Source organism: Carassius auratus, chromosome 45 (genome assembly GCF_003368295.1).
Source record: "Carassius auratus strain Wakin chromosome 45, ASM336829v1, whole genome shotgun sequence".
NCBI classification, from domain to species: Eukaryota; Metazoa; Chordata; class Actinopteri; order Cypriniformes; family Cyprinidae; genus Carassius; species Carassius auratus.
Window position 1 is genome coordinate 3194959 of NC_039287.1, and position 117980 is coordinate 3312938.

General features: G+C 37.3%; 11 protein-coding genes across 27 annotated transcripts; 6 read left to right on the top strand and 5 right to left on the bottom strand.

The window, feature by feature from the left end:
- Window positions 1-850: 850 nt before the first annotated feature.
- LOC113062916 (solute carrier family 35 member F6-like) lies at window positions 851-6723 on the bottom strand. Its single transcript, XM_026232994.1, has 6 exons — window positions 6520-6723; window positions 4033-4105; window positions 3650-3821; window positions 3188-3403; window positions 2901-3011; window positions 851-1782 (listed from the first exon to the last, which is right to left on the bottom strand). Exons 1-6 carry the CDS (start codon window positions 6594-6596, stop codon window positions 1304-1306), a joined length of 1128 nt encoding a protein of 375 aa, XP_026088779.1. The 5' UTR covers window positions 6597-6723; the 3' UTR covers window positions 851-1303.
- A 1039-nt stretch (window positions 6724-7762) lies between these two features.
- LOC113062918 (ELM2 and SANT domain-containing protein 1-like) lies at window positions 7763-18708 on the top strand. The gene is made up of 13 exons (XM_026232995.1): window positions 7763-8187; window positions 9389-10960; window positions 11981-12217; window positions 13661-13973; window positions 14776-14842; window positions 14930-15072; window positions 15176-15279; window positions 15689-15764; window positions 15922-16010; window positions 16108-16230; window positions 16386-16499; window positions 16614-16825; window positions 17709-18708. The coding sequence occupies exons 2-13, from the start codon at window positions 9620-9622 to the stop codon at window positions 17941-17943; spliced, it is 3054 nt and encodes a 1017-aa protein (XP_026088780.1). The 5' UTR covers window positions 7763-8187; window positions 9389-9619; the 3' UTR covers window positions 17944-18708.
- Window positions 18709-18711: 3 nt separating this feature from the next.
- Window positions 18712-22610, bottom strand: LOC113062919 (ectonucleotide pyrophosphatase/phosphodiesterase family member 7-like). Its single transcript, XM_026232996.1, has 5 exons — window positions 22360-22610; window positions 21287-21432; window positions 19790-20416; window positions 19116-19347; window positions 18712-18961 (listed from the first exon to the last, which is right to left on the bottom strand). The coding sequence occupies exons 1-5, from the start codon at window positions 22598-22600 to the stop codon at window positions 18888-18890; spliced, it is 1320 nt and encodes a 439-aa protein (XP_026088781.1). The 5' UTR covers window positions 22601-22610; the 3' UTR covers window positions 18712-18887.
- Window positions 22611-23085: 475 nt separating this feature from the next.
- Window positions 23086-35785, top strand: LOC113062920 (exocyst complex component 1-like). 6 transcript variants are annotated; one of them, XM_026232997.1, is made up of 21 exons: window positions 23086-23231; window positions 23795-23926; window positions 24019-24149; window positions 25029-25188; window positions 25449-25466; window positions 26065-26252; window positions 26468-26695; window positions 27454-27586; window positions 27680-27789; window positions 27977-28045; window positions 29797-29946; window positions 30827-30935; window positions 32075-32119; window positions 32581-32744; window positions 33187-33288; window positions 33374-33447; window positions 33538-33766; window positions 33854-34037; window positions 34628-34827; window positions 34970-35164; window positions 35270-35785. In XM_026232997.1, exons 2-21 carry the CDS (start codon window positions 23803-23805, stop codon window positions 35420-35422), a joined length of 2766 nt encoding a protein of 921 aa, XP_026088782.1. In that variant the 5' UTR covers window positions 23086-23231; window positions 23795-23802; the 3' UTR covers window positions 35423-35785. The 6 variants fall into 6 exon arrangements, with proteins under 6 accessions (XP_026088782.1, XP_026088785.1, XP_026088786.1 ...); XM_026233000.1 differs by lacking the exon at window positions 32075-32119; XM_026233001.1 differs by lacking the exon at window positions 27977-28045.
- Window positions 35786-37249: 1464 nt separating this feature from the next.
- LOC113062921 (carbohydrate sulfotransferase 14-like) lies at window positions 37250-40792 on the top strand. Its single transcript, XM_026233004.1, has 2 exons — window positions 37250-37729; window positions 39267-40792. Exons 1-2 carry the CDS (start codon window positions 37457-37459, stop codon window positions 40092-40094), a joined length of 1101 nt encoding a protein of 366 aa, XP_026088789.1. The 5' UTR covers window positions 37250-37456; the 3' UTR covers window positions 40095-40792.
- An 850-nt stretch (window positions 40793-41642) lies between these two features.
- Window positions 41643-57706, bottom strand: LOC113062922 (centrosomal protein of 135 kDa). 2 transcript variants are annotated; one of them, XM_026233005.1, is made up of 26 exons: window positions 57408-57705; window positions 56867-57008; window positions 56225-56415; window positions 55952-56119; window positions 55706-55850; window positions 54963-55047; window positions 54558-54686; window positions 54142-54357; window positions 53467-53532; window positions 52659-52809; window positions 52322-52554; window positions 51712-51864; window positions 51462-51602; window positions 51192-51266; window positions 47642-47793; window positions 47386-47501; window positions 45570-45724; window positions 45346-45401; window positions 45059-45227; window positions 44788-44898; window positions 44414-44599; window positions 44128-44337; window positions 43833-44035; window positions 42789-42893; window positions 42399-42542; window positions 41643-42282 (listed from the first exon to the last, which is right to left on the bottom strand). In XM_026233005.1, the coding sequence occupies exons 2-26, from the start codon at window positions 56983-56985 to the stop codon at window positions 42261-42263; spliced, it is 3501 nt and encodes a 1166-aa protein (XP_026088790.1). In that variant the 5' UTR covers window positions 56986-57008; window positions 57408-57705; the 3' UTR covers window positions 41643-42260. The 2 variants fall into 2 exon arrangements, with proteins under 2 accessions (XP_026088790.1, XP_026088791.1); XM_026233006.1 differs by lacking the exon at window positions 41643-42282 and having other exon boundaries at window positions 42395-42542; window positions 57408-57706.
- A 1426-nt stretch (window positions 57707-59132) lies between these two features.
- On the top strand, window positions 59133-81654 carry LOC113062923 (uncharacterized protein KIAA1211 homolog). Of its 5 annotated transcripts, XM_026233008.1 has the most exons (10): window positions 68053-73257; window positions 73844-73986; window positions 74737-74905; window positions 75054-75183; window positions 75301-75462; window positions 75751-75957; window positions 76289-78623; window positions 78964-79154; window positions 79459-79618; window positions 79876-81654. In XM_026233008.1, exons 4-10 carry the CDS (start codon window positions 75142-75144, stop codon window positions 80034-80036), a joined length of 3258 nt encoding a protein of 1085 aa, XP_026088793.1. In that variant the 5' UTR covers window positions 68053-73257; window positions 73844-73986; window positions 74737-74905; window positions 75054-75141; the 3' UTR covers window positions 80037-81654. The 5 variants fall into 5 exon arrangements, with proteins under 5 accessions (XP_026088794.1, XP_026088792.1, XP_026088796.1 ...); XM_026233009.1 differs by lacking the exons at window positions 68053-73257; window positions 73844-73986 and adding an exon at window positions 59133-59338 and having other exon boundaries at window positions 75017-75183; XM_026233007.1 differs by lacking the exons at window positions 68053-73257; window positions 73844-73986 and adding an exon at window positions 59133-59338.
- Window positions 81655-87856: 6202 nt separating this feature from the next.
- On the top strand, window positions 87857-91913 carry LOC113062926 (uncharacterized). 2 transcript variants are annotated; one of them, XM_026233017.1, is made up of 10 exons: window positions 87857-88064; window positions 88205-88271; window positions 88393-88467; window positions 88759-88789; window positions 88884-88909; window positions 88998-89073; window positions 89241-90769; window positions 91088-91121; window positions 91234-91285; window positions 91583-91913. In XM_026233017.1, the coding sequence occupies exons 3-10, from the start codon at window positions 88405-88407 to the stop codon at window positions 91620-91622; spliced, it is 1851 nt and encodes a 616-aa protein (XP_026088802.1). In that variant the 5' UTR covers window positions 87857-88064; window positions 88205-88271; window positions 88393-88404; the 3' UTR covers window positions 91623-91913. The 2 variants fall into 2 exon arrangements, with proteins under 2 accessions (XP_026088802.1, XP_026088801.1); XM_026233016.1 differs by having other exon boundaries at window positions 88415-88467.
- Window positions 91914-92157: 244 nt separating this feature from the next.
- Window positions 92158-104568, bottom strand: LOC113062927 (amidophosphoribosyltransferase-like). Of its 4 annotated transcripts, XM_026233020.1 has the most exons (13): window positions 104414-104516; window positions 103112-103439; window positions 97762-97813; window positions 97581-97647; window positions 97228-97434; window positions 97014-97126; window positions 95292-95437; window positions 94569-94641; window positions 94271-94422; window positions 93193-93320; window positions 92883-93104; window positions 92670-92790; window positions 92158-92527 (listed from the first exon to the last, which is right to left on the bottom strand). In XM_026233020.1, the coding sequence occupies exons 4-13, from the start codon at window positions 97620-97622 to the stop codon at window positions 92364-92366; spliced, it is 1368 nt and encodes a 455-aa protein (XP_026088805.1). In that variant the 5' UTR covers window positions 97623-97647; window positions 97762-97813; window positions 103112-103439; window positions 104414-104516; the 3' UTR covers window positions 92158-92363. The 4 variants fall into 4 exon arrangements, with proteins under 4 accessions (XP_026088805.1, XP_026088804.1, XP_026088806.1 ...); XM_026233019.1 differs by lacking the exon at window positions 103112-103439 and having other exon boundaries at window positions 104414-104547; XM_026233021.1 differs by lacking the exon at window positions 97762-97813.
- LOC113062925 (multifunctional protein ADE2-like) lies at window positions 98918-110280 on the top strand. Of its 3 annotated transcripts, none has more exons than XM_026233013.1 (15): window positions 98918-99332; window positions 99857-100246; window positions 100338-100406; window positions 100483-101202; window positions 101796-101873; window positions 102586-102761; window positions 105103-105139; window positions 105965-106162; window positions 106688-106866; window positions 106972-107151; window positions 107280-107393; window positions 107620-107703; window positions 109097-109277; window positions 109502-109660; window positions 109969-110280. In XM_026233013.1, the coding sequence occupies exons 1-15, from the start codon at window positions 98951-98953 to the stop codon at window positions 110133-110135; spliced, it is 3114 nt and encodes a 1037-aa protein (XP_026088798.1). In that variant the 5' UTR covers window positions 98918-98950; the 3' UTR covers window positions 110136-110280. The 3 variants fall into 3 exon arrangements, with proteins under 3 accessions (XP_026088798.1, XP_026088799.1, XP_026088800.1); XM_026233014.1 differs by having other exon boundaries at window positions 100489-101202; XM_026233015.1 differs by lacking the exons at window positions 98918-99332; window positions 99857-100246; window positions 100338-100406; ... (1 more) ...; window positions 101796-101873; window positions 102586-102761 and adding an exon at window positions 104504-104569.
- Window positions 110281-111979: 1699 nt separating this feature from the next.
- Window positions 111980-116734, bottom strand: LOC113062933 (cytochrome P450 2J2-like). The gene is made up of 9 exons (XM_026233030.1): window positions 116467-116734; window positions 115931-116093; window positions 115686-115835; window positions 115439-115599; window positions 115178-115354; window positions 114941-115082; window positions 114651-114838; window positions 113357-113498; window positions 111980-113247 (listed from the first exon to the last, which is right to left on the bottom strand). Exons 1-9 carry the CDS (start codon window positions 116656-116658, stop codon window positions 113072-113074), a joined length of 1491 nt encoding a protein of 496 aa, XP_026088815.1. The 5' UTR covers window positions 116659-116734; the 3' UTR covers window positions 111980-113071.
- Between the last annotated feature and the right edge of the window lie 1246 nt (window positions 116735-117980).

A 117980-nucleotide genomic window follows, 5' to 3' on the forward strand; every position in this document is an offset into this window, starting at 1 on the left:
CAATCACAATGCAGTGGGTCAGTTGGCCAATCAGAACAGACTGTGCTAGTCGGAAGGAGGGGCTTTGTAGAAAACTATGCATTTGAGATAGGCAGGGCATAGAGGACCTACAATAATGTACAGTATTATAAACCATGTCAACATATTCTATAACACCACATAATGAAAAAAAAACACATCATATGACCCCTTTATGCTGTACATAAGAAAAGCACAATATTATCATTATTTTGGTGGTTACATTTTGTGGAATTACGCAGATCAGAATAGTCACTGAAACAGTTCTTTCCTTTTCATGTTTTCATTTAACACAAATGCATCCACAAAGTACAAATGTTTCTTCTAAGAATGTGAGAAGGATTTATACATTCATGCAGACAGATGTCAGTTTTACAATTTTAGTAAAGACTACACTGTTTTTGAGACTAGGGTTCTTCGTATATTACTCCATTAAAAAAAAAGAAAGGTAAATCTACCGTATTTTCCGGACTATAAGTCGCACTTTTTTTCATAGTTTGGCTGGTCCTGCGACTTATAGTCAGGTGCGACTTATTTATCAAAATGAATAATGAAGAAATTAACCAAGAGAAAATATTACCATCTACAGCCGCCAGAGGGCGCTCTATGCTGCTCAGTGCTCCTGTAGTCTACACTGAAGACACAGTGTGCCCTCTCGCGGCTGTAGACGGTAATGTTTTCTCTTGGTTCTTGGTTCTAAATAAATGTGACTTAAAGTCCAGTGCGACTTATCGTCTGAAAAATAAGGTAACATAATATTTACTGGCGTTAAACTTATGAAGTGAGATTTCCATCATTTCATAAACCAAATATACATGGACTGGCAGAAGAGTTTCTTGTCAGTACACAATACCCGTTTCACAGATCACTAAAAATCTTCCTCAGATAAAATGGTTAGAGAAACAATGTCCATTTAACAACCGCACATCGTGTAAACAAAAAAAGGTTTTGAACCCTATAAAACACAGAATTAAAAATTTTAAAATATTATTCTAAGATTTTTTTTTTGGCATTGGAATCATGTGAAAATGGTTCCCTTTCCTAAAGTGAAAAAAATTTGCATTCAAAACCATTTTAAAATCCAAGCACTAAACTATCCTTTTCTTTTTTTTACCGTTGGGACATGCCCACAGAAATGGCTGTAGGGAATAAGTAGTGATGGTTCCTAAGTATTGAATCAAACTCGAAAACAATACTAAAACGTTATTCTTTCTTCAAATGGAAATAGCAGTTAAAACTAAAAACAAAAATGCCTTGTGGGCAGCATTTTGTTCAAAGTCCAATATTAGCTCTCATTTGCAGCTTTTCCTCCACCAAGCAGCCTCTCTCTCTCTGGGGCTTCTTCCTCCTCTGCTCTCTGCCCTCCAGGGCAGCAGGGCAGTTTGGCCATCAAGGGCGTGTGGAGTCCATTGTACAACGCTGTACCAAGGAGTAGAATGATGAAGCCTAAAATCTGTAGGCCGTGGAATACCTCCCAACCCAGCGCCAAACTCACGACCCAGATGACCACAGTACGCAGACTGTCCAGCACCATGCGAGTAGTGGCACTTATTTCCTTGGTGACGCTGATGCCGGCGAAGTTAAAGAAGGCAATGCTCACAGTGTTGCCCAGCAGTGCCAGTAAAATGAGAGGCTTATGACCAATCTGACAGAAGGCATCCAACGCGTCTTCAAGGACCTGCCGTGGGTTGTCTGCAAAACTTCCCACATGGATGTAGAACATTGGGATGAGGAGCAAAGAGAGGATGAAAAATCCAAAAAAACCTAAGAAAGAGAGATAAAAGTCAAATAAGACACTGAGAAACAAATCAGTAAAAAAGTGCAAAAAAAAACTTATAAACAAAAAATTGCCTGTTTGTCAGTAGATATTCATCATTAACGAAGGTATATTTGGCAGCATTTTTCTGATTTGACAGTAACAATGAATGGGGAAGGATTGGGAGCGAAATAACCTCAAACCCACTGCTTCAAGTCAGAGAACATAATCACTCATTTGTAACAGCATTGACAGATAAGATTAAAAACAGAGATCTCCTAAAAAGGGTCTAGCAAACACCTATGGTAATGACAACATTTGGTTGTTGGCCAATTAGTATCGTTTGTTCTAGTAATCTATAGTACCTTTGATTAATTGCTTATTTAATCTTTTTAACAGTTAACCTTTTCTAGCAATTGATCACAAACAATAAAAACTAACTAAATAATTACATTTCTTTTGAATTTTAATTCAAACAAGTTTTGAAGAAAAAAAAATAAATTTAAGCAGCACAACTGTTTTCAAAAATGATAATAAGAAATTAAGTTCTAAATCAGAATATTAGAATGTTTTCTGAAAGGATCACATGATACATAAGACTGTTGCACCAATCTTGAATTTTCATAGCCATTTGAAATTAGATGCAACCACTGAATTTTAATCATGAATCGATCCAAAATGAATTCTACACACTTGTAACGTAGCAATGTTTGCTTTAAATATTTGAAGCAAAACAATATATAAAACATCTGCACAAAACAAATCCAGCAGATGAGCTTAATGAGATGCAAATTCACTCTCTGACAATAGGTGGCGCTTATGGAACAGCAGCGATACAGCATTTCCTTGGTTACTGCTGTAAAAACTGCAGCTCTGCTCTTATAAACACTACTTGAATACGCATTATACAGAGGCAAGTTGAAAAGAAAACGCCATGTAAAGTTTTCTAAAGTCAGTTCCCCTCTTTCTGTCTTTGGACTCTATTCCGCACATCGTGAACAGTGAGCTGCTCTGCCAGCTACAGTATTTTCTCCTCTTTGCATGCATCTTCAGCATCTCTAGCCTCTGTTAACATCCTGTTTACAGACTTAATATAATAACAATGGCAATATATTAAAAAATTTACCTTCAGTCCCGACAGCCTTCAGTGGATGCACATTGTGCTTATAAACAAACTTCTCCTCTAAGACCATCTGGACTGCAACAATAATTTGTGCCATGATGATCAAAAGGTCCCCTATAAGACAAGATCAAAAGATAATCAGTGCAACAGTCCAATCAGATAGAAATGCAAGATACAATCAAATAAAGACAAAATCCTGATCTCCAGCCTACGAGAACATTTTCTGATTTGTAAAAGACAAATAATCATTGCGCATGCTTAAAAACATTCAGCAGCAGGTAACTACTGACCTGTGATAACCTCACTGAGCTTATGGGAGTCATTCCCATGGCCGCTCATAAAGTCCGCCAGGCCAACCACCACCAGACCAAGGATGGTGAATAGGATCCCAATCCACTGGCTGGGCTGCAGTCGCCGACCTAAGAATGCTACAGACAACAGTCCAGTGAAGATGATCACAGCTCCTCGCAGCATCTGGAAACTAGAGGCGCTGGTCATGTTCAGTGCTAGAGATGTAAAGAAAGAGGAACGAAAACACAAGCACAGAACCTGTTTAAGTCAATCCAAGAACAGAAGTTTCAGCTATTATTAATCTAAACTTGACCATATATAGTTTTAAAGAAGATAATACACAGTTCATTTACTTATACTGCTGAAACTGTAACCATACAAAGCTGGTTGTAAATTGATGAACCTACTCTTTAAGAACTAAAGACTACTGACACAATATACTCCACACGTTGGATACTCACCAACATACATGATGGATGTTCCCAACATGTCACAAAGTGCAGGCGGGAGGAAAAGTAGGGGGTTAAAACTTTGGCCCGGAACCATCGTAGGCTCAGGTTTGCGCCGATCATGACAAAGGAGAATGTGGAACACCACCAGACAGGACAGTTCCCCCAAAAACATTCCCACAGCCTGGAAGGGGGAGACGGGGAGATGAGCGGTGAAGAGAGGAGAGATTGATTAGTGACGTGAAGAGAAGGACATTGAGTCAAAGCCAGTTCTCACTTTGCCAAAACATAAATAACTCTTTCAGTTCTGTTTCCTGAGAGGTACTGAAAAAATTAGCTGAGAAAAGTTTGATGTGAATAGTGTCGTTATCTCGAGGATAGATAAATATCATTACCTGTACAAAAGGGTGGGAGAAGGCATGGTTTGGGGTGCCACTACATCCCGGTGCAGAGAACATATCAGCCCATCTAGAAGAAAATAAAAAAAGATGTATGCACTTTGAGTGCCTAGAAAAGCACTGTATAAATGTAAGGAATAATTATAAATAATAATTAAAGGGGGGGTGAAATGCTATTTCATGCATACTGAGTTTTTTACACTGTTAAAGAGTTGGATTCCCATGCTAAACATGGACAAAGTTTCAAAAATTAAGTTGTATGATTGAAGGAGTATTTCTGTTCCAAAAAAACCTCTTCCGGTTTGTCACAAGTTTCGGAAAGTTTTTTTCGAGTATGGCTCTGTGTGACGTTAGATGGAGCGGAATTTCCTTATATGGGTCCTAGGGCACTTCTGCCGGAAGAGCGCGCGCTCCCGTATAGCAGAGCACTGAGAGCACAACTGACTTCACTGATCAGAGCGAGAGCGTCGCGGAATGTCACAAAAGGAGTGTGTTTTTGGTTGCCAGGGCAAGACAACCCTGCACAGATTACCTAAAGAGAAACAGCATTAAGGGACCAGTGGATGGAGTTTATTTTTACAGAGCATCAACGGAATTGTGTAAGTGTTTGTTCCCCTGCATTTCGAAGATGCTTGTTTTACAAACAAGGCCCAGTTTGACGACGGATTTGCACATCATTTATTTCTTAAGGATAATGCAGTCCCAACGAAAAAGGGTCACGATCGTGTGTTGGAACCGCATGCAGTGAGTGAAACGGCTTCAAATATCTCTGTGTTGTTAACTTAGCTGTCGGCGTGTAAGCACATCAAGTAAACAACATGTGATGTTGTCATCAAACTGCATGAGTAAAACTGCTTCAAATATCTCTTTGTTGTTAAATTAGCTATCGGTGCGTAAGCACATCAAGTAAACAACATGCGATGTTGTCATCAAACTGCACTTTCCACATGTACAGCTAAAAAAAAAAAAAAAAAAAAAAAAAAAGAAAAAACGACAAAGTGGAACTTAATCATTTTCCAAAACCGCTAAGCAAATATATATACAGTTTCAGTACATACCACATAGAGCCGCTGTTGTTGCTGCTGCTCTAGTTAAATTTCAGCCTCTGGATCATAAATATACGCTGAATCTGACTGTTAGCAATGGTTTGTTTTGGTTGGTTTTGTCCTCAGGTAATGTCACAGCTTCCAAACGCTATCAGCGCAAAAGCCTACTGGCTCTCGTGATTCTTTAGCTCCGCCCACACGTCACGCCTACAGACGCTCATGTTTTTCCGGAAAAAATCGGTACAGACTATCTTTCTCTTATGAATATAATAAAACTAAAGACTTTTTGGAGTTATGAAGGATGCAGTACTACTCTATAGGTACTCAAGATTAACAGGATATTGAGAGAAAACGAGCATTTCACCCCCCCTTTAAATTTATAAATGTGATATTAAAATTCATCAAACTTAATGTGCATTAATATGCCGTATAACAGTAAATAAAGCTCTCATCGCAAACATTTGCTCAAAGATAGTTTAAGTTTGGGACTGCACACAAATCCATTTGTCAAAACCAGTGTTTTTTTTTTTTGGTCACATCCACCTTTAAACTACTCAACTTATGTCACTATAAGTTTAATAAGTAACTATGCACATGGGACACTAATGTCATTTTTACAACTATGAAATGACAATGCATGACTGACATAAAGCCTCATTATGAAGAATAGAGTTTATCAAATAAACCTTAACAAACAGATTTTAACAACTCCTTTAGATTTAACAATTTGACTTGATTTTAGAAAGAATAGTAGGTACTGTAAGAACCGAGTGTGCAAATAGTTAAGTGTTAAAACAGAGATGCTTCAGTGCCAGTTTTCCAGCAGATACTGAGTGAAGTGTGGTATCAAATAACGTCTGCCTAGAAACATCAAGCTTCTGTTTTAGATACAAAGATGTATCAAATTACAAGTTACTTAAGAGCATTTATAGCAGACATCTTTTGACTCAATGGTCCACTAAGTTTAACGCTGCGATTGCACTATTGACTAATAGTCACAAGGGTTTTGGTGGCAGAATTGCTGATTTTGCAGCATCAACATGTCCCACACGTCGGATCTTCACAAATTCACGTGAGTCGTCTAATCATCTTGTCCTAAAATGTTACATTTTCAATTTCGTCTGTATATGTAAAGTATTTAATTAATTTAACATTAAATTAATATGTAAAGTGCATATACAATCTTTCTTTCATCTAATTTTTGCTTACATTAACACAAAAAACATGATCCAGATTCACTCTTTTGAGATATTACACAATAACATTACACACGTTCACAAAATAATAAGGACACTGCGTATAGTTTTGTAAAAGAAAACGTGAAAGCATCATTGTCTGTCCTATTCATAGAAGCAAACCAATATTCGGTTCGTTTCACCAATATAAGTTAGCAAAAATGTCATGTAAACGAACACCATCCAGTGCGTGTGCTACTTACTTCGCGGATAGTGTGTTAAGGGAGCCTGTGGTGAGCATCAGACCCGCGAGAAAGAGCTGATATTTTGTCCAAGCCATGGTGAGTGTGGGACTGAGTGACCACGAACATCAGACACTCAGGCTAGCTTGAAATTTGTCTTTCTTGCTTATGATGAGTACGACGGTCTAAACCGGTCGTTGCTCTGTATGCAAATCATATGATGGCGATCACGTGACACACCAGCTGACGCCTTACTTCCGCAAATCTTCAATGTAGAGTTTCACAGATCTTCTGCTTTAATATGATATACTAATTATATATGAACAGCCAAGCAATCAACATGTGACCAGGACAACACAGTAATTTGAGAAAAAATATGAATAAAATGTGTTCGACTACGATATGTTTATTTCCTGACTTGTTGGTACAATAAATAATAAACATATATTTACAGTATTAGATAGCTAAAACACTTAACGTTATTTAATTCAGGATACAGTATTACACGGCGAATTCTTATACAAGATTCCTTCGTTCCAGATGTTTAATTAGAAGAGTAAAATTAGCAGACAAACTCTGAAGTTGGCTTGAAAAGCCTTGTTTGAAAGTTTGAAGCAGTTGTAAAAACTTGAAGTTTGAAAGTTCAGACAGATTAGATAGAAGTTAAGTTAACATTAGATAGCATGTTTCTAGCATTATTTAACATGTTACTGCGTAATTAGCATTGCTAGCTTGATTCTAACACGATGTTTATGTTATTAACATGATTATCATGTCAGCATGTTGTTAGCTTGTTTCTAGCATGATTAGCATGTTGTAAGCATGTTTACCAAGCAGCTAACCTAGACTGGCTAACTAATCTTATCTGGCCTAAACTGGAAATAGCAGGTTTAAGCTTCGTTTGTCTTTTAGCAGGTCTCCCAGCTTGACCAGCTAAAAAGTAATAAAACATAAAAATCAACCTGGGAGACCAGCTAAAGCAGCCAACCAGCTGTTCTCGTTGCTTGGGGTTTGTTCGTTTTTTGATAAGGAGCCTGACAGGTTCAACATTATAGAGAACCACGTCAACATGCATTTTTTAATGACACAGTCAACGCATAATGTAATATATATTGAAATCATAAAAAGTGAAAGTGATACAAATATAAAGGTCTCCTGTTTTAGTTGGTCTCACTAATTAAATATTACACATTCCAGCAGTGCGCGAGAAGTTCCCTCCGTCCAATGACAGCGTGCGCCTTGTATCGCCTTCAGTCCGAAACGCGCTGATTGGCTGCGTCAGTGCGAACTGTTTTGTTGATAAATAACTTTGATGGATTGATTATTTTTCAAGAGGAGCCTCGAAATATACACGTCCTGCAAACAGTATCGGTAAAATTGCGCTTAAACAGCAGAATGTAAACAGGAAAACATGTTTAGTGACTACAACCGAAGAGTTCTCGGATAGCAAAAGTTGTTGAATCTGTCAGCCTTCATGTCGGAAAGGCCTCTCGATGCACTATGACATGGTATTTTCGCGTTTCAGATGTGCGCACTTGACGTCTAGGCGATTACGACAGACTGCATTGTTCGTGGTATGTAAATGGTCGTGCACGCTGTTGACTTTGCCCAGGGTTGGAACTGTTTTGTAAGGTGCTGTCACCCGAACTTGAAAAGTAAAGGAGGACGTCAATACCATATTGCAACAGTGTAAGTACGATGCAATCTTAATCTGTTTCGTACACGACATTTCGTTCAATAAACCTAGAAGCGTAATGGAGCAAAGTGCACCAGACTGATACTTTGTCTTCTTATAGGGAAGTATGTAGGGTGGTTTGTTTTGCTGTGCAGCATTGATTATACAAATATATTTTTATAACAAATGTTTTCATCGTGGTTGCTAGTTTGGGAGGGGTTGTCAGTGGGTTGAAAAGTAGTTCTGCTTGTTCTCTCTCTCTCTCTTTCTTACTCCTGTATTCTCTCCCTATCTCTCTCTCCCTTTCCCTCTTCACTTCCTGTAATTCTTGTTGTCTTGCATTGCTCTTTCACGCCCCTCCCATGCTGTCTGCTCTTGCCTTCTGCGTTTGTGTTTGTCAGGTTTCCTGGTTTTAGGCCACTATGTTCCTTCTCTATGTACAAGTCTTACCAAACAGCCATTAATTAATGATATGCAAAAGTATACTGCATTTCATTAGCTCTGTTCTTGTACCCTGCATAATGACAGTAAAGTTTAATCTAATCTAAAAAAAATATTTTTTTGCACTTAATGTCCTGTCATTCTGAGAGTCAATTTTGACATGCTATGGCGTGTTTTGTTATTGATATGAAGTTTACGTGACAATTCACCCTATTTATAATTCATTTTAACTGTTTTGAGGCTTCGTTTTCAAAATCTAATGGGATAACAAGCATCAAAATTTTTTTTCAACCATTCGTTTCACTATGATTTCAATCTATAAAATGGCCTTACTCTTGTTAAGTTTTCACAGAATGCAGAATACATTATGAAGGATGATTTTATATAAAACAGTAAATCACACACACACACACACACACACACAAGACTTAAACTGGGTTTTCACAGGCACAGTCACAAGTGTTTTGCAATGTTGCACAAAAACATGAAATATAATTTTTCCTTAAATCTCATACTTTGTCCCTTCAGGGGCTTTGTACATCATAGAATATGTGTATCCAAATTATTGTATGTATCCGTAGCATTTTTTATGTATTTTTGAATAAATGAATAATATGGAGACAAAATAAAATGAGTGGCATGTCATTGACCAATTTTATTTTAACTTTTTCTTTTGTTTTTTGTTTTGTTTGTTTTGTGTATAATGCATACATCATTATACTCCTATTGTGACTGACTTCAAAACCTTCCTTTTTGTCTTTCTCTCCTTTTTAGAACATTTCCTGTGACTGAGGAATGACTGAATTTTTAAATATTTACACCACCTTTATACTGCAGTATAAAAGCAAGAGGGGAGGTGGCGCTTCTAGACCCCACAACATAGTGCTTGTGCTCTGCTCTGCAAAATCTTTTATTTTTTACATCCGGCCTGGTTATTAGCTAACTTTAAACTGAACTGCTGAATGCCTCAGGTTTTTGCTTGTCTTATAGTCTCACACAATTGCCATGAGTCTTTCTCCACACCAGAGTGGAACCATAAACAGTATTAGCAAGCAGAATGTTGAAGCCATTGGGGAAACCATGCAGCATTCAGGGGATCTCTTCTACAATGTGGGTACTCAGTCCTTGGAGCAAACTCACAGCAGCCCAGAGGTTTTGGTGGATTCTAGCCCTGAAGTCCAGGGCCTTTACAAATCTGATAAAGCCTATCAGGTCCGGGGCCATTTTCAGCAATCGGGACCAGTAAACTGGGTGCCTCAAAACCCAATGCAGACGGCGACTTGGATTCAGGGTGTCCCGAACATGAACAAGTGGTCACAGAACTTTGGCCCTTCTCTAGGTGGTATAGATGACCCAAGAGGCTTTCACAAAAGTCATGAAATGGAGGCTGTAAAGCTGGAGAAGCATTCACCAAGTTCATCACAGTCCTACACAGACACTGTTCACGTTCCCGGGGCAGACTGGGACCATCACACGATGGCTGCCATGCATCATACTCAATTTAATGCGCTCCAACAAAGTCACAGACCAGCAGACCTCCAGTATCAGCCACAGGGAATGCATCACGATGTGTCCGACTCCACTTTGCAACCCTTTCAGTTGGCATTCGGACCTACCCAGCAACCACAGGCACCTGGTTTCCAACAAGTCTTCCAAGGCAACAATGTGCCTTTAAATATGAATTATAATGAGAAACCGAAATCGCAACAGCAACTCTTGCAGTTGCAACAGCAGCAGCAGCAGCTTCATCGTCAGCACCAGATGCAACAGTTACAGCAAATGCATCAGTTGCAGCAGCAGAAACAACAACAACAACAACAGCAGCAGCATCAGATGCAACAGCAGCAACGTCTGCAGCAAATGCAACAGCAATACCAACAACAGAAACATCTGCAACAGATGCAGCAGCAACAGCATGCACGAGAGACTACAGAAAAGCAGAGAGTCAGACAAGATGTTGAGTCACAAGATCTTGCCAGCGCTCGGGCAAAAACAGAACTGAGCCATACCCAGCTCATAGTCCCTCAACCACAACATCCTGTTCCTCAGGAAGCAAATTATCAGGAGTCTGGATCTGCAGAGGACACTCCAGAACTCCAGGAGACCCCAAAAAAACGCCAGGTCCTCCCTCGCCGCTCTCGACGACTCTCCAAAGATGGAATCTCTCCTCAAGGCAACCAGACATCAAATGACAAGGTTTCTTCCCAGAATGGAGGAGGTGGTGTAGTCCAAGAACCTGCGGTAGGGGTCATCCAAAGCACTCCGAGACGACGGAGGGCCTCAAAGGAGATCAACCTTGAGACTCTTGCTCAAAAGGCTTCAGAGATGGATTTTTTGCCAGCAAAGGTGAGTCTATTTCACTTGGAAATCCGTTTGAAGCCTTTTTTACAACAGTGGAATAGCAGAAATATGTTCTCATATTAAATGTAATATATTAGAACATGTTGGGCTTGAAATAATATGCTGATATGGTGCTCAGGAAACATCTTTTGTTATTATTAATCATAAAAACAGTTGTGCTGCTTAATATTTTTGAGCACACCGTGAAACATTTTTCAGGATTTTTTGATGCCTAGTAAGTTTAAAGGACCACATTTATTTTAAATATAAATCTTTTGTGACATAATAAATATCTTTATTGTCACTTTTATAAATGTAATGTTTTTGAATAGAAGGACTTAATTCAAAACAGTTATCTTACTAACCACAAACTTTTGAATGGTTAGCATGCATGTATGTGTATGTACATATACTGGAATGTTTTGCTGCTTTAATGGTGTACTATGTTGAATTAGCTCATTCAAAACCTAAAAATTTCCATTGCTGACTCTAGTAAGAATTTGAAGCTGGGTGAAACGTGTCACCGGCTTTATAACTAATCAAACATTAAAAGTAAACAATACAGTTGGAGTTTATGCAGTTATTGAGGATTGTAAAGCAGTCTGGTGAGCAACTGCATGTCTGCACACCTTTACATTCCACGCTCGCTCAAAATCCATTCAGTTGAATTTGGGAGGAGCTGAATCACCAAGCCTTATTTGCAAACATCTGTCCGATCCAAGCTTCACAAAACAAGAAGTTCATGGTATGAAATTCATTCTTTAAAATATCGCAGACTTTAGATATTACAATGTACAGTAACAGGACAGATACAGCTCTATATGTTTGAGGTGGTTGTTTAAAAAAAAAAACATTTGAAAATCTTAGCCTGTAATGGTGTTTTCAGGACAGAGTAACTCATCTAGCTCTGTGACTCAGTTAAACGCTGCTGGTTGCTTACACACAATTTTATTTGTGCTTCTCTATCTTTTGTTTTTTCTTCTCCATTCATATTTTATTCTGTCTTTTTCTGTCTTCTATTAATAGTGTGAGGATGTTACCCCTGGTAAACCAGCTGGGATGGCACCACTAGTCATCCCAGTCTCGGTCCCAGTTCGGAGAGGTCAAACTCAAATGGAAGCACCGGGCAGCTGGACACCGCTGGATAGTGTTCGGCATCCCTCAGAGATTTCACATCCGCAGAGCCAGCCTGATTGTAAACCCTCTGTTATTGTAGCACACCGGCACTCAATAAAGAACTCAGCAGCCGAGAGCTTCATCCAGGTTAATACAGTTAATACAGGTTAATGCTAATGTTGCCAAGTCCACTTATTATAAGATACTATAGGCTTGTTGCTTACAGAGTTGAGCAGTTGCGGGGTTATGTATTTTTTTAGGCATATATATATATATTTTTAAGTATAGTTATGTATTTGATCTTGTTAGTGGTTTGCGGTCATAGGACTAAACCGCTTTATTGTTATTTCATGTTTGATTGTGTTTCTCTGTCTGTGAATTGTTATTTCATGTTTGATTGTGTTTCTCTGTCTGTGAACACCACTGGCAATTGCTATTTGCACATCAAAATATTGATGTCATTTTTGCCATGCATTTTGCTGCATGTAACTATATTACTGACCCCACAAACCAAAGTCTATTTTGACATTTGAAGTCATTTAATTCAGGATCTTTATGCCATCACAAGCTGCTTTTAATGCAACAGTAACACTTCACAATAAGGTTTAGTTTGTTAACATTAGTTAACTATATCAGTTAAGATGAATTAACAATGAAAAAATACTTTTATAGCATTAATTAACCTTAGTTGATGCTGATTTGTAAATTTTTTTAATACTTTTTAAATACTTTTGTAAATCAAAAGTTATATCTGTTACTATTAGTTAATGCACTGTGAACTGAAATGAACAAAGAATGAACAATTGTATTTTTCTGAACTAACATTCACAAAGGTTAATAAATGCTGTAAAAATATATTGCTCATAGTTAATGACGTTAACTAATTAAAGCTTATAGTAAAGTGTTACCAAAAATTCTTAAATAATAAAATTCATAGACTTCAATGAGTACATATTAGATTAGGTATGTACTAATCTTAATATGATAGTAAGCAAAAATAAAGTGGGTTGCATTAATGTGTCTTTTGAGGTTTTTTTATGCTGTGCTAAGGTAGTTATTTTGTCCTTAAATCGTATGGGAGATGGACGACTAGAAACGATTCAAGTAATGAAAAAGAAACATGTTTTTTCTAGAGCTTAATAGAAAACTGGAACACAATCCAATTAAAATGGGGAATAGGAGAGCCATATGCATACTTAATGTCTCTAAACTCAGTCCTGCATGGCCACTGTCCTTCAGAGTCTAGCTCCAGCCCTCATTGAACACTCCTGAACAGATCTAATCAAGGCCTTACTAGGTATAATAGAAACTTCCAGGCAAGTGAGTTGAGGCAAGTTGGAGCTAAACTCAGCAGGACACCGGCCCTCCAGGACCTGCTTTATGATATGCATGGGGTTGTTCAGTTTGGGCCTACCTTTCCAGACTGGGTCGCTTGTTTTGGGCTTATTTTTTTCAGACCACGAAACCTGGTAACTCTGATTATTGCTCTTAAATCATTTCCACAATATTTTAGTTTGCTTTACTTTCACATTAGAACTGGCTTTTAAAAATTGTTAAAATATCTGTTTCTGCCATTTATGTTTGAATCAGGGTAAAGGACATGAGGACAAATCCAGGCGCCGTCCACGTCCCGAGCCTCTGGTCATACCTCAACCGTACCCTTTCATCGCCCCTTCTGTTTACTCCAGCATCACTCCGTACCAGAGCAATCTGCGCTCCCCTGTACGCCTGCTGGACCATGCCAGTATCATCCCGCCGTACACCCCTCCACCCATTCTTTCACCAGTGCGTGAAGGCTCTGGGCTCTACTTCTCTGCTGTCCTCTCTTCTATGGCAGCGGGCAGCCAGGTCCTGCCACCTCCATTCACTCCCCGCAGCGCTGCTCGAAGCTTGCTACGTTCAAGTGCGTTCCACATTAATTTTCATTTTAAAGGACTTTTTTATTGGTAAAAATTTACAGTAAGGTTTTAAACAAACATTTGCTAATGCATTAGTTCTAGTAAACTATCAATGAACAATAGTTTCTTACAGAATTTATTCATCTAGGTTAATTTACAGTATAAACACCGTATTGTTCATCAGTAGTTCATAATATTAGTAACTAATGTTAACATAACTTTTAATAATAATGCAGTAATATATTTGAAATAATGATAAATGTCATTAATATAATGCATTATTAGTTCATATCGTGCTACTGATGTTAATGTGAAGTGTAACTTTTTTTATTTTTACTATTTGTTTATTCATACTTAATAGATAAAACAGAAATTAACATTAATTAGATATCCTAAACTATCAATAAACTGGACATGCGTAGAGCATTTATTAGTCATTTATGTAAATTTACAGTATAAATACACTATTGTTTATTGTTAGTTCTTGTTCATAATGCATTCATTTTAATTTAAATAAAACTTCAAATGTCTGTTGTTTATTAGTTAATACATCATATTGTGTTAATGAACTAATATTGCTAACAAATTGAACCTTGTGTTACTGTATTATTAACTGTTAGTTCACTTTAACGAATGGAAACTTATACAGCCTTAATGTAATGCATTAAGATTTTTTCACTATTTGTTTATTTGTGTTTATCCTTACTTCATGAATTGCAAGTGTAGATGAATTGTAGTTCATCAGTGACATGATTAATCATTCCTGTCTCTCTCTCTTGCTTGCTGACTTTATTCTCTGCACTTTAGGCAGTTCTGAAATCAGCCCTCCTGCACTCTCAGTGATTGGAGAAGCAGCGCCTGTCAGCCTAGAACCGTGAGCATTTATTAAAATAAATATTAGCTATTCATTACAATCCCTGTCCTCTATTCACATATATTCTCCTTCTCTTACAAATTTTAGACGCATAAACATCGGCTCTCAGTATCAGGCAGAAATTCCAGAACTGTTGGATCGAACACTGGCCCTAAAGGACCAGCATAAAGCCACTTTGGTCTGGCTTCCTAAATCAGAGGCTGATTCTACGCCCTCCCAGGATACGAGACGTAACTTGTCTTTAGAGTGCATTGATATAGTTGATGTTCACAACTGCATGTAACACAGACATATGTCTCGCATACTTCTATTCCAATCCTTATTATTTTTCAGTTGATGACCTGATGATCCTGGTCTGCTCCAGTGCCGTGTATGGAGGAGGAACCAACCCGGAGCTAGCGCTACACTGCCTGCACGAGTGCAGAGGGGATGTCATGGTGAGCTCAGTCCTCAAAGCACTGTTGAATGTACAGTGGAACCAAAAAGTGTTTGGACACTTGATTTACACTGAAAAATGTCTGACTTTAAAAATCTAATTGACACTTACTGTTAATGGAAAGAAGGATTTCTTTGTATGTGTTTGATATATGTTGTGTTTATATTTTGTCTAATACAATCAAATTCATACCCTTTAGTAGACTCGGACTACAATTCACAAGTTTGACATGAGCAGTGTTTCTGAAAGAAGTATCTTAGACTCTTAAGGCTACATTTATTTAATCAAAAATACAATTAAATGTCAATTTCACTTTCAAATACTTGTTGGGGCTACTGTATTTGATGCATGTATGTAACTATTCACTATATGCATTCTGGATAAACAACAAATACGTTTTGGCTCTGTAGGAAGCTCTGGAAATGATGTTGATGAAGAATCCCATCTTCTCCAAGAACCACCATCTGGCGAACTACCACTATGCAGGTAGAAAATCATTTACATTTAATTGCTGATCTCACTGTGTTCATATTAAAAGCTATTTAACATGATGTTACTGTAAAAGATAGTATTGCAATGCCGCAGATTATCTGTAATGTTATATGCTGAATAGAAAAACTTGATGTCCTTTAAATATTGTCAGGATCAGACTACTGGACTGTGGATGAAAAACAATACTTCAACAAGGGAATTTCTGCTCACAGGAAAGATTTCTTCTTGGTGCAGAAACTGGTATATAGTCTTTTTTTATGCTGGTTATGTACCTGTATTGATTCCTGTAAATCAAATTTCCTATTTTTAAGTTGACATTGTGTTTCTAATTTGGCAGGTGAGGAGTAAAACAGTGGCACAGTGTGTGGAGTTCTACTACACCTATAAGAAACAAGTAAAGATTGGCCGTAATGGTACATATACATATGGACCTTCAGACCCAGAGGATAACATCTCTTTGGTAAAGACTATTACTGCGTACTGCTTTTAGACATCGTCAGTGTCTTGACTACTAGTACAGTGCCTTCCAAATGTGTGAAACCAAGCTGAAAATCGTTATTAATTTAATGCTTAAAAAAATCTATATCATCAGTCTGTTCTTTTATTTCCAATAAGATTCATGTGAAACAAGCAGAGGAAGAAAATAATAGTAGACAACAGGAGGGAACACAAGACAATGTGGATAGCAGTCTACAAGATGTGACCAAGGCAATTCAAGACAATTTGAATGTAAGTATTTGGCTTGAAAGCATTCTCTAGTTTGTAAATAAATGTATTGAATATATCATAAAGACTGGAAAGTTAAAAAGTCGAATGAATATCTGATTTTACGGATTCGTCCAGGAGAGGGCAGCAGTGGCTCATGAGGAGCAGAAGAACAGCTCTGTGGAAGTGTCTTCAGGCCTGATGCCAGTGGCTCAGCCCCACTTCAAAACACCTTCCCCTGCACCTCCGAAACCTCACCCTGACAATACTGCGAAGAAAAACAGAGCCTCAACTGGCAGCAAGAGTCAGGGAGAGCCAGAGGGTGTTTTCCCTTGCAAGAAGTGCAGTAGGTGAGTCAGAATGTGTCTTTGAATTTCTACTCCTTAAATTTGAAGCAACCGAGCCTGTCTTAGAACAGCTTTGGTCCAGAGGTTTCTAAGCACCTATATGAGGGTTTACACTCTACTGTATTCATCATACTCTTAAGTAAGATAAGAGTAAGAATTCTGCTTACTGTACTCTTTATCTCTGATCTCCAATATAGTTTCTTCCGTATTTGAATATCAGATCCCTAGTATTAATATTGCCATCACAGTTAATTTATTAAAATATGGCAATATATTATGTTAATATTACAGTAATAAATGCATTGGAAATATCCCAGTATTGTAACACCTAGACTGTGATTTTTCTCCAAATTACTTAATATATCAATATTTCAATATCAGCATATTATTTTGACAATTATTAATCTAGTTTTATAATAATTCATTATTTTACAATTCAGTATTTCAAAATAAAATATTTAGTTTAGTAATAATAATATCCTGATATTGCAACATCAAAACAGTGACTTTAATATAGAATTCATTTAATAACATTAATTGAAATGTACTACTTATTATTCAAATTAATTTAATATCATTACAGTTCTGTATTTTAATATTAAATATAATGTCGTTGGTATGAAGCCACGTAAACAATAAGCAAATGTCATGCCAGCCTTAAATATTATTCTGTAAAGCAGAAGGAAATGATTCCTAAAGGACAGATGCTTTTAAAATTCTTTTCTAATGCCCATGCTTTGATAAATCCTTATTCATACCATTCACTCAGCTAGTTTTTTTGCTAGTCAGTGGCTTTAGAAATGTCTTTCTTTTAGCATATGTAAAGCAGTTTCTTCATTTTAGGTGACTAGTATGAATTATAATGAGGTCTGTATACTGTATATAGAGTGTTCTATAAGGTGAAGAGCCGCAGTGCTCACATGAAGAGTCACGCCGAGCAGGAGAGGAAGGCAGCAGCACAGTGCCTAAGAGAAGAGGAGGAGCGGGCCGCGAAGGCAAGGCAGGAGATGCTCGAGGCAGCAAGGAGGAAGGAGGCAGAAAGAGGAGGGCAAGAAGAGAGCAGCGGAGCTGAGGAAAGCTCATTAGAGCTGGATGATGAGCAGGATGAGGACTGGCATTGAGCAAATACATGACTCTTTTAGTACTCCTCATTAGTACCAATCTGTACCAAAAATGTGTCCAAAAAAAGTAGGTTATGATGTTTAAAATTATAAAGGTGTCTGAAATGCCTTTTTTATTTTTACCAAAATTTTATAAGAACTTTCCTTTGGTATATATATTTTTTATATTTGAATATATGACATATGATAAATATGATAACAAATGTAAAAAAAGTTTGCTGAGCTAATTGTTGAGATTTTCTAGAAGCGTATACCCTTTCACTTTGATTTTGATCAAAGTACCCAAACAAATTTTGATTGCCTTCAATGAGATTGTATTATTATTGTTCTTTTTTTTTTTTACATGTTTATGTAATATACAAAATATGTACTTAAGAACACAATTAAAAATTCCCCTCATCTATCTATAGATAATTCACTTCACTATTTCTTGTGCATGAAATGTATATAATGCATAGAAATATATATGTTGACCTTTGTGTATTATATTGTGTACAATATTGATCCTGTCGGTTTTTTTTCTTCTTTACTCTAAACATAAAAGAATGTGTATTTATGTTTTGAATACACTTTAAGGGGAGTGGGATATGTAGAATTAAGGGATTTTTTATGAAAGCTCGCATGTAAATAAAATCTGTTTAGAAAAGCACAACAAAAACATTTTCAATATATTTCATCACATTTTTCACACTCTTTTGACTATTGTGGCCATGCTTGATATTTGCTTTATTTCAAAAATGTGTGCACAATAAAAACAAACTTCCAGTATAAACTTGTATTATTTTACTTGATAGAATAAATATGAAAAAAAAGTTCAATTATCACCAGCACTGGAAGAAGACATGCAGTAATAGTCTTTGTTTAATAGTGATTTGTGATTATAGTAGTTTAAATGTATTCTGGGTTTGCTGGTTGCAATGAACTAGTATTTTTGGCAAATCTCTTTAAATCAAGCTTAAAATAATAATCATTAGTACCAGAAGCATAAAAGACAACTTGATTCTTCCACTGCTCCCACCTGCAAAAAAAAAAAAAAGAACCATTAGTGTCATCAATTGGTTATGACATTTTCTTTAAATCCACACAGGTAGCAACATAAATAGTTAAAATAATCTTTTGACTTATAGAAGAGGCCATTTTTTCAATGAAAACCCCTTTTGTGAGATACTTACCAGCTTCAACATGATCCACTAGCATGTCTTTGGTGTCACTGAGACTTCCATTGTTTGCTTCTGGAACTACACCCAACAGCTTACACATCAACGGATAGATGCTGACGCTTTCAAATGGCTCAGCCAAGAAATTGTCCCTAAAGTCTGGCCCAAAGGCTCGAAAGATCATTTTCATATCCATTTCCTCATTACTGTATCCATGATCTCCTTTGTTGATATGCAAAATGATCTTCTGCACAAATAGCAAACAAAAAGATAGAGTAGTTTTTTTTATTATAATAACAAATGAGAACCAAATCAGAATATAAGAATGATTTCTGAAGATCATGTCACACTGAAGACTGGAGCAATGGCTGTCGAAAATTCACCTTTGCATCACATGAATAGATAACATTTTAAAATATATTCAAATAGAAAACAGTTATTTTAATTTGAATTATTTATTTTTTTCACAATATTATAGTTTTTACTGTTTCAAATTTCAGGAACCTCAGACTTTTAAATGGTGGTGTATATTTACATATATTTGTATTCATTGATATTTTACTGATGCAGACTGTAGATAAAAGTTGGCTAAACGATGTGAAGCTATGACATGATTAGCATGTTTGACTACAATATTTCAGTAATTGCGCTTGGTAAAATGAGTGATATTTATTTCCAGAGACACTTACAGAGTTGATATTGAACCCCAGGTCAGCCAGAAGTACAATCGGTTGAATTCTCTCATGTTTGCGAATGTGAAAGTGTTCTGGAATCTCTTCTTTCTTATAGACTGTCAGATTGGGATGTGCGTTCTTCAGGGCATCATAAACTTCCTGTTGTTTGCCCTCCTTAGGAGTGATCATCCCAAACCCACCGTAGTCGAGCAGGTCAAAGCGGCTTAGATTTAATAAACTCATGTATTTGCTAAGTTTTATCTCCTCAACCTCACTGTCCATTTTAACAGTGGTCATGCCATGGTCTGAGGTCAGGATGACGTTAAGATGATCAGTCAGACCACTTTTGTGAATTGCCTCCCTGAGGTAGCCAATAGTGCGATCAATCTGTTCAATTATCTTTTTTCTCTCTGGGGTTTCGGGGCCGAAAGCATGACCCACGTTGTCTGGTTCTCCATAATAAAGCGTAACAAAGTCAAAGTCCTCTTTGGTGAACCATCCCATCACAGTGTCGATGTTCTGCCGCCACTCTGTCTCATTGTCATCAGGCTGCCCTTGATATCCCACCACGGAACGATCCACAGCTTGGCCACTGTAATTTACTCCACCTCCAGGATAGAAAAAAGACGCCGTTTTCAGACCCTTTGAAACATATAAGAGACATTATTGCATTATTTGTTAATAAATTTACAATGAGAGATGACTTTACAGGACATATTTAGATTCACTGTAAATAAAATCTGTAAAATTTATGGTCAAAAATGACAGATGTGGTTGCCAGGACATTACAGAGGAAAAAAAAACTTAAAATCTGTTTTATATCTTTGCAAAACACCCAGGTAGCTACACATCACATCACTTTACTTTGATCACAAATAGCTTTTCTGTGCATATAAGGTGCACACAAATACAAAACTCCATCATGGTAACAAACATAACATTAAAATAATGCAATAAATATTAATTTAACAACAGAAGACAACATAAAACCCTGCCTAACCTGATTTTACCAAGTGAGACATGTTCCTGGGACAACATCGTTGTTGACCCTGGAACAACATTGTGATTAACCAATCAGATTTGAAGAACCAGTTTATAGATTTTGTGAAGTTTATGCTTAAAATAGGTGTTTGGTGCTTGTACATCAGTGTCATTCATCTATCATTTCCTCTGATTTTAGGGATTACTCATGGTTAAGGTTAGGATTAGTTGTAGGGATATGGTTAAGAATATATTTTTGGAGTAAAATGTTGTTCCAGGGTCAACAAAATATGTTGACCTAGGAACACATAGGACTTGGCAAAATCAGGACGTGCTAAAACCCTCATGTGAATAAATGCTAAGAACAAAGTTAATAAACCAATTATTTTAATAAAAAAAAATGTGAAGTGTCTGTAAATGTCAATTTTACAGTTTTTACAGTAAATTATAAAATAATTTAATTTACTCTTAATTTCAAAGTCTTTTATTGTTAAATCTGCTCACAAAAGCTTGTCAGAGGAGTAAGTTCACCTGATTCTGGGCTGTTATCCACAGGGGCAAAGGACCATTATCCCACCATTCTGATCTTTTCAAAGTTGCCTTGTGGGTGAGTCTCAAGCCAGTTGTAACATTAAACATCAGGTTATGGACAACACCATGATCCTCTATCCATCTCCCTGAAGAAAAGTATATTAACATAAACGTATATTTAACTGTTTGAAATTATATTCAGATAGTTTTACCAATTTTTTGAAGGGGGGGGGGGCAAATGGTGCATTCAAAAGATTACTTGTGATTATAGTGTGCATGTAGACCCACATTTCTAAATTCTCTTAAGCATGACCCAATACACATAATGTCAAGAACTGTAAAATGACCAGTGAGCAAGGTTTATGAACAAGGAACACTGATCATGTCAGTAACCTTGACGTTAGAGCTTGAGATAACTTTGTACAGTGCGTCATTTAATGAGACTCAGGAAATTGGCCCAGTAAGTGTGTGCTCAGCAACTCTCTGAAGACAGCTTAAGACTTTGAACATCATGATAATGCAGACTGGACAAGAATATGTACGTTAACACAGAGTAAACTATGGTGCAGCAGATGCAGGAATTTATGCACTTATTTCTGCAAAATTATATTTAATAACATAAAATTATTTCATTATATATATATATATATATATATATATATATATATATATATATATATATATATATATATATATATATATATATATATATATATATATATTCCTAACCTATTTTCTTAATTATTTTAAATGTATTAAATATTTATGTGTTCAAAGCATTTTTTAAATTAAATTATTAATATTATTCAAATTCATAACAATATTGCTATTTAGCTATTTGCAATGATACCCAATTCACTGACCGACCAAATCATATGTCAGATTTAAATCAACCATTGATTTAAATCTCATAACATTAAGTATGTATTACACAATTTGTTACTACTTCAATGTTTGGATGAATCATGCTTCTGTTTTTTTTTTTTTTTTTTTTTACTATCCCTTCTGTAAGTGTGTATTCTACACTTAAGTCAATTAGATATATAAAAAAAAAAGCAGAAAGTTAGCCTTACCTGTAATAGTTGTAAAGTGTGATGGCGATGTCATGGTGATCGCTGGGGGATTGATATATTTTGCCTTCACTCCCTCTTTAACTAGTTTGTCTAGATTTGGTGTGTCCACATCTTGGTCATAATCCCACCTGAAACCATCAAAGGAGATCAGCAGCAGCTTATTAGACATCCTCCTTTTGGACAGGGGTTTACTGCTCACACAGAGAAACAAGGCCAACACCAGCAGAAGTTCTGACTTCATCTTGAGAGGCTGTTTAGCAGAGTGAAAATCAGCAAATGCTGATCTTGTTTTTATAAGTTTTATCAGGGCACTGATAAGACAATCGGTATATTTTCTGTAGTTCTTAGTCAGTAATTGTCATTTCACTTAGTGAACAAATGATCATAAAACAAATTTGAAATGTACTGTACTGAAAAGTAGAAAAGTTACTTATTTATTTTCCTTTTGATTTCCTTTTACTGCTAATATCCAAAGAAAAAAAGGGTTTATCTTCAGAGATAAGGACAGAGCTGTTAAACTGTATGGATGACACAAGCTCTGATATATTATTAATCATCGGTTTCACATCATCTTTATATGCACACGAGATCTACTGAATTAAAATTAGTGTCAAATAAATCATGGCTTGTGTTTGTTCTATAATGACAATACACAACAAAGAATTAAGGGACTTTTACTGTAGAAAACACTAACCGGAAGCAGGAAGTTTATGTTTACCTCTCTCATTCAGTTTTCTTCTTCACACTGCTATCAGGGCAGGGTCCCTGACAGCTGATGTGATATTATATAAAAAAAAGCTTTTATTTTTTTAACTAATACAAGTTAATACGTTAAATAAGGAAATTTCGTTGCTAAATTGGATAAACGTAAGGTAAGTTTCGACAAGTGGTTGCAGTTTATTGGCTTCTCGAAAAGGCCACTGCGTTGTTTACGGTGTCAGCTGACCTTTTCATCAAACATTTTGTTTTTTTATAACAATATAGGCATCTTCACCTATATACAAAACATAGTTATATAATCTGAGATCTAAAATATCGTCACGAAAATCTCAAAAATAATTTTGGCAGTAACTGTATTGTGCAACGGTATTCACGTAATATCCTTATGGATGTAACGTTATATCATGTTAAAGAATAATTATCATATTCATATACTGTGGTATTTTCATGTGAAGGACTCAATGAAGGACAAATGTTCCTTTAGGTTGTCAATAAAAGTTTGCCTTCATGTAATGCTTCAGCCAAGTTTGTAATGTCTTATTGTATATTATCTTCAATAATGTATTGACATTTAATAATATGTTGCATACAAAAGGGTACTCTTTAGATTTTTGAAAGAATAGCACAGCATCAATCATAAGAAGGTCCTTTCAGCTTACATTTGTTTAATGCAAATATTTTTTTTACTGAGCCATTTGGGCTTTTTTAATTTCAGAAACAAACATGACTGCCATCAAGCACGCCCTTCAGAGGGATATTTTCACTCCCAATGATGAGCGTCTGCTGAGCATCGTCAATGTCTGCAAGGCAGGGAAAAAGAAGAAGAACTGTTTCCTGTGTGCCACAGGTAGAGCACAGACACAGATCCATGTCAGAGGATGTCTGCAAACCTTTTTTTTGTTGTTTATTTTCTCTGTCAATTCTTTTTATTGTTATTAGTGACTACAGAGCGCCCGGTGCAGGTAAAGGTGGTGAAAGTGAAAAAAACAGATAAAGGAGATTTCTATAAGAGACAGATGGCATGGGAACTACGCGACCTGACGGAGGTTGATGCCAAAGATGCCAATAAGGTCAGAGGTCATATGTTAAAGGAAATAAATATCAGTAATAAAATATCTATTACTAAATATTATGGATACATAATATACCTGTACCAGATTGCTTCTTGGATGATATTGTATACACGGTTATTTTATAAGTATTTATATACTAGGAAAGTATATACTTATAAATATTCATTACTATGTTCTTTTGTCCTATATTTTGAATTAACTTTCAGTTTTGATATCTATCTATCTATCTATCTAGCTATCTAGCTATCTTTCTATTTTTCTATATATATCTTTATAATGCTTTTTTTTTAGAATTTTAGTTCAGTTTTGGCAAGTTGATGTACTTTTGGCACTTTAATTTCTATTGAACCTTATTAACTTATAACTTAAAAATTGTTTTATTTGAGTAATTTTAGTACTTCAACTTCAACTTATTTTGTTTCAGTTAGCTGCCAAAGCAACATTTCTACTTAAATTTTTTTTTTAATTTTAATTTAAAATTTTATACTTTTTTTTATTTAACAAAGACATCTTTATTTTACTTTAGTTTCCAATAATAACACCATTTGGATTATTATAATTTTTTAAATAATTTAAATTAAATGTGAGATTACCTTTGCCTAACAGTCAATCTTTAAAAACACTAATAATTTAATAACATGGTTAAATTTAATCTTTAGAAAAAAATAAATAAAAAAGAATACATTTAAATACTGTACATAATAAAGCTGTTATACCTAAATTCATATATAGGACTTAAAGTTACTGGATTAACTTTTTATTGTTTGTATTTCAATTATTCAGATATTTGGGGGAATATTGGGGGATATTAATTATTTATCGACTTGGTATCGGCCTGAACTTACTGAGCTTTTCCTGTACTTTTCCATTCTTCAGGAGAACCCAGAGTTTGACCTTCATTTTGAGAAGGTTTATCGGTGGGTAGCGAGCAGCACTGCAGAGAAGAATTCGTTCATCTCGTGCATCTGGAAGCTGAACCAGCGCTACCTTCGGAAGAAAGTGGAGTTTGTAAATGTCAGTCCACAGCTGCTGGAAGGTAATAGCATGTTGTCAAAAAATACCAATGTACAGTATTTCTAATATGTAATTACCTCACAGTTACCTGCTGTGATAGAACTGTGCAGAACTATTAGATCTGCAGCGATAGGAACTCAAACTAGTTTCTGTTTTCCTGTGGCTACTGTTCTCTCTCTGTCTTTTTCTGAGCGCTCTGAGATTCTGCAGTGTGTCTTTTTGAGTGTCCCTTAATGCTTTAACCTGATCTGTGCTGTTCTCTCTAAATCTCTCACTTACCAGAGCTTCCTAAAGCTGAAGGTTTGTACGCTGTTTTTTCTTCCATCTTTCATCCTTCTCCATTAACCTACTCCAGTTTCCAGTTCTCCTGCTATTGTTTCCCCTTCATTAATTGTCTTTCTTACTCCACATTAATTCATTTGCATAATCACATATAGTTACCCACTGCTCACTCTCTAGATTGTGTTTGTGTACATGTCACTTACACTGCATTCCTGTGGTAGTTTATTTCATATACTCATATGCACACATACACGACCATTCAAAAGTTTGGGTATGTTTTTACGCTCACCAACATTTATTTAATTAAAAATACAGTAAAAATAGTAAAATTGTGAATAATTTTTACCATCTTTCTATTAGAATGTAATCTCGTTCTATTATAATCTTACAAGTTTTCTATTATAATATTTTTAAACATGTAATTTATTAATGTGATGGCAAAGCCATTTCAAATATCAAAAGAACATCATTTATTTCTATGATAAAGGTCCTTACTGTCATATAACATATAGTGTCGTTAAAAAAAAAAGACAGACTTTTGAATGGTAGCATATAAAGTACTATACATTTGAGGTTAATAAGGGCACTATTTTCATGTTCCTTTCCTTCTTCTCAGAGTCGGTCCCGAGTGGAGAGAGTCAGAGTGTCGCAGGGGGAGATGAGGATGCTCTGGACGATTACCAGGAGCTGAACACCCGTGAGGAGCAGGACATTGAGAGCATGATGGAGGTCTGCGAGTACGCCATTTCCAATGCAGAGGCCTTTGCTGAGAAACTGTCCCGTGAGCTACAGGTCCTAGATGGGGTAAGTATGTTTAAATGTTTTCTGAAGGAAAAACACCAGTGTGTTAGTCAGCTAGTGTTAGTTAGTATCTAAATTTAACTGAGTGCCATAATTACAGTAATGGTAAATGGGAATTGATTAGAGAATAGCGGATACTATCAAGCAGTCATATCAGAGATAAAACAAGGCTTATTTTATATTAGCATGAATCGTAATCTCTGTTCTTCTCTGCTCAGGCTAACATCCAGTCCATCATGGCCTCAGAGAAGCAGGTGAACATCCTGATGCAGCTGCTGGATCAGGCTCTGGCAGAGGTGGACAACATCGAGGGGAAGCTGCTCAGTTATGAGGAGATGCTTCAGAGTGTGAAGGAGCAGATGGACCAGATTTCCCAGAGCAACCGTCTCATCCAGATCAGCAACACCAACAATGGCAAACTACTGGATGAGATCCAGTTCCTCGTGGTATGTTGGGCCACAGTAGAAACAGATCCCAGAAAACATTCTTATGTTGAATGAAACACAGCATTAACATAAGAATTCCAGATAAACTAGACACGCATATTCCTTATAACATTTCCACTCTTTTAATGAAAACTGTATGAAATAAGGGATTCCCAAACTTTTTATTTGTCAAAAAAAAACCTTTGACCCCGAACGATTCCTGGAAATGTCCCTGAGATTTTAAGTTACACAATGCATTCGCATGTTCAAAGTTCCCTGATAATGATTAATATTTAATCTTTTATAGTATGTGTTTTATTTGGAATTGTTTTAATTCTAATATTATTAATTATAATTTACATTTTTTTATTGAATTAATTATTAGCTTTTGATCAAGAGATGCAGTTCTTTCACAGACCCCAGTTTGGGAAACCCTGTATTAAACTGTAAATATAAATACTTTTATTTTGCCTAATGGTGAAATATGAGATATATATATATATATATATATATATATATATATATATATATATATATATATATATATATATATATATATATATATATATATATATATATTTTTTTTTTTTTAACTTCTGTACTTTTGTTAATTTACATTCTTTTCTGCCAGGGTGAGCAAAGTTGTAGATGTTTCAATTGTGCTTCTCTTTTGTTTGATACTAAAACAAACTCCAATGAAAGATTACTGGCATGATTAGAATTCTGATAAGTTCATAATTCTCTCTTTTGTTAATGTATATATTTTTTTTCCATAAAAGAACTACATGGATCTATCGAAAGGGCACATCAAGGCTTTGCAGGAAGGAGATTTATCTTCTCCTAAGGGCATCGAGGCCTGCATCAACGCGTCTGAGGCTCTGTCACAGTGCATGAACGTGGCACTCAATCCAGGTACTGCTCTCAATCTTCACCCACTGAGTGAAAACAGCACTTCGAGGTGTGCATGAGCAGCATTAATCATGTTTGTGTGGTGTCCTGTGACAGGCCATGATAAGCTGATGGCAGTCAAGCAGCAGCAACAACTGTTTTCTGAGCTCAGAGACACTTTTGCCCGACGTCTCACCAACCACCTCAACAACGTGTTTGTGCACCAGGTAACATTATTACACACATTACAGGTAAAGAACTTACATAAATGAGGAGTATTAGGGTTTCTTTCCTTCTCCTACAAGTCTTTATCTGCCTCTCTCTGATTGATTCTTTCTCCTATGTTCCTGTTTGGTCACCAGTCGTGTCTCTCTATATCACTTTACTTCACTGTGCTCTCTGTTCCTCTGTCAGTTCAACCACTTCAGTCACTTCAAAATGAGCATCCCTCAGTTCTATAGGTCGTCCTGTCTGTCACTCCCTGTGAGTACGCCCACTCCAGCACCGTTTGACCCGCCCACTCTAACAGTCACACAACTCCACTTCCTTAAACCTAACTGTCTCATCAATGCTTCTCCCTTCATTTAAGCATGTTCATGGTGATTTAAACCAGACATTCTCATCTTAGGGTTTTCTAAGATGATCACCCCATAAACCTCCCAGCCAACATCATTCTCGTGTTAGAGGCTGAAGATTTAAAGGGGTCTTCATTGTCTTGTTTTGCTCACTCTCCGATGGAATTGTGAGGTGCTGGTGAGAAGACATGGCCTGATCAGCATGCAGTTCCTCTGTGTTTTGCTCTTATGATGTGGATGTTTCATAGATGCATTTAGAAGGAACTGCTTGACTGTGAGAATAGCACTACTGCTGGTTTGGTAGCAATGTTCATAGATTCATGAGACTTGGTGATTTTTGCTCGACTAATTACTGTTTGAGCTTGGTGTCACTGTAATATAACAGCAACATTTTTTGTGGGAGTAGGGCTGGGTGTTTATGCAGATTTCCTGATTCGATTTAATTCTAATGAACAAACTCTCGATATGCCTCTGTAATGATGTCAGTTTTCTCTTCCATGTGGAGTGATATTTTCTTTCTGCTAATTCTGGTATCAGTTTTTCACTGGTTGTACTGTATGTTTTTAGTTAACCAGTTCATAGTCATTTGTTTGTAAATCACACTGTATGACAATCGACAAACTAAATATTTTTTTTCAAACGAATGTAATTAATATTTGCTTTATTAATTTGCTCACTATCATATTCATGTCTTTTCACTGTGTGCCGTATTGAGTGTTACCGTGGCTTTATTTGATAAAATATGATTCTCAATGCACACAGATTACAGAGTGCTCTGTTAGTTACAGTGTTTACTTCCTTTTTATTTGTTTTTAAAAATATTTATTTATTTGTGAAAAATACCCTAATAGGATCACAGAATTAATTTGCAAATTATTTTAATTTTCTTAAATATTAATATTATAATTATACAAAATGAATTCATATTTAAGAAATTTGAAATAATTTGAATTTAATGTATTATATAAATTTTATATACTGCATGTGTATGTATTGATGTGTATATATACATGCATACAGTGTGTATATATATATATATATATATATATATATATATATATATATATATATATATATATATATATATATATATATATATATATATATATATGTATGAGTGTGTGTGTGTGTGTGTCTGTGTGTGTGTGTGTGTGTACATATACACACCCATAGATATTTGCATCAGCTGTCAAAAAAACAGTGTCGGTCGACCATTATTTTTTAATATACTAAAAATTAACCAGTTCATAAGTAATTTGTTCATGAATCAGACTGCACTGTTCACTTTGTATGTTTTTGATATACTAAAAATAATCGGTATTAAAAAAGTCATTTTTTTTTCCATGAATGAAATGCATTTTGCATTCAACCACGTTTGATCATAAAATATATTTTTTGCCATTATTTTGCGGTACCAGTTGCATCACATTCAATAGAAATTGGGAACAGATGTTCGTTACATATGACTTCGTAAAAAAAAGTCGTAAAGCAAACAAACACCAAATGAAGACCCTGATTTTTTGGAAAATCTGTATTTTTACCCAGCCCTATGTGGGAGTGAAAGTGTGTGTGTTCCTTAATATTAACTCGCTTGGACAGTGAAGTATTCTCATACTGGGTTTCCACTCACTGAGTGTGTCTGTGTGTTTCTGTTTGTAGGGACACGATCAGAGTTCCACACTGTCCCAGCACACAGCTGAGCTGACACTACCCAAACACAGCCCTCTGCACAGAGACCTGCTCAGATACGCCAAGCTCATGGAGTGGCTGAAAAACACCCAGAGAGAGAAATATGACGGTCTTTCCAGGGTAAGTGTTTATGACTTCCATCACTGCATTGATTATCACAGTAAATGTTATCATGACACGTGTCAGATAACAAAAGCATTTTGAAAGCATTCAGTCACGTTTGTACAAATTATTCCATCTTGATAAAGTCATAAAAGTGAATGGAAACCCTAATCGATGTACTGTGTGACAAGAGTCAAGGATAAAAACAGGATGTTTAATTAGAAAAATAGGGTGGGACTTGGGTGTTCCATTTTTACAGTTTGAATAAAATGTTACAGTGTACCTTTAATGGAACGATCAGTCCCATTATTTCTCTATGTTATAAAGCACTGTATGTTTTAACAGTTAAAATCACAAACAGTCAGTTACTGCAACCATTAAAATGCCATCATAATAATACTGCAATATATTATCCTTATATCCTGAGAGCCAATGGTTTTCATTTAGAAAAGCAATGTCTTAGCGAAGGAAAATAGCAGTTATATTTAATTTTAACTTTGCTCAGACTTGATAGTACTGCTAATGTTACTCTACAAACATTAGACCCAATAAATTCAGGGGCAAGACCATATTTAAGGGTTTATTCAGAGCGTTTAGTCATTTTCTGATCGTCACTCAGTGCTAATGTGATTCCCAAATGTTTTAGATGCATTTATCTCTGTTCTCTATTATTAAACTGTCTTTAAAATCAGAATTTGATGGCAGACTTGGCCTTGATGTTGCTGTATGTACTCCTGACAAATTGGGATTTGTGTCCGGTTCCCATTAATGTTCCCTCTGTCTCATTTCCTGGGATCTTTCTACCTTCCTCTAAATGAGAAAATTGCTGACAAGTTAAAAAAATCTAAATTTGGGTAAATTCCTTGTCCTCCCTTATTTTATTTAAATTTTTTTATAGACCTATGTGGATTACATGACCCGATTGTATGAGCGGGAAATTAAGGACTTCTTTGAAGTGGCAAAGATCAAAATGGCTGGCACTAGTAAGGATGGGAAAGGAAAATTTGGTAAGACCTCACTTTTTCTTTTTCTTTTTAAGTTTTTTAGGGATTTTTGTCCATGCTGTTTCTACAGTCACTGTATGTCTTGTGTCTGCTATATGCTTGTGTATGTTGTGTGTTGTCTGCGTGTGTGTGTGGTGTTTGTGATATGTGTTTTATTTTGCACTAATTTTACACTACATGACAAACACATAGTTTCAACAGAGCTGAATTTAAAGTATCCAATACAATTATCTAGTAAAAGCATTGAGATGTCAGTCATTGCTTGTTTCTGATATGATGGTGTGCAACGTCACGTTTTCATTGTAATGTTCTGACATGTGCTGCAAGGCCCACAGAGTGTGTACTATTACACGTGGCATTAAATGCATACTAGAGGCATGACAACCAAAGTATTCTGGGGACAAAAAACCCTGAATGCATAAGATTTCAGGATGTTTAGAACAATGTGGTGCATTTCACAAAATACTTGCAAAAATTTGGGCCTGGTAAATTATTATGTATTTTTAGATATATTAAATATGAATAGAAATTGTATTTATATCCTATCATTTATATTTTTTTTTTGGAAATTAGGATTGTGGATTTATTCCCTACACCATTAGTGTCACATTAAAACTATGTTAAATAAAAAAACAAAAAAACAAAAACAAAAAGAAAACCCAGTAATTTAAAAAAACATCTCTCACTCCATTGTGCCCCATTGAACTTTTTGTTTCTGATGACTGCAATGTCATATTAAGTAAAATTTATATATAAGCCCATTTTAATGTCATGAGTCCCTGTTTTTGCGTCTCTCATGATTGATGACTGCTGTCATTTCCAAGTACTTCGTCACTTCTGCCCATCCCTGGAAACATTCATCCATGCTTATGCTGGTAAACTTCCAGGTGTTAATAAGACGTTCCTCTTGTTTCAAAAGCTTACATTAGCAGTCCAATTTTCAACTTTTTCCTCCACGTCATGAAATAAAATAAGGTTTTTGTTTCCAAATGGCCAAAGAGCCCGAAGCCTAGATTCAGCCACTGCAGTGCATGTCATATTTGAAAACTTTGACCTTTAACCCCTAACTCTGGCACCATGCTGCATGATGTAAGCCTAACGTGTCTCTGTCTCTGATGCCTGCCTTTCTAACCGGCCAACAGCCACGCTTCCGCGGAAAGAGAGTGCCCTCAAACAGGAGGTGGAGAGTAAGTATCAGCGCCACATGCCACGCCTATCCCATAATGCCTTGCTTCCTCTTAGTCAAAAGGCATCTCTTCCTCAAAAGCACAGTAATCCATTCTCTTATCTTCAGTTTCAATGTTTCATGGTTATGCAAAACATGTGTTTTCAGTCTTGAGTTACATGCACCATTTTATGGATTTCATCTTACCTTATTCACTTTTCCTCAATCAATACTAACCTCAAACATGTCTACTGATTAATCAGAAATTAAAATGTTTAATGTTAATGCATCAGGGGTTGGGAGGGGGGGGGTTGATTATTTAATCTTGTCGTAAAAGGGTTGCATGTATACTGTGACCCCTTTCAGATCAACATGTACTTTAAAAGGTAAGCTTAATAACCCATATAGAAAGGTGATTGTAATGTAAATGAAGTTTTGACTTGTATGTTTTACATCCAGTTCATGTTCTGATGGTCTCTCCAGGCCTGCATGGGAGCTCTGGGAAGCTTACAGGCTCCACGTCAAGTCTGAATAAACTCGCTGTGAGCAGCTCCAACAGTAGGCGCTCTCAGTCATCGTCTCTGCTTGATATGGGCAACATGTCTGCCTCTGACCTGGACGTAGCAGACAGGACCAGGTTTGATAAGGTGCACCACCGCTAAAACTTGGGGATCGTTTCGGCCCATGTTTAAAATCCTGATTGGTTCTAAATTGTTACTTGAAATGTGACTCAATTCTTTAATTTGTTGTGCAAAGTATAATCATATACACTGATTATTTTTTTTATATATATAATTTACGAAATGTAATATCTTTATCCATGCATTAATTTCAAAAGTAATAGTTAAGACTTATTATTAGAATGATTTCTGAAGGATCATGTGACACTGATAAGTGAAACTTCACCTTTGGCATCACAGAAGCAAATAGCATTTGAAATATGTTCAAATAGAAAATAGTCATTTTAAATTGTAATAATTTTTCACAATATTCCTGATTGTACTATATCTTAAATGCAGACTTGGTGAGCACTTTTGAATGATAGTGTACATATGCCCATTGAAGGCCCTTCTTTGTGTTGCTTTCTAGATTTTTGAGCAGGTCCTGAGTGAGCTAGAGCCACTGTGTCTGGCTGAACAGGACTTTATCAGCAAGTTCTTCAAACTCCAGCAAAATCCCACACTAGCTCAGGTTAGTATCAGAAACAATACCGACTCAGATCTATGTCTGTATTGTATTTACGTGTGTTATAATGATGTTATAAATCCCTAATCAGGCAGAGAATGTGGATGACAGCGATGGAACGGTTCACTCCAGACCCCTCAGTGAACACAGACAATCAATATCTGAGTGAGTGACTGCTTTCTTAACCTCTTAGTTCATTCAAATCTGTTTTTAAGCAGATTATAAAAACTGATCATACATCCATTTCTCTTGCAGAAAGGACATGGTTCGGATGATGATGAATAAGATCTTTCAGAGCATTGAGACCGAGCTGAACAGTCTGATAGCTTTAGGTGATAAGATAGACAGCTTCAACTCTCTCTACATGCTGGTAAAGATGAGTCACCATGTCTGGACGGCCGAAAATGTTGATCCTGCATCCTACCTCAGCACAACGCTGGGCAATGTGCTAGTCACTGTCAAGAGAAACTTTGATAAATGCATTGTAAGTGGAGCTCATGTCAAGCATTGTTTGATGTATTGATGGCGAGACCAACAAACCAATCTGCTGATGTTTCTGTTGCTCTTTTAGTCTGGACAGATTCGCCAGATGGAGGAGGTGAAGATTTCTAAGAAGAGTAAAGTGGGCATCCTGCCATTTGTCACCGGCTTTGAGGAGTTTGCTAAGCTAGCTGAGGCTATTTTCCGAAATGCAGAAAGACGGGGTGATCTGGATAAGGCCTACATTAAACTCATCAGAGCTGTCTTCAGTAATGGTGAGGATCATAACCAACGGGACATCTCATACATTTGTTAATTCATAACTAGTTGTTAGAATGTGCTAAATATCTTGAAATGCTGCTTTTCAGACTTATTTAGTCTTTTTTTTATATATATAAAGAGAAAGAAAACATGATAATATGATAGATGCGTAATTGAGGCATTGCAAGAGTGTTAATTTTATACTTCTACACATATAATTTATTATTATTTTGTATTTTTCCAAATATTTTTTATATTTTTATATATGAAATCAAAATATAAATACTATATTTGCAGTTTAGTTCACTTTGCATATAGTTTAATATATTCTTTGTTCAGTTTTAGTTTTAGTCATTTGAGTTCTTCAGCTTAAACATATTTTATTATAGCAGCATTTCACAATTTTTCTTCAAATTATTTATATTTTATTTCAGCTTTATTTCAAGTGCTGAAAACCAATAACGACACTGTTGAGAACCATCCATTAATAGAGAATTTAACTCATCATTCCATTTACATTTTCAGTGTTTGCGGTTCTGCTTTCTATATTGTTTTTAACCCTCTTGCTCATCTAATTGGTCTCTTTCTGTTTGCATATCCATAGTGGAGAAAGTGGCCAACGAGAGCCAGAAGACTCCACGTGATGTGGTGATGATGGAGAACTTCCACCATATCTTCTCAACACTCTCCAGCCTCAAGATCTCCTGTCTGGATGCAGAGAGAAAGGACGCCAAGCAGAAATACACAGAACACCTGCAGTCCTACGTCATCAACTCACTGGGCCAACCGCTAGAGAAACTTAATGTAAGCCAAATCTTCATGGAGACCAGGTTTGAACATCCATGTAAAAAAACTAAAATATGCTTGGACTGTAAAATGTGAAATGTACTTGGATTCTTCAGCCTAAATGTGCATGGACCATTTTTATTTTCTTTCCAATTTGCAGCATTTCTTTGAGGGAGTGGAGGCGCGTGTAGCTCAGGGTGTCCGTGAAGAGGAAGTGAGCTACCAACTGGCCTTCAATAAACAGGAACTGCGTAAGGTTATTAAAGAATACCCTGGGAAGGAGGTGAAAAAGGGCCTGGACAACCTTTACAGGAAGGTGGATAAGCACCTGTGTGAAGAGGAGAGTCTGTTACAGGTGAGTAAAGCTAGACAAAAATAACACTAAATGGCTAAATTAAATGGCATCTATAATGTTTTTGCGATTCTTGAGTGTGAATGTGAATTTTGATTTGTCCACTAGGTTGTGTGGCACTCCATGCAAGACGAGTTTATTCGGCAGTACAAGCACTTTGAGGGCCTGATAAACCGCTGCTACCCGGGGTCAGGAATCACCATGGAGTTTACCATTCAAGATATGTTGGAGTACTTCTCCAGTATCGCTCAGTCCCACTAAAACAGGAAATGTAACAGTTGTGAAATTGAATGAAAAGTGCTGTGTGTGAAAGGGAAAGAGAATGAATGCTTACATTGTGTATATACAGTGCAGCTGTGTCATAAACACTGGAACCCTGTTTGTAACATGCAAATTGTGTTTCTGTTGTTACTCATTTCATTGTTTATTTTTTGAAAACCAAAATTGCTTTATAACACATTAGTGTAGTGAATCGCATATAACTGAACTCTCTTATTACTTGTACAAAACCTAAAACACTAAAAATATGTTTGCTGATTTTTCATGCACATGAATGCTGATGAGTATATCATACCATATCAACGCGTAAAAAAGGCCTGGAGTCATATGTAAGAAAATAAAGGATACCTTCATTTTAAGTTCATTTTGTTTTCTTCTTGTTCTTGATTGTGATTTTTGATTATAAAACAGATTATCATTGTGGTGTGGAATTCCCCAGCCAGGCTACAGCTACGCAAACTACATATTCTTGACTGGATAATCAGTGTCTCACTAGTCAAGTTTTGATGGATGAAGACTGCAATCAAAGTTAAGACGAATGCAATGGTGACCACTTAAAAATGATTTTACTAAAAAAACTTCTCATCGTCATTTTTTTTAAAACCTGTTTTCTGTGCCTGGACGAAATATTAGTTCAATTTTCTTTGTCTAATTTCCCAAATAAATCAAAGTCCAGGGAAGGGGCATGTGGCGGGAGCGAACGAGCAGGCAATGAGACAAAAGCCATGTACACTCACCTAAAGGATTATTAGGAACACCTATTCAATTTCTCATTAATACAATTATCTAATCAACCAATCACATGGCAGTTGCTTCAATGCATTAAGTGGTGTGGTCCTGAACTCCAAACTGAATGTCAGAATGGGAAAGAAAGGTGATTTAAGCAATTTTGAGCATGGCATGGTTGTTGGTGACAGACGGGCCGGTCTGAGTATTTCACAATCTGTTCAGTTACTTGGGAATTTCAAGCACAACCATTTCTAGGGTTTACAAAGAACGGTGTGCAAAGGGTAAAACATCCAGTATGCGGCAGTCCTGTGAGCGAAAACACTTGTTGTTGCTAGAGGTCAGAGGAGAATGGACCGACTGATTCAAGCTGATAGAAGAGCAACTTTGACTGAAATAACCACTCGTTATAACCGAGGTATGCAGCAAAGCATTTGTGAAGCCACAACACGCACGACCTTGAGGCGGATGGGCTACAACAGAAGAAGATCCCACCGGGTACCACTCATCTCCACTACAAATAGGAAAAAGAGGCTACAGTTTGCACAAGCTCACCAAAATTGGACGGTTGTAGACTGGAAAGGAAAAATGTTGCCTGGTCTGATGAGTCTCGATTTCTGTTGAGACATTCAGATGGTAGAGTCAGAATTTGGCGTAAACAGAATGAGAACATGGATCCATCATGCCTTGTTACCACTGTGCCGGCTGGTGGTGGTGGTGTAATGGTGTGGGGGATGTTTTCTTGGCACACTTTAGGCCCCTTAGTGCCAATTGGGCATCGTTTAAATGCCACGGCCTACCTGAGCATTGTTTCTGACCATGTCCATCCCTTTATGACCACCATGTACCCATCCTCTGATTGCTACTTCCAGCAGGATAATGCACCATGTCACAAAGCTTGAATCATTTGCATTGCATTACTCAACCACTAGCTAGTGATTCCAGCTACTTTTCTGGTTCACAAAACACTTCACAACTAGTTCCAGTATTATAGAAATTGTGTAATTTTAAAACGACTTGACTAGTGTCCCGCATCTCTCCATCAATCACGAACAGCTAAGACTTACAAGACCCCCCGAAATCTCTCTCTCCCCACCCCCATTACTCAATACTACATTTCCCAACATGCTCTCTTGAAAAGTTTTTTTCCTCCCTTCTTTTCACAGAAAGCACTGAAATCAGATGTTGGTTAGCTGCTTCACTGAAGCGATGGATGTGTGTTGATCTGTCGGTATTTTGAGTCACTGAGCCTCATTAACCGGACGGACTCTTTTACGCATGTGATTCACTATGCCGCCTCGCAAGAAGGAGCACGGGATTAAACGAGCGAGCGGATCCCTGGTCCACTTCAGACCGTCCGTGAGCGCGTCCACCGTTCGCCGACACTCCGCCGTCGTTCCTTCGGTGCTGACGTTCGCCGTGATCGTGGCATCCGGAGGCCTGTTGCTCATGATAGAGAAGGGAATGCTGAACAGCGTGCAGACTCCGCCGCCACGCGCCAGCGGGAAGAAAGTGGAATACCGAGCGAGGAATAGCGACGCAGCGGTGGACGTGGAGTCTCAGGTAAGATAGACGAACAGAGGCACAAATTCGCTAGATTGTGAATAAACAGTGGCGTATTTTGTAAAATTCCTAAATATTTTTATGTGTTTGCATGTAGTCCTCAGACTTTCCTCGAGTTTTTGCGAGTCAGTGCTGCAGTGAATTTTCACGATAACTCGGGCTGCGTTTCAAAACATTGTGAGCTTTCTACCTAGTCAACAATTCAGTCCAATACAGTGCCCCCTATTGTTACGTGGACAATTTAGCCACACGTAAAATGTTTTAAAAGTATCTTGGGTTGAATATGTAACGATAGATGCGCTAAAATCAAAGCAATAGGTCACAAAAATGATCAGAAAACTGAAGTTCTCTGATATTCATTTAAAACTCTAAAAGTGTCTCAGGTGTTCGTCCTTTGCCCAGCTAGTGCACTACTCTGAGTACATGGACAGAAAAGAGAGACAGTTTATGAGGAATAGAAACATTTAAGGCACTCCATACTATACTAATCAATATAGTACTTTCATGCCATTTGGTTTGCCCAAACTTCTCAATATCTTTTCCTCATTACTGCAGTTTCTTTCTGTACTGTACTTTTGGACACTAGTGTAAAAAGTAATTTTAAGGTTTAAATCCGATTATTCCTATTTATATCTGATTAATCCAATTATACTGTCCTATTACTACTCCACTGGAGGATCTATGGGTTTAGTTAAATTTGGTATGTGGAAAGCATCTTTGATGGAACACAGGAGCTCCATATTTCGTTCCAGAAAATATTAAACAGCTTCTTTCCTTCAAGCCAAGATATGAAATCTGAAACTTGGGGCCAATTCTTTCAAGGTAAGAACCCTGCTGTGCTCTTGACAGAAGAGTACAATCACATGACAGTTCAGTTCAGCTACCTTCTCTGATCTGTCTCAACCACTGATAAGAAATCTAGACGTTTTGATTGTGGAGTTGCCTATAGTATCCAGGCATTTTGTTTCTCCTCTATGCTCCGACTTAATGAAACGTGTTGATTTTTACAAAGCTCAACGGCCTGAAAAGTGAGGTGTGCTCTGATTGGACAGCTATCCAGTGCATTGTGATTGGCTGAATACCTCAAGCGTGTGATGGAAATATTTTGCCCTTTACTATAGGCTACTGTGATGTGTGTCCTGGTCTGAACACTGGCACGACAAGACAATAAAAAAAAAACAATAAAACCCATACAATTAAACGAGCCATTTGTTGCATCCAAATCCTCCCACATGCAGACGTAGACACCGGGGTGTGTTAGAATGAGCCGTATTTAGGGGGGTGTGGACGAGTCTTACATTTTATAAAGAATATCTCTTTGGGTTTGGGACTTTAGTCTTTTCAACTTTAGGTATCTTATTTATTTACAAACAGCTTGTAACACTCCAAAGAGAAAGGAAAACTTGAAATCGCATGATATGACCCCTTTAACAACCTTGCAGCTCCCAGTAGGTTTATAAAACTTTAAAACTAAATGTATGCTCAAGTTTTTCTGTTTTTTATTGTTCTAAAGTTATATATGCCCCTTTCCCCCCAGATTGTACAAGAGATTCGCAATCGCACCATAAGATCGATGTGTGGTCAGAAGAACATGCCTCACAGTGTGTGGTCTCTCAGTCCCCTGCAGAGGAAGACTCTCCTCCAGCACATACTAGTAAACGACAAGCATCGCTTCCTGTACTGCTACATCCCCAAAGTGGCCTGTTCCAACTGGAAGCGAGTGATGAAGGTACTGAGCGGGGCTCTGGCCAATGTAGACGTCAAAGTGAAGATGGACCATCGTGCTGATTTGGTCTTTCTTTCTGACTTTCCGCCCGAAGAGATTCGTCATCGACTACGACATTATTTTAAATTCATGTTCGTGCGAGAGCCGATGGCACGCTTGCTTTCAGCCTATCGCAACAAGTTTGGTGAAATTGAGGCTTATCAGCGGAAATACGGTGCGGAGATCATACGTCGCTATAGAAAAGGCTACGCAAAGGATAAAAAAATAGCAGGAAATGACGTGACCTTCACAGAGTTTGTGCGTTATTTGCTCGATGAAGACCCGGAGCGGATGAACGAACACTGGATGCCCATTTACAACCTGTGCCAACCCTGCGCCGTAAAATATGACTTCATTGGCTCGTACGAAAGGCTGGAGAGTGATGCCACTTACGTTTTGGAACGTGTCGGAGCGCCGCAACACGTGCGTTTCCCTGAACGCCAGACGTGGTACAAACCCGTCACCAAAGAAACGCTGCATTATTACCTATGCACTGTGCCACAGAAGTTTCTCAAAGAGCTCCTGCCCAAGTATATTTTGGACTTCTCTCTGTTCGGCTATCCTTTACCCAACACAACCACTGAATACTGTAGACATTAACAAAGGAATCGGGTTTCTACCAGCTATGTGAGAATGTCTATAATCTGTTATAATGTTAATATTTTAAAACTTTTTAATACATATATTTTAACCTGTACAGTATTGAAAATATATTTGAATATAAGCCTCAGTACAGTGTATTTGAGAGCTATTTAAAGTTCAGACCACTATTTAAAACTGGAAATACTCAATCAGCTATTTTTATTCATGAGATGCAGTAGGATGTCCATATTAGTGGGGATAAAATGAAGAACACTGTGCTGTGCACAAGAATATCGTGACAGTTTTATATTAGTAAGCACAAGCTTTCACCATTTTCATGTCTTTGTAATGTTAAAGTAACCAGTGTTTTTCTTTTTTGGTTATTTAGATAATCATTACCTCTGCTGTCCTTTATGATTTTGCTCATTAATCCCTTTGTAAATAGAAAAGGAAAAAAATAGAAAAGCGAGAAAATTAGTCTTCAACTAGCTTTTGAAGTCATGCCTATCTGTATCTAATGAATTGTGTTGAGTGTGTTGTTTTCTTATGACAAAAACAAATATCTCTGACCACAAACTTGAACCCTTTCCATCTGCCACTTCCTCTAAAAAGATGAGACTATGAGTTGAATCCCTTAATAGATTATGAGGAATGCAGTTTCACATCCAAAAGCAGAAACACTGTACAATGAGGAAATAAAATAAAAAAATCTTTGAGACTTGCAAGCTGGATTTCTTTGGGTAATGTTGGGTAAAATTGGTCTGAGAATAATATTAATATTAAATAACTAAACCGTAACAAGCTAATGGTGATTTAAATCATACAGCAAAACAAGAAAACTGTGAGGATGTAAAAGCTCAGCTTTTTCCCAAAAGATCAGTATGGATAACACACAGGGGATAACAGAAATTAACATTTAAAGGCTGTTTGCACCAAGAACTACAACAATAACTATAGCCTTAGATTATTACAAATTATAAGAATAGCAAAGAAGATCAACAGTATTGTTGGAATAACTTTCAAAGTGTTGTTCAAAGGCGCTTGTCCGTGCATTTTTACTGGTTATTTCACGTATGGCTAAGATTTTTTTTTTTTTATGGCTAGCAATAAAACAAAGTAAAAAAAGTAGCAATTGCACACTTCAGTAAACACTCATTCACCTATAGTAAATGGTGCAGATTGAGTTACATACTTACACTTACATGTTATACTTAGTATTGAAGAGCAGTAGCATAGCAAGTATCAATAAATAAATAGCAAGGAACATGAGAAACATTAAAAATGAGGAAATGTTCATCACATGTATCTGTTTAAAATTAAAACTCTAAGTTTACAGAGTTCACCGGCTGTTAACGTCAAACAAAAGCTAAAAAGAAAATACAATTCAGTTAGGCATGTTGAATTGTACTCCAGAATATCAAAGAAAATGAACAGCAATTTACTTCTCATTAGACCAAATGAATGTCACTCTCTGATATCCAAACACACACACACAAACAAAAAGATTACGTTATTATTAATATCACATAGTACACAGAGCCAATGATTTATACCAAACAGGAGAGATTGTATTAAAAACTATTCATGTTTATTCATAAGTTAAACAGTCAAAATAAGTTTTATTTTACATACGTACAGATATAAAACACAGGATGGTGTGGACGTGTGACATTAACAGCCCTGAGTAACATGGCATTATGAACTTTCTTAAGACCTCTTCGGTCACTTGCACTGCCAGTTCATTTCACATCTCAATTCAGGCATGTTTTAGAACAGTTTTCCTCTTTATTTGAACTTGTTATTAAAGGTGGGCCATGTGAAGATGATAAAATATTAAATACATGGAAGTGCTACAAGCTGCCTCATTTTCCATTCACAGATCTAAAACTATTAAGAACAATGATGACACCTCAACTACAGCAAAACAATTTCAAGTTATTACAAAGTGTATAAATAAACAAAAGACACTGCTCTACATATTGGCTTTGGTGGCATAATTTTACCGTTGACCTTGTAGATATACAAATACTTCCCTTTTAGAAGCCCAAGAAAATATCTTCTGGACTGATTTCAGAAACATTTCTGGCTCAACACAATGTTTCATCAGAACAAGTCTTTCACATAACATCCATGTCTTTTGTCACTGAAAATGGGACAGGCTGTTAGGAGCGATTTCCTTCGTCACTACTCCTTAAAGCTCACACTTCTGAAAAATGTAAAGTAAACGTGTTATTTTAATAATAAATGCATGATTAAAAATATCCTACAAGACCCGAAAACTGTTGGAGATGATTTCACATGCATTTTTTAGATAATACTCACTTTTCTGGCATCTTGTCTACGGAGTGCTCTGGTGTGCGGAGGATGGAGCGCTCAGGGGAAGCAGGCCGGGGACTGAGAGGGGAGGAGCTCCGCAGCGAAGAGAAAGATAAGCCCTGTCTGCGCATTTCCTGCACAGCTCTCTCCCTACCACAGAAGAAGAAAAACAGCCACACATCAACAAACATCTGACAAAACAACATACCTAGATCACAAGCCAAAAGCAGCTTAAAGAAGTTAACGTACATACTAAAATAGTTGGGTGTAATCTTTGACCTAATATTTGCCTTAGAGTACAGTTCTATGTAGAATGTTTCAAATGGGTCATTTACAATACTTTCTAACTGAGGGTTAGGCAGCCCACTGGGTACTGTAATAAAGCCAGGGTCTAACCTTTCAAAGCGTTCAGTAGTCAGCTGCCTCTTGAGGACCTCCATTTCTGTCTGCAGCTGAGACACTTTTCCACGCAGCTGAGAAACCTCTCTAGTATGAGCAGCCCTACAATTAAACACATTTTGAGATCTTGGAAGTAAGAGCAAACATATTGTTTTAACCAGCTTGTGTTGAGTTTAAACTGCTGGAGTGCATTAAGACCTCCTCATTTGATTGATGTCTGTTTGTACCACACGCTGCCATCAGTGATCAGCATGGCAACTGCACACTTACACTAGGCAACACTATTGAAAAACTGCTTGTGTGAGGGAATCAACATTGAATGGATTCTCTATGCATCCTTAAAGAGGACACAGTCATAGAAACAGTCTCTCTCTCTCTACATATGCAGAGGAGGACAGAGAGATCTGATGTTTTAGAACTCTGTGTCAGTTAAAACAAACATGTAGTTTGCTCCCCTCTAAATGACTGGGTGAGGTTTGTTTGCCTCCATCCGTTACCCAGTGACCCCTCCTTCCTTTCTATCAGTGTACTGCAATGCATATCTGACATATCCAACACTTTCTACATTACAGCCTGGGTCCGTGGGGCTAAAACTACCAATCATTTTGACAATTAATCCAGAAAATATTTGTTAAATATCAAATATAAATGCATTATATTTTAGATTGCATGCTATACTGTGTGTGCAAAAAACTAAATATGAATACATTGTTAACTGCATATGGCTGTTTAATCGACAGAAGATTTTATCCAAAGCAACATACAGTGTATTCAGGCTATACATTTATTTTTAATCAGTAAAGTGTAACATTTAAAGTCACTTTGAGCTTCATGTGACAATGAAAACATGAGAATTGGCTGCTGACAAAAAGCTTTACTGTATTTTTTGATCAAATAAATTAAGCTATGGTAAGCATTAGACACTTCTTTTAAAAACACTTTAAAACAAACATTTACCAACCACCTTAAAAACTTTTAAAAAGTAGTGTAATAATCACAAGCATTATAAATGGCCCTTGTGCCCACTGTTTTTCCACTTACGTTTTACTGTCAGCTAGAGCGAGGCGGTCTTTCAGCACTTTGAGCTCAGACTCTTTCTCGCTGGCACTCAGGTGTGTCTGAAACTCCTTCTGTCGATTGGTGGAGAGCAGCGTCTCTAGATTGCGTACGGACAGTCGCTCGCTGGCCAGCTGCTTTTTCACAAGCTCTCCCTCGGAGCGCACATCCTCCAGTTCACCCATAACCTGAGGTTGAAACTCAAAGGTTAGTGTTGCTTAGTTGCATACATGCTCATTTTCAATATGTTCAAATTTTGATGATGGTGTGTGTGTCTTACTCTTTCCAGCTCCATGCTCTTAGCCGTCAGCTGGCGAGCGGTGAGCTCTTTACTGGAGTCGAGCTTAACGCACAGTTCTCTGACAGACGCCAGATCTGCCAACACTGAGGCTTTCTCAGCTCGAGCCGCCTGGACCTCCTCTTCCAGACGAGACATTGCCCGTGCCAGCGACGACACCTGAGCTTCGTATGCCTGCAGAGCGTTCAAGTGCTGAAGGAAATCACAGGCCATGAGGTAATGACAAACAGCCTTTTATTGTCCTCCTCATGCTCAGAGTCACTCATACCTCCTGTATCTCTCGGTCCTGCAGCGAGACCCTCTCTCGGAGGTGTCTGCGCTCTGTGTCAGATGAGAGCAGTTCCAGTCTGATAGAGTTGTTTAGCCCCTCAGCCTGCTGCAGCTTCTGCTCTCTATCTTCTGACTCGTTGTGGATGGTCCGGAAACGCTCCAACATGTCCCTATTCTCCTGTTCCTATTCACAACATAAAAATGTAAGAAATATATTTTAAGTTTGTCTCTGAAAAATGCCTATAACGCATCTTTAATGGCTTTTAAACATTCTGCTGATCAAACATTTTTAAATTCTAATTATAACAATCACATTATATAAAAAAGGAATATTGACACGATTTCCTTGTTTCTTTCCTCTCCATTTCTCACCTTGGCAGCCATCATGCTTTCTATCCGTGCCACCTCTGAGATGTAGGAGTGAACTCTGTGCTTCAGTTCATCCCTCTCATTCAGAGCCTCCTGCATCTCTGCATGCACCGCCTGGAGAATGGAGCACAAGAAGGTGAGCATGTGTGTATGGGAGGTTCACTGGTCATAGATGGTCATGTTAATAGTAGTGGGTTCACCTTTACCATCTGGAAGGGTGGGAGATAGAAAAACAGGGAAAAGAAAAGAGGACTGTTGGTGTGGATGTATACACCTGGTTTTCTCTGGTCATGGTGGCCAGATCGTCCTGTAACCTCCGGTTCTCTCTCAGCGCGACCTCTCGGTCTCGACTGACAGCTGAGAGCTCCTCTTGAGATTGGTCCAGCTGTCTGCGCAGACTAGAGATTTCCCTCTCTCGACTGCTCAATGTCCCCTTCAGCTGACTGAAATACATGACATAAAAGACATTCAAGGCCTTCTATTCTTCCCCAAATATACAGAAAGATCCCATCATCTTGAGAACAAAAAAAAAAAAAAAAAAAAAAAAAAACAGACACTTACTCCAGAGAGTTCTCCAAGTCTGTGACTGTTAGTCGGACTTCCAAAAGAGTCTTTTCCTGTAGAGCAAAACCAACTTTATAATGCAGTACCATAGTAATTTGCATGATTTTACTGATTACTGACAGCAGGTTGTATTCTCTACAAATATTACCGAATATTTTGTATTTAAAAACAGGGCTGTAATAAGACTTCCCCTCATTCTGTGTGTCAAGTATCAGCAGTACCTTCCTGTGGATCTCCTCTTGTAGCAGCACCATACTCTCAGTCTTCTGGTCCACGGCATCCTGCAGGACGTCTTTCTCTCGGTCTAGAGAGGCCACTGTGCTTTGAAGAGCTGCAACTTCATCTTTCCTCGATGATCCGTGTCTGCTCAGATCAGCTACATAAAAAAACAATCAAAATCATATTTCTACATAAGAAATACTGTACAGCGAAAAGATATCATGATACCTAAATTTCTAATGAACACAAAACTAAAATGCTAATGAACACCCCCCCAAAAAAAGCATTTACGTAAACTACTGTTTGATATGTTATTTTATTTCCCTTACCTTATTAAATGAGTCATCTTTCACATCAAATTGCAAATACATAAATTTTACAAGATTAATGTCTTTTACATTTTTGAATATACAACTGAGAAATGTTGGGAAAAAATTCATTATTTTTTAAATATGAAACCAAACCTCCAGTAGGTGGCAGGAAATTACTGTTTTACTGAGGGAGTCATTTAGTCATTCATTCAACTGATTTGTTCAAACATCTGATCAATATTTTGCCAAAAATGTAAGTCAATTAATTTTAACTTCTTGTTTATTGAAGTACTATTGTAAAAAATCAGTGTCAAATTGCAATCGTGATTATATTCGGAGAAACATCTTGGTCATGCAATGATATTTTTTGTACCGCAGTATGCATCTATAGTTTTCTGTGAGTTTACTTTGTGTGTGCTACGTAAAACCCATGGCAAGACAAATACATTATCAGTCTCAATTTACACATAAAGCAATAAAATCACAATCATTGTTGTGAGAAAATTTTTGGTGGCGAGGTTTCAGTGCTTCCCTAGTTATTTTTTGTTATTGACGTTTTAATCAGGCTTCTTGTGCGGTCAGGCAAATAAAATTCTCTCTCACTTGCCCTTTAAAAAAAATCAACTTGTCCCAGACCAGCATTAATTGAGCCCTGTTCCCCACGGTTTACTTCGGCCCTAAAGTTTCACGTATTACAAACTGCGAACTTTGTGTCTTCTTCACTCACAGTGAAGAACTTCCACACTGTCTTGGAGATTCCCAATTTAGGAATGGGGTCCCCTAGTCACAATATTCCCAATCGTGTCTCACTGGCTAACTGTGATGATGAACCAGGTAAATAAAAAAATGGTTTTGATGATCTACTTGTTGAAGGCATCCAAAGAGACTGGATCAAGGGCAAACGTAGAGAAAAACAGAAAAGAAGATCAGCTGATGGAGCAGCAGGAAATAGTTTCTAGAAAAGAAGAATAATTCAACTTATGCGAAAACAAGAACACATGAACAAGAAGATGAAGAAGATGCTGAAAGAAATGATTGAATTGGTTAACTATAATTCAGAACTGTAGTCTCTTGCAAATTATATCAGAGCCATGAGATTGCAAACTGTTACAAAACCAGAAAAGCCTTAAAAGGTAACAGTGAGATATACAATTTGTTAGATAGAAACCTTAAAAGGCAGCATTAAGGAATGCATGATGTTAAAATTTGCTCAACAGTTGAAACTGACACATATGCTTGCTTTTTGCTAATAGAATGATGATTGTGCAAGGAAGTGCATCTTGCAACGACGGTGCAAGATGAACCTTCTTTCTAAAAAGTTGTATTGTGATATGTTTTATCTGATCAAAAAAGGGAAGATGCATGTGGATGTGAGCGTAGCTGTGATATCAAAAAGGACAGATGCATGAGAGAAACCAGGAAGAAAGAGACAGAACAGCTAATAAATCGATAAAGGTGCACTTGCGAAAATTAGAAGATCCAATAAAAAGACACTGTTCTGACACACCAATTTTCTCTTCTAGTTTGTCGATCTGTTGGTGAGCTGCCTGTAGTTCATTGGTCTTGACCGATAATCTGTGTTGAACATCTGAGAGAGACTGCTCCATCTGCTCCTGCAGAAGCCTAAAGACACACACACACACACAAGAAATATCAAGCTGCTTAATAACTTTAGGTACACTATAGGCACACATTTTAAGCACAACTATGGCATGCAGAAATGTCTGTCTACAGCAGTGCTACACAAACAAATGCACACGGACCTGAGTGCACAGCTCTCGGCTCTCTGCTGTGTGGCCTCTTCTACATTCTGCAGCAGCACCACTGACTGAGCCTTTAGCTCCTTCTCAACAGCAACACGACTCTCCTTCAGCACAGCCACCTGAGCACGCAGATCAGCCCTTTCTCTCTCCAGCTACACACACAAACAGTAATACATCACATTATGATAAATTTACAGGTGTTTGTTTAATCTAAAATAACCTCACACATAGGGCAAATTCATAAGTGAGCATTATTTTGCTCAACCCACAACGAGGCAAATAGCACTTTGAATAATATGATGAAAAACATGCACAGAAACGGTTCTGCAAATAGTATACTTACCATATAATACCACTTGGGTTCATGAGAGCAATTCAGGGTTTTAAATTCCTCAGGTCTCAAAATAAACCAGAAGAACTTCCCACCCAGGATCACATTATCATAAACGGCAAATTACAAATGACAGTTTAGTTAACTGAACATTTCACTAGTGTCTTTTGGAAAGTATTCAGTTCCTTCATATTTTAACAACCGTACAAGTAGCAGCCCCTTCCTGCAGTGTCCATCAAGGCATTTGAAATCAGCCCATAACTATCCAGACTAAGGATGTCAATTTTCTATCATTTCCATGATCGATCATCATTTAAGTTAATGATCAATTAATCGTTAACCTTAATGCATCTATTGCAGCAGCACGCAGTCACCGGTATGACAGGACGTGCAAAAGCCACTTAAAAATCAATTTTCACCCTTGAATTAAAGGAGTTTTAAAATGATTAAAATGCTAGTAGCAGGTTTATAAAATTAATAGAAGTGATTATGAGCATTTGATAAAATGAAGAGAGCGTGTCGTATGTTTGAGAACATTTTACTTTGTTGGCACGGAGACCGCTGAATGCGCCTCTTTAAATGGTTTCGTGGTGATCATTGTTGTATTTTAAAACTGAAATTATGGCATTTAAAATAAAATTATCCCAAACATAACTGACGCGTCTGGCTATGCTGCTCAGTCAGAGAACCGCTTCCATCGGCGCTGCAGCAAAAAGCACCGTTACTCACATCAAATATTTTTATGTGATTATTATGACCAGTACTTCATTTGATCCTGCTTGGTCCTGTTCCTGAAAATGTCAGATTTAGATTTTTTGCTTCCCAGTAGGCTTAAAAAGTGTTTTAAAAAAATTTTTTTTTTTTTTCCTAGTGTTTTAAAAAAAATCAGCATTTACAGTGCATTAGATCGGAATAGTGTGTGCATACGAGATGGAGCAAGCGCGGGTTTGGCTGGATTTATTTGGAGGTTATTGCTCACGTCTCATTTGACACAAATCCAACTGTTTCCATATTCGCACTGTATTGGAATGTTAAACTATTATTTATTATGTAAACTAGGCTTGTACTTTACATGCATTCGCATATACAGTTTTGTTCAAAATAATAGCAGTACAATGTGACTAACCAGAATAATCAAGGTTTTTCGTATATTTTTTTATTGCTACGTGGCAAACAAGTTACCAGTAGGTTCAGTAGATTCTCAGAAAACAAATGAGACCCAGCATTCATGATATGCACGCTCTTAAGGCTGTGCAATTGGGCAATTAGTTGAATTAGTTGAAAGGGGTGTGTTCAAAAAAATAGCAGTGTGGCATTCAATCACTGAGGTCATCAATTTTGTGAAGAAACAGGTGTGAATCAGGTGGCCCCTATTTAAGGATGAAGCCAACACTTGTTGAACATGCATTTGAAAGCTGAGGAAAATGGGTCGTTCAAGACATTGTTCAGAAGAACAGCGTACTTTGATTAAAAAGTTGATTAGAGAGGGGAAAACCTATAAAGAGGTGCAAAAAATGATAGGCTGTTCAGCTAAAATGATCTCCAATGCCTTAAAATGGAGAGCAAAACCAGAGAGACGTGGAAGAAAACGGAAGACAACCATCAAAATGGATAGAAGAATAACCAAAATGGCAAAGGCTCAGCCAATGATCACCTCCAGGATGATCAAAGACAGTCTGGAGTTACCTGTAAGTACTGTGACAGTTAGAAGACGTCTGTGTGAAGCTAATCTATTTTCAAGAATCCCCCGCAAAGTCCTTCTGTTAAAAAAAAGGCATGTGCAGAAGAGGTTACATTTTGCCAAAGAACACATCAACTGGCCTAAAGAGAAATGGAGGAACATTTTGTGGACTGATGAGAGTAAAATTGTTCTTTTTGGGTCCAAGGGCAACAGGCAGTTTGTGAGACGACCCCCAAACTCTGAATTCAAGCCACAGTACACAGTGAAGACAGTGAAGCATGGAGGTGCAAGCATCATGATATGGGCATGTTTCTCCTACTATGGTGTTGGGCCTATTTATCGCATACCAGGGATCATGGATCAGTTTGCATATGTTAAAATACTTGAAGAGGTCATGTTGCCCTATGCTGAAGAGGACATGCCCTTGAAATGGTTGTTTCAACAAGACAATGACCCAAAACACACTAGTAAACGGGCAAAGTCTTGGTTCCAAACCAACAAAATTAATGTTATGGAGTGGCCAGCCCAATCTCCAGACCTTAATCCAATTGAGAACTTGTGGGGTGATATCAAAAATGCTGTTTCTGAAGCAAAACCAAGAAATGTGAATGAATTGTGGAATGTTGTTAAAGAATCATGGAGTGGAATAACAGCTGAGAGGTGCCACAAGTTGGTTGACTCCATGCCACACAGATGTCAAGCAGTTTTAAAAAACTGTGGTCATACAACTAAATATTAGTTTAGTGATTCACAGGATTGCTAAATCCCAGAAAAAAAAAAATGTTTGTACAAAATAGTTTTGAGTTTGTACAGTCAAAGGTAGACACTGCTATTTTTTTGAACACACCCCTTTCAACTAATTGCCCAATTGCACAGCCTTAAGAGCGTGCATATCATGAATGCTGGGTCTTGTTTGTTTTCTGACAATCTACTGAACCTACTGGTAACTTGTTTGCCACGTAGCAATAAAAAATATACTAAAAACCTTGATTATTCTGGTTAGTCACATTGTACTGCTATTATTTTGAACAAGACTGTAGATGGAAAAGATCATCCGCTTCACATGATCAAAAAACGTACTTGGCATAACATGACTATTTAAACAGTAACCTTATATATGTTTGGTTGACTGTATTTTATTTTGTTAATGAACAGACTGCAATGTAAATTTGAATAGCTAGAATACATGCCAGCAATATAGATACAGCTCGAGACATTAAAAAAAAAAAAAAAAAAAACCTATATAATCCACAAAAGTGTTTACTTTCATTTGTCCACCCTCACAGTAAAAACTGAAGATTTGTGCTCTTGTGATATAAAGCAAACAAACAAAATGCACATTGTCATCCCTTTCTTTCCATGAACTTATGGAACACAACCACACTTCTGTTTTAAATCCGCATGCAGCACAAAATTAAATAGGTTAATCGACTGCATCTCTTACCGACAATTAATCACTCATCGATTAATCGTTCACATCCTGACACATTGGTAATGTTTGTGAAACAAAAACGGTGCAAGCTCTATTATTGTAGTACCATCTCAATGGTGTCCTCCAGGTCAAGAACCCTGTTCTCCTCCTGTTCTCGTGTCAAAGTTGTGCTTTGGGCAACCTGCAAAGACAGAAAGAAGCTTTATCTTGGCAACTCTCCTTTTAACACACAGCTATACCACTGACCCTACAAGTCAACTACAGTTTAGAAGTGCCGTGTGGAATTTCAAACACACTACTCTAACCACAGAAAACTGCTTGCACACACTTAGCAGTTATTTATGGTCTGCTTAAAATATTTAAAAAAAACACACACCTTGAGGCGGTCTCTTAGCATGTCTCTCTCAGCAGTAACTCTCTGGAGTTCAGCTTCGGTTTGTTCCTGGTCATCTCTGATCCTGTGCTGGAGTTCAAAGGACTTGAGCTCCTTTTGGACACGTCTCAGCTCTTCTTGGGCCTACATTTAAAACACATGCACAACTATTACCATGGAAAGCAGCTAGATGTTCCATTTGGTTCTAAAAAATTCTCATTGTTTACTTCTGCTGTCCCAGATTTCTTCTCACCTGCTGGTACTGAGAGCTTAGCTGGTCTCTCTCTGCCGTCAGTAGTTTAACTCTGGTCTGGATGTCCTCCATGTGTTTCTCAAAGCCCAGCAGCACTGACTGAAGCTCATCTCTCTCCTTCAGTGCACGTAAAAGCTCTGGGTCGCCATCTCTCTAGAAATACAAAAATAGCACGGTGTGGGGTAATCATTTTTTGTGAATACTTTCTAAATTAATGTTTAAGGCAGGTAATTAAAGAGTCAATAATAAAAAATCAGTTATAATATATAAAGGTAATAAGGAAATAATGTATGCATAAAATTATTATAAACGATTATAATATTTATTTTTTCTCATATTTTCTTATATTGTTTTTTTTACTCCATTTTCATCGACTAATATTTTGAAAACTTAGCAACTCGTTTATTGAAAACCAAAAGGTATATTTGTAAATAGTAAGTTTATTTACATTTTATCCATGTGTCCAAATTGAGAAGAATTATATACTATCATGGCCCTGCATTATGACTGCAGAACTTGCAAGAATGATAAAAACGGTGTCATCTAAATTTCACTCCCTGCTTAAACCACATATCTTGTTATAATTATAGAAGTAAATGTCAGATCCAACCTTTCCGTGCCAGTTGCCTCTTCCTCTGGGGCTCCTCCCCCTGCCTGGACTAGGGGTGGGGCTTTTGTCTGTCTTGCCCCTGAGCAGACGGTATCGCTCCAGCTCCTGTTTGTAGTAATTTCTTTCCTCCTCTAAACTTTTCACAAAGGAATCTAAACGGGATGGAGACTGCTCCTTGCCACACATCCCATGCCTTGCACGCATCCGCTCCAATTCTAGAATCATCTCCTTGTCTAAAACAAACACGGCACCAAAATCACATAAGCAAACACATACACACATCACTCCACCAAAAATTTTTTTTCAAAACCTGGAACAAAGGAGTGCTACACCTCACCAGCCTGAGTCACTGCTTCTACTTTATCCTGAAGTCTCTTTTTGTCTTCTTCCAGAAAGTGTATCAGGCCCTCCATCTTGTCATTCTGTTCTTGAAGATCAAGCAGCTGATCCCTCAGACGGTCTTTCACGTGATCTCCCTCTGCCATATCCTGCAACAAATCATAGCAAAAAAAATTAAAAAACAAATCACTGAATCTCTCACCAAAAATCACAGTTATAACCGAATGGTTATTTGGTGGTGCTGTGGACATGACCTGACGAGATGCAATGGTGCGCGTGCTGCAGATTAGTTTCTATGTAAGCTCCAGGTGGTGCAAAGGATTTTTAATTGATAAAATTCTCTCTCTCTTTTTTTATTATAATATATCGTTTATTATTGTTGTTTTGTCTTCGATTTATTATTGTATTATTATTATTATTTTATTTAATATCGAAAGAAAAGCCTGGTTTCTGAAAATAAAGTATAAATGTTATTTACAATGTATACTTAATTTTCAGATAAACACTGACATGTGTTAAAACTATTAAAATAATTTGAAATGCCCATTTATTATAAACACTATTCAAGCACTCGAGGCCAGTAATAAAGAGTGAGACACCTGAAAGAGCTATATACAGTAGTACTTCCTTTTAGTAAGAAATCTTTTAATAGACGTTGTAAAGTATTTACCCAAAGATGGTAAACAAAAACATACGTGCTTTATATCCAGAAGCTATACTTCACCATCCATGTCATGTCAGGCAAGACAGAATAAATACACTGTTCTGAACCAGATGGTTAATTTAGTATGGATCCATGCACACACCCGTCGTAATGTAGCGATGACCTCCTCCAGGTTCTCTAGCTCCCGCTGTTGATGCTGAATCTCTTTCTAGCGGTAGAAACAGGGACCGTGTAAGTATCACTTCATAAAGATAAATATTTCATATATTAAAATCCAAGCATTAACACATTGAAAGTGAAAAGTGAAAGTGACATACAACCAAGTATGGTGACCCATACTCAGAATTCATGCTCTGCATTTAACCCATCCAAAGTGCACACACACAGAGCAGTGAACACACACACCCACTGTGAACACCCGGAGCAGTGGGCAGCCATTTATGCTGCAGCGCCCGGGGAGCAGTTAGGGGTTCGGTGCCTTGCTCAAGGGCACCCAAGTCATGATATTGCCGGCCAGTGGCTCGAACCCACAACCCTAGGGTTATCAGTCAAACTCTCTAACCACTAGGCCATGACTTCCCAGACCAAACATTAGCATTTTAATCATTCGTTTACCAAGTATTAAATGGTGATAAATATTGAAATAAGTATTATAATCATTTAAAATTCTGAGGTGCTTCAAGCATTTTCTATCTCTGTATTTCACAAAACTAATTTATTAATCTATCCGGTTTGATTCCAATTTAGACCTTCAGAGAAGCACTGAGTTTTACTTTATTAATAAAATGTTCACAAGCAAACACCCCACTGAGGTCACCTTGGCCTCTTGCAGCTCCATGTCAGCAGTCTCTAGGAGTATCTCTTTGTCTTTCTCTAGCTGCTGGGCGAGCTGGTCTATCTCCGTGAGCTCCTGACACAGCTCTTGATTTCGAGTGCTCAGATCAGCTACCTCACTGGACACATTCTTCTTCCTTTGCTGCAGTCCGTCAATTCTCTGTTCCAGGGATCTGTTGGTCTCCTGCAGATACTCTATCTGAGAGAGGAAATTATTTTTTATTATAGAGTTATTACGGGGTTAGCATCTACCTGGAGATAAAGACCTATAAACATATAGAGCAAACAGAAAGAGGTGATGGACATCAGTCTGAACTCTTCATCCTGAAGGTATATGCTTGATTCGGTGGTCTCAATCAGATAATCTGCCAGATAAGTACAAATAAATATACCATTTACCTGCAGGTTCAGATGAGCAATAAGTTTTTCATTGCTGATGTTCTGAGCCTCCAGAGAGATGACATCATAGGGTCGACCACCGTCCAGAGCTCGATTCAGACGCTCAATCTCTTTATCTCGCTCTTCCACCTGTACACAGAGCATGATGAAAATTTGTGAGGGCACATTTTATGGACAAATGGATTAACAGTTAAAATTATATAATAAATAAAAGAGATAATATTATTTTATTAATAACTTTTAACAGTTCTGAAGTTTAAGGAGGACCCTCAGTTTTAACAACTATGATCACTTTCTCATTCTCCCCAAACAATCAAGAAGCAGGTTATGTAAAATTTGTTCTCCGAAATATTAAAATATCACGTCAGAATAAGTAATTAGAGACGTTTATGTGTGCACGCTTGCCTGTGTGTTGAGATGTTTGATTCCTGCCTGCGCTCTCTCCAGGTCAAGCTTCAGCTGTGCCACTTCCTTCTGGAGCTCCTGGATTCTTAAAGAAACAAAAATAAACACTTTTTTTAAATTATTATAAAAGTTGTAAAATTAAAAAAAAAAAAAAAAAAAAAAAAAAAAAAAAAAATTATATATATATATATATATATATATATATATATATATATATATATATATATATATATATATATATATATATATATATATATATATATATTGAATTCATTTTATTTCTATTTAAATTTTTTTAATAACAATTATTAAATTAGCTTTCAAACATTTACGTCATGTTTACGCCAACTGTTCATATGTAATAACTGGGGCTAAATGTGATCTCATGCTACAAATTACATTTTAAAATTTCACTCACTATATATAATTAAAGTCATAAAACTTATTTATATTAATAACCTTTATTTTTAAATAAAGTAATAATATATTATATCATTTAATTCTTAAAAGCCTTCAAATGTTTATTTCATTTTTATGTTTTAATTGCGGCTGTCAAATAAACGTGTTAACTCAAGCAATTGATTAAATGTTTAAATTTCACTGATAAGTAGATTATATAAATTATGCTTTTTTTTCTTTCTTTATTTCTTCCTTATAAAATACAATGTGATGCCTACAAAAAGCAATAATTTTTGTAAAAACAACTGATTTATCATGATTCTGTTCTGTTTTCTTTCCCACACCTGTCGTCAGCCACCTGAAGAAGGTCAGCGATGTAAGGATCATCTGGTTGTGCCACAGAAGAAGGAATGGGGCCACTGGAGGATGGGAGGAGTTCATCTATCTGCATCCGCTGGCGTCTAAATGGGATGGATCGCTTCTTCCCTCCTTATTAAATGAATAAATGACCACGAAATGTTAGAATAGCAATGTAAACAAAAATGAATACCATAGCTGAAATGTTAAATAAAATGTATCAGGCAAACAACCTGGTGTCTGAACAACAGCTTGCATGTTCTTCTCCTGGAGCTGTAGGATACGCTCGGTCTTGGCTTTGCTGTCCTTCTCAAGGGATCGAACTTTGTGCACATACTGATTATTGAGGAATTTCAGATCTGAGGTTTCATGGTCCAGTTTCCTGACGTAAGCTTTCAGCTCTGTTAATAGAAAAATGGTGGTTATAATAACTATTCCCTTTGATTTATAAAAAAATAATTAAATCTGTTTGCAACAGGATTTGAGGCATTAAACTCAATCCATACCCCTGCTGATCCGATCCTTCTCCTCTCTCAGTTTCAACAGCCCAAGGTGCAGTTCATTGTTTTCTCTGACTAGCCGGGCATTTTCAGCTTTATATGGCTCCAGAACAGCATCAACATTTCGACTTTCTTTTTCCGTCTTTCCTGCAGCAAGCTTGGCATTCCTGAGACTCTCTGTGGTGTGGACCAGGTCACTAACATATCAATGAAAACAAGGATTATGCTCCTGCCAAATCATGTTTCACATATTATAAAATGTATGCCATGTTTAATTTTCATGAAGACTATTTCCAGAAACTAGAAAAACATTAACACACATTAATCCATTTTGTAATTGTTATTTTGAAAATCTATGTTCTTATCATAACTTTTATTTGCCCCACTGTTGCATTGTCACAATCTAATGATCATATACTGAATTGTTATTTGCAATTATTTGCAAGAGCATCAGTGAAATTATAAGTATGCAACCATAATTGCATCATGTACCATCATTTATACATAAATACATAGAAATGTAATAATTTATTGTGCCAGGGCCACTGAAAATAATAGTAGGGCATGCATATCTGAACTAATGACCCTGATGACAAAAAAAATATTGTTTTTTTTTTTAGTTCAATATGAACAATACTGCACATCCACCTGAAGAGTTTCTCGACCAGTGGCAGACTCTCAATGGCTAGCGGCTGTCTGTAGCCCAGCTGATCCAAACGCTTCCGCAGATTGATGAACTTCCGCTCGGCGCTGGTCGTCATGGTCATCCAGCACAAACACAAGCTCCGCTCTGCATACACACAATGATTCACATGACGACACCCAACTGAACACAGATTTTACTGTATGAAATATGAAAACAGTCAGAGCACTGGTTGGTTTTATATCTTTTTTTTTATACTTTAAATCTTTATTAAACAGACGTTTATAAGTGAGCTACCAATCTGGTGTGCGTTTTCCAAAAGAACTAACGTTATGCTCGCAAGTTCCGTCGGTAACGTTACTAACAGAGCTCATAACAAGTCCGTTCGAACTTGTTGGCTAACGACGCTTTTGGAAAACTGATCTCTGGACAGTACTTTAGGGGCAGCTCACTTTTAAACCGCGAGCATAAAGCTACAATAAACCATTTAATATTAGCGCAAATGTATATACAATAAATTACTAAATTCTCACAAAGCATACTTACTCTGACGCTTGTTGTTTACGTAAACTGTCACTCTGTCTTCGCAGAGCAGTTTGCTGCATTAGCCACAGTCTTCATTCTGCTGTTTTCAAAACACTAACATTAGCAGCATCTCTGACATACGGAAACAAAGCTTCTCTCCTCGGGGGGAATACTGCTAGCTGTTTGTCGTTTGGGAGCTTCTCGGTGCTTTCATAGTGTGAAACTGTTTTGAGGTTAGCTAAGCACCAGCGGCTTTTGCAGATATCCTCCCCTCCCCGAAATGAACGGTCTTCCGGTGGCGGAAACACTGTTTGAAAATGGCGCCGAGGAGAAGGAAAGACCGGAAAGACCAGTCCTGCTCATTCGTTCCCATTAAACTGGAGATATTGAAATTGCGCCATCTAGTGGACACAGTACAAAAAGAGCGATACAAGTGGTCACAACTGTATGCGCTTTCAGAACAGGTAACGTTAATATTAAAGTGTTAGAATCATAATGTATGTAAAAGTAAATAAGAATTTTCCCTTCAAGTCCATAAATATGAAACAAAAGAACACCTATTTCTTATTGTAATATTGAAACGTTTTTTTTTTGCTTTGTATTTGGTAACGTTACATCAGGCTTTTAAATTAAATTAAATTAAATTCATGCATTTAGCAGACGCTTTTATCCAAAGCCACTTAGAGTGCATTCAGGCTATCAATTTTTACCTATCATGTTCCTACCTTTTATGGGCTATTAGTGTGAGACAGTGAGAATATGGAGATCATGGAAGAAAAACAAAACGGTGAAAACATGTGACCCTGGCCCACAATAAGGGTGTTTTTTTCGAAATGTAGATTTAAACATAATCTGAACGCTGAATAAATAACCTTTCCATTGTTGTATGGTTTATTAGGGTAAGACAATATTTGTCAGAGATACGATCTAACGTTATTTGAAAATCTGGAATCTGAGGATGCAAAAAAAAAAAAAAAAAAAAAAAAAAAAAAAACTAAATATTGAGAAAATCGCTTTTAAAGTTGTCCAAATGAAGTTCTTAGCAATGCCTATTACTAATACTAATTACTAATAACTTCATGGAGCATGATCTTTACTTAATTTTTTTAAGGAAATTTCTATAACTTTGACCCATAATATGTATTTTTGTATATTGCTACAAATATACCCCAGCCACTGGTCCTGGGTCAAAAATATGGAATATTTGGTGCAGCTGTTGTCATTTTGGCCGAAAGGTAAGATGAAACTCTCATGGATTGAATTGTGAATCTACTGTTTTATAACAGTATTCAAATTTGTATAACAGACTACTAATATACAATTCATATAAATAGAAGTTGTCTGCTGATGAAAGATAAAAACCATGAGAGCCAATCAGAATGCACCTGTTTTAAAGCTCGTGCATTTTAAAACGTCAAAACTGCAGAATGCTATTATAAACATGTTATAGGCTAGTTAATTTGTCTTCTTTAGAGTCTATGTCTGGAAGCTAAAATATATTATTTAATATTATTATGTTTTTTAGAAGTGCCGTATACGGTCTTCTTTATTAGCAAAAACTACAGAGTCCAGTTCTTTCAATATCTGTAATTCTTTCAGTCTGTGACATGCATTAAGAGGCTTGTGCAGCATTTATTAAATTCAAATGGTGTATATTTAGAAACTGAAATGTTAGGGCAGAATGGGCTGTTTTTAGGCTGTTTTTATTGTGTGATCATCCTCTGTCACCCCCTGTTCACGTGCAGCTGGGAAGCAGCACCGAATGCGTACGGAACCGTTGCGAGGAGGAGAGCGAGCGCTCGCAGCATCAGCAACACACACTTCCGCACGCACACACACACCCACCCACACACACATACACAAAGAGGTCAGCTCGCGTGCTGCGACTTGACGCCAGACACAATAAAGCAGACATAGGAACTGATCCCCGTGCCGTCACACACGCTGGAGAGGTAAGCAAAGATCTAACATTTGTTTGAACTGCATAGCTTTGTCGGTGATACTGACCTTGTCATATAGTCCATCTTCCAAAATCCACCATTCTTCACAGATGTGTGCACAGCTGGGGAGGCATGAAGCTGTCTCGGGCTGCATTTCGCGTTGAAATGCATGATAAAAATAAGTCTGTGTAGAAAACGCCGTCTATGCGTTTGCATCATCACATCAGTCTGCACCCATGCTGCCTTTTATTAGCTTGTTTATGAATGACAGTCGTTTTGATGAAGTGATGCTATGGATGAAATGTCTACTATTTGAATCATGAGTCGTCAGTCATTCATAATGCGCTTACGAGAACTGGCGCAGGCAATAGATGGGACCCTGAGCTTTAGTGTCGTTTTCTCTTTCGATGCATACCTACCACAGTGCATGCTTTTGTGGCAAAATATGCCATCTATAAATTTTGCCCGTTCCTGCAAAGGACATGGAGGGCTACTCGCCATTTAGATAAGCCAAATATACATCACTTATACGCTTTGGTGTCAGTAATTAAAGCAAGAGAGATGTCAGTGCTCATGGAATGATTTAAATAGATAGTGTCTGGCCTATTTTTTCTTCTTTTTTCATGATGTAACGATGATGTAATGCCTAACTAAATTGAATTTCAGTTTTGTTTCTTTGTTTGTATTTGCTATCTTGTACACTCTGTATAAACACCCCAATGTGGTGCTGTGAATGCATGAGGTGCATATCTAACATTGCTCTTATAATGTTGAAAGCTCAGTGATGTGAGCATGATAGCATCAACAACGTACACATAAACCTTACACTCACTATATAATGTTGGGATTTTTCCTCACTGTACACTTCATATAACTCAAGAATGGATGGATGGATTTTCAGTAGGTGTACAGACAGATGACATTTAGCAGTCTTAGCTGTAATCGCTGTAATTTCATTATGAATTGCTTGGATCCCAATGGGTAAAGTGGAAATGAACATGCACAATTGAATCCCATATTGACAGAAAACGTCTAATACTGGCCATCAATAGAATTTTATGTATTCCTATTAATGGTTGAAAACCCAAAATGACTTGGGGACAAAACCATAATTTTATTTCCCCATGAAAACTTGGTTATTAAATAAAATTAACTACAATTAAAGGTCATGCATCCTCACTGAAAAGTCTAACTATCTAACAAAATATTACACAAATAACACACTGGATTAGCATATAAAACAGTGTGAAGAAACAAGGAGAAATGTTTAAGATACTTTAAATACACAGATATATAGTTAGACACACAAGCTATCTTACTCCTTTTTAGAAATGTAAATTTTTAGGCTTGAAATTTGAAGTCTAAAAATGTTAGTTTTTAAGATAGGTAAGAAGTTCCCAATGTTGACTTCGGTTCGGGGGCATGTTCCCCTTAAACACCCTGGAGATTTGTGCGTTCAGGTAGAGGAAACCAGAGAAACTGCTCCTAAGGCTTCCTACTACTGTAAATAATGAAAGGCCAATTAATATTAATCCATAAAAAGTAATGCATCGATACAAGTTGACCAGTGAAGGGGAAAGGCCTTGTGTGTTTGACTGGAGTGTATGTGCTGTTGTTGGTGCGACAGACGATCCCTCAGTAAAATCTGAATAAGGTTACATATCTTTAGGCAACAGTGGCTGTGCCTTAAGCATGATGGACTTCATAGGATATTATTTTCCACCACAGTATGACCTAATTAAACCCACATTAGTATGCTCACAGATTTGACGTGACAGATATTGGCCCTAAAACTTTATGTGCTATAACATTGCCCTCTACTAGTACGATACAGATAGACAATACTAATAAAGAACCCTCCATTGATCCCTAGACAAATTCATATTGCTCTAAGCTGCAGATGTTAATAGATTGTCATTGAAAGAGAATAACAAACAGTTTCTTAAAAGGCACTTATAGAGTAACATTACCCTCAGGTATAAGGTAACACAATCTGCACTTTGGTATCATTAGAAAATTATCTTTCATAAGCAGAGATGTGCACTTAAAAACAACACATGAAGTAATATGTGTTTCATCTGAACTGATATTGACTGAGAAATACATATTCACTTACTTTTCAATGTAACTGAATGCATGTATGGAAACAGGCAAACTGCACCAGATTTTGTTTGACTGTGGAACAACAGCCAAAATCGAACCAAGCCTACCAAGTGTGAACTCACCCTGTGTGGTTTGGTGGAGCAGGAGACATGCACTCAAAACTACAGAACACAATCAGTACAGAATACTACAGACCAAACAATGACACTGCACAAGTTTCTGTACCAAAAGAGGGAGATATGAAGATCTGGACACAAGAATGGAGGGGTTAGAATATAGACAGACTGACAAAACAAAGGCCACATTTATCCGATTCTAATGGATGAGTGCAATGCTCTGACACGCAGATGCTTTCTGTATTCACAACTGTTTGTTCTGAGTAAAGCAAGAGCAACTGTGTGCATATGTGTGTTTGACAGAGAGACTGTGACAGGACACAATTAGCAAATGTGTGTCTGTCGGGCAATGTGTTGTAATTACATTACCTGGTTCAATCCAGTTCCTCCTCTCATTTTATTCAGCAACACTGTATGCTGTAAGTAAGACGTTTTAGCTTTAGTTCTGTATATGCTAACGGTGCACTATCATACAATAGCTGCTGATCCACAGCAATAATTTCAAAATTAAAGTAGCTCTAATTTCACCTAAACCACAAAGTCATCTTGTGCAGAATATATCTGACCAGAACACAGGTCGGTCCTTGAGTACACTAAACGTTGACCTCCTTTATACAATGACAATGCATTAACAAAACTGAATTTGCTGGTCCAGACTAGTTAGTGCTGGTTTGGTGCTGGTCTTGTACACTAGGCTCTTTATAAGCAAAACAAGTGATAGTTTTTATCCTGTAATTGGTTGACCATGGACATGTTGCAATTGTTTTTTCTATTTTTAGCATACTGCTAAAATTATTATTTAATACTTTACGTAAATACTTATGAAATACCACTGATGTGTCATATCTTTCAGTGATTACCTTTAACACCTCAGTTATGCTAATAGGTGATAATAGGTTCATTAATAAGTTAGGATAGATGGATGGATGGATGGATGGATGGATGGAGGTTCCTCATAGCAAAATCTGCATTCGTTATTTTTAGGTGCCCACACTGCACTATCATGTTGAGAAATTATTAATGACAAACTGGAAATCAAATTTCCAACCTATCAGTCAAAACTGAGACTATAAAGTAATTCTCTGGATTCATATTCTATAGTTAGAGATCACTGGAGACCAAGTCTTTTATTGGAGTGGGCTGCTCATCTTGGCCTGTTCTTCTACAGATCTAGGAAGGTAATGTTTTCAGACTTAATCTGATTCCTCTTGATTCCCTTCTGTGTCTGTTCTGTGAGAGTTTTTATTAAACGCTGATATTCACTGGCAGAGTGAGTCACTACAGTCTCTGGAGATTAACACATCCAAGAAAGACTCAGCCTTCCAGTGCAGGCGTTTCTGAATCTGATGTTCACAAGTACTAGAAACACCATCAAGATAATGAATTTATTTTTAGAACAGAAAACAAACCATTGAAAATAGCATTGTTGAAGCTGCAGCGTATAATTCCCACACCACTGACGCAATAATGACTGTTTCCCAATAAATACACATTTCATCCTGCCCCCATCTTTTATTGTTCAAACAAGTACTCCTGCTACTAACTCACTGAACACTGAATTTGTTTAGTAAAGAAACGTAATATAAACTGGGACCATTCATCATGCCAACTAAACTAAAATTACTTTTTTAGATATTACCGTAATGTAATAATATGCATTACTTACACATAATTTTGTATTTTATGTTAATTAAACTTTATAAGTTATAGCCATTCCTGTTCTGATTGAGAATGTTAAGTAATAGATTCAACTGAAATGCATGATGTGCCATGTTTTATATGGTTAGAAAATAAGCATGTATACTTCAAATTGCTCCTTAATAGAACAGTTGATTTGTGACACTGGAGACAGGTAGCAGTTTCTGCCATTATTGATCATCAAACCCGTCTTTATTCTGTTAATGGAGGCCCTTGTTCTATGAAATTGTATTAACACAATACACACACGCATCCTCACATACGCTGACAAACAAGCTTACAGTCACAGTCTTTGTATGTGTTGGGCAGTTTAAAAGAATCAATGCATGTCTGTCCTTCCTTCCCCGGTAAGCTGCATGGCCAATGAACAAAGTGGCATTCTGTGAGAGGCAACAGAGACAGCAGTATGAACCAGCACACTACCTCACCATCATCACCCACTTTCTTCTCTCTCAAACACATTCTAGGATTGTCTTCATGTGTAAACACATCTCAGGAATAGGCCACTAAGCTCTCACACAGGAGATCATGCAAACAAAAATCCCACGAGGAACACACAAAAATGTACGGCAGTATGAATATGCATACCATTAATTTTCACGCTGTATTCAGTAATGGAGATGTTTGAGAATTCATCATTCATCACAGATATACTCATCCTCATGCATTCTCAAGCATTCTTGAGTTCTCTGTGCAACTGTGCAATGTGACACAGACTCTAGGTCATAGCGTAGCTCCACAGTACAGCAGGCAAGTGGATCAGCCACACGTTCATACATGTATACGTACTAGCCTCTTACCCAGATAAATCGACAACCAGCCTTATTCTTGCATACTCCTTTGAACATAAATGCGATAAAGCCTTTTTTTGTGTAATGCATGTGGCACGATAGCGTTAAACAAAGCAGGCCTCTCCGTTCATGAATCTGCCATTATCTCTTGCCAGCCCCACATCCTCAAAGAATCATTGTCTTTCTTATTTTATGCTTTGTAATGAAAATAAATATGCACATTCAATGATACCAGTGTGTTAGAACCAAGGACCAATAGCTTTTTGTTTGTTTATATTAATGTAAAATATATATGTGTATTAAATTAAGCTTTTTGTATATAATTTGTTTATTTTGTACAATTTTAGTTTAACAGTCAGTGGCTAAGGTCATGTTTGTGTGTGTAGGTACACATGTAACTGCATCATGCATGTTTACTCTATAAATACTTTCCCTGTATTTTTCCTTCTTTTATAGTTTTTTCAGACCTCCTATATATATCTTTGTTCTTTTTAGCTTTATATATATGCTATTTAAACATTTGGGGTCAGTAGATCTTGATTCTTTTTTTAAGGAAACACTTTTTCAGCAAGGAATTATGTTTCCCAATATTATTGTATTTTTGATCCAATAAATGCCACCTTGATGAGCATAAGTGACTTCTTTCAAAAACATTACAAAACATTACAGAACCTAGATGTGTAAACATTAGGGTAATAGACCAAAAGGAAATTCTACCTTTATGCATTACAGAATCATTGTTTTGTTTTGTTTTTTAACTAGACTAGCATCTTACATTTTCACACACCCAACCTTCTGCACAGTTTTTTCCCCAATCCTAGATAAATGACAGAAAAAGAGACAAGGGTTGACTTACTCATGTCTGTGACTGCACAGTGAGTACTGCGTCAAAGTAGTTGAATAAAATGTCTATTTGGTGGAGCAGTTGTGGTTTAAAATGGTTTACATTTTTTATTTGTCATATACAGGGGCGCTGCACAAGATCCTGATCCTGGGCCCTATATGCATGGGCAGTCCTAATGCCCCCCCACCCCCACCCCCTTGAAAATATATATTCCAGACTTTTCAAGGGCCCTCTCTTCCTTTGGGGCCCTGGTAATCAGTACTGGTTTTACCCCCAGTCCGGTGCCCCTGGTCATATATATTTTATACTTCATATATATGTCATATTATAACAGAGACTGGGACTTGTTGTCACATGGGGAAATTGACACAGCATCTATATATCTCACTGAACTTGTTTGTTAGCAGTTTTTTGAGTGTTGGATTCAAACTCTTAAATTTAAAAAAAAACTGTTAACTGTTAATGTTCTAGACATTTTTTAATTCAGTTTTTCTAAAATGATACATGTCAGGGCAAGGCATTTTACATGTATATTTTGTTTCCAATGTGACAACTTAACCCACAAAGTGTGGCAATATGTCTTTCCTGGGTAATATTATTCAAGGTGTACATACAGGAATTGACTATGAAAAATCAATCTACACTTAAGTAAAAAGTGTGACAATTAGCCCTAGTTCCTATTTATATTACTGCAAGTTACACAGGTTTCATTTCATAAGAGTAATGTTTGGATCAGAATTGCCTGGTTTATAATGCTGAAGTCATGCTTTGAAAGGCAAACCTGACATCCAACGAGATCTTATGGGCTACTGATGAAAGATCTGTGTTCATCTGATCTCCATAACCATCCTTCATCCAGAACCAACACAATTAGATTTATAAGCCTTCATACTTCAATGAAGACTTTTAAGATATGGCATGTTATTAGTACACTTTTAATAGAGCTGTATAAGTTGTGATTCAATGGTTTTGTTATATTTTCCCCTAAAGCACCAAGGAGCAGCAACAGAGCTTTGTAAATCAAGGAGCAGAAGGTTGAATCCATGTTCCCTAAGGTTTTCCTTCAGTGGTGTGGAGCTCTTTCCAGCTGCGTGGCTGTTCTAGGTAAAAGTGTGCTTTTGTTCTCAGTAAGCACAGGCAGCTAGACAAGTTTTGCTATACGCTGTGCGGTCAGCCATTCCATTTTGCTTCAGCGATTTCTAGCTGTTCTTTCAAGACGACCTATTGTACGAGTGAGCTAACTTGCTATCATAGTAGTACATGGCTCTTTGTGCAAAACAAGAACATTTCACCACTGATACTTATGTGTTACATGTGATTTGCTTAATGTGCAGGCATTACTGACAGCTCCGAGTCCTGTTGCGTATTTAGGCTAGAATCATGGCAACGTAGCCCATCTTTGTTTAAATATGCCCACTCTAAACATCATCCTATAGTATCATCCCTTAGTATCTGATGCAGCTCTGCTGAGCCTTTAGTACTGTGTAGATAAAATGCTACATCAGAACCAACCTAAATGATGCTGTTGTCATAGCAATAACCACACATGTTAATTTCCATTAGCTGTGCATGAGAATCAACACAGAAGGCAACAATATGCTAAAAATGGCATTTTTGAAAAAAAGTTGAATTTTTAGCAGTCATTTCTCCAGTCGTCAGTGTCACATGATTCTTCAGAAATCATTCTAATTATGCTGATTTGGTGCTGATTGTATTGACCACAAACATTTAAACAGTATTGTATGTGACTTAGTCACTAACTTTAGCTATAAGCCACTGCAACAGATCGCTAGCCCTTCCTCATCGTTGATTAATTGTATTTGCAGTATCTAAGAATACTCATTGGGTGTGCAATCATGGTTTTTCAGTCCATTTATGAGGGTCATTATGCCATCTATTATTTCTTATAATAATGACTCACATAGCTTTTAGGTTCAGGAATTACAGGGGCACCATTCCAGGAATCCACTTACAGCCTATTTTATAGCTCACTGCTTTGGTCAAACAGAGGCAGGTCTGGTCTAGAAATGTTTGTAATAATGGTTGAAGCTACTCTTAGTGATATAGCTTTGTATTGAGTTCAGTCTGTACCATTAAACATCAGCAGTGGGTTAAATCAGCACTGTAACAGCTAGAGCTATACTTAGCAGCTAACTTAGCTCTGCTTCTGCCTTTTCTGTTTGTCTTCTGTTTGTATTTACATTGTACTGCTGCAATGAATGTGGCTGCGACTTGTGCTTTTGCCATCAGTATTTTGTCTGGAGCTATTATGCACACAACACAAGCAAGATCATTCACTAATATGTACACGTGAACCAGAACATGACAAATACGCACGCAGTTTTGACCACGTGCACACTTGTGTCGCAGATGCATGTGCACAAACACATCTGGCCCATAATTAAAAACAGACAAGCTTTTTTTTTTTTTTTGTCACAGCTGAGTCTGTTCAGACAGAGAGACTTTCAGGATGACCCTGTGTGCCATTAGAGGACACTGTCTTCTCATAGAAAGAAACAACACAGTAAGGATGATGTAAGACTGTAATCGTTTACTGTTTGCTGTGTTTAACAGTTAGTGCAACACTGTGCTGCCAAAAGGTTTTTGTCTGCCAAAAGGAATGTAGGTTTAGAGGCAATGTGTTTTGATAACCAGCGATATTTTAAATATTTGCATTTTCTGTCCTGACATTCATTATGAACGCATGTAAAAATCCCAGCAGCAATATAGAACAAAAAAAAAAAAACTAATTTGGTGGGGAAAAAAAGCTTAACTAAGACTGACTGACCAAATGATATTATGCATGAGAATTTGAATTGATTCTTTGGTAATCTGTTAACAAAACAATTCACATTTTTGCTTTTTCTAAAATGCTGTTTTGCAGTAATAAATATGGGCTTCCATGAACATAAGAGGGTAGAAAAAGGGCTTCTTAAATAGCTATTAATTTAGACTGCTGAGCAAGCACAGATCTGATGTGATAATGAACTCTACTGTACCTATATGGAGGTAGATTGCACACTACAAACAATTGTGATGCTCTTCACAGACACAATGCTTTGCAGTTACAAACTAACATACAAATACCTACACAGACACGTACAATAAATTTATATATTATTTTATTTCAGTTGTACTTTTTATTTTATTACTTAGTCATCTTAGTACTTGAACTCAAGAGTTATTTCAGTAAATTTCATGTTTAGTTTTTTGATCGATGATTTTTAGTTTTACTTTAAGTAAACAATAACAATGCTGCCACAACCTAGTTTGAAAAGGCAATACATTGTTTTTCGGTTTGTAGAGTAATTTTTTCAAAGCGCTAATGACATTCTTGTCTATATAGAACTGTATATAAATTGGAAGTATTGTTCACACTGTCACTTTCCTAAGCCTGGCTCACACTGTGTGATTTTGGCAAATTTTTGGTCGTCTGTGACAAATTTTGAAAATTCATATAATCCAAGGCTAAAATCTGTAGTAATTGGTCGTTAGTTTGACATGTTCACTGACAGCCGATTAATGACCACTGTGATCATATTTTACCTCGATGTTCTGGCAGTGTCAGAAGATTTGAAGCCCAGTCCCCTGCAGTGCGACTTCTCCTATGAGAACGTCTAATTGTTTTTCAAGACAAGCCATGATCAAAATTAATGCTGGAGTGTTTGTTGTTATGATGCATGTCCACTGGAGCAGAGCTGATCGAGAACTTTCATAGAAATAAAATGAAAACACTCGCTCCGTGTGAGTGGACACCCACTGTTAGCCACCATTTCATTCCTGAGTGTAATGCAGCTCACCTACACTGAACGTTTCATCATGACAATACAGTACAGTTTAGTCTTCCTTGTTTTACCAAGTTTTCCCTTGTGTCTGATTAGTTATCCCTCTCACCTGTCATTGTTAATCTCGTTTGTCCTCCATCTTATTTAAACCCTGTGTTTGTCCGGTCTCATCCGTGTTTAATGTGGATTGAACCCTGATAGTTGGCTTATTAAATATTTTTGAACTCTTCTTCTTTGTCTTTATTGGATTGTTACATGGACCACACATGACAGAAGACAGGATCAACAGATTAACAGTGGCAATTATTATTATTATTTGTTTTGGTTTTTTTGCACAATGGATGATCCTGCTCTCCTCATCCTACTGCTGGATCAGGGGGAGCGCTCTCTTGAGGACCACACAAGAGACTTTTTGGACCTTGCCAACCAAACACACTACCTGGATAACTGCCTCACCACGTTCTACCATGTGGGACTAAACACCGCCGTTAAGGCAAAACTGTCCGGTGACGGTCCTCAAGAGAGCCTAGTCACCTATGTGGAGTGGGTGCTGGTAAATAACAACTCGCCGCTGACCCCTTGTTACCTAGATGAGGAACTCACCAGCCTCACTCCTGAGCCAGCCATCATACCAGCACAGCACAGAGTCTGAGCACTCAGCACGAGCCCACCTCAGACATGGAGGTGTGACCGAAGAGCCTGAGGAAACCATCACCCCGGTGCCCACGCCCACCAATAAGTCTGAAAGTGAAAATGAACTGACGTGTGGCCAAATATGGTGACCCATATTCGGAATTTGTGCTCTGCATTTTACCCTACAAGTGCACATAGACAGTAGTCAACACAGACACACACCTGGAGTGAACTAGGTGTGCAAAGTGACCACAACATCGGAGTAAGTTTTCATGAAAGACAAGGGAAAAGAGAAAAGCCATGCCCACATCTCCGCTGATGAGGGTGAGCTGCAGCTGATTTCTTTGAATTCTCTTTACCATTCTTTGTCCGTGTCCAGTTTTGCTTGTTTTTATTTCTCACTTGTTCTTTCCAGCCCTAAGCCTTTTGATCCCTCGCTAGTTCCTCCCAGCACCAAGCCGTCTCACTGGTTTAGTCCAGTACTGAATTCTCTTGAAGCCTCTTAAACTACCACCCAGCCTCCCTATACCACCTCTGCCTTGTATCTGGCTTTTCAGTTCATGTCTCATCACCTATCTGTCTTTCTGTTAACTCTATGCCAGCTGCAGCTTATGTTATTACCATCCAGCCTCAAGATCATCTACATCTATTCGGGACTGTCCTGCTGTTGGATCTTATGGACCTCATCACCATTTCTGTACAGCCTTTGTCTAGCACTTACACATCTCCGTCTCTCACCACAGCCAAGCACTCAATCTCCACTCCTCTGCTGTCAGTCATCCCCAATGCACACCCTCAGACTGCATCTGCCTGTGTGGGTCCACATCAGGGCTTCCTTCCATCAGCTCTACCTTGGTGTGAGGTTCCCCTGTCTCCGCCTGGGCTCCTAGCTTCCTTGTCTCCACCATGGCCCCTTATCCCAACGACTCCACTGGGCTCCCTTCTCCATCCTGCTTAACCTTGGTCAGTGGTTGACCATCCAGCTCCACCACGGTCCAGGCTCCTCATCGCAGGCGCTTGCACCCCCAGGATCCTCTGCCCAGGCGTCATCCATGGCTCCTGCATCTACACCTGGGGCCATAACCTTGGCTTGGTTCTGGTTGCCATTGTTCTGCTGATATCATGTGATTGTGTTTAAATCATGTATGAATATTCCCAAACACTATGACTTCTAGATGCGCTTTCTGTGTGAGATATGTAATTGTTTTCATATTTCTGGAAAATACTAAAATACGTGTTTGTATTAAAGTAAATATGGATGATAAGTCTTTTGAATGGACAACAGAACAGAAATGATATCACAACACAGCGCATGAGAGTGAATAATGCGATATTGCCTTTGAGAGGTATCTGTTCTACTTTGAGAGGTCAGAACTGTACGACTTGACTGCACTTATTTCACTCCTCCCCTCACTGCAGTTTCTTACTCTCATCTATATTTGTTTGGCCCCCAGTGTTTGTCCAGTCTAGTCTTTGTTTAATGTGGTTAATGTGGATTGTACCCTGATCGTTGGCTTATTAAACATTATTGAACTCTTCTTCTTTGCCTTTATTGGACTGTTACATTCACCATGTGTGACAGATACATTGTTCATAAAGTTAGCTCATCATTATATAAAAAAACTAATTATAAACAAAAAACAACAAGGTTGTTAGGATCTTATGTTATCCTGAGGAGATTTATTTATCAATAATGACCAGATGATTGTATATTAGCCCATTTATAGGGCTACTAAATAAATCAATAAAATGGAGATTGAATATTTAAGTTGCAATACTTGTATATCTGGTAGGCATTACACAATATCACATCTATATGAACCAGTCAGTTACAGAGGTGTGTAAATTTTTATTGATCATGGCAGCAGTACATTATTACATTATAACCAAAAAGCATTATAGCTGTGCATATATCCAGACTTGTGTGTAGTAAAGTGTACAGTTCCCTTAATATAAGGTTTTGACAGGACTGCAAGATGAGGAATATCATTCTTCACTGAGAAAACCGAAAGAGATGGTCCTGTTATTCGTAACCGAGTGATGGCAAGGAATAAACCCAGGACTAAAAGAAGACTGTGTACAAGTTCAAAAAGACTTTGATGAAAATAAAAATGGAGATCAAGCATTTGGGGGAAAAAAATATTTAGTGAAAGAGTTTAACAACCAAGAAAAAAAGCAATACAAGTGTCTCGTGATCTCCGTAAGCTTTTCTATTTCCTATTATTGTCATCTTCTCCTTCCATTTTCTTGTTATTGTTGCACACACAAACACATCAATGAGAAAAATACCTCTGTGTTCACGCTTATTCCCCCTCTACTCTTGCTGCAGACAAAGCCCGTCGTAACCATGATGACGGACAGTAAGGAGGCGAAGCTTGATGCACGGGTAGAGGTAACAGTATCTGAAGGCCCAGGTAAACAAAAACAGAGTAAGGATCTTCCTGAACAGCCTGCTGTGGCATCAGCAGTCTATGGTGTTTCAAAAAGGGTCACAAATACTTTAAGAATTGTGTGCTGTATCTGCGTGTTTCTGCGCGTCTTAAAAGGAATAGTTCTGTCAAAAATTACAATTCTTTCAATACTCACCCGCATTTCTTTGAAAAACTATCACTTCTTCTGTGGAGCACAAAAGATACATTTGTATAGATTTTTTTTCTTGCCATTACAATGAATGAGGATGGGAGTACAGTGGATTTCAAGCTTCAAAAAGGATGTAAAAACCACCACAAAATGGTTCATAGGACTTGTGCAATGTATTTCAGGACTTCAGCTAGATTTGGACTAGATCTGTTCAGACATTGCTAATTTCCTCATTCTTACAATGAGAGATGGATAGCAACATTTTTTATCTTAAACTTTGATTTGTTAGCTTTAGAAGTCTTGGAAACTATTGCACAAGTCACATGAACCACTTTTATGGTGCTTATGCACACTTTTTGTCCCCAGTCCTTATTCATGTAATTGCATGAAGCAGAGTGACCATCACATTCTCCAAAATTTCTCCTTGTTGTTCCTGGGATTCCAGATTTGAAACGACAGGGGTGTGAGTAAATGATTTTCATTTCTGTGTGAATTATTCCTTTAAATATGATTTAATCACATGTTATTGTTGCTGTCCAGGGTTTACACACCTTTTTGAGTGAACCTTGTGCCCTCAAACTTTATAACCACATTTAACTTATTAACATTAGTATGTTTCACATGTGACTTATTTCATTCTTTCTCGGTACAGCTGAAGCGTGGCATGCTCTATTTTAAGCTTGTTTCTTTATGTTGTTACAGATATATACCAATGTTACGCAATCAAGTACACTGCTGACAAAAGAAACAGTGCCAATTATTTTGTTGCTTATGAGAAATATATCAATTAATCATGTACTAATGCTGAAATTTGGAGTGTGAGGGGAACAAGTAGGTTCAGGTGGGCATTTCATTTGCTGCGACAAAAACAAGTTATTGGCTTTGATGCACAAGTGAGAAGCTTTGTATGACAAAAGTGTGCAGAGCAAGGTTGAGTATTCTTATGTTGTAAAGTGGGAAGGATGTGTTTTTTAGCTTTTGTGAAGAAGTGCGAGGAACAGTCAGGTCTGAGTTGATTTATTTAGCTGTACCGACACACATAGGAACAGAAAGGCCATGTTTGAGTATAGTAGTTGTAGTATAGAGGAGTACAAGGGAGACACATCAAGGGCTGTTTCTCTGGCTGAGTGGTGTCCACCCACATCATATGCCTCAGTGATTGAGGACGCCTGCAGCACTGCATTGTGGGCTAGAGAAATGGAGTAGCAGCTGGGAAGAGACTTGGACTTGGACGAGGCTTTAAGAGGGAAATGATCAGACAAAATATGAGAAATCATAAAGTAATCCAGTCATATACGCTTGTAAAGCAGTAAACTCTGGAACAGTAATAACTTCAGGAATTTCGCACTAGAACAACAACAGAGGTTGTCACTGACGGCAGGTACCAAATGCCTTACTTTCTTTGTTATTGTGCTGTTGTGTTTTGAGCAGAAATACAGAAAATACAGTCTGGAGATGGTTTTGCTCTTGCTTATAGTGTGCTTTTAATACCATTCAGAAGGACCAAGAAGGGACCTGCAGGCTGTAATTAACTAAATTCACTAAGATAAATTGCGAACTTTCTATTCATCAAAGATTCCTGAAAAAATCTTAAGCAGCGCAACTGTTTTCACCATTAATAAGAAAAATGGTTCCTTGAGAACCAAATTACAGTAGGATATTAGAATGCTTTCTGAATCATCATGTGATAATTCAGCTTTGCCATCACGGAATAAATTATATTTTAAATATCTAAAAGAGAAAACAGTTATTTTAAGTTGCAATATTGCTGTTTTTGTGTATCTTGGATAAAATAAATGTTGCATTAAAAAATCTTACAGACCACAAACTATTGTTAGATAATGTACTCTGTATAGTAGTATTGTATATATTAATTTGGCATGTTTTATGTGTAATTTTTTCTGTAAACAGTGCTTTTTGAGCTACTCTTATCTCCGTAGTGTTTATGATTCCTAATGACTTTCTAGTCTCTGGAAGTGGAACTTCTCCTGAGCACTCGTTACAAACCAAAGGTCCCTTGCCTTATCATTGGTTAAACGTCATTACATGGGAACCGTATGATTCAGTCATGCCAGAGACACTTTGCACCTGCAGACTTACACTGTAATTGGTAGGTTGAGAATTATTCTTTAAATGTTTTCTTTACGATTGTTTTGGGTTGTTTTTTACAGATTAGGAATTAGTTGTTTAAACTTTGTGTTCGAGTGTTGGTCATGATTATATCCTCAATGGTTATGCTGTAAACATAAGTAAAGGTTGGGAAAGAAAGAAGTTTATTTAGCATTCATCACCTTCAACCCAGTATAGTTTAAATTATATGTATAGTGACTTTCACAATACATATATATAATTTTTGCTTTAAAAAGAATACTGCCTAATTCTCCAGTGAGCAAGCTGGGATGTTTAAGTAGATTGCGAGGAACCTACAACATCCCCCTGTGATCACACGTTTTATGCATTTGAGAGGCTGGATTGCTATCTTTCTTAAATGCATATTGAAGGACATTTAGACTTTTCATAAGTGTAAAGCATGCAACTGTGTCACAACTTTGTATTAATGATACTGAGCTTTATATAAAAATTTTATTTTTCTGTGATGCCTTTTCAAGATCATAGGGCTTTAGAGGACCTCGACATTACTGAATGTTTAAACAAGTCATCTGTATGAAAGCCTGTCTCAGAACAAAGGCTTACCACCAGTATAACCTGATTCCATAGCCTGTTCTGATACTCCATTTCATGGACATCAATTAAAAATGCTCACATTTTTGTACATACTGTCAAACATACTGTATGTTTATTGCTACTTGTTGACTATTTTTCACCTTTCTTTGCCCCCAACGACCCCGCTTTTTACCAGAGCGGCGACGGCAGGGCAAAATCCAGCCATTCCGGCGTCGACTTGGGAAGAAGAAAAGGAGGGAAGCAGAACGTGGGTTTGAGGGATCTGAACTTAAACCTAGCCATTCCACTGACAGAGTTTGCAATGGGGTGGTCTCAGTTTTTGAGGAGAATGATCAGTATCTAAGGTACTTTATAACCATTTCTGCTGGGTCTGCCTTTTCTCATGTATACAAAATGTATTGCTTTTATTTTAGATGCTTTTATTTATTAAGGTGTTTATTTATTTATTTTTTTAGGATTGTATACTGAAAACATTCATATCTGCGTTGACAGGGAGTTAAAAACCCTAGGGTCACGAGCTTTTTCTCACGAGAGTGTATTTATCCCAGAGGACTCAGAGGAGACATATCCAGGACAGACAATGTCCCAGGAGAACGTTTCAGACAAAGTTAGGAACATTCAGGTCAGAATATTCACAGTATAATCCATAATAATAATCAAACAGTAATAATTGTTCATATGTACACAAGGCAGCAAAAACAAACAAACACACATTTTACTCTATATGGTTTGTTGACAGAGGCAAATTGGACATAATATCAAATTTGGTCAGAGACTTCCTTCACTTAGAAAGAGTGAGGGAGATGAAGGTAGCTCAGATGAAGAAGAGATGCCACGAAGTCCACTGAGGGTTCTCGCTCAGGTGGAGAATGAGCCACCGGAGACCGAAGCCAAGGAAAATGTAAGTTAATCTTCAAATTATTAACTTAAATGCTAAATAAATGCTATGTCAGTCAAAGTTGATATACTAGATTAGAACATTTAAATGGACATAAAAAAAAAAACAATTCGGAGAGTAATGTTGTAAGACAGATAACCTTTCTATTAATAGCATGCTCTAGTTAAGCTGCAGGGAACTGGGAAAACTGTCATATTATCAATACACTTATTCCCCATATATAATATGTTTTTTTTTAGAATCCTGCTGTCTAATAGTCACAATTTTTTTGTGTTTTTGCTTTATAATTAGGCTGGCAGCCACGAGACGGTCGATCACAGAGCTCCAATCAAATCCCCACGCACTAAGCGCCCACCTCCCCCTGGCACAATTGAGTCCATCAATCTAGATGCTGTCCCTCAGTCTGTCCCACGCTTGGACAACACTGCTGCCAAACATAAACTGTCTGTCAAACCGAAGAACCAGAGGGTGTCACGCAAACATAGAAGATTCACACAGGTAAAGGGAAAGGTGTTCTTCAAAATGTGAACAGCCTTTTGGAATAGTTTTTATGTAAGGAGATGTGTTAAAGAGTTCACAAAAAAAATGAATTCAGTCATCAATTTACTCACAAACCCTTATGACTTGTGAAACACAGAAGACAGTATTTTGAAGAATGTTTGAACTGTGTTTGTCCATATAATGAAAGTCAGTGTGGTCTAAAACAACATTAGACATATATGGACAAAAAAAGATTTTGAATGAAATGTGGATGAGTACATTTTAAACAAATTACTTTTTAGATTATAACTCTAAAAGCAATAACTTCTGTAACTTTAATATATTTCAGGAGTTTCAGGAAGAGGATTTCTCTGAAATGCAAGAGCAATCTGAAACACAAAAGGACGAAGAAGTCTTTGATTTGCCAAAAGAGGACTATAACATTATCCATTGGAGCAAAGAGGATTATGAACCCACTGAGAAATCAACAAGGCGACGATTTCATGAGGAGGAGCTAGAACGCCTTGAGCTTCAGAGAAGGGAACAAGAGGTAGAGAGAAAGATGGAGGAACAACAGAGGAGAATTGAGGAGCAGAGGCTAGAAGAAGAAAAGCTGCGCAGACAGGAGGAGGATAGGCTGCAAAAGGAGGAAGAGGAGAGGATGCAACAAGAGGAAGAGGCAAGGAAAGAAAAGGAAGAGGAAGAAAGAAGGAGAGAAGAGGAAGAGCAAAGATTAAAAAGCGAGGAAGAGCAAAAGAGGCAAGAGGATGAAAGAATGCGGAAAGAGGAGGAGGAAAGAAGAAGAGCAGAGGAGGAGAGAAGGCAGCAGGAACTTGAGGCAGAACATCTTCGTCTGAAAGAGGAAAGAGAAAGGGAGCAGGAGGAGAGCCTGAGAAAAGAGGAGGAGGAAGCAGAACAACGTAAGATTCAAGAGTTAGAGGAGAAACGGCAGAGAGAGGAAGAGCAACGCCTCCGTGCGGAGGAAAGAAGCCGACAAGAGGAGGCTGAGAGAAAAAGACTAGAGGAAAACGAGGAAAGAAAGGGGCAACAGCAAGAGGAGAAAGCTGGAGCTACTGACCCAGAATGGAAAAGAAAAGCAGAGGAACTGAGATGGAGAGAGATGGAGGAGAGACAGAGGCCCTTCACTTTTAAGGTCTCTTCAGGCGAGAAGCAGATACTATTCCAGAAGGTCAACCTCACTCCTGTTACTCTGTCAACTGGCCAACAGGGTGAATCAACAGCTGAAACCAGCGAGGGAGCCAAAGCTTCTTCACCAGGATGCACAGATTCACCAACTCTATCTTCATCTCTTTATGTCCCACATACTGCAATTCTTGTGACAGGAGCCCAACTTTGTGGAACTGCAGTCAATCTCGATCAGATCAAGGACACAGCCTGCAAGTCCCCACTTGGCCTTTCGGAAGGCAAAAAGGCCATGAGCACTCCTCCAACCAAAAGCAGGTCTTCACCAGATCGTAAATCTGGAAAAAACAAATCCTTATATGAGTCTTCCTTATCTGTAGACCAATCAAACGCTGCTGTCTTGGCAGAATGGGCAAGTATCCGATCCAAAATTTTTAAAGGTGCTGAGGATGGAAAATATCCTGAATACCTGGATCAGAGTCGCAGGCCGATAAGTGAGGATCTAAACACAGTGCAATTCTCTCACAGCAACCTCATGAAAACCATGTCAGCCAGTGCTAAGTTTTCCATCATACCAGCCAGAGTGAAGTTTACTGATTCCAACAGGCGCTCAGAGAGTTTTGGTCAGGAAGACAAAGAAGGTGTGACAATAGAATCACCATCTATGGAAATTCCCTCTGTACAAAAATCTGAATTGCCCTCTTTAGGTACCAAGATCCAGAGCAGGGGAAGCAAAGTTGTCCACATTGCAGATAGTGTTGAAGAATGCATGTTTGCCAAAGACCTCCCCTCCTTCCTTGTTCCCAGTCCACCACATGGATCTCCCAAATCACAGAGGTCCGAGACTGGATCCCCAAGTCAGGCAGAATCAGAAGACTTGGATCCAAAGGATGAAAGGGATCAGAAGGATCAGAGTGGTGATGAGCGGCCGTCACCTTTTGGAATCAAGTTGAGAAGAACCAACTACTCTCTTCGCTTCCACAATGAACAATCTGCAGAGAAGAGGAAGAAAAGGTACAGTGCAGGAGACAGTTTTGAAGGTGTCCCAGTGCCCCTCACCTCCACTGACCAAGATTCTGACACTTCTACATTCTCTGAAACGTCTAGCCCTGTTTCTCCTCAACTAGAGATTATTGGATTTCAAACCACTACAGCACCCAGTAAAGAATCTCAAAGTAAGTTTAGCAGAAATACTCTCCCTTTGGCATGCACTGAAGCCGACCACTTTGTCCCCAAGCCTCCATTTTACCAAAAACCAGCTACCTCCCCCAAACCATCTGAAGGTGCCACACCTCCACCCTCTCCTCTCCCTAAACCTGGTAGAAGGACTTCAGGGGAAATGATTTCACTAAGGACAGGGCAAGCAGAACAGATAGATGCTGAGCAGAGCAGTGATCAAAAGGAAGAAGTTGCAGGATCTGTACCATCCCAGAAAAATGGACAAGGAGAGGAGGAGCTTAAAGAAAAGAAGTCATTTTTTCCATCCATCAGCATGCCATGGAGAGAAAAAACAGACCGTAGGACAGAACTAATTAAAAAAGGTTGGAAATACTCAAGCACTGTAAAGCTATAATTTGTTCATCTTCAGAATTATTGCAATGCATGCAGAGCATGAATTTACTTATTTTTCTTAAACATTTAGTTGAATATTTGTGTTGATTCACACAAATCATACACAGAATAAATGCCTGAAGCCTAAACTTTCCTAAAACTTCAACAATTTTCCAGACCTGCTTTATGAGCATTGGTATTTCCTACAGAAAACTGAGATTGATACTATTCTAGAAGAATAGTAGAAGAAGAACCAAACAAAATACTCTAAAATGTTTTTTTAATCTTTCTTGTCAATTTGACACCTTCTGCATCTCTTCTCCTTTACAGAAAAACCCTCTCTGCAGGCCAGGCACTCTCTGGACAGCTCACGGACACAAGAGAAAGAGACAGGACCACTTTGGATCACTCTGGCACTGCAAAAACAGAAAGGCTTCAGAGAACATCAGCAAACCCGAGAGGAAAGGAAGAGCCAGAGAGAAGCTAAGCTGGCTGAGAAACAGGCTAGGGACAGAGATAGTGTATGTAGGCCTATATAAATATAGTCTTTAGCCATACAAATTTATTATCATTAACTAGGTGCTAGTTTGGCACTATATATAAAATTACAATAACAGTGAGTTTTAACCAGCTGAAATGCAGTGTAATGCAACAAGCAATAACAGCTTTTTCTTTCATATAGATTTCACCAGCCACAACAAGTAACAATTTTTTGATCACTTGTTTTGGTGGTGTTGTGCTGGGTAACCTTGTCCTTTAGGAATTCTTGTTGGTCCAAAATCTTGCTACATATAACTACAGTATGGTGCTGTTTGTCTCTGAAAGGCTGGAATGATCAGTCCCACAGAAGATAAGGGCAATGGAAGTTCCAGACCTCTCAAGCCTCAAACAGCAGATGAGAATAAGAGACCAGACTCACTCCTGGCCCGTTTTGAACGACGTGACAACTTGAAAAAAGCAAATACCTTGCCCAGCTCAGTCACAGGTAAAAAAAACAAAAAAAAAAAACTTTCAGTCTTATGCTCAATTGTTATGTAGGCTTTGTTATGTATTTCTTTCATATACATTCCCCTGGCCCAGCTGAACTGCAATTGACATGAGGGTGGGATTTAGACATGGTTCCCATCTAGATGTGATGCTTTTAAAACTGAGACATCTAACCACAAAAAAAAAAAAAAATAAATAAAATAAAATAGCAATCTTTAGACTCTTTATAGTGATTTTCTTTCTTTCTTTGGACAGTTGAAATTACAGACTCTACACCATCTCCGCCAGCAACAAAAGATGTGACAAAGCGCTTCCCTCCTGGTGACACTACCCAGGTTTCTACCGAGCCTGCCTGGCTTGCCCTAGCAAAGCGTAAGGCCAAAGCCTGGAGCGACTGCCCACAGATCATCAAGTGATCCATTACTTCTGAGCAGTGAAAAAGCAAACAAGGCATCTCCTTCATCCACATCACTTAGCCATCACTGGACCCCAGCACACCTATTCCTCTGAACAAAAAGTCTATAATTTACTTTTGAGCAATCAGGTATCTACAAATATTTGGTAATTTAGTGACTAAATATTGTACCAATATTCAGATTCACTAAGGATTTTATCAAATGATCACTTAGACAATGACATCAATCTTCCACTCTGGTTTTCAATACACAGGATTATTGCAATAGCATGCATTAAAAGCTTATTTACTCATTTTGTATCACAGTCTATCAAACAAGCCCTAGAATCTTCAAAGAAGTTGCAGCCCTTCATATCTTCAAAGTTACCAGTGGTTAACAGTGTATATACACAATGCATGTCAAACTGTTGATTCTAGATATTACTAAAACAATATCATAGGTTCACATTAAGTACAAATGCATCATGTCAAATAAAACAAGAAAGTATGTTGTTGCTTTGGTGACAATTCTGGGAAGAAATTCAAGGGCTAATAATGACACAACCTTCACAAATTTCACTCCTCGCTCCCACAAGCATGTAAATCAGAGAAACTGTTTTGTAATTTTTCTAGTTTTCGTTTTCCATGTATGCACTCAAATGAGTTGCCACTCACAGAGCTTGCCTATGGACAGACATTGTAACTTTTTTATTTCTTATTATATTTGATATGTTGGCAAAGTAAAAAGATCTCCACTGTGTCCGTGACAACTGTGAGTACTGTTATTTTAAATATTGCTAAAAATCATAAATGACAAATCAGCACTGTTTATACATGTAATCAACTAACAGTGAATTTTTCCTTCAAGTTTCCATGATAACATAGTATACAATGCACTTGAACTGTGCTGTCAATTGATGAAAAATCGACTTCTTGCAGTGTCTATACCCGCCAGTTTCTGTAGAATTGGTTGACCTGGAACCGCCTGCTTGCTGTAACATAAACATTGCTATCCTGGCATAGCGTGTGCTAGCATCTCTTTTACAGCTAATAAGCAAAACTTGCAACACGGCTAAGTGATGGGAGATCAGTGTTTCAAATCCAATGTTCTGGGGAGAGAGAGTAAGAACAAGAGGTCTAGCCAATGGAAATATCCTTTTTAAAAAAGAGGAGCATTTCCAGTGAGTGAATGAATGGACTATTGACGGACATCACCTCTTGTCCTTGAATAAGGCAGCTAACCCCAGATTGCTTCGGTGGGTATTGTCCTTGTAGGTGCAGTTGCTCTGAAAAAAGTGTCTGCTAAATGATGGAGGTTAGTAAAAACGAAACCTTGATCTCTCAGCAGAGCCACTGACTCCACTATCTAATGTAACATTGTATGTATGTAATGTATGTATGTAATAGAAGTGAAATGAAGCAGACTGCATTCCTTTGGAGATCTCCTGAACTGCAGTCACGTCACTTTTTTCATTGGTAGTGTGCAATAGTGTCGCGTAAACAGTGTTGTATAATGATATAAAACAAAAAGTTTGTTGATAATTACACTTTTTGTTCCACTTTAGTAAAAACCCATGACAGAAAAAGTGATGCAATGTTATGAAATGTTGAAAAAATTAAAGGAAACTGTTTGAACTTGGTGGACTGAAACTCCTGTTTTTGTACAAAACCAAACATGAACATTAATGCTAAAAACATTAATGTATTTTATTTATATAGGATATATATGCAGGATATAGGATGTGCAGGATATATATATACATTCAATGCATACTAAATATATCCATGTCATTTATTAATAGGTGCTTTTGGGAGTAACCCATAAAAATAACCCCTATCCAATAGTGAGTGAGTGCCAGTGAATGTGGTGGTCCTATCAGGACCCACCAGCAGCACTGGAGATGCATCCACACACCTGCCCGTGTCTGAGCTCCAGAGGATCCGCAGGCCCAGCGGCAGGACATCGGAAGATCTTCCCTTGAACCTTTGCACATACCTGGGCTCTCAGAGACAGAAAACATCTTGGTAACTTCTTGAGGAACATGCCAAGGAACTCTTTTCAGGATTTATTCAGAGATATATTATAAAGTTCATGTGAAGGATTAGATATTAAATCCACATTATCCTCAGAATTATCTGTCACCACAAGTTTGCTCTTGTTTGTTCCTAGTGCATCTGAGAAGTGTTTCTCTTGCATTTTCCGAAAACAATCCCAAATGATAACCTCTCCAGCTCGTCTCACAACTATAATCCCATGGTCCTGCTCATTGAGGGAACTACAAAACCCACTGTGCTTTCTATAGCATTCACTCTGGTCATTTCATTTTGTTGTCTTTTAGGTGAAACTATAGAGCCTGAATCATTCAGCATTCTCTTCTTTGATGGCTAGATTACATTAAGTGTTTCTGTCATGACGTGGCTAACCACATCTGAGAAAGAGCCATCTAATATGACCTCCAGCAGGCCCACGGAGGTTGTCCCTATGGCAACAGTGACCACATAAAAGAGATGCAGGGCCTATAGGGAGTCTCCTTCACTTAACATGAAGTGTGCATCTTTCTCAACCACCATTCATTCATTCATTCAGCAGGCCAAGACACAGACAAGCACACAATATTAGTTTCACTCAGTAGGCAATAGAAAATATATTATTTAATAAATTCCCTTCATGTGTCAAACAATTATTACTAATACATTTTGTTCAAAAAGAATAAAAGTTATTTATACCTTTCACAGGGTCTGTAACTTCGGTCTCACAGACTCAATGTCTTTCCATACAGTTGTTGTGTATTTATATTTTGTTTTTGAGTGTCACACATCCTCATCAAATGCTCACTGGCTATTTACCTAAAAATACATGCAACAGGAATATAAAAATTACTTGAAATCTATGTCTACAATGAAAAAACATGTTTGCAGGTTTATTTGTGATAGAAATGCCAAAGCTTAATGAAACAAAATGAAAATGTTCAATAATAATATTTTAGAACAGTCATTTTTTTTAGCCTCTTATGTTTTTTAATTGCTTAAAAAATATTTTTAAATAATTTCATATTCATTAATGAAATGTATATAAAAACATATAAATTAACATTTTGGGATATAAACAATGTATAATCAAAAGTATAAAAACATACAACAAACAGTTACTAGCATAAAAGGTTCATTTAAATTAAATTAAATTATTAGATTTAGATTGGTTAACATTAATTAAATTATTAGGGATACTTCAAAGGACAATGTCATCAAACGGCCTCATGGCGGGCCTTGGACAATGAAAGCTGCCATCGATTCCAGCCCTTTAGCTGTCAGTCTGAAGGTCTGGCTATGCAAGACTAGGAATGCTGTGACTGGCCAAAAGCTGTGATAACCTCTTGCAAATCTCATCTTCAATAAACCTGAGTGAGGGGGAGGAGGAGTTTCTTGAGACGTCAACAGTGTTGAGGTCTTCAGAGGACTGTGTAGAATGATGGAAAGGTTTTTGATGAGAAAATGCAGAGGATGAAAGGGTTCCTGGTTGCCCTGATGTGAGCACTATAAATCCCATTAGCCTGTCACCCTCAGTAAGGCTCACCGCAAAAGCCTCCACCAGAGGCAAATTCTCAATGATCTGAACAAAGAAATAAATAATTATGTAAGATCATATACAGTTTGAACCTTTGGGTTTATAATGGGGTTGGGGTCTTCTTCCACTACTAGAGCTTTTAGGAAAAAACATTTTTTGTAATTTTGTAAGGTTATCAGTTTATTATTTTCTGGGTGTCACTCACGTGTACTCCAAGCACAGGTGTTCGTCTGGGACTTTGTACCAGCTTGCCCAGCAAGAAACGTCTGTGGTGCCGTAAAGATTACAGATATGTGTGCCATTTCCTTCATGCTTTCAGCTATTGAGACGACTTAACGATGGACATGACTCTCCTCCAAAAGCCAATAACCGCAGGGATGAACTTGCACTAAGCAACTCCTCCTGAAGGACACGCCTTCCAAAGTGTCTCACAAAAGTAAAATAATTAAAAGTCAATTATAATATTTTAGTATAGAACAGTACTACACAACAGGGATCAGAAGTAGGGTCAATCAACACTTGATTCCCTCTGAAATATTGCAATCTTTATTTTATGGAAAACCCAAAGATCAGAATTAGAGAACAGTAACTACAGTAGCAAGGAACAAGATTACAAAGGTCAAAAATTAGTAGGAAGTGTAGAGGCTCTTGCTTTGACTGATTTCAGCACATCTGCTGCCGCAGGTCATCACTAGTTTCTCCAATTCATTAAAGTAGGCAGATTAACACCAATAACTTGAGAGATTCGTAAGTGTTCTCTAATTTTGATCAGAGTTCTTTTTCAAATGTCTTATTTAAGGTTTTTATACTGTGCTTCAGAATTTATGAAATATGCTTAAAAAACTGCCCTTCTCCTCCTGTTAGGATAAGTTCAAAGAGGATTAAGCAGTGATCTTGAAATTTAGAAAATCATAGAGTGTTCTCTTATTTTTATCTCCACTGTATTTGGCGTATGTAATCTCAGGCTTATACTGACACCTAGTAGTGTGGAGGAAGCACTTTATAAAAGTGTCCAGCTACAAATGCCACTAAAAATGTTATTCATGGTCAGCCATGATTCATTTATCCTACTAGTTAAATTGTCCAATAACAAACAGAGTTGACCATTCACAAAGAGCTTGACTGACAGGGATCTGACCAATCATAACGCCGAATCTGACAATATGTCAAACAAACAAATCAGATATGGGAGTAGATTAATTTTGGTGGACTTAAACTTAAAAAAGTTGTGTGTACTGACGTCTTTCCATGGTAGAAACAAAATACGTTCTGATGTTCATTCATGTTCATGTGTTGCACTTTAAGTAAATATGAAAAGTCGAGCAGTTCACGTACTGGTTGAACTGAGCTAATACAGCAATCTGTCATGAAACATTAAAGAGCCACAAAAATGTATTTATTGTTTGAATTTCTTAATAAATTACAAAATTTGAAAGCTGAGACCTTGTTTCATACCAGAAGTAACCTGGGACCCGTTCTTTGTATGTTGTTAACTAAATTAGCTGGATTTGATAGTTGACGATTTGGCATGATCTTGGATTATTTGGTTCTTCTAAACCCATCCTGGATTTTCTGTCATAACAAAAAGTCCATAAACTTAAATCTGTTCGGGAGCAGGTGCATATTTTTAAGTGGAATTGATATTTCAAAATCTATCCCAGCCACTGCTATTTAGAGTGCCCTACTAATCTGGGGACAATGATTTAAGATTATAATAATTGAAAAATGTATTTGAAAATAATAATTTAATGTTATGTAATCTATAATACTATAGATACAGCCAGTTTTATTAATTGAAAGACTCATTTGTGATAAAATAAATACATTATAATTTTATTAGTGTCTTACACATGCTTTACAGTTAATCTGGGTCTTGCATTGAGACTGCTGACATCTATTAGGAGAGTGGCTTGAAGGAGCAATGCATATAAATAGATCTTGACCCTTAAGAAACTTTAATTAATGCTATTAAATAACAAATCTGCTTAAAAAATAATTACAAACTTTATATTAAAATGTAAAGCCTGTACAAATACTAGTAATCGTGAATATAAATAATTGGGAATCATGTAAAAACTGTGCACATTCATCATTAATTAATTTATCTATCATAACATTTATGTAGTGTTATTCGCTTGGCTGTTTCCTTATTATCCAGAAATTGGTCAAGTTTTTCATCAGGTGTATTTTTTAATTATATGATGTCATTACGTTTTTGTTATTAAACATGTTATTATACTTCTCTCTGTGTGAGAACATGATGTGTAGTGCGAGAGTGGCATGGCTTGTCGGACATAGCAATAGTAACTAAGAAGAGTGGGTTTTTGTGAAGGGTCAGTTACCAAGATAAAGTGTAGATAAAGTGTAGTACTGGAACAGTCATGTGATTTCAACATGGCTGTCCCCATGAACAGACCCACTCCATGTAAAATAAAACCACTTTTATTAGGCTACTGATTTAACTATTCTACATTTGTTGTTAATGTACATGCTTTAAACATTTTGTGTATAAAACCTTTTTGAGGAAAAACAAGTGAGTGCCCCTTTAAGAACTGGAGTGTGAAATTAAATTCTGAGTGATGCAAAACATGTTACACTAAAATACTGAAAACGAATTGTTGGTGCATGCATGTAGATAAACTAACAAAGGCCAAAGAACACATTCATTATCTCTATAATCTGCATAATGCAGAAATTTCAACTCACAACTCCCACTACTAATGTTGATTACAGCACCATCATCATATCTTCACAGCGTGCGCACATTCATGAGAAAGATTAATGGAGAGATGAAGTGGTTTGATTATTAAAATCTCTAATTAGAAGCTGTCAAAAAGGCTCACGACTCATGGTTCGGTGAGGAATAAAGTCACTTGCCTGCAAGACTGTGTGTGTTTCGTTTAAACTACACATTTGCAAGCCTGCAACTACCTCCTTCACAGAGGGGTCAAAGGTTAATGGAGAGGACAGAAACAAAACATGTGCATGTGTTGTGTTTATAATTGTGGCTTTAAATCCAATGTAGGTGTTTTTTGTTTTTTTTTAGTTAAACTCTAATGTAATATTTTTGCTTTAGCTGTCAGGTAAAAAAGTGAACACATTAAGAACACAATGACAAACATTCAGGTAAAAATCTACTTTATAATGAATGCAGATTTCAACTAAAAGTTCAATGTGTTCTTACCTTAAATGTTTAATATTAGGCACAATACACCAGTGTGGGACCTTCACTATTTTTGGAAAGCCATGTTGTTCCGGATGTGGGAAAAACATAAGCCAAAGGCTCCCTCTGTTGGATGTATTTTGATCATAGCAGAGTTAGAAGGCAGATCGGTCGTTTGAATGTTTGCATCCTGCTCACTTTGTATTTTTACTAAACTGAGCCTATGTGAGGACAATGTGACACACATTTAAAATTAATAATGATACACAATTACTAATATAATAGAATAATAATGAACCCACATTAAGCAGTTCGTTTTGTATCAAGAAGATCAGTATGCACTAGAATAACCTGGTAGTCATATAGTACACACAACTACAATTAATCGTACCAAATAATCCAGGAAGGAAGGCGGACAACTGCATGACAAAATAACCCTATAAAACAAACATATTTCTGGACAGAGATGCGCAAGTGTCCAGTTAATTAATTTGCGAGGTAAATAACTTAATCAAACAGTCAATTAAAATTGGGCACCAATTCATGAAGGAATGTTGCTGTCGTATCTGAGCGAAAATTACATTTCAGAAATTGCAACGTACAATTAATTCCAGCCTAGCAGTTAATTGGCGCCTCTTTTGCAAACTAGCCATAACCAATACTTTTTGAACAGGTTCGCAAAGGTCTGAACGACTCATTCAAGAATCAGACTGAATCGCGTCATATACAACAGATGTAATTATTTATTTTAAAATAATTAAATAATTATAAATTAATTATTTTATTTTATTTTATTTATTTATTTTGTATTGTATGATTTAAAAGTTAACCAACGAATATGGACTAATGTGCTGAATCACTGCAACAAGTTTCTAAAATAAATTAATAATAATAATAATAATAATAATAATAATAATAATAATAACGTTATCGAAAAATAAATCAATTTTTGCATATAAAATTGCAGCAAACCATGTGGATTATGGATACGCAATGGCAAAGAATCTCTTTTGTGCCTGCAAACTGCTCGAAAGAACCGATTCGTGGAGATGACTCGGACAGCCTATTTGACAAATTCGCGCTTCAAGATGACGTTTTCGTGTAGCTTGAAAGAACGTCCAATCACAGCTCGAATTTTTCACTCGGGGAGAATTTTGAAAGTTCAGACGTGTTGCTGCTGTACATCTCCATTTATATTGGTCAAATATTTTTTTTGCAATAGATTTTGTTAATGCAATATGTCTGCAAATTCTTTATATGCAGATCAATTCAAGAGAAACGACGATGTGTTTAGAAACGCAATGGAAGCTATTTTTCAAAAGGTACGTAGATGTAGATGTTACAGATAAAGTAACGTTATATTGGCGCATTTTTTACCAAATGATATGTTTCTAAAAAACTGTAGCGAATATATGTGTAAACGTGTAATCTTAACAGAGCCTGTTTGTTACGTTATTTATAGTATTCTAGTCTGAATGATCCTGGGATAGACGTCTGTCTGAAAACAATGACCTGCAGGACTGGTAGAGGTAGGCTAAAATATCGAAATTAAACCTTCATATCTAAGCATTTCTACTCTCTGGACTATTACAAATAAATACATAAATATATATTGTGTTGTTTTTACCTGAACATTGATTTGTTTCTGAGTTTGTGTATTAAATGACTGCAGGTCCTGTGCCCATTGACAGTGTAGAGGGAGAACGTGAGTTGGAAGCATTAAAGGTGAGAGTCAATGTTGTAAATATAACCCAGAAAGCATATCTAACATGAATATTTTCTGAAATATTTAGATTTTGTTTATTTAATATTCATGGACATAATGAATTCCCACTGCAAATAAGATACTGGTGCTCTTCAGTAGGACATAATCATGATAGTTGTGGTAATACACAAGTTTACATTAGCTATGACCTGAAATATGGGTGTGTTTTTTTGTGTTTGTTTTTTTTGCCCAAGTTTGTGTAAGTTTGCATAAAGTTTCTATCGATATTAAATTTATTTTCTAATATGCAGACTCGAGTTAGAGCAGACATTTCGATGAGAGGTAAGAAACAAAATGTTTTGATTTTGGGTCATTTCTATAATGCTATTTAAACTTATTTTACATGTTTAATCTTTTTATCCTATGTATTTTATAGAGTTTGAGGACCAGGAGAATGATCAGGTAGTAATATATATATATATATATATATATATATATTAAACACAAAGTATTTTTATTATTAATTATTATTTTTTTTTATTTCCACCAGTTTCAGATGGATGTGTCAGGGATCACTGAGGATGATCTTAATGGCTCAAGTCAAAATGAAAACAGTGAAAATTTGTGTAAGCAATGAGTATATAACAATTATATGTCTATTAGCACAAAATAAACATTTTAGTTTTTTTATTTATGAACTACCCACTGTATGCTCTTACATTCATTTATTGAAGAAATTAAAAATTATATTTAGAGCTGCCATCACAATCATGTCTCAATTATAATCTTCCAGGGCACAGAGGTGATTCATTCCAGCTCTCTATGAATCTGAATAACACATCTGATTCTCTGTGGGGTGACTCATCTCAGCCTGAAGAAGAGGATGAAGAACTGGAGAAAACACTGAGCAGCCATGGAAGTACCCTCCTGGATGTCTATCCCAGCATGCTCAACCAGATTGGCGAGGCATACCGGCGACAGCACGTGACTGATACGGCGAGGGCCGTAGTGCAGAAGTACCGCCACAAACACTGGCAAGGTGGCCTATTGCATCGCAATGCATCCATTAAGAAGAGACACAGCTGCACTCTGAACAAAACAACAGAGATCTCATTTACCAGTCAAAGTCCAGTTCAAAGAAACATTAGCAACTGTTTCAAGAGCACTGACAAACTTAAACATTTGCTTAAGAACAAATCAAGGTCTTCGCCACTCAAAAATTCATCCTATGAGGCCAGTGCCTGTTTTTACTCACCCAGGAGGAACAGCGTGGATGTGAGCGGTGTGACTGATGAGTGTACATGGACTGATATGCATTTAACAAGTAAACCTGCACGTGTGATTGACTTCTCCACACCTGCATATACTGGTTCCCCCTCATGTAGTGACCAATCTCCAGATCTGGATCAAACCTATGAGGTTGGACCAACATTTAATGCTATTCCTGCCTCATCGGTTCTTATGTCTCCACGACAAAGCAGAGCAGATCTGTCTCTTATTGACCGGAGAGGAATATCAGTCTCCTCCCGACCTTCCTCATTGAATAAAGACTGTTTCAGGGACCGCCTTCACTCTCCAGTCCCCTCCCCTCACTGTGGTCTCACTGGTGTTTTATCTCCTAGTGGAAAAAGTAGCTTCAGACCTGGTGTGCTGAACATGGAAAGACACATAAACTCAACAGCAAGTCCAAAGCGGAGGTCTCCTGTCCACCATCTGTCCCATCCTGAGGTCCTCAGATCTCCTTATGGTGCCAAACAGGTGCCATTGTCCTCACCCCGGTGGTCTGTTTATGACCACCCTGACCGAAGCTTATCCAAGGTGGAGAAATCCCATTTTACTCTATCCAACCGTCAACGCTCTCTTTCTGGCCCTCAGTCCACCTGCTCATTCAGTGAACTGCAGATTGATGCTGAGTTCAGAAAGCTGTATCACCACTTCATCTGTCGTGGGACATCATCGCCGTGTCCTTCCTCCCACTGTCACCTGTGTGAGAGACACATGAAGGAGCCGTCCCGTAGCCCCAGCTTTTCCTCCTCCAGCATGTCTGCTCTCGCTCTGACTCCCCTGAGAGACAAGCTCAAGAAACGCCCCCGTCAGCCCGAAGTGGAAGAGTCACTCCGATTCAAACGCTTCAGAGAGAGTCGTTCTCCACTTAAACATCTCCAGCTGAGAGACAGCTATATCACCCCTGGCATGTCAGAACCTTTTGAAGACAAACACACCATGGATAGAGCTGTCCTCCTACAGTGCCCCAGTCCACGGTTCCTCATGGGCACTGGAAACCTCAGAAAAATCAGGGAGGCTAAATTAAATATGTCTTGGGTAAGAGCAGAAACGATATGACTTATGTATTTTATATATATATATATATATATATATATATATATATATATATATATATATATATACATATATATAGTTGTAGTTGTTTTAGTATTATTTATTATTTTGAATTGCCATTTAGTCATTTTTGTACTTATTTCAGTTAATTGCCAAGGCAATATTTATAATATTTATAATATCCGTTCAGGTTTTTGATCTAATATTTTACTTCAACAGTATTTCAGTTAACAAAAAGGATTTTTTTAATAGTTTAACAATAACAAGAGTAAACCATTGGTTTCTCCACTTCCTTTGCAGAGAGATGCCCCAAGCAGAGTTCATACAGTGGAGGGTTTGTAGTCACATTTTAATGTCTAAAAATACCTTCTCCGTATCATCATGGCCTCTGTATCTCGCTTACAGATATTACAAAATGTTAACTCATCAATATTTTATTTCAACAGCTGTATCGCCCATGAGACCCATTAACCAGGGCACCTCACCACTCTCTCTTAGGTAATTTCTGCACAAAGTACTGTTCATTTCTCACAGCTTTCATTTTAACTAGTCCATAAATGACTTTTTCTAGGGATGTAGCAATATTAAAATTCTGTCTAATATAGTTTGCATAAATAAGATATAAAACTAACTTTAACCAAAATTAAAAGTGCTATAGTGAATTAGTGAAAATCTGCAATATTGGCCAAGAACCAAAATGATGGTAATATATTGTGCATTCCTGAAAAATGAAGATTTTAGTTTTTGTGAATGATCAGATATTTAACATGGTGATTAAGAATCTGTTTTCTTCAGTCTCTCCAGGAGGCGACTGCAGTATGGTCTTCTGCAGTGATGTGCTTTCCGATAGGCGTCCCACAGCCTGCATTTCCCCTTGTGGGATAAACAACGTGTATTGTGAATATATATATATAGTTTCCCTTATTGAAGAAGCATGGGAAGCATGGGACAATTTTGCTGTGTAAATATTTCCGTCACTTTGAAATATTATAAATTTTAATGCAACCCAGTATTGCTTTTTTAACAAGTGTCCAATTACATGTGCGTTGATGAATGTAATGTTTATCTGTTAATAATTCAAGTTATTTTTTTTTGTAATTTTTAATAAACAAATATGTGCATTTCACGTAGTTTCATTTTGTGCATTCTTGAGGACTAACAGAAAAAGCATAACAATTGCATGCATTCTAAAGCTCACAGATTCCAAAGAAAGAAACAAGTCCAGAAGCTTACAAGGATACTGAAACAGATCGGTTCATCGTTTTGATATTTACAAGCTGTCGTGATTTTACTAGAAAGAATCTTGACTAAAAGTAGTGGTTTAAAATCTGACAGCAACAGGAATGCTTTTAATGCAACTCTTAAAGGAATGTTTGAGAATAGGAAAAATAGCATGTTTTATTTTAATTCACACAGTATTTGGCCTGGCTTTAATGACATTTACAATTGTTAAAGCAGCACAACAGCTTTCTGGTTTTCGTAATATTAACAAAAGATTTTCAAAAGACAAACAAAAAACTATTCTATACAGAAATTAATAGACACTTATGTGAATAGCAGTTCGGAGGGACGAAATTCACCACTCCAGCTCCACTGGGTATTTTCCTGTGAGGCAGGCTGTGCAATGACCAAATCTAGTAGTCTTGGTGCTGATCCTCTCATCTTTCTCTTGTATATCTATCCCACTCTGAACAGCAGAAACCAGGCCTTCAACTGACAAATAACGGACACTTGTAGCACCTGCTCAGAGCAAAGAAAAAACAAACCCAATAATTATCAACTAAAATTTTCTGTTTTCAGATGGGAAGTGTTTTTATTACTTTCATAATTTGTGTATTCATTAAAAAACCTTAGCAATTAAGCAAATCTGCTCATGACTTACCAATATAACCTGCTATATCCTCAAACTCTGGTTTGTTAGCAATTAGCTCCTCTTTGGTAGGAATGTTAATGCCCATGTAGCAAGGGAACCTGATTGGAGGTGATGCAACTCGAATGTGGAACTGTGATGTGTCATGTGACGAGACAAAAACACGGTGTCTGTGAAAATAGATCAAAGCAGCAAAGATACAGTACTGATTCAAATATATTTTACCTCTGTGGCACCCGCTTCCTTTAGCAGTTTAATAATAGGGGAGATGGTGTTGCCCCTCACAATCGAATCATCAATAAGCACCACTCGTTTGCCAGCAAAGTTATCTGTTAACGCCCCAAACTTCTTGGCAACTCCAAGCTGACGTAGGCGAGTGTTTGGTTGAATGAATGTTCTGCCCACGTAGCGGTTCTTACACAGCACCTCTACATATGGAAGCCCAGACTGAGAAAGTGACAGAATGTAACACTTTTTAATGGATCAGAAACAATAAAGCATTATAGCAGATGTGCACAGCATCCTTATTACTCACTTGTTGTGCGTATCCTAATGCTGCAGGTGTGGCTGATTCTGGAACAGTGCTCACTACATCAGCATCAGTGGGAGCCTCAATGGCCAACTGCTGTCCACAGCGCTGCCTCACTGTATACACCATCTGACCTGTAACACACACAAAAATACTACTTATTTCACCTAGTATTACAGTAATATATCATTAAAACCCTTTACATAATACTGAATAATATATACTACCGTTCCAAATTTAGGGTCACTAAGATTTTGTTTTAATGTTTTTGAAAGAACTGATTCTTAATAAATGTTATAACTAAATATATTAAATATCAGTGTTACATGATCTTTCAAAAATGATTCCAATATGCTGATCTGCTTAAGAAACATTTATTATTATTATCAAAGTTGAGACTGGTTGTGCAGCATGTTTTTTCAAGATTCTTTGATGAACAGACATAAGTACAGTAGTTGTTTAAAATAGAAATCTTAAAATGCTTACTATCTTGACTCATTTTTGAGCAGTTTAAATTACTGGTGAGAAAATAGGTTTTAAATAAAAAAAACATGTTTTTTGTTTTTAGTAGGCGACGAGAAAACTGAGAAAAAGGCCTGTGGTGTTCCCTTTTACTTAAAAGGTATAATTGCTTCCCAGGTGCTGGAACAAATGGCTGCCCACTGCTCCGGTTGTGTTATCATGGTGTGTGTGTGTGCACTTGGATTGATTAAATGCAGAGCACCAATTCTGAGTATGGGTTACCATACTTGGCATATGTCACGACTTTCACTTCTCTTCACTTTCACTCTGTTTGATCAGACTAACTGTGAGCTGGGATACAAAAATGTAGAAGCATGATCTGAAATTTTAACAAAAAGCATCATAACACAGACTTGAACAAATGGGGAAATCTGAGTGCAGGTAATATGGAGAAAGTGAACACGCTGTTTATTCACACTATACTACCAACATCTGTAACAATACAAGGTGGCTGTAAATCTTAATAACCCCAATCATTTGGTTTAACCCAAATATTACTGTTAAATCACCATCTTTCCTTTCACTCAAAAGATAAGAATGATCTTAAACATTATGAACTTACCTTCAAATATGGAGTCTGGCCTGGCGAAGTAAACATACTCAAATATGCAGAAGGCAGGAGGGTCTCCATCTGGCCGTGGGACAACACTCAGGCTCTTCACTCCATTTTTAGAGATCTGGATGATCTCTCCGGGCTGTACTTCACGATAATACCTAACAACAGAAAAATTAAAACACATGCACAATAAACAAACTAAATGATTTGAGAGAAGGCTTTGAGATGGAAACTCCTTTAAAGAAATGCATAGATAGTCAAAAAGAGTAATCAAAGTGTTTCTGTTAGAATGATGTGAACATACTTTGCTCCAATGGACTGGAAGCTGCAGGACTCAGAAGAGACCACCCAGCCTTCAGTGTCTGTTTCTTCAGCACCTACAAGTTAAAAATTTATTTAAAAACAAGTTTAGCACAATTATAGACCTTATGTACTGCACAGGCAGGCCACATGCACCACTTCAGACTTTATTTTGCATCCTGTGACATGCACAGTCATGAATATATACATATTCCTCTTAACAGCCCCCAAAAATCATGGAGATAAACAATTAAGCTACTACATTTAAAATACTAAAATGACAGTCACACTCCATTTTAATCTAAATTGATGGTCTTGACACTATATAATTGGGCCTTTGCCTCTGTTGTTGTATGATTGTGTCCATGTTGGTTTCAGAAGTTGATGACCAGTTGTAGCATGTTGTACCTTTTAGTTGTGTGTGAGAGCTGTTCACAGATAATACATGTTGTTTTTATTATTATTACTACTAAAATTAATTAAACAATAAGAAATATTTGCCATAATAATTTTAATACAATAATAAAAATAATTAATTATTTGATTTTACACTGTAACTATAAAACCAATATTTATAATACCAATATTTATAGCTCTTAACAGCACTTAAAGCATCTGTTGTGTTGTCATCAAATATAGGAAATTCCTAAAAATATAAGTGACCAAAACTCATGACAGATGCGGAGATGTGACCTCAAACCCTTTCCCTCACTGCTCAATCACACACCTGAGCTGTGCAGTCTGGAGATGGGCACTAGACGTCCAATAGAAAGAGGCCTGTTTCCATAGGGGTCTCTCACTGCATAGATCACATCTTTATACATCACTAGCAGTGAGTACGAAGTAGGCGTCTCAGTCATCAGGTTCTTTATACTGAGAAAAACAAACAATAAATATACATAAAAATGAAGACTGCAGAAGTGGACTTCACTTTGCAATCAGCAGTGGTGGACAGTAACAGAGTAGCTTTAATTCATTACTGTACTGTACTGTATTTTTCAAGTATCTGTACTTTACTGTAGTAGTTTTATTTGGATTAACTTTTACAGTTACTTCACTATGTTCTAAAGCATAATATCGTTCTTTTTACTTCACTACATTTCATAAAACCTATCGTTACTCCTTATAATATATCAGTGCTCCGACACGCAGAAGCGGTGTCTAATTCAAGAATTAACTGATTATTTTTCAATGAAACTTTTTAAATCGGTTTGCAAATCGCACCAAACGAATTGCATCGGTTCTCGAGTCGACAACTCACTGATTCAAATGAACAGTTTAGTTCGCGAGTCAAAATTTCCTGTCTAAACATAAAATTTAATGAAGTGTCTTTAACTCTCTGCATGCCAGCACATTCACTTTTAGTTTTTCCTGATCCAGAGAGAAACCTTAAATAACTTGCCAAACTGAAATGTATTGTTTGACTTTTCTTATGCCTTTTTAAAATTCAGATATGTTTTTATTCACAGTATTTATATCTGTAAACAAAAGGAGGTTACATTTTTTTATTTAAAAAAATTTGAGTATTTGTAAGTAGTTGTTTTAAGCTAAAATGCTAAACTATTCCATGTTTGACTCAAACTGAAAGAACAAAGAGTTTAATTTCTATTAAGATTTAAAGGAATTTTAAGACGTAGCCTAATTAGTGATTTGAATAATAAAGTAACTAAGTTACTTTATGGACAGAGTAATTGGTAGAGTAATTTAAATTCACTATTGATGTAATCAGTATTAGTAATTAATTACTTTTTGAAAGTAACTTACCCCACACTGGTAAGTTTAGATAATTTTTAGATATAAAGTCTAAATATTTTTATTCAACCACCTAGACAGATTACATCACGGGGAAAAAGAAAGGGTGTGATGTTCAGAACATGGTAACTACAGTAATGATCAAAGTGGGAAGTCATGCCCTCTGGGGGCATTTGGCCAGGGGTCCTTTTACACCACAGACAAGTTTTTAGAAGAAAAAAATCATTATGAAAATATAATTATTTCCCTTCAAATATTCTTCCTAACTTCAAGTCTTATTCTCATGTCATATATAACTGTGATGTTCTACAAAACACCATTAAAACACACTTTTTTCTTATTGGTTAAAATCAGATGGTCAAATCGGTTTTCGCTCATGTACATCGCAGTGTAAGCTTCACAGTGAACATTACTACATCACTCTCATCAATGTAGTCCATAACAACTACAAAAATATATCTTGACTCCATATTGTGGTTATTTTGGGAAAATCCCAGGTATTTTGAGCAGTAGGATTATAAAAAAAGTTTTTGCTCATGTAAAATTAAACCAAGTAGCCTATATAAAATTGCAAAAATCTATCTATAAGTACTTTTTTACTTCAGTACATTAAAAAGTACTTTTACTGGAATAATATTTCATTATATGTATCTGTACTTTTACTCAAGTACTTGATTTGTGTACATGCACAACTTACCGAGCCAACCAATCAGGAGTGTCTAGCTCCTCCATGGGCGGAGTCAAAGCTAGGAGCTGGGTAATAATTTCACTGTCTGAGCTGGTGGAGAGGCCAACGCCATGGCGCATAACCTACAACACCCAAATACTTTATATCAAATAGAACAAAACCTCCTCCCTTCTCCTGAAAATGTATGTGGATTCTCATGTAATCCTAAAGAATCGAAGCCCACCTTCTTGCGCAGTGCGGAGGCATTGACCAGTTCCCCATTGTGTGCTACTGCAATCTTGCCATGCAGAGTGTCTACCACAAAAGGCTGGCAGTTCTGCAGCTCTGAGATGCCCGTGGTGGAGTAACGTGTGTGTCCGATGCCTAGGTTACCATTGCGCAGTTTCAGCAAATCCTCTGCTTTAAAAGCTGTATTCACTAAACCCATGCCCTGTGAGAAGCAATTATGTCAGGCATGCCTAATCTTGCATTTATTGCTGTATGTTGACGTGTTGGCTCAAGGGACAGGAACAAATCATGTTTTAAGTAAGAAGCAGATGCTATATGCATAGAAATGCTGTGTTATTCCTACATTACCTTTAGGGTGGTGTATGTTGGTGTGTTTGTTCCAGTACTCATGACAATCCCAGCACTCTCCTGACCCCTATTGAACAAAGAGTACAGTAAAAGAGGTTTTTTTTTTTCACATTAAAGATCTACAATAACTTTAGGTTATTTAGATTTAGCAGTTGTCTTATACATTCTTACACATACATACCAATCACAAATGTGGTGTCAATTAGTTTATTCAGCAGGGACACATTAAAATGCTAAAAAAAAAAAACAGTAAAGATATTTATAATGATACAAAATATTGCTGTTTCAGAAAAATGCAGTTTGAAAAGTAGCAAATACTGACACCTGGAGATTACACAAAAGTTTTCAGTTACTGATTACATTGTAGAAATTATCCATTTACAATCTGGCGTGATTCATATTGTCAGTGTTCAAACCAAAAATATAGTAGCTATGTGACCTAACAAAAAAATGTAAAGGCTTTTATTAAGCTTCTAACATGGCTTAAGTCTTAATCTCATGATGTGAGAGTGTAGCCTACATGATTTTTTTATAAATTTCTTGATGTGATAATCTTTTCTTTGAACAAGGGAATGTACCTTTAACAATAATAATAATAATAATAATATAATAATAATAATAATAATAATAAAGTGCAGATATTAAGAAACATTTATGGTGTTTGTGAAGAATTGATATTGCATGTGGTAATCTTAGAAAACATGTCTTTGCAAGAATAGTCTGAATAGAGAATGTGTCCCTCCCATTCTTTCCCGATATTTTACACGAACAAAATCAAAATCAAACCAATTCTGTTTCAATGAGTGAATGACTGCACAGTGTGTGATTAAAGCAGATCAAACTGGTTTATGTGAAGCGGTTAGGCAGAGAATGACAATGAGAAAGAGGGGGAGGAGGAATGAGAGAGAGAAAGAGAGAGTATGTGTGTGTGTGTGTGTGTGTGAGAGAGAGAGAGAGAGAGAGAGAGAGAGAGAGAGAGTGTATGAGGGAAAAGAAGACAGAAAGCATGAGGGAAAGTTTTGTCAGTTCATCCCAAAGATGTGACCAAATAAACACAAAAGACATTCGAAACTGACGTGTTAGCACAGCCAAATGCCTCTGAGCCTATTCCACGTGTCTTACTGAGTAAAGATCGACGCAGCAAGTGCAGCTCATTCGCCAAGCCACTTCTCACATTTCTTCCCTGGCCCTCCCCCGCTGCACACAGCTTAAGCCAGTCATGTGGCTGTTCTCGGTCACGTGGCTGTTCCTAACTGGCTCAGTCGTCTGGTTGCCTTGGACACTGAGCTTAAAGTCAACAGGGAGGGGGAGCAGAGAGGATAAAGGCAGAGGCGAACTAACAGAAGCCATTTCTAGGCAAGCTTAGAAACATGGAGCCTGAAACAGACCAACAAAAAAGGCATGCTGGTGAGGACAAGAGGCAGAGGGACACACCTGGACACTGGAGAGGGGAGGAAGTGAAAGCACTGCTTTCCGTGTGGAGAGAGAGACAAGCCTGGGAAGAGGAAGAAAACAGGGCCAAGTATGAGGCTATCTCAAGCCGTCTGAGAGAGCTTGGGGTGTGTAGAGACTGGATTGACTGTAAGGCTCAGAGTAGGAGCATGGCTCTTCCAGACTGGAGGCCTACGCAGACCAACTACAAACACTCTTCAGCAGATAGCAGGCCACCGACCAAAAGGCCTTACATTGCAGATGAAGAGCCGACGGCTGCCAGAAGAGAGGAGGCTGCTTCACTGCCAGGTCTTCAGGAAGGTAACACTCACATGATAACAAAGCTACGATCATAAATGCTTCATTTTTGAATGAAGCATTCAAGTTCCAGTTGGATATTTGCTCTTTTTTATATTTTGTGTGTAACCTGCATAATTAATTACAAATATAAATAATATATATATTTTAAAAAATTTATAAAATAAAACATTTTTTATTATAACAGTGGTTCTCAACCAGGAGCCAGTGCCCACTATGAGGCCACAAAATAACTACATTTAAAATAAGACAAAAACAAGCATTAAACTGTCCCTCCCCCACCCTTTGAAGAGAACAGGACTTCCATGGTCTTGAAAAACTTGTCTTACTCCATGAGCATTTTTTTATGAATACATTTTTCTAGTTATGCAGACAACTAAAATACTTTAGCTAATCAAAACAAAAACCTGGTGGATTTTAAAAACCCACCTGGTGGGTGTGCAAATCCCACCCCATTGTTTATATTAAATTTTCCTCTGCCTGATCTTGCCAAACCTGTTTTTAAGTGAGAACCAATGTACTTCTAGGGCTGGAAGGAGGGAGGCACTGGTCCGACAAGGAAGTTCGGGCTCTACTTACTGTTTGGGCCGACAAGGAGGTTCACAAGCAGCTCCAACGCTCCCACAGAAACAAGGCCATCTTCCAGGAGATGGCATGTCGCCTGGAGCGCCAACACGGCGTGGTGCGAGACTGGAGACAGTGCCGCACCAAATATAAGAACATGAAATATGACTACAAAGTCAGCAAGAGTCAAGGCCGGCCGATAAGGTTCTTTGCTGAGCTTGATGCTATAATGCAGGGTAAAGACATCGAGGGTGGATTTGAAGAGAATGAGTCGTCTAGGAACATACCAGACAGGAACCAGGTGGCCATGAGACGTGAACCTGTCGAAGAACAGGTGATCAAGATTGACGACGGTAAGATGTGTGTTTTTAATTACAACAAAACAGTGATGGTACAAGATTACCATCAAGTTCATCATCTGCATCTGTTCATGATTTCTTTAAGATGAAAGTCTGGCAGAGACGCAAACAATAATGACTGCCGCGACTCATACCCTGATTGCAAGAGAGGCAGGTGAGTTCTGAGATAAACATGAATGTTGTATCAACATCTTCATTTTTTTTTTAACAAAAACTAATTTCTTCTTCAGCAACAGCAGCAGCAAACGAGATGAACATAATCACAGTTCACGACTCGGGCAGAAATTGGAGTGAGGAAGAGGTGGCCGCACTGCTTCAGATCTGGGCTGAAGAAGGCATTCAGCGACAGCTACAGGGCTCAACCAGAAACAAAGACATATTCGTGCAAATTTCACGAAGGCTTCTTCAGCAGGGCGTGGAAAGGGACTGGAAACAGTGTCGCACCAAGTACAAAAACCTGAAGTACCTCTACCGCTCTCTGCAGAGAGGAAAAGCAGATATCGGAGATCCTCGCCGTGTCATGAGATTTTACGAACAGCTGGATGCCCTTTTGTCCAAGCCTCCTAGAAGTCGTCTGAGCTACACCGAGTTTTCCGACACAAATAGTTTACTGAGGAACTCCAGGATGTTCACTCCACCATCCTTTGATGAGCACTCCATGGGCGGACTTCCACAGGAGGACAATGACATTGTTGCGGTTAGATATGACCAATCACCCATGGATGAGGCCGCTTTGAGATCTCCTGCCATTTCTGCAAGGGTCTTTCGGAACAAAGTTGACACCCAAGGCATTTTAACAAGACCAGAGGAAGTGTCAGATGTTGAATATGGGATGCCTGAAATGAATGCCAGGATACTGAGGTCAAATGGCAGTCCTCAGATAGAATATGAACAACATGTCTCCACTGACTCCATATACGATGACACTCATAACTACAGAAGGAATCCAGGTAATAAAATTATTATACAAGTGGTTCTCAACTGGTTTCGCATCCGATTTGAAATTAGATATGTGGTGGCCCAAAGCATGACCAAATTTGATATGGGGAAAAAAAGATTTTACAATTAAACAATTGTAATAATTTAAAAATATATATTTTTAAGACAATAACACACTGCAACAATACACCGATTCAATTCTTGAATCAATATTTATTGTAGTCATATTTTATTTTAATTTGCAATGCTTTGTTCATGGATTTTGAAAATGAGGGCATATTTGAGGATGATGCAACCAGTCCATTCATCATTTTCTGACTAATTAAATAACAGTTTGATCAAACACAAAGCCTTTGACGTCAGCAACACAAGATATGGGAAGTATTTTCCTCCTTTAAACATACAGAAAGGCCTTTAATAATTACAGAAAGTTACATTTAATTATTTGCACTTAGTATCGTTTCTTCCTCTGCTGGTAGCAATGCTATCAGAACAAACCCTTTTTTTTGCTCATGGCCCACCAGTTAAGAACCACTGACCCATGATCCTTTTAAATGAAATGTTTTGTGTTGTCTCAATATGTGTGCATACATTTGCAATGTAGACAGCAGTGACCCATCATACACAAGGGGAGAGCATGCAGTGGCTACCAAAGGAAGAAAGAGGAAAGCTGCAGATGAAGGTTTTGCATTATTTTCTCCTCAATACAGAGACAAACTCAAATTTGTAATGAGCAGAGTGAGAGTGAGGTGTGAGTTGATCATGTGACTTCAGTTTGACTAATAGAATCAAGACAGGAATAAGAACACATTTACAGGATAGACAGCATTTCATAACAGATGCGGCACATCAGTGGCAAACAATCCTGAACAATTTTGTCATCTGAAAGTTTAAATAAAAGGGATTGGAACTAAGAGTCATAACGCTACAATAAAATAAATATTAATTACTGAATAGATAATGGATTCTGACAGAAGTATCAGGTAACACTTTAGAATAAGGTTCCATTAGTTAATGTTAGTTAATGTATTAATTAACATGAACAAACAATGAATAATACATTTATTACTGTATTTATTCATCTTCATTAATGTTAGTCAATTAAAATACAGTTATTCATTTTTAGTTCATGGCAATTCACAGTGCATTAACTAATTTTAACAAGCACAACTTTTGATTTAAATAATGCATTAGTAAATGTTGAAATTAACATGAACTAAGACTTATAAATGCTGTAGAAGGATTGTTCTTGCTTAGTTCATGTTAACGAAAGTAGTTAACTAACATTAACTAATGGAACCTTATTCTAAAGTGTTACCAAGTATCATATTAAGAAATTGTCAGTGAACAAAGATGTTCTTTGACCCATATAACACTATATCTTGTGTGTTTAGGGGATCGTTTGCTTTGTAAACAGTTTCATCAGAGCACTGATGATGGAGAAAGCAGCACAGATTGGTCTGAGAATATAGACTTCCAATGCAAAGAAGAGGAGGATCCATACATTCCGATCATGGAGATCACCTCTATCTGTTCAATGGCATCTAATGCAATCACATCTGAACAATCGGTGAGACGGCAAGACAATGGAAGTCTATTGATGTGTGATTCAACTGCATGGCTGCAGGCTATTGCAAACTATTATTATCATTTCCTTGGGCTTCATCAGCATTTGTAAGGCATTATAATATCAAAGGGGTCATATGATGCGATTTCAGTTTTTCCTTTCTTTTTGGAGTGTTACAAGCTCTTGGTGCATAGAGAAGATCTGTAAAGTTTCAAAGACTAAAGTTTCAAATCTAAAGAGAGATTCTTTATAAAAGTTAAGACGTCTCGTTCTAACGCCCCCACATCTCTACGTCACTGTGGGAAGAGCTTCATAACACCGTCCAGATGTTTTTGCAAAGAAAGGCGGCATACCTTTTATTCTCGTTGTAGTATTGTTGTTGCCGTCGCTAATGCTATGTTGTATAGACGTTGTGTGTTTCACTGTGAAAGTGAATCTACTTTGTTTGGCTTTCCAAAAGAGGACGATATCCGCTTCGTCATGCCTGGAGCTGATCTGTGCTGGTCGCTTAGAAAATGCATCAACTTTGCACTGTGGATCACCAGATTGCCTTTCACTGTAGATGAAGCCGAGTCCAGCCCAGGGTCCTCACATGTGGCTGTCGTAAGATCCTTCGTAGAATCGGGCTCACCTCTGCTCACTCAAGCCGGCCTCCGGCCTCTGCTCACTCTGCTCTGCTCGCTGTTTCGTTAATAAAGTAAAACTACTTTGTTTGGCCTTTCAAAAGAGGACACAACTGGAAATCATGTTTATATCACATTTATAATGGGTTTTATGTCAATGTATCGTCGCTCCGGCTGGACTCGATCACAATATGTTAAGGGGTGTAACATTTACGCAACGCTTGAGGTATTCAGCCAATCAAAATGCACTGGATAGCTGGCCAATCACAGCACACCTTGCATTTCAGAACGATGAGCCCTGTAAAATTGTAAAAAAAATCTACGGGGCATAGAAGGAGAAACAATAATGTACAGTATGTGGAAAATTATGCGCTTCTTGAACCTTAAACTACATAAACACATTACACCAAATAATGTTCTTTTTAGCAGCACCATATGACCCCTTTAAGAAAACGGATTAGGTCATTGCAAAACTTGCAGCAGTGAATTATTCATGTTCATAAATTAAGAACAAAACATTATTAGTTTGTACACCATCCATACTATATGTGAAACGAGGTTTATTTAATTTGGGAAGATTTTTTTTCAACCACAGGGAGATCTATGCTGGGAAAACATAAAACATAAATAACCCAGCCTAAGATTATTTGCTGGTTTTAGCTGGAGTAAATTAGTTTTCCAGCTTGACCAGCTAAAAACTGGCCAAAACCCCTAGAAGTACATTGGTAAAAATGCTAAATTTGGTATACTTACTTATGATCTGTAAAGAAGTATAGAACATAATGTTTAAGCAAAAGCTTATTGAATATTGGGCTACCAAGATTAACTGAGGACAAAAGATTGCTGGTCTAAGCTGGTTTAACATGGTCTTCCACTTCACCTTTAAAATCCAACAGAACAGCCTGGCCATGTTGGGAAACCAGCAAGTTATGTTTTTCAGCAGGGATGATCTTAAAATGTTTGTTCTATAGTCAAGGTCGCAAACTCCAGAATAAAAGTCACCTCTATTGGAACCAGTCCTTTAGTCCTTACCTGTGCTGCAAAGCAACAAGTCCAAGTGTCAAAATTTGCGCGACCTCCAGTTGTGTTGGCCATTCCCCCGCAGACACGCAGCCGAACACCCCGCATTCCTCCCCAATGCCCGACTCCTCAAACTCCATATCCTCCTTTCTAAAGCGAGCTATATGGGTTTGTATTGTAAGCGTGTATTTGGCTGGTCACTCGAAGCACGTGTTTCGCAGCGGAACATGCGGCAGAGGATCTGGCAACACAAATGAACAAAATCGCCAGCTTTGAAGCACAGGCTTGAGAAGAGGAAAAACAGAAAAGTTTTGTGGGGGAAAAAAAGAGCAAGTTTTGTCCAACCAGTAAACGTACAAAGTCTGGTGGATAAATCAATGTCTTTCGCAGCATTACTTCAATTGTAGTTTGTAAAGATTCCGTAAGATTGTTTGCTTCGGTTCAATAGATAAGTATTTTGTCTTTTAAAGTATGCAGATTAAGATTTTGCCCACGTGGTAAAGATGGCACGACTCTGATTGGTTTTTATGAATCGACAGAGTGTCGCAACGCTTTGCTCTCCTGAAAATAAATTAGCTGAGTCTCGCTCTCCTCCTCGACATACTTTACATAAGCCTTTCTCCGATCAACAAGTAGTTATTGAAACGTTTGGTTGAAACCCAGCAACATAGAATAATCAAGTGTCTAATAATATTTTGCAGGAAAAACGAAGATCAACAGTAATGGCGAACACAACAGGTAAGTTTGATTTAGTTTGTCTCCTTGAATATTTCTGTTATCATGTTTTGACTCCGTGCACTCTGCGCATTGAATAAAATTCACCAATATGGCATGAGTTAATACTTCAGTTCTTTTCTCTAACGATCGGTAATATTACTAGAGGTAATATAAGTATTTTCAGTCAAGCTAAATCAGAATAGGAGTAAATGATAAGGCTTCAATAATTAAGTAGAAATGTTTAAAAAAATAGTCTAAATCAAGTTTTTAGAAAGTATCTCTCTGTTGTTAAACGTATAGTCTTTTGTTATTAAAGATTTTCTCAGAAAATTGTGTAATGGCTCTAAAGAAAATTAAGTGGTGGGTGCATCCATCAAGAAGAAAACACTTTTTACAATTTTTTTTTTTTTATTTAATCAAACGGTATTTTAATTTTTCTTAGACTCGGTCAATTTTTCCCCAGCAGATCTTTTCTTAATAAGATCAAATATTTGACATTTAAATAAATTGATAAAAATAAAATAAAATTGCCAAGCCATCATGAGGGACTGAAAGAGACCTTATTGTTTTATGTTTTTCAGAAAAATGGCTTCCTTCGTGTTGCTTATGCCATACTGATTTTTATTTGGTGTACAATTTTGAAATAAAAAATATATAATAATACTGGTATTATATATTATTATATTAATATAATAATGGATTGAAAAACTGCTTATGGCTATATTTATTGTCATAATTTCAAACCCAAATGTGTTTGTGTCACCATAATTTGCAGTGATTTACATCTCAAAGTCACATACACTTACATCAATTAACATGCATTGTTCCCTTGGTTTTTATGTGAAGAACTGAAACTAGGTAAAAAACTGAACGAGGGTAAGACCAAGCAGATCTTTGAGCTTGTGGATGAGCCGGGTCATGTTCTGGTCCAGTCTAAAGATCAGATCACAGCGGGCAATGCGGTTCGGAAGGATCAGATGGAGGGCAAGGCAGCCATTGCCAACAAGACCACCAGCTGTGTGTTCAAACTTTTACAGGATGCTGGTGAGATTTCCTTTCTGTTGATTTGTTTTTATTTCGTCTTTTGACAAGCTGGTTAATTTATTTGCACATTTGTCACAAACAATATTCATTCAAAAGATTGGTGGTGTGCTGTAAACAGGCAAGCAAGTATTTCTCAAAAGTTTTATCTAGTTGAAGACAAGAGAGGCCCAAATTCAAAGTTGCAAGAGGGCATTTACATTTAAAATAGTTTGCACAACCTCAGCAATTTTAGTGAATTAAAGTTGGTGTGTATACTCTGGGGAAATGACTGCCATGTGACAGCCATGCTTCCTTTAATTAAACTGAAAATGTCACGCATGCTTGCTGTGTCCAGGCTGTTAAGACTGCTGTCCCAGTTTCACTTTGTAAAAGCATTTGTCTTTTGTCTGTCACACCTATACTCCTCACAGTCAGTGTCAGTATATATCTGTTCTCTGCTTGTAATTGCCATTAATGTACTAGACCAATAATTGTATAATTTCTATACACAGTAATGTGAATCATGACTCTACCACTCTCTTTCAGGGTTCAAGACGGCATTTGTCAGGCAGCATTCTGAGACTGCTTTTGTGGCGTCCAGATGTGAGATGATACCCATTGAGTGGGTCTGCAGACGGATAGCCACAGGCTCCTTCCTCAAACGCAACCCTGGGGTCAAAGAGGGCTACCGCTTCTCTCCTCTTAAAATGGAGATGTTCTTTAAGGTGAGGTTCTGTTATTTAGAAATAAAGTTGTTGAGAAGGCATTTTATCAATCACATTTCACATATTTCCTATATTGATGCCCTCAGTTTTTCTTCCATCGTTCAGGATGATGCCAATAACGATCCTCAGTGGTCAGAGGAGCAGCTTTTGGCAGCTGGTTTTGAGTTGGCAGGTTTGACTATTGGCCGCTGTGAGGTGGACATCATGAGTAAAAGCACAGTGGCCATTTTTGAAGTCCTGGAGAAGGCTTGGGCCACACAGGACTGCACGCTGGTGGATATGAAAGTAAGAAACCGGAGTTTATTGAACTAGCACTTTTAAAGGACGTTTCTGTTAGTGTAACTGGTGGTAGTGATAGTTGCTACTATTGATTCCTATGGTAAATGTTTAATGCCCAAAAACCATCATTTTAGATTGAATTTGGTGTGAACGTGACAACAAAAGAGATTGTTCTGGCTGATGTGATTGACAACGACTCGTGGAGACTCTGGCCTGCTGGGGATCGCAGCCAGCAGAAAGACAAACAGGTAAATAGCAAAACATCTTATACATGTCAGACATGAAAAGGATTTACACTCAAATTCTTCACTGGAGTAAAGCTAGCCATCATTAAGAGTTTATTAATTTTGAGGAAGCAGATGTCCTGCTATGATCGAGGTCTTTCCAGATATTCGTTGATTAGAGAGAATTGATCTACCTGTAGTATGATCTGTATGACTGTGACTGTCAGTTTAAATGGTGTTCTCTGTGAAGGTGTACCGTGACCTGAAAGAAGTCACTCCTGAGGCCATGCAGATGGTGAAGAGGAACTTTGAGTGGGTTGCAGAGCGAGTCAAGGTACAACGTTTTACAAAAACTTAAATTTTTACACTTCCTGTAATATAGCGATACAAATCACACTGTTTTTTTTTTCTCTATTCATATTAAAATTGCACAAGTTAGCATGAAATTCACCTTATCTCATTTTTAAAATCATGTTTTTGGCTTAAGGTTACTTTGGAAATGTAATGGGTCACAAATTGCAAGTTACTGTTTTAAAATGTAATAAATATTGTTACTGTTTCAATTACTTTTTAAAAGTAATGGTACTTATTACTTCTGATTACATTTCAATTGCTTTTTTTAAAATTTCGAATGAATGTTTTCCAACGTTAATAATTTTCAAACATTTAAATCCGGCAGGTCAGAGTTAACCTTACTGTAGTACTCAACAACTAATAACTGTCAGACTTTCAACATTTTTCATCACTTAATTTCATTTTAAAGCACCGCCACCACAAAATCTGACTTTAGCGCTTATTTTTACTTTGAGATCATTCTGGAAATAAAACAGTTATCGAAAATATATGTATATGTGTCCTGTTCTGTGTCCTAAACCGTGTCCTGAACTATTTGTCTTAAATTTTAGAGCAGTCAATGCAATTTGGGAAAGAGATCAGTTAATCTGTTTGTGTGTGTGATGCTACCTCAGGTTTGATATTAAAACCTTCTATGTCAATAGCATTTTAATAGTTGGCAAACATATTTTTCACTGAACTGTTTAAATTGCACCCTTATCTGATTTCTGGATTAAATTATTTCAAGCATTTTTACCACTCGCAAATGTGGCAAATCATGTGGAAAAATTCTGTCATTTACTCATCCTTATGTCGTTTTTTCCTACTGTGGAAGTCAATGGCAACCACAAACTGTTTGATTACCAGCAATCTTCAAAATATCTTTTTATGTTCAAAATAAGAAGGCAACTCCTACAGATTTTGGAACGACATTCATTACACTTGCATGTCACAATATAGAAGAAATTGTCTGCCGCTCGTCCACTTAATCATGATTTTAAAGAAGATCTTTAAGTAATAAAAACTGACTGCAGTCAATTTAATTTATCATAAACTGCATCAAGAAGCTGAACATTAAAGTAGAGCTCTGTGACCTTGTGCTATTTACTTAATTCACCCAGATCAGGCTTTCACACCATTAACCTCTTAAGACCGCAGTGCCCCCACCATTCCTCTCCTCCAATAAAGTCTTGCACAACATCTAAATGAATTATCCCAGTCTGAATGAACATCACCACCTTTCCTGCCTGAAACTTTTCACTTTAGAATGGGATTCCTAATAGATCAAACAGATTATTGTTGTTGTTTTTCTGCTGTCAGTGACATATAACCAATATCACAATTTTTGTGGAAGAACCTGAATCTGATGAGAAAATGTTTGTGTGTGCATCTAGCTTCTCCTAGAGTCACAGGGGAAAGGAAGGGTCATCGTTCTGATGGGCTCTACTTCAGATGTGGCTCACTGTGAGAAGATCCGTAAGGCTTGTGGCTCTTATGGTATTCCCTGCCATCTTAGAGTCACCTCTGCCCATAAAGGCCCTGATGAGACACTCCGCATCAAAGCTGAATACGAGGGTATGACCAAACACAACTACATAACTAACACTAAGAACAGAATGTCTTTTTTCTGCAGTCTATTATCTTATATAAAATGTATATTAAAAAAAAACTACTAGTGTTAGCTACAGTGGTTAATATTTCAAACATCAATATTTTAATCCAGAATGCTTTAAGTAGAGTGAGTTTATTGCATAATTCAGTACTTAATTAAATCTATGAATATTATTATTTTTTCTCAGGTGATGGCATACCCACCATCTTTGTTGCAGTGGCGGGCAGAAGTAATGGCTTGGGTCCTGTGATGTCAGGAAACACTGCGTATCCAGTTATTAACTGTCCTCCCATTACCCCTGACTGGGGTGCTCAGGACATCTGGTCATCTCTTCGCATGCCTAGTGGTACAGATAGATTTAACTGTCCTTAAATATGATGTGATTATCTGCACTCTACAACAGAGTCAGTCAAAAATTATAAACGGTAATATTGTGAAAAAGAACTGTTAAATTACATAAGAATTCAGAAATTCAAAATTCAACTTTGATATTGAAATATTTTGTAACATTGTAATGTGTTGTTGTTAAATAAAAGTAGTATTATTGTCATTATTCTTTTAAATCTTGCTGACCCCAAACTTTTGAGTAGTAGTGTACATTGCAGTTGTATTGTAGGTGTAATCCTAAATAATCTCTCGTTCTTTCTTTTTCAGGTCTGGGTTGCTCCACGGTTCTTTCTCCAGAAGCTGCCGCTCAGTTTGCAGCTCAGATTCTGGGTCTAAATGACCATTTGGTTTGGGTCAAACTTCGAGCATCCATGCTGAATACCTGGATCTCCCTGAAGCAGGCTGACAAGAAGCTGCAAGAGTGCAGCCTGTGATAAACCAGCATTTTCATTCCCTTCAACCACTACAAATCTGCTTACATTTTTGTCTTCAAGCAAGCCTATGTGAAATGTGACTTAGAGCTTATTTGCAATAATACAATTTCTTGTGTACATTACGTCAATAAACATTCATCAGTTACTTTTGTCTTGGTGGTGGTTGTTCATCAAATATTCAAAAAATAAAAGCCAAGGGTGTGATAAAACACTGTCGTAAAACATTTAAAAAAAATCCTCCGTACACTGCGTCTCCTGGGCAGAGAATGATGATTGATTGATAACTGCTGCACGAGATTAGATTCACCACTGCTACATTATTATAAGAGTTCCCTACTGATCCAGGGACAAAATTTTTAAAATAATAATTGAAAATATGAAAGTAATATAATGTTGTGTAATCTGTAATACTATAGTCATGGCCAACAGTTTTGGTAGTGACATGCATTTTGTTTTTGTAATGTTTGCTGCTTCAGTATTTGTAGATGATTTTTCCACATTTCTTTGGTATCCTGAAAAACAATGATGAGCATATCAGTTTTAAAGGCTTTTATAGTCAATATTTACAGTGTTGACCCTTGTTCTTCATAAACTCTGCAGTTCGCTCTGGCATGCCACTGCCACTCTGAGAAGCTCTTTTTATACCCAATCATGTTGTCTATTGACCTCATAAGTTGCAAATTGATCCTCCAGCTGTTCCTTATATGTACATTAACTTTTCCAGTTAATGTACATGGGACAGGTATTGCTACCTGTCCCAACTTTTTTGGAATGTGTAGCTCTCATGAAATCCAAAATGAGCCAATATTTGGCATAACATTTCAAAATGATATGTGATAAATGATATTTGATATGTCATCTATATTCTATTGTGAATAAAATATAATTAAATTACAAACCTTACAAAACTTATATGTCATTGCGATGCTGTCTTGCCACCAGCTAATCACTGCATTGCTTACAGTGGTTTTAAGTATCAATGCAATAGATATGTATATCTATGAATGATATACATCTGCCCTTTACGATACAAGAAGAACCAAATTAGCTAGAGAACAATAATAACTATTATAAGATCTGGCATCTTTTAAATAATCTCAGATGTATTAAGCGAGATATGGACCCCATCTTCATGAAAACGAAGTGTGTTCAAATACCTACCCTATAATGCTTAGTGAAGAGCACCATCTAAGTCTACGGCTTTCAGCATAACACTGCTTAAGTCAATTACATCTATGTTGTTGTTTCATGTTATTTCAACGGAAAAGACAATTGACTCATTAACATACCCATATTATAGATTTTTCGATATCCTCAGATTTACAGGGGCTGCCTGCTTAACATCAACTGGTCCAGATTTTAGAATTCAAATTCATTCTTTTCTTAATCTGGAGCAAAATAATTCAACTGAAATGTTGTGGCAGTGGGGGGGCAAGGCAGAGGCAACTTGTGCTTTTAGAGGGCACGCTTTTCTAATTCAGTATTTCGTTACTTTCAGTATTATTCATTAAGTCATTTTTCACTATATCATGTAAACTCAAATTAATGTTTCATCATGTTTAATTTATCTGACGAATACTTTTGTATTGTAGTGTAATGCACTAATTATATTTGTATTTGCTTGAATGGGGGGGGGGGGGGGGGTCAGCATGCTTAGCTATAACTGATAGGCTTATGTTTTGTTTATTTTTTCCTTTTCATTCAAAATATTCCCGAACATATTAACTATATCTCATGAAATATCTTGATTCTCAAATATGTGTAATTATGCATATTGCACCTTTATAGATTATGTATAATTAAAGTGTGGTACTTCTACTTGAGTAAAATAAAACTTTTAAGTATTCAACTGCACTACATTTATTTTTAACCAAAAGTACACAGTATAAAAAGACTAAACAAAATAGACATAGGAGCCCTGATGGAAAAACAATCCGATGGAGAAACAGTGGAACAGAGAAACAGATGAATACAGAAGTGCTTACGTTGCTTGCGTCCAGCGGATATTCTCAAAAATGGAGCTACGGTGATGTGGAGAGACATGGAGGAGAGGAATTGGTGAATCAATTTGTTATTCGGTACAAAAAGTATTCTCAACGCTTCATAATGTTCAGGTTGAACCACTGATGGCAGATGGACTATTCTGACAATGTCTTTCATAATTTTCTGGACCTTGACAGTGTAATTTACTTGGCAGTCAATGAGACATATAACACAAGGTATAACAGATATACCACAAGTACAAATGTGATACTCAGTTCATTAAGAAGTTAATATTGTGTTACTTTAGACACAATGTTGTCTGTTTTACTCAATTTTGCCAACCTAAATATAAAGACACATTAGAACTGTTCATCCCCGAGCAACCCAAAGTGGCATTTCATTTCTTATTCCACGTTTTGAATGAATTTGGTAAACCATTTGACGTGTTGAACCATTGGCCAAAGGTGATGAAGGACTGCACAGACCGATCGGTGAATGACATCAAAGTACCGCAAGAATGATTAAAAAAGCACAAGGACTCGTCTGCTCTCTAAGCTCTTGTCGTTCTTTGATGTCACACACCGATCGGTCTGATTGTGATAATCCGCTCGAACAAGTCGAACAAGCCTAATGATTCAATGAACCATTCATAAAGAACCATTTACTTCACTCCTGAATAAATCAGTTATTAAACCAAATCAAACGAATGAATAAATGACTCGATGACTTAATCATTAACACATTACTACCACCATTATTTATAGAAATAATTTTATATCATATATTTATTTTTATTATAAAAATAAACCACTTTTTGAACCACTAATTAACAATAAAACCAATCAACGACCAGTCTGTATCCAACCAGCCAACTAAAATGCATTATCATCTTTTTTTATAAACATATATATGTTTTTCGATTAGTGAAATAATTTTATAAAATGATATGTGTTTTAACGTGGCACTGCACATAATACATATGGTTGGGGACAGTGAGTGACCCCAAGTTTAAAATTCAAGCTGGGCTCTACACCTGCTGGTGAAGAGAAATTGAAGCGCTGCAGCAGAGAGGAGAAAAAGAGGAACAACTCCATTCGTGCCAGTTGCTCCCCAAGACACACTCTCTTTCCTAAAAAATAAATATGGTTAATCATAATGGGTTTCTTTTTATAGGGGCTTTCAAAGAACTGTCAGCATATATCTTTGTATTATTTTCAAGGAAACAAGTTATTCTGTACCTAGAGAAAAAGGTAAAAAGGCATCTCTTCTCTTGAATTTGCCCTCAACATCCAGGAAGTGACCCGGGTTAAAAGAGTGAGGTGTCTCCCACTCAGACTCATCAAACAGCACTGATGTCAAACTGCCAGTCACTATTGTGCCCTGCAAAAGTATAATTATACTCTTACTATGCTTAAATTAATGGGTTCTAAACATAAATGTCAATTACAAAACTGCAAATGCTTAAATGGGTCAAATGATGCGATTTCAAATTTTCCTTTCTCTTTGGAGTGTTACAATCTGAAGAAGATCTGTAAAGTTACAAAGACTAAAGTCTAAAATCCAGAGAGATATTCTTTATCAAAGTTAAGACTCTGCCACACCCAACTAAAGCGGCTCATTCAAACACGCACCCACATGTCTACGTCACTATGTAGAAATATTTGTGTATTGCCCTCCAAATATTCACGCAACGAAATAAATGGTTTCAGTAACCGCAGTTAGTGCTGACACAGCCATGTCAGGGAGATGCTGTGTGTATCTAGACGAAAGCAAAAGTGTTTTATTTGAAAGTAAATACATTTAGGAATCTTAAGGATTACTCACAACAGAACAGAAACGCATTTCATGGGTGACCGTTTCGTGAACCTAGGAGAAGGGGTCATTCTGACTTTGGTGCTTCTGAATCAGCTACTGTAAGTATGTTTTGTTATTAGGTTACGTATTCGCTATTGACTGTTCAAATGCAGAGTTTTGGGTGTCGCACGTGTGTGTGTGTGTGTGTGTGTGTGTGAGAGAGAGAGAGAGAGAGAGAGATGGTCACAGTGGAGTCAGCCGGCTTGACAGTCCTGGTTTGTGTACTGCAAACACATACGAGCTTCATCACTGTGTCTGTCACATCACTCTGTTTTTCTTTTGGGGCTTGAACTGATAGTAAAACTACTAAAGACATTATTTACTATCTTTACATTTATTTTGAGAGATGAAGCTCGCGATTATGGAAAGGGGTGTTACATTTCCAACAAGTGCTTGCAGTGTTCAGCCAATCACAATGCAGTGGGTCAGTTGGCCAATCAATGCATACCGCGCTTGCTGGAAGGAGAACTTTGTAGAAAACGACACATTTGAGAGAGGAGGAGGGCATAGAAGACTTACATAATTTTTCTAATACTTACATTATTGTGTTTTTTGAACATTAAAGCACATCAATATATTCTGTTACTCCAAATACACAAAATAATGATCTTTAAAAAAGCATCATATGACCCCCTTAAATTGACAATCTTATAGAGCATTAAACATCACTAGGCCAACCTTTGGAATGGAGTATTGTCCTATCTGAGTGTCTTCCACAGTAGCCCGGACTACATTTATTGGAACAATATTTCCAATCCTCTGTATCTCATGAATGACTGCATTGGTGTAGGGCATGTTGTCTTTGTCTGATAAAGATGGCTGCCGTGACCCTCCCACAACACGATCAATCTCCTCCTGAACTTTTGCTGAAGATACAATGTAGAGACAGTCCAAAACAAAACTAAGAGTGTGAGTATATACAACATTTTATGTGCACATGAATGCAGTTTCTCACAGTTAGCTCTCACCCTGAATCTCAGGATATTTTATCATGTAGAGAAGACCCCAGTACAGAGTAGTGGAGGTGGTCTCAGTTCCTGCTACAAACAGATCCAGAGCACAGATGCACAAGTTCTCCACATCAAACCCAGCCTCTGTGTCATCTTTAAGCTAAACGACATGATTGAAATATATTTGAATTCATTAGCCACACATTATAACCAGAGTATTCCATTTACTGACACCTGCCTACAAAAGGGTTTTACTTTTTCCATCTCAGCAAGGAAGCAGTCAATGTAGTCTCGAGGATTTGATGGATCATAATCCACTCTGTGTGCATTCACCTTCTCTCGAACAAAGTCAATCACCATATGCCACAGAGCAAGAATTTTCTTGTGTGGTCCAGGGAGTAGCCGCATGAGCCATGGAAACATGTTATACAGCTAAAAAAGAAGAACAAGAAGAAGCAGCTGAGCAGGGAAAAAGAACAAAGTTAACATGTAAAAATGTTTTTTTTTTTTTTTTACTTGAGCACAGATGCCTCCTTCCAGATACACAGCCTCATTGATGTTCTTCAACAGATTCTGGAAGTCATTGTCACTGTACTCAAATCGATTACCAAACACAAGCACACAGATCACATTTGAGACGGCGTTGTTCAGAAGTAAACGAGGGTCAAATGATCGACCTGGAAAATAAGTTATTAATAACAATGTACTTCTGATTTCCAATGTCATTTTCAGTTGTTTTTGCCAAACAAACCTTAGTAAATACCTTGCTCATTTGAAATAGCCTCATTCAGAAAGCAACATTCAACACTGATGGATGGCTCCAGGCTTTTCTTTCCCAGTCCGAAGTTCCGAAGAGTTGAGAGTGCAAATCTCCTCTGTTGCTTCCACTTATACCCATTGGCACCAACTAAACCTGAACACAAAACAGACCCTCTACTGTTTATTGAAAACTGATCATTAATGGTGAAATGTTAAAGTACCAGTTTAACATTCAGAGTTTAGACTTACCTTTGTCTCCAACTATCTCATAAAATAAAGGTAACACGGGTCGGTCAGCGAGGTTGTCACCCTGTTGTAAATACACTTCCTTCACAAGTTTATATCCATCCAACACAACAATTCTTGGACCAAGAATTCTAAGGCTGAAAATCTTGCCATATTTTTCTGCAAACTGTAAAATATGATTTGTTGTTAGAGCCTGAGCTCCAGAAATTATATAATAAGCATAATAATGTCTATAATCAAGAAATTAACATCTTTATTCTTTATTCAGACGGATTAATTTTACACGTGTAAGATATTTTTGTATTACGATGGCAGTATGTCCCCCAGAGCTACCGACCTATATTTCAAACCCGAGTTACACGTCCTAACTAAAACATCGTTTTACAATGTGGATATAAAAATGAAAATAAGTTTCTTTTCGGTGTCGTAGTTAAATACAAAGCGACATTTTCGACGAGATTAACGCCGTTTGCATTCACTCACCACTACTTTGCATTTTCAGATTTATTTGATTTAGCTATAACTGTAATTTTATTTACCTCTGAGAACTGAAGATGAATCCTAGTATTGTCGATGTGATGAAGGTCTCCTATAATCGGCAAAGACCATGGTCCAGGAGGAAAGTTCTTCGGCGATTTGTTTCTAAAATAATCACTCAGCAATAAAAACACACACGAAAATATCAAAATACTCTTTATATCGATCCACTCGTAAAGGTGCAACTGGTCCATGACTGAGACTGACACGTCTGGGATTTCTTGGGTCACTTAGGTTAGCGCATATAAAGTGCGAACAGCCCGGAAGCTCGAAGTGGGCAGGGTCTGGGTTTGTTAATATGGGGACACGTTGGTTACGTAACTTAGCCTACATCTTTTCATAGAGCAATGTATTTGTCTAAATAAAATATTTATTAAAAGAAACAAAATAATCTATAGGCCTATACTGTATATATACACACTTTAAATAATTGATCCATTCTTTTAGAGTATCATTAGTTTAGATAGGAAGGAGAAGCTAAGAGAGGCAGTAAATTGTAAACTGATGCCACAAACCATTATGATGTCTACTATTCTAAAGTGCTTTATGAAACTAACACAAACCATTCAGAAGTGTGCTTGATATAATGCAATGTAATGTATGTCTGCAACGTAATTAAGTCTAGATGCATTTAACAAAGTTTGTACTTATGTCAAAATTTTACAAAACATTCAGGCATCTTCAGAAGAAAGGTATGCATGCATATATTAATGTATATTTTAGTGATGTCAGACAATTAATCGTGATTAATCACATCCAATGTTTGTATACTAATATATAGCATACATAATGAATATACACAGTACTCATACATATTATAGAAACAAAAAAGCCAGATGTGCCACATAGTACAGACATAATGTAGGAAAAACATAACAGACTGGTAAATACGTTTAATGGACCTATATTTAATTCAATAAATTCATCTTATTATTTAGGAGTTTTGTGTTACAATTACAGTTGCTCAACTAATCTGCCAGTCAAAACTAGGGTTGCCACCTTCAGAAAGCAAAAATAAGGGATACCTATTCAATAATCCTAACCCCTAACCTAACCCTGAACATCCTACAAAGTATATCATATCCTATATATTATCATTTAAATCTCCTTTCCAGCATTTCAGAAATACATATGCAGGGTGAAATTGGGTAATGTGGAACACTGGGTAATCTGGGACATCTAAACTCTAGTGTGTTTATTTCCTGTTCTAACAAAATTTAGCCAACAGGACTTTTTCTATAATTTTAGCATGGATGTCATGTGTCTGAAATCACATAACTTCATGGGGGTGATTCCACAGAAAAGTGCACATGCACACACCCACAGAGTCATAGGTCATAAAAATATGAAAATATACATGGCCTTTAATTAACTCAATGAAATGTATTGCAGAATACAATGGCACCACAGCTTCAGGAAAAGAGATGGCAACAGAAAGAGCGAGAAAGAGAAAGAAAGGTAAATGGGAGAAATAGGAAGAAACTAAAACAATGGAATGAGAGTAGAATGAAGGGAG

Coding starts and splice junctions, on each gene's coding strand:
- LOC113062916 (XM_026232994.1), bottom strand. CDS start 6,596: ATGGCTTGGACAAAATATCAGCTCTTTCTCGCGGGTCTGATGCTCACC. Junction 3,822..4,032: donor TCTCCCACCCTTTTGTACAG/GTAATGATATTT, acceptor TCCCCCTTCCAG/GCTGTGGGAATGTTTTTGGG. Junction 3,404..3,649: donor AACATCCATCATGTATGTTG/GTGAGTATCCAA, acceptor TTACATCTCTAG/CACTGAACATGACCAGCGCC.
- LOC113062918 (XM_026232995.1), top strand. CDS start 9,620: ATGAGTCTTTCTCCACACCAGAGTGGAACCATAAACAGTATTAGCAAG. Junction 13,974..14,775: donor TCGAAGCTTGCTACGTTCAA/GTGCGTTCCACA, acceptor TCTGCACTTTAG/GCAGTTCTGAAATCAGCCCT. Junction 16,500..16,613: donor CAATTCAAGACAATTTGAAT/GTAAGTATTTGG, acceptor GGATTCGTCCAG/GAGAGGGCAGCAGTGGCTCA.
- LOC113062919 (XM_026232996.1), bottom strand. CDS start 22,600: ATGAAGTCAGAACTTCTGCTGGTGTTGGCCTTGTTTCTCTGTGTGAGC. Junction 19,348..19,789: donor TGGGGTTCAATATCAACTCT/GTAAGTGTCTCT, acceptor CTATTTGTGCAG/AAGATCATTTTGCATATCAA. Junction 18,962..19,115: donor AGTGGATCATGTTGAAGCTG/GTAAGTATCTCA, acceptor TTTTTTTTGCAG/GTGGGAGCAGTGGAAGAATC.
- LOC113062920 (XM_026232997.1), top strand. CDS start 23,803: ATGACTGCCATCAAGCACGCCCTTCAGAGGGATATTTTCACTCCCAAT. Junction 32,745..33,186: donor ACAGGACCAGGTTTGATAAG/GTGCACCACCGC, acceptor GTTGCTTTCTAG/ATTTTTGAGCAGGTCCTGAG. Junction 34,038..34,627: donor CAGAGCTGTCTTCAGTAATG/GTGAGGATCATA, acceptor GCATATCCATAG/TGGAGAAAGTGGCCAACGAG.
- LOC113062921 (XM_026233004.1), top strand. CDS start 37,457: ATGCCGCCTCGCAAGAAGGAGCACGGGATTAAACGAGCGAGCGGATCC. Junction 37,730..39,266: donor CGGTGGACGTGGAGTCTCAG/GTAAGATAGACG, acceptor CTTTCCCCCCAG/ATTGTACAAGAGATTCGCAA.
- LOC113062922 (XM_026233005.1), bottom strand. CDS start 56,985: ATGACCATGACGACCAGCGCCGAGCGGAAGTTCATCAATCTGCGGAAG. Junction 45,228..45,345: donor GACTTGGAGAACTCTCTGGA/GTAAGTGTCTGT, acceptor CATGTATTTCAG/TCAGCTGAAGGGGACATTGA. Junction 42,283..42,398: donor GTAGACAAGATGCCAGAAAA/GTGAGTATTATC, acceptor TACATTTTTCAG/AAGTGTGAGCTTTAAGGAGT.
- LOC113062923 (XM_026233011.1), top strand. CDS start 71,644: ATGATGACGGACAGTAAGGAGGCGAAGCTTGATGCACGGGTAGAGGTA. Junction 74,906..75,053: donor GAGAATGATCAGTATCTAAG/GTACTTTATAAC, acceptor CTGCGTTGACAG/GGAGTTAAAAACCCTAGGGT. Junction 79,619..79,875: donor CTTGCCCAGCTCAGTCACAG/GTAAAAAAAACA, acceptor TTCTTTGGACAG/TTGAAATTACAGACTCTACA.
- LOC113062926 (XM_026233016.1), top strand. CDS start 87,981: ATGTCTGCAAATTCTTTATATGCAGATCAATTCAAGAGAAACGACGAT. Junction 88,065..88,204: donor TGGAAGCTATTTTTCAAAAG/GTACGTAGATGT, acceptor CGTTATTTATAG/TATTCTAGTCTGAATGATCC. Junction 88,790..88,883: donor AGCAGACATTTCGATGAGAG/GTAAGAAACAAA, acceptor TGTATTTTATAG/AGTTTGAGGACCAGGAGAAT.
- LOC113062925 (XM_026233013.1), top strand. CDS start 98,951: ATGGAGCCTGAAACAGACCAACAAAAAAGGCATGCTGGTGAGGACAAG. Junction 101,874..102,585: donor GAGGAAAGCTGCAGATGAAG/GTTTTGCATTAT, acceptor TTGTGTGTTTAG/GGGATCGTTTGCTTTGTAAA. Junction 106,867..106,971: donor AAATGGAGATGTTCTTTAAG/GTGAGGTTCTGT, acceptor TCCATCGTTCAG/GATGATGCCAATAACGATCC.
- LOC113062927 (XM_026233018.1), bottom strand. CDS start 104,541: ATGGAGTTTGAGGAGTCGGGCATTGGGGAGGAATGCGGGGTGTTCGGC. Junction 97,127..97,227: donor CCTCCGCACTGCGCAAGAAG/GTGGGCTTCGAT, acceptor TGGGTGTTGTAG/GTTATGCGCCATGGCGTTGG. Junction 93,321..94,270: donor GCCAGACTCCATATTTGAAG/GTAAGTTCATAA, acceptor TGTGTGTTACAG/GTCAGATGGTGTATACAGTG.
- LOC113062933 (XM_026233030.1), bottom strand. CDS start 116,658: ATGGACCAGTTGCACCTTTACGAGTGGATCGATATAAAGAGTATTTTG. Junction 115,355..115,438: donor AAGGAGGCATCTGTGCTCAA/GTAAAAAAAAAA, acceptor CTTCTTTTTTAG/CTGTATAACATGTTTCCATG. Junction 113,499..114,650: donor GACAATACTCCATTCCAAAG/GTTGGCCTAGTG, acceptor ATACTTTTGCAG/GGCACAATAGTGACTGGCAG.